Source organism: Papaver somniferum, unplaced genomic scaffold (genome assembly GCF_003573695.1).
Source record: "Papaver somniferum cultivar HN1 unplaced genomic scaffold, ASM357369v1 unplaced-scaffold_70, whole genome shotgun sequence".
Lineage (NCBI taxonomy): Eukaryota > Viridiplantae > Streptophyta > Magnoliopsida > Ranunculales > Papaveraceae > Papaver > Papaver somniferum.
This window is the reverse complement of record NW_020649860.1, coordinates 89709-233887: the sequence shown is the minus strand read 5'-3', so window position 1 is coordinate 233887 and position 144179 is coordinate 89709. Positions and strand designations below refer to the sequence as shown.

At 32.1% G+C, this 144179-nt stretch overlaps 2 protein-coding genes and 4 long non-coding RNA genes across 37 annotated transcripts; 1 reads left to right on the top strand and 5 right to left on the bottom strand.

Annotated features, from left to right (window-relative positions):
* Positions 1–5173: 5173 nt before the first annotated feature.
* On the top strand, positions 5174–8145 carry LOC113344056. Of its 2 annotated transcripts, none has more exons than XR_003357627.1 (2): positions 5174–6119; positions 7850–8145. It is a non-coding gene; the product is annotated as an uncharacterized LOC113344056 (long non-coding RNA). The 2 variants fall into 2 exon arrangements; XR_003357626.1 differs by lacking the exon at positions 7850–8145 and adding an exon at positions 6242–6412.
* Positions 8146–10378: 2233 nt separating this feature from the next.
* Positions 10379–16293, bottom strand: LOC113344054. Of its 22 annotated transcripts, none has more exons than XR_003357620.1 (15): positions 15949–16290; positions 15229–15602; positions 15065–15109; positions 14764–14897; positions 14549–14592; positions 14086–14252; positions 12972–13987; positions 12847–12899; positions 12552–12603; positions 12271–12446; positions 12003–12140; positions 11856–11915; positions 11586–11726; positions 10903–11355; positions 10387–10774 (listed from the first exon to the last, which is right to left on the bottom strand). It is a non-coding gene; the product is annotated as an uncharacterized LOC113344054 (long non-coding RNA). The 22 variants fall into 22 exon arrangements; XR_003357623.1 differs by having other exon boundaries at positions 10389–10774; positions 14086–14172; XR_003357614.1 differs by adding an exon at positions 12696–12747 and having other exon boundaries at positions 10383–10774; positions 12271–12416; positions 14086–14897; positions 15949–16291.
* Positions 16294–19521: 3228 nt separating this feature from the next.
* LOC113344039 lies at positions 19522–23384 on the bottom strand. Of its 5 annotated transcripts, none has more exons than XR_003357556.1 (8): positions 22774–23384; positions 22594–22682; positions 22384–22478; positions 22144–22228; positions 21916–22036; positions 21585–21659; positions 20720–20783; positions 19522–20496 (listed from the first exon to the last, which is right to left on the bottom strand). It is a non-coding gene; the product is annotated as an uncharacterized LOC113344039 (long non-coding RNA). The 5 variants fall into 5 exon arrangements; XR_003357557.1 differs by having other exon boundaries at positions 19522–20486; XR_003357558.1 differs by having other exon boundaries at positions 19522–20421.
* A 17130-nt stretch (positions 23385–40514) lies between these two features.
* LOC113344023 lies at positions 40515–45708 on the bottom strand. Of its 6 annotated transcripts, none has more exons than XM_026588096.1 (12): positions 45361–45708; positions 44606–45272; positions 43790–43990; positions 43474–43692; positions 43193–43275; positions 42612–42706; positions 42335–42398; positions 42075–42197; positions 41480–41965; positions 41327–41374; positions 40949–41242; positions 40515–40867 (listed from the first exon to the last, which is right to left on the bottom strand). In XM_026588096.1, the coding sequence occupies exons 9-12, from the start codon at positions 41828–41830 to the stop codon at positions 40727–40729; spliced, it is 834 nt and encodes a 277-aa protein (XP_026443881.1). In that variant the 5' UTR covers positions 41831–41965; positions 42075–42197; positions 42335–42398; positions 42612–42706; positions 43193–43275; positions 43474–43692; positions 43790–43990; positions 44606–45272; positions 45361–45708; the 3' UTR covers positions 40515–40726. The 6 variants fall into 6 exon arrangements, with proteins under 6 accessions (XP_026443881.1, XP_026443878.1, XP_026443883.1 ...); XM_026588093.1 differs by having other exon boundaries at positions 44606–45253; XM_026588098.1 differs by having other exon boundaries at positions 43790–43929; positions 44606–45253.
* A 7420-nt stretch (positions 45709–53128) lies between these two features.
* Positions 53129–55302, bottom strand: LOC113343968. Its single transcript, XR_003357527.1, has 4 exons — positions 54950–55302; positions 54545–54595; positions 54276–54333; positions 53129–53476 (listed from the first exon to the last, which is right to left on the bottom strand). It is a non-coding gene; the product is annotated as an uncharacterized LOC113343968 (long non-coding RNA).
* Positions 55303–65503: 10201 nt separating this feature from the next.
* On the bottom strand, positions 65504–128640 carry LOC113343970. Its single transcript, XM_026588039.1, has 5 exons — positions 128439–128640; positions 127098–127850; positions 126618–126686; positions 124945–126563; positions 65504–65743 (listed from the first exon to the last, which is right to left on the bottom strand). The coding sequence occupies exons 1-5, from the start codon at positions 128638–128640 to the stop codon at positions 65504–65506; spliced, it is 2883 nt and encodes a 960-aa protein (XP_026443824.1).
* Positions 128641–144179: the final 15539 nt, after the last annotated feature.

Here is a 144179-nt window from a genome sequence, read left to right as displayed (position 1 = left end):
TCTCTCAACCGCCAGGGTCGTAGAACCCGGCCCCCTCCGACTACTATGATCCAAATAATTAAACAAGCTACAGTGACCCGACTAACTAACACACTATAATATCACACGACCAACTAAATATTGGGACCGTTCTACTATGACCCGACTAACTAAATATCCTGGCGACTATCATAGACAGGACCAACTAACACACTAATTTAAATGAAGCACTACATCTACCTTTAAAATTTCTCGACCGTCGGCGCCGTAGGACCCGGCCCCCTCCGTCTAATATGATCCAACCAATTAAACACGCTATAGTGACCCGACTAACTAACAAAATATAATATGACACGACCAACTAAATATTTGGACCGTTCTGCTATGATCCGACTAACTAAATATGCTATCGACTATTATAGACAGGACCAACTAACACACTAATTTAAATGTAGCACTACATCTGCCTTTAAATTTACTCGATTGTCGGGGCCGTATGACACGGGCCCCTCCGGCTACTATGACCCAACCAATTAAACATGCTAAAGTGACCCGACTAACTAACACATTGTAATATGACACGACCAACTAAATATTGGGACCGTTCTAATATGACCCGAATGACTAAATATGCTGACGTCTATTATAGACAGGACCAACGAACACACTAATTTAAATGTAACATTACATCTGCCTTTAAATTTTTTCGACCGCCGGGACCGTAGGACCCGGCCCTCTCCAGCTACTATGATACAACCAACACATACTAATTTAACTGTAGCACTACATTTGCCTTTAAATTCTCTCGACCGCCGGGGCCGGAGGACCCGGCCCCCTCCGGCTACTATGATCCAACCAATTAAACACGCTACAATGACCCGACTAACTAATTATAATATCACACGACCAACTAAATATTTGGACCGTTCTGCTATGATCCAACTAACTAAATATGCTCCCGACTATTATAGACAGGACCAACTAACATAGTAATTTAAATGTAGCACTACATCTGCCTTTAAAATTTCTCGACCGCCGAGGCCGTAGGACCCGGCCCCCTCCGGCTATTATGATCCAACCAATTAAACACGCTACAATGATCCGACTAACTAAACACTATAATATGAAACTACCAAGTAAATATTGGGACCGTTCTTCTTTGATCCGACTAACTAAATATGCTCCTGACCATTATAGACAGGACCAACTAACACAATAATTTAAATGTAACATTGCTTCTTCCTTTAAATTTTTCGACCGTCGGGGACGTAGGACCCGGCACCCTCCGGCTTCTATGATCCCACCAACACATACTAATTTAAATTTAGCACTACATCTGCTTTTGAATTCTCTCGACCGCCAGGGCCGGAGGACCCGACCCCCTCCGGCTACTATTTTCCAACCAATTAAACACGCTACAGTGACCCGATTAACTAACTATAATATCACACCACCAACTAAATATTGGGACCGTTATGCTATGATCCAACTATCTAAATATGCTCCCGAATATTATAGACAGACCAACTAACACACTAATTTAAATGTAGCACTAAATCTGACTTTAAAATTTTACGACCGCCGGGGCCGTAGAACCCGACCCCCTCCGGCTACTATAATCCAACCAATTAAACACACTACAGTGACCCGACTAACTAACACACTATAATATGACACAACCTACTAAATATTGGGACCGTTCTGCTATGATCCGACTAACTAAATAGGCTCCCGACTAATATAGACATGACCAACTAACACAGTAATTTAAATGTAGCACTACATCTGCCTTTAAATTTTCTCGACCGCCGGGACCATAGGACCCGACCCCCTCCGGCTACTATGACCCAACCAATTAAACACGCAACAGTGACCCGACTAACTAACACACTATAATATGACACGACCAACTAAATATTGGGGCCGTTCTACTATGACGCGAATAACGAAACATGTTGTCGACTATTATAGACAGAACACACTAATTTAAATGTAAAGCTACATCTGCCTTTAAGGGCCGGAGGACCCGTCCCCCTCCGGCTACTATGATCCAACCAACTAAACACGCTACAATGACCCGACTAACTAACTATAATATCACACAACCAACTAAATATTGGGACCGTTCTGCTATGATCCAACTAACTAAATATGCTTCCGGCTATTATAGACAGGACCAACTAACACACTAATTTAAATGTATCACTACATCTACCTTTAAATTTTCTCGACCGCCCCGGCCCCCTCCGGTTACTATGATCAAATCAATTAAACACGCTACAATGACCCGACTAACTAACACACAATAATATGACACGACAAACTAAATATTGGGACCGTTCTGCTATGATTCGACTAACTAAATTTGCTCTCGACTATTATAGACAGGACCAACAAACACACTAATTTAAATGTAGCACTACATCTGCCTTTAAATTTTCTCGACCGTCGGAACCGTAGGACCCGACCCCCTCCGGCTACTATGACCCAACCAATTAAACACACTAAAGTGATCCGACTAACTAACACACTATAATATGACACGACCAACTAAATATTGGGACCGTTCTACTATGTTGCGAAAAACGAAATATGCTGCCGACTATTATAGACAGAACACACTAATTTAAATGTAACGCTACATCTGCCTTTAAGGGCCGGAGGACCCGGGCCCCTCCGACTACTATGATCCAACCAATTAAACACACTACAGTAACCCGACTAACTAACACACTATAATATGACACGACCAACTAAATATTGGGACCGTTCTACTATGACGCGAATAACGAAATATGTTGCCGACTATTATAGACAAGACCAACTAACACACTAATTTAAATGTGGCACTACATCTGCCTTTAAATTTTCTCGACCACCGGGGCCGTAGGACCCGGCCCCCTCAGGTTACTATGATCAAATCAATTAAACACGCTACAGTGACCCGACTAACTAATACACTATAATATGACATGACCAACTAAATATTGGGACCGTTCTACTATGACGCGAATAACGAAATATGTTGCCGACTATTATAGACAGAACACACTAATTTAAATGTAACACTACATCTTCCTTTAAGGGCCGGAGGACCCGGCCCCCTCCGGCTACTATGATCCAACCAATTAAACGCGCTACAATAACCCGACTAACTTACTATAATATCACACAACTAACTAAATATTGGGACCGTTCTGCTATGATCCAACTAACTAAATATGCTCCCGACTATTATAGACAGGACCAACTAACACACTAATTTAAATGTAGCACTACATCCGCCTTTAAATTTTCTCGACCGCCGAGCCGTAGGACCCGGCCCCCTCCGGTTACTATGATCTAATCAATTAAACACGCTACAGTGACCCGACTAACTAACACACTATAATATGACACGACCAACTAAATATTGGGACCGTTCTGCTATGATTCGACTAACTAAATTTGCTCTCGACTATTATAGACAGGACCAACTAACACACTAATTTAAATGTAGCACTACAACTGCCTTTAATTAGTCGGATACTATGATCCAACCAATTAAACACGCTATTGTGACCTGACTAACTAGCACACTATAATATGCCATGACCAACTAAATATTGGGACCGTTCTACTATGACCCGACTAACTAAATATGTTCCTGACTATTATAGACATGACCTACAAACACACTAATTTAAATGTGGGCATAACATCTGCCTTTAAAATTTCTCGACCGTCGGGGCCGTAGAATCCGTCCCCTCCGGCTACTATGATACAACTAATTAAACACGCTGCAGTGACCCGACTAACTAACACACTATAATATGACACGACCAACTAAATATTGAGACCGTTCTATTATGACCCGACTAACTAAATATGCTCCTGACTATCATAACCAGGACCAACTAACACCCTAATTTAAATGTGGGCATTACATCTGCCTTTAAAATTTCTCGACCGTCAGGGCCGTAGGGCCCGGCCCCTCCGGTTACTATGATCCAACTAATTAAACACGCTGCAGTGACCCGAGTAACTAACACACTATAATATGACACGATCAACTAAATATTGGGACCATTCTACTATGACCCGACTAACTAAATATGCACCTGACTATTATAAACGGAACCAACTAACACACTAATTTAAATTTAGGCACTATATCTGCCTTTAAAATTCCTCGACCGCCGGGGCCGTAGGACCCGGCCCCTCCGGTTACTATGATCCAACTAATTAAACATGCTATAGTGACCCGACTAACTAACATACTATAATATGACACGACCAACTTAATATCAAGACCGTTTTACTATGACCCGACTAACTAAATATGCACCTGACTATTATAGACAGGACCAACTAACACACTAATTTAAATGTGGGCATAACATCTTCCTTTAAAATTTCTCGACCGTTGGGGCCATGGGACACTGCCCCTCCGGTTACTATGATCCAACTAATTAAACACGCTACAGTGACCCGACTAACTAACATATTATAATATGACACCACCAACTAAATATTGGGATCGCTATATTATGACCCGAATAACTAAATATGCTCCTGACTATTATAACCAGGACCAACTAACACCCTAATTTAAAGGTGGACATTATATCTGCCTTTAAAATTTCTCGACCGCCGGGGCCGTAGGACCCGACCCCTCCGGTTACTATGATCCAACTAATTAAATACGCTACAGTGACCTGACTTACCAACACACAATAATATGACACGACCAACTAAATATTATCCCGACTATTATAGATAGGACCAACTGACACACTGTAATATGATCCAACAAATTAAACACGCTACTGTGACCCGAATAACTTAAACACTATAATATGACACGATTAAATAAATAATGAGACCGTTATGCTATGACCCAATATTATAAATCGACAAGAGGTTGAGCGTCGGCCTGCGGCGACGTGATACCTAGATGTGGTGGTTATGATTGGGGTCATTCGTGTTCGTCGGATTCGGCGATCCTGTGGCCTGGAAAGGCTGCTGAGGGGAGGGAAAAAAAGTAATTCGGGAGATAGCCGCTGTCGAATTCGGCGATCCTGAGGCCAGGATATATCCTCGGCGAGAGATATATCCGTCCGTCCATTCATATCTTGGGGAGTAATTCGGGCCGTCCGATTGTCTCTTCTAAATCTTATTTTTTCTAACGCGGATAAGTCAAGGTCGATTTCTCTTCTTTTGCAACTGAAGAGATTGTTCAGTCGAAGAACTTTGTGAAGATGGGTTTGTTACTGATTTGTGAAGATGGGAAAGTTCACATGATTGAATATGAGAATTTCATGAGATTAGGGTTTTGAAGAACACGGAGAAGAAAAGGGGATCTGCAGCTGTTGTTTCCAATTGAAACAACAGATTGTAATCGATTGAATCTCACAGAGAAGATTGTAATCGATCGAATCTGTTGTGGGATTTCGAATTCAGTTCTTGAACGATATGTTGCTGCCATCAATTATTGATTACGAGGGAGATGGGAAGATTTTGAGCATCAGGAATGGGGTTTAGTAAGCTGTTGTTGTTGCTATTGATCAGAGAATGGGTTTTGTGGTGGTGGTATGAAATTGCAGCTGCAGCCAGAATGGAACTGATGGCAAACGAGAACTCTTAACCAGGTATGAATTTGATTTTTTACAATGGGTAGCAGTAACTAAAGCCATATTTTTGAATTAGGTTAAGAGCGAGGAATTAAAGTGGTTTTGATTGAAATAGGTTTGGGTTTGTCTCGAAATAACAGTTCAGAGAAGATGATCATGGTAAAATTGGAGTTAGGGTTTCTGATGAAATTAAGTTGTTGAAGAAATTGGATGGATGGGTTTGTGTTGGAAATATGTCTGGATCGATTTACAGGGAGGATTGTGAGAGAAATTGGCAAGAAGGGTTTGAAGCAAGAAACTACAGTAAAGATGGGTTGCTGCAGAGCATAGCTGAAGTTGATTAATGGTGGACAAGTTGTGGTTCGACTTTGAGGAATCAATGTTGTTGTGGTACTGTGATGCTGCTATTGGTAGTGCAGAGCAGGTTCTGGTGGACAAGTATTTTTGGCAGTAGATATTACAGAAGCAAGTAAAGGGGGTAATTTGAACAATGGGTTGAAACCTTTCTTCATCATCTTCATGCTTCAGGTATTTGTTTTTTCGGATAAGTTTGGTTTTGATTAGTGTTTTTGATTAACCGATTGTATTTGTTATTTTGGATAAGTTTTAATTGGGGGGTTTTGTTTATTTTTTTGGGTTTGATATATTAGGATTTTTGATTAGTCATGCTGAGGAAGGGAAAAATTTTAAATTGACCAATGGAGATAGGCAATGACTCTGGCAGAACCCAAATTTGAGAACGATGTTGTTGACGTATGGGTTTCTTATGGTGCAATGATACATAGATTGTATAATATTTGATTTTCGATTATGTTTGTACAGCTGATGTCCAATGTTTGATTAAAACCATTCTTTACAATAAATTGAATCAGCGTTTGTGAATTGTGAATGTTATAGCTAGATCGGTAGCTGTGATATTATAGTGTGTTAGTTAGTCGGGTCACTGTAGCTTGTTTAATTAGTTGGATCATAGTAGCCGGAGGGGGCCGGGTTCTACGGCCCTGACGGTCGAGAGAATTTAAAAGACAGATATAGTGCCTAAATATTTAGTTGGTCGTATCATATTATAGTGTTAGGTAGTCTGGTCACAGCAGCGTGTTTAATTAGTTTGATCATAGTAGCCGGGAAGGTGGAGGGAATTTAAAAGCAGATATAGTGCACATATAATTAGTTATTCGAATCATATTATAGTGTGTTAGTTTTTCTGGTTACACTAGCGTGTTTAATTAATTTGAACATAGTATGCGGAAAGACGGAGCCTACAGTCTCGTCCGTGGAGAAAATTTAAAAGCTGATATAGTGCCCATATATTTAGTTGGTCGTATCATATTACAGTATGTTAGTTAGTCGGGTCACAGTAGCGTGTTTAATTAGTTTGATCATAGTAGTCGGAAAGCCGGGACCTATGGCCCCGGCGGTGGAGAAAACTTAAAAGCAGATATGGTGCCCACATATTTATTTGGTCGTATCATATTACAGTGTGTTAGTCAGTCGGGTCACCGTAGCGTGTTCAATTACTTTGATCATAGTAGCCGCAAAGTCGGGATCGTAGGAGAAAATTTAAAAGCAAATATAGTACCCACATATTTAGTTGGTCGTACCATATGACAATGTGTTAGTTAGTCGGGTCACAATAGCCTATTTAATTAGTTTGATCATAATAGCCGGATAGGCCGGGACTGTAGAGAAAATTTACAGGCAGATGTTTAGACCGAATAAGATATAATTCTAAAAGAACTTCACATTAAAATTTGTATGTTAGTTGGACCTGTCTATAATAGTCGGGAGCATATTAGTTAGTCGGATCATAGCAGAATGGCTTGTAATTTGTGAATAATAGTAACCAAATAGGATCACAATAGCGTGCTTAAGAAATTTCTTTTAGAACGAATAAGATATAATTCTAAACAAACTGGGTTATTTAGATCAGGGTCATGAACTGAATCAGATTAAATTCTTAGGGGTTTCCAAATGTTTACCTTTTTTAATCAGATTTTTGGCATCAGTTGATGCCCTGTAAACAGAAATTCTGCACGATTAATTCGAAAAAACTTAATCATTATATATACAATAACTGAACTGGAACAATAACAATGGCATGAGAGGTGATGTATTTACCTGGAATATTTACCTTTGCCAATTCTATCTGGTGGTGTGGCTGCTAATGCTTTACATGATTCTGAGCATCAGATTTTCTGAATTAGATGTAAATATTTTATTTGCTTAACAAATTTGAGTATCTACAAATTGTGTTGCAGCTGTGGTTCCTAATGCTGATGAGAACGATAAGGTCATGCCTATTTGCTCATTGCCAAAGGTTTACACTATGTGTCATCAGAATTGCGGGGTTAATCTCCCATCTTATTGTGGGTGATTCCCTGTTTTCATATCAGATACGTTTTGCTAGAAAGTTCATCTTAAGAATTTTCTTAGATTAGGTGGTAGACAACTCAAAATAATATGTTGCATTTGTGTTATTTGTATACTGAATAGACTTTTGTTTGCTCCCGAAGTTTAAAGTAATATGCTCAAAGCGTATGTTTTTTTGTCTTTTCACAGGTAGTTCTATTGTAAATGTTTAGTTTGTATCTGCACTCATCTATATTGAATACAGGAATCCGGTGGAATGATTGATGTCAGTATCTTCCTAATCAAGGATAGGGACAACTCTTCGCTGGGTTTGGCTCTAACTCTATGAAGGTAATGCTTCACTTAGCTGCACAACCTTAGCTAGATAGTTTGCAGATGTCTATGTATACAACCATGAATGAACAACAGTACAATATCAAATGGACAGAAACCCAGTGGCGATCGTTCTGTATCAAGTCTATTCAAAAAGCTGAAATGCATAAGATGAGTATCACAGTCTTGGAACAAATTTAGATGGTCGGGTCATATCAGAACAGTCTCAAATATTTAGTTGGTCGTATCATATTATAGTGGGTTAGTTAGTCGGGTCACAATAACGTTTTAATTACTTGGACCCTAGTAGCCGGATAGGGAGTCGGGACCTCGGTGGAGAAAATTTCAAGGCAGGTGTAGTACCCAGATTAAAATTAGTGTGTTAGTTAGTCCTATCTATAATAGTCAGGAGCATATTTAGTTGGTCGGGTAATAGCAGAACGGTCCCAAATATTTAGTTGGTCGTATCATATTATAGTGCGTTAGTTAGTCGGGTCACAATAGCGTTTTTAATTACTTGGGCCCTAGTAGTCGGATCGGGGGCTGGTGAAGAAAATTTAAAGGCAGGTGTAGTACCCAGATTAAAATTAATGTGTTAGTTAGTCCTATCTATAATAGTCTGGAGCATATTTAACGATCCCGAGTATTTAGTTGGTCGTATCATATTATAGTGCGTAAGTTAGTCGGGTCACAATACCGTTTTTAATTACTTGGACCCTAGTAGTCGTATAGGAGTCAGGTGTAGTGCCCACGTTAAAATCAGTATGTTAGTTAGTCCTATTTATAATAGTCGGGAGCATATTTAGTTGGTCGGGTCATAGCAGAACGGTCCCAAATATTTAGTTGATTAGTAACATATTATAGTGTGTTAGTTAGTCGGGTCGCAATATTTAAAGGCAGATGTAATGCGCACATTTAAATTAGTGTGTTAATTGGTCTTGTGTATAATAGTCCGGAGCATATCTAGTTAGTCGAGAGCATACTTAATTAGACGGTCTCAATATTTATTTTGTTGTATCATATTATAGTGTGTTAGATAATTGCGTCATAATAGTGTGTTTAATTAGTTGGATCATAGTAGCCGGAAGGGGCGGGGCCGTACGACCCGACGGTGTAGAAAATTTAAAGGCAAATATAGTTCCCACATTAAAATTAGTGTGTTAGTTGGTCCTGTCTATAATAGTCGGGAGCATATTTAGTTAGTCGGGTCATAGCAGAACGGTATCAATATTTAGTTGGTCGTGTCATATTATAATGTATTCGTTAGTCGGGTCACAGTAGCGTGTTCAATTAATTGGATCAAAGTAGCCGGATAGGGTCGGGGCCTACAGCCCCGACGGTGGAGAAAAAAGGCAGATGTAGTGCCCATGCTAAATTTAGTGTGTTAGTTGGTCCTATCTGTAATAGTCGGGAACATATTTAGTTAGTCGGATCATAGCCGAACGGTCCCAATATTTAATTGGTCATGTCATATTATTAGTCGGGTCACAGTAGCGTGTTTAATTAGTTGGATCCTAATAGCCGGATACGGCCACTGTTCTATGCTATCAACAAAAAAAAAGTGAGGAAATATGGAAAGGCTGCTAGGGAGAGATTGGTTTTGCAGTTATGTTAGTAGACACCAAATATGCTCAAGAATGTGTCTGTTGCATTCAAAATTAGTAGATCTATGTTTTGCACGCGACTGGTAGAAAAACCATATATGTATTCTTTTCTAAAACCATATATGTATTTTCTTTTCTTAGGCTAGTGTGTGATCCGCTTGAAAAATTAGATAGACCTTAAGTTCATATTGTGTTTTAATTACATAGCCTTGAGTAATTGTCAAATTGCTAAAGATAATTATGTAAGCATATGATGGTTTTTATATCCCAGAGTAGGTAGGCCTTGCATACATGTTGTATAAAGGTTGCGGCAAAAGAATGTTGTTTCTTGCAGCAAAAGCCGTGATAATGCCAAACATGTTAGCCTGCAAAAGTTAATAACAATGCCATATGTGGGAGTCGAACCCACACTACACGGCCGAGAACCATGTGCTCTTCCATTTGAGCTAAGATAGCAAGCACAATTTCTTAATATAAAAGGGATTTAATATATACGGGTACTTGAGCGCAAATGTTTCATAAGCATAAAGGAATATATGGCAAGATGAGGATTTCATACGCACAAAAGGGGCTTTTAGTACAACAGTGTACATTTTATTGAAAACAGCAGTTTACCTTCCCAACTATTTACCAAATAACTCATCCTATTATGTACCATAAGACATTTTTAGTTAACCTTATCTAGAAGAATTAAAACAGAAGCCCAACCTGCAAGCTCCAGCATGAATACTTACAGGGGCTGCAAAACTCTTAAGCCCTTACAGGGGCTGCAAAACTCTTGAGTAATAATTAGAATAAAATTGAAAATGATTGTTACCTTGCATACAAAAGCACCAACATCTCATTCAGCTGCGAGTTAAAGAAGGAAATATCCAACTTTATGTGGTTCAGAATATACTGTTAACAATATAGTTTGAAAGAAACCCATCATTATTTGACTAAAGTGCACATAGGGATTTATAGCAAAAAACTGTATATGGATAAATCATTATAGATATTAATATAAACACTCAATATCAAGGTACCTATTCAACATCATCAATTCCATAGTTGCATTCCCCGAGCAGAACACTTTTTGAGTCAATTCCATCCCTATTCTGAATATGAAAGAAATTTAAGATAGGAATTTTCCTTAGCTATGTCTGCTAAGATAGTGGAAAGAGCAACTTGAGAACTGAGATTCGTACATTGACAATGACATGCCAGTAATTGGTACAAATTAATTAAAAACCATACAAATTGCACAAACCCTGATTATTTGTTACGACAAATCAATAAATCCAGAACATCCCTGCTTCGAATCAATAATCAAATTCTGTTCGACTAAATCAAACCTTTGGCGTCTATACTTCGATATGTTGGTGATAGCATCGATGTTCACCTTCATTATCTTGTCAGATGGAGGGCCAGCAAATACATGCAATTGTATCCTCACACTGGTTCCAAACTGGGGAGAAGAGTCTTTCCGGTCCGTCCTCCTATATAAGCAAACCCAATTACGTTTCACATGATAAGTAACAACATAATTCTGCAACAATTAATTTAAAATGGCGGACACACACATACACAGACACTATGTTGTATTAGGCGCTAGGCGCCCAGAATCATAAATATTGTGCATATTTTAGCGCGCAAGTCACCCAAGGCACCTTTGATAACATAGCACATACATATATTTTATACATAAATGCATGCAAGAGTTACTCACGGGTTTGTAGGTCATCTGTAGTCAAGCAATTTGAATCTCTAAATCTGGACTACCTTAAACCGAGCTTCATTTATCGTGTAGTTTTGGATAGTAATACACAGATTTGCACTATCCCTTTCAGTTTCTTTCAAGCAATTTGACCTTCAAAAACCAAGTTAAGAATAAGATCGAATATAGATCTGTGGTGCCTGACTTTCTTTTGTTTAGATTATATCATTATATTAGAGACGTACATGATATATATTGCAGTAGGATGGTTTTAGCAATTACCTGCCTTCCATCTTTCTTTTATTCATTGGCCGCTCTTGGAGTTTCCAGCATCACGCAGGTCTGCATACAAAAAGAAAGCATCAGTCAATGATAAATAACTGGCAAGCTAAAGCACTTAAGAAAGAAACTGTGGCAAAACCATCAAACCTTGGCAGCAGTTATGAGATTTTTTATACATTCTTTCCGTCTTCCTACACTTTTATTGCAGTCATTTTGATAGATTCTATCTTGGGCATGCATTCTGTCGACCCAGTTGAATGACCAAATTCGCTACCATCAGCATACCTTAACCGGAAAATTTTGGTTGATTTATAAATTATACCGAAAATCAACCAAACAAAAATATTGAACTACCTTGATTTAGATTGCTCGTAAAAAAAAAAGAAAACACCTGAAATTAGAATAGTTCACATACCATTAGTTAGGGCTTATCGTATGGTCAATGAATAAAATCAGCAAACCTTGCAACCAATTATTGAATTTGTACAGATAAAAGAAGGATGAGTAGAGCGCATGCAATATTCCAGAAGAACATCGCATGGCTATCGGCACTTAGATAGCCTACACCCGAAAATATTGAATTTCTATCAGCTGCAAAGACATGAATATGTATCTGAGCAAACCATCATATTGTTTTTAGAGATAAATTTATCAACGGAAAACTTGAAAAGAAAAATAAAGATTTATAATGACCACCTGCCTTAGCCTTCCACTTTGTATTGGCCAAGAGCTTTTCTGAAGTTGGACTCTACAAACAACGAACACACAGTGAATATCAAGTACAACTTGATTACTACTGTAAATATCAGAAAATAGAGGTTTGAATTTAAGAAAATATACTTTTTACTGTCTTAGTTTACACAATTCACACCATTCATTCATGCCACACCACCTGTGTGAACAAATATGATAATTCTTACCATAGGTTACCATCAAAGCAATGGTCGTAATTTTGAAGAAACTAATAATAGTAAATAGTTCAGAAGTAAACCTTTCCTATCGTGGTACGCTGTTCAATTCACTTTTTACGGATACATATTGATTCTGCATTCCATTAATGTGACTGGGTCATGAGCTGTATGATATTGTAAGAAAGTAAGAAAGTAATGAATTTACCAACTGATATTCTTATTTTGCAAAGCTGTGCCATGAACCCCAACAGCTCATTCATAATCTTCAACTGCAACTCAACTGCATCCCATATCAACCACATCCACCCACTGCCAACATCAGGTCACCACACCTGCCATTCTCTTCTTACTGTAGCATTTAGACTTCTACAGCTTCCAAACTCACCCAATTTCCTGCAAATTCAATTCACAGTAAACCATCATCTCAACAACACAAAACCCCTTTCATTTATGTCTTGCAACACTAACTCAAGTTGGTTAAAAATCATAACTAATGCCGCATCGAAAGCTATTTCTGCCATTTCTCTTGTTAGTCACGTGTTGATTGCGCAACAATTTACATAGATATCAAATCATGGCTCTTCTTTATTCCCTGATATCTATAACAATACTTTCAAATGCTTACATGCAATAATTTCATGGTCATACTGTACATTTTACAGAAAAAATAAAGATACAACAGTTTAGAGTTGAAAAATTACCCGTATCAAAGGAACGAACAGATATACATCTTACGGAATAAACAATCCAGGCTAGAGGATGGACTTAAACCTGACATTGGTGATGCCATTCCTGCCGGACTTTTATTTTTTGAACTTGCAGGTGGTAATGATCTTACCTTTTATTGATTTATTATCGTAAGGCCTACCAGCTTTCTGTTACTGCATCGCTGCTACATTAAAGAATGACAGCAAGTTAGGGATAGTCGTGTCAACTTAGAAAAACTGTAGATTACAGCTACAACTTATAGCACCATGTGTCCGTAAGCCAATTCAAGTGATTCAACTTATAGCACAGGTAAAATACTAACTAAACCGTTAACTTAAACCATGGCGGAATTTACATCCTTGCAGATACCAAACCATCCTTGATAATCTGTTTCTCGGCAGAATTTACACTCAACTCTCGGTGACAAAACAGATTATTTAGTCAGGCTACATTCTCCGTAATGTAAAATTTGTATGAAATTTTAATTACATGGAGCCCAGTATCTGTACGTCCCTGCAATCAATGTCGCTGCAGAGTCAATTTCTCTTGTTCATAATATGGATTAAGCAAGATACTTTTTTAACTTAGTATCCCCAAGTGTAATCAGATACCTGAAAAGTATGAGCAACAGGTTTGCGAATTAAGAATAATAAATAAAATGGTGTGTGAGCAAATTTCTCCTCTTTTGCTGACCCTATCTGATTTGTAGAAAACAGAAACTAAAATTGTAAAAAAGATATAGTATGATCACTCCTTGAACGGCACCTAACAGTATAACCTACAGACCATTAACAACAAAAGAAAAAGTTATCAAAACTAATGGGGAACCATAAAATACATTGGAGAAGTAAATTATGTGGTATGTGGTCACTTAATCCGTAGCTTATCTACGGTCAAGCAAAAACAAATTGGAAACCATATAATAAAATCTATGTAATAATGGGAACCAAACTACTAAACAATTCAGCCACAATAATCAGTATCTCCCTTTGATTGCTTATTTTTTTTGCCTATTGTAAATTGATAATCAATCAAAGAAATAGGTAAAGAAAAGTAAAAATACATTAAACATACCAAGAATATTAGAGATCTCCTATCATGGAAGACAACCATGCAAGCTGCAAGCATTACAAAAATCAAATACTAATACCAATTCTTAAATTAAAGTTGTGAAATCATTCGGGTATTTGATACTGGAGAACCAACTTTTGTTTTGATTTCTTAGCCCTTCTAAATCTTGCTTTCCTGCAATGAATTCAACTCTCATACAAACCCACATAAACTCGTACCAGCACTAACTTCTCAAAACTAATGCAGACCCGTTTCGTCATAACCCATCATCAATGACAGCAGGTACTTGTTCTTCCAACTGTAATCTCAACACTAACATCCAGTCTGAAAATTTTGGCTTGAAATTCTTTTCCTAAACCAATATCGCGCCAGAAAAAGAGAGAGGGATCAGAATTGCGAGAAAAAAAGAGGAAAAAAATTTTGGTTGGCCCCAATAATGTAGTATAAGCATGAATCGAACAACCAGAAGAAGCAAAAACAAAACCCTAAGAATATAATTCTAGGTTTCTATATGATTACCTTGTTCTGATTCTGATTTGCCTCATAAATCATGATATGAAAACCCTGAAGAAAAGAATCAACAATGTAATTGATTTCAATTTTTAAAAGAAACTAAAATTGAACCCTGTAGAATTCTCTATTATTCCATTAAGAACAAACCCAATTTATGTATTCTGATTTACCTTCCCCTGAGTTTGATTCAACCAAAACAATCAGCACAACCATTATCATCCCTTTTGGTTGGCCCAAATAATGTAGTATAAACATATTTTGGGACCTTCGATTCCTTCTTCAGTTTCATCTGCAATTTCTTAAATTTGATCACTTTCAGAGGCATATTCTAGCGAATCGCTTTTATAATTACTGAATACAGTATCAATTTTTGTTCCATGAACATATTGCATGCTTCAGCTAATATAAGAACAAGATCGATAAGCCAGGATGATTATGTTAACAACAAAAAAAAATTAAATAGAAAAAGAAATCTCTAAGAAAAGGATGTGTAAAATATCACAGCCACAAATCCATTCCATTCCATGACTTCTTTCCTCCATCCCTGCATCAATAACACCAACAGCTTCTTCATGTTATTTCCCCTAATTTCTGAAATTTTCCCAAATATTGAAACCTCTTCAAATCCCTAATCTAAAATTCCTTAGTTGCAAACCCTTAATTCAATTAACCTGAATTCAAACACCACCATTCAAAACGTCTTCTTTATCTGAAATTACTCAACTCATGAACCCTAATTATACAACCCCCTTCACCTAATTCCTAAAGAAACTTAAATTAAGCCTAATACATCTAATTATACTTTAATTAAGAGCAAACCCATCATAATTTGATCAAAATATAAATCAATTCCACACAAACAGAGTTAATTAAAGAAACCCTAAAATTACCTGGTTTTGTGATTCTTCATCAGAATAACCTCCCATCGATAAATCAACAACAGCCCCTTTTAATTCTCTGTAATCATCGACCAAATAACCTTATCCGACTCCAATCAAATTCTCAACCAGATGAAACCCTAACTTCAATTTATAACAGCAATGGGTTTTTCTTCTTTCTTCTCTTTCGTTTCTTTCTTCTCTTTTCTTCTCCCGTCGAAGATGTAGAGATGATTTTTGGTTACGGCTAGAGTGACTTGGATCGTGATAATCAAATCTTCTATCGAATTTCAGTCTCTGATAGTTGAGATGGTTTTGAGAAGAAAGTGATAGTTAATAACGAAGAAGAACCGATCCTCTCAATTTTTTGAACATATATGTGCACAAAGATACGGTGTACACGGGCTTAAATTAGACAAAACAGAACCGACCGATCCTGGTCACATGTCCCATCTGTGCGGCCACGAATGTCTCTCCCAGCCGCTTTTTTCCAGGCCACAGGATCGTCGATCCTACGATCACTTTTATCCCAATCATAACCACCACATCTTCTTAATAAAGAGACTAGGTATCACGTCGGGCGCTCAACCTCTTGTCGATTTTCGAAAAATTGTTCTAACCTCTTGTCAATTTTCCATGTTCGGTGGGGATCAATCTTTTTAGAGTTTTGTTTAATTCAAATGTTTTTTTTATTGATCATTCAATTTTTGTATTTCATATTATAATGTGTTAGTTAGTCGGGTCACTGTACCGTGTTTAATTGGTTGGATCATAGTAGCCAGAGGGCCGGGTCCTACGGCCCCGGCGATCGAGAAAATTTAAAGGCAGATATAGTGCTACATTTAAATTAGTGTGTTAGTTGGTCCTGTCTATAATAGTCGGCAGCATATTTAGTTAGTCAGGTCATGGAAGAACGGTCCCAATACTTACTTGGTCGTGTCATATTATAGTATGTTAGTTAATCAGGTCACTGTAACGTGTTTAATTAGTTGGATCATAGTAGCCTGAGGGGTCCGGGTCCTACGCCCTCGGCAGTCGAGAAAATTTAAAGGCATATGTAGTGCTACATTTAAATTAGTGCATTAGTTGGTCTTGTCTTAGTCGGATCATGGCAGAACGGTCCCAATATTTATTTGGTCGTGTCATCTTATAGAATGTTAGTTAGTCGGGTCACTATTACGTGTTTAAATGATTGGATCATAATATCCGGAGGGGCCGGGTCCTACGGCCTCGACGGTCGAGAAATTTAAAGGCAGATGTAGAGCTACATTTAAATTAGTGTGTTAGTTGGTCCTGTCTATAATAGTCGACACTATATTTAGTTAGTCGGGTCATGGTAGAACGGTCCCAATATCTAGTAGGTCGTGTCATATTATAGTACGATAGTTAGTCGGGTCACTGTATCGTGTTTAATTGGTTGTATCATAGTAGCTGGAGGAGGCCGGGCCCTACGACCCCGGCAGTCGAGAAAATTTAAAGACAGATGTAATGCTACATTTAAATTAGTGTGTTAGTTGGTCATGTCTATAATAGTCGGCAGCATATTCAGTTAGTCGGATTATCGTAGAACGGTCCCAACATTTAGTTGTTCGTGTCATATTATAATGTGCCAGTCAGTCGGGTCACTGTAGCGTGTTTAATTGGTTGGATCATAGTAGCCGGATGGGGCCCAGTCCTGCGGCCCCGGCGGTCGAGAAAATTAAAAGGCAGATGTAGTGCCTACATTTTAATTAGTGTGTTAGTTGGTCATGTCTATAATAGTTTGCAGCATATTTAGTTAGTCGGGTCATAGCAGAACGGTCTCAATATTTAGTTGGTCGTGTCATATTATAATGTGTTTGTCAGTCGGGTCACTGTATCGTGTTTAATTGGTTGGATCATAGTAGACGGAGGGGCCGGAAACTGCGGCCTCGACGGTCGAGAAAATTTTAAAGATAGATGTAGTGCTACATTTAAATTAGTTAGTTAGTTGGTCCTGTCTATAATAGTCGGCAGCATATTTAGTTAGTCGGGTCATGGTAGAACGGTCCCAATATTTAGTTGGTCGTGTCATATTGTAGTGTGTTAGTTATTCGGGTCACTGTACGTGTTTAATTGGTTGGATCATAGTAGCCGGAGGGGCCGGGTCCTACAGCCCCGGCAGTCGAGAAAATATAAAGATAGATGTAGTGCTACATTTAAATTAGTTAGTTTGTCATGTCTATAATAGTCGGCAGCATATTTAGTTAGTCAGGTCATGGTAGAACGGTCCCAATATCTAGTAGGTCGTGTCATATTATAGTATGATAGTTAGTCGGGTCACTGTATCGTGTTTAATTGGTTGAGTCAGAGTAGCCGGAGGAGGCCGGGTCCTACGACCCCGGCGGTCGAGAAAATTTAAACACAAATGTAATGCTATATTTAAATTAGTGTGTTAGTTGGTCATGTCTATAATAGTCGGCAACATATTCAGTTAGTCGAGTTATGGTAGAACGGTCCCAATATTTAGTTGTTCGTGTCATATTATAATTTGTCAGTCAGTCGGGTCACTGTAGCGTGTTTAATTGGTTGGATCATAGTAACCGGAGGAGGCGGGTCCTGGGGCCCCGCGGATCGAGAAAATTAAAAGGTAGATGTGGTGCCCACATTTTAATTAGTGTGTTAGTTGGTCCGGTCTATAATAGTTGGCAACATATTTAGTTAGTCGGGTCATAACAGAACGGTCTCAATATTTAGTTGTTCGTATCATATTATAATGTGCCAGTCAGTCGGGTCACTGTAGCGTGTTTAATTAGTTGGATCATAGTAGCCAGAGGGGGCGATCGAGAAAATTTAAAGGAAGATTTAGTGCGCACATTTAAATTAGTGTGTTAGTTGATCCTGTCTATAATAGTTAGGAAATACATTATTGGGAACCATAAATTACACTGGCAATTTGATCAATAACATTTCCAAGCATTCATCATTAAATTTTAACATATTGTCTTTGAAATTCGCAAGAAACAACAGGAATTCTTAAATAATTAGGCAACCTTTCAAAAATCAGCTGAAAGGACACTTACATTACGATATTAAAGATATTGTGATACACTACGACAACATGAGGAGAATATCATTTATTAAGCTCCGCCCTTTCTTAGCGCAAGGACGCATACCGCTGCACAAAGTGCAAGTTCCAATCTCTTCTATTGCACTGGCATTTGAGAATCTTTATTAATTTTTCCATCAAACACCTCACCTCATATCGAGATGGTAGTGGACCATTAATTCCTTTCAAAACCTCTTGAGATTTGTTGGTCATCTAAAATTCATTAACTTAACCAAACTGCTTGTACTTACTTATATACCAATCACGGGAAGGTTGTTTCAACTCTGTGTTATTGTCGAGATCCACGACAGTTGCTCTGATCATTAATTCTGTAGAGACCTTTACCTTTGGAGATCACTTTAGTTACTGGTCGGAATGATGCGCATCCAAAGTAGTTTCATCGTGAACAAACATTTCACTGAACTGGCAAAAGATGCCCGTTAATTAAACCTGGGTTGTAATGACTACCTATTTACAACATGTAAAGCCATCAAATAATTTGGTGAGGTTGAGGTAAGTAGAGAACTGATTAGATTTGAGTATTGGCTGGTAACACCTACTTGGTCAAATAACACACAAATACAATGACCACAAAAACAGAAAATCCTTGAGCTTTGTTACATTTTATATCCATAACTTCCGTTGGAAAACCACCTGATGTCCATTTGGTTATAAAATCATGGAGTCGGCTCAATAAAATAAATTCTGTTTGTGTAAAATATAATGGCTAATAGCCTATTGGGCTCGCATTCAACTGTCAAGATCCAGCCCACTTTGTAAGTTGATCGTTAGTCATCTGGAACTGACAGTGTAACCTTGTCACATTCTCAGGCTTTCATAGTCATCATCGGCAACAGATTATACAACTTCTGTTTCCTTCTCGAGCTGCTATTTTCATCAATCTCCAGCTTGCTGGTTCTCTTGACTGATCACTTTCCTATTCAAACTTCTCTATGTATACGACTTGAGCAGCAGAAACTCAACAGGCCAATGGATACCTATTTTTAGCTTCATCGTTGCAGCCATCAATCTGCCGTTCAGTCTCATCACTGCCATTGGCATAGAGTTTCATAGTCAGCACAGCTTAATCTTTCATTACCACAGCAAACGCAATCTTGTCATTTCAACTTCCCTGTGAACTCAAACTCGAGTATCGAGAATAAATGGCAGCAGCACCACTGATTCGTTACTCTCATCTTCCTTTTCCATCTCCGTTTTCTTACGACCTCAGAATATCTTCATCTTAGTCCGCTGCGGCCAACCACAGCTAAGAACCCCACCTTTCTTTCGAGCTCCAAAACTGCATTCACCATCATCACAGCATCACCGGTAGCATCAATTTGTGTGAAGCATTAATTAGACACAGGTGAACCAGTGTTGCTGGTCGTGAACACGATGAAGCATCAATTTGTATGATTCTGTTAAATATTATACTTCGGCCAATTATAATTACTAATCGATGGTGAAGATTTTCTACCTACAGCTGTCAAAAGCTACATGTAAAATGATTTAAATACTCGACTAAATATGACTTCAGCAAAAAGATAAAACTAATGTATAAAAATCAAAAGAAAAGAAGGGAAAAAAAGGATTTATTTTCAACATATACCCATCTCTTATGCAAATCATCGTCTGCGTAATTATCTATGACAGCTTAACAGTTAGCAATACAATTATGAGTTTTTGCATGTTTAACAGTAAGCAACAATGATTCACCTGCTGCCCTACTCGAGACAGGATATAGTGCTGGCAGTGTTGATAGTTCGAAACCCTTTTTGTCCTACATAAACAAAAACAAAAAACTGTTAGTAATAGCTTTATACATAACGACAATTCATCCAACTTCAGAATTATCTATGATTAATGAAAGCATCCAGCTTAGCTAAATGATAAGCAACACCGTTACTTCTATGTTACACCCATGCTCTGTGCAAGGTTTACACAATTCTGAAGCACCCATGTTTTATGTTAGAGCAGCAGCACCACACCTCAAAGCTATCTAAGGACCCACGAATATTCACGAAAATTCAACCATGCTCATAATCACAATAGCCGGGCAAGCAAAGCGTAATAGCTAGAGACTATATGCAACAATATGCATGGTCAATGAAATAAATCAGCAAACCCTGAACCCAAATTTTGAATTTGTACAGAGAAAAGAACGTAGCCATCAGCATATGCCTGCTAGCTAAATACAGAAGAAAATTCAAATAACAATCAGAGAGCAAGGGAGATATCAAGGTCTGTGGGAAAGGACCTCCGTATCCCAACTGTAAGTATGCGGGATTGTGAGTGTTCCCGTTTCCCAGCTGAATAAGCCTATTAGAAACCCATGTTATTTGCCCAAAATTACCTGCTGTAGGTACTCCACTCTGTGATCCAAGCGATAGTAACAAATACGCTGTTACGTACTTGTTTAGAAGAGATTTACCTACAACTATGTATTGGTTTCAGTCTTTCTAACTGAAATAGGGTTAGTATTTTCATTTCTAATCACAGCTGCCACTTGGAGCACTACATATTAGACATAGAAATACTAACAATCAAAGTTGAGAATCAGATAAGGAGATGAAGAAATTACTCGAAATCAAAAGACAGAGATTGCAAACATCCCAGCTTAAGTGCAGATATTTCGAAGATGAGCCCCATTGAAACCCTGCAACAGAAATTTGGCACAGCCATGATTACATCAGACCCTATAAGAGATTTCCGAGAGACGACATGTAAGTATAATTCATAAAGAAAAATGTTGAGCATATTTCATAAAGAAAACCCACACCACCTGAAAATTAATATTACCAATCATCAATTTGAACCTTATCGATTTCAATATCAACAAATTTTCAAAACTCAAAAGATTACTTGATACTTAAAATTAAAATTCTTATAGCTAGGGTTTGATAAATCTTTACCTCAACAACAACAACAATTACATTAAGCAGATACGACAATCTCTTAAGAGGCTGGATTTTTCTCTGCCAATTTGTTTTGATTTATCACGAATCTTCTTCCTCCTATGAGATCATCCAACACCTTTTATTTTAAAACAAACAAACAGGCAGACAAACAGATTCGTGACTAAGGTTTATTCAAGTTATGCTATCTCTCTGGCAAATCAAATAATCAGTATCTATCTATACCTGCAAAACTCGTCACAGCAGCAACTCTCAGAAATCCACAGGAGAGACAAATATGCTAGTTCCGAAGGATATAAGCTGCATAACACTACAGGATCAAAGACGGCCATTGATTAGATCAGGGTCAAAGACGGCCATTGATTTCAAACAGAATCGTCTGGAAAGCATACCAACCCATATGCAAACAATTTCGATTATGCAAAAATATCACGAAAACAAAATTGAAGAGTTTGATTCTCTAACCTATTCCTCGTGTTCTCCTGTCTCTTTTTCAAACCTAGAATAGATTTGCTTCAATAGAATTTCTTATAGGAAATCTATTAACCCCATCAATGTTCCTGGAATTCGAAGAAGAATCAAGAAGAAGGTTTGCATGATTTCAACATTAAGAAACCTCAATATTATTTTACCCATCTCTAAACTCAATTCAGAAATCACTTAAAATAACAATACCTCGTAAAATTATGCACGGAGATTGGTTCAAACAGCATTAGTCGTTGCAATTATCTTGCCTAAATCGAACACCGTGAACAGGAGGAACCCTAGAATTAAAAAAAAGATTAATCAAATTCAAAAATTGGAATGCAATAAGAAAACCCCTAATTATAAAATTCTGAGAGTAAGAGAGTTTACCCTGATTAGAATAAGAGAGAATCAGGTCATGGCGCTCGAATTTGAATTCAATACTTTCGATTAAGAAGTTCGAGTTACTATCTAGGGTTCGTATAGGTTGCATAAAGAATTCAGTAGTAATAGTTCATAACGAAGAAGAACCAGATCTTTTGATGTTTATCAGCTCCAGAAATCCCCAATTTCGATTCAGAACCCAGATTTGTTGTTGTTGGCTGCCATCTTCATCCCCTCGTCATTGAAGCCAAGCCATTCGATGTATGAAATATGAAATTCAGATGTTCCAAAGACGATGAATTTTCTTACTTTGCAACAGATATTCTTACTTTGCAATTCTTACTTCGCAAAGCTGTAACATGAACCCCAACAGCTCATTCATAATCTTCAACTACAACTCAACTGCATCCCATATCAACCACATCCACAGTTCAACTCCACTTCCAACATCTGTTCACCAAACCTGCCATCTCTAGATACAACACCTCCCGATCAACACCACCAGCACACCAGTTCAGCTGAATCAAAGTATCCCCTTCACAACCTCAAGCCAAGACCACAAATCAATCTTCATCATCTTCTTAAGCTCATCACGGATTTCACTTTCATCAACACCCTCTGATAGGGCTGCACATGGGCGGGTATGGGCGGGTATAAGCTAAAACCAACCTCGCAACCACAGACTGCGGGTTTTTTTTTTCATAACCAACCCCGCACCCATAAACAGCGGGCGGGTTTTGTTACCCGCCCGCTACGGGTTAGGCGGGTATGGGTTTAAACGGGTTTAAACCCGCTTTATATTCAAGTATTTAGAGTAACTTCTATTCTCCTTGATTAAGTGAGAAAAAAACCAAAACCCCCAAAATATTCATATCTAGAAAGTTCACAGATGAAGATTAAGTGTTGAATCTGTTGATTTTTCGATTGTTGTCGATTTCTGGTGAAGATTCGAAGTTGTTGTTGTCGATTTCTGGTGAAGATTTCTGGTAATTGTCGTTCGTAGGTGAAGAAGAAGAACTGAGGAGGAAGAAGAGGAGAGGCCGAACAGAGAGAAGAGTGTAGAAAGTGAATGAGGGTTATCAGTTATCCTATCTACTAGTATTAGGGTTTCATAATGGACGACTAGGATTAGTTTTATCTAATGATATATAATCTACGGGTTTTTTGGGCGGGTATTAGCTTAAACCAACCTCGCACCCACAGACAACGGGTTTTTTTTCCATAACCAACCCACACCCACAACGGGCGGGTATGGATTAAAAACCCTAATTCTAAATCATCAACAGCAACCCCAATTCACTCCATAACTGCCCAAGCCATCACCTTCAATTCAAAATCAAACTTCACATCCCCTGAATCTGAAGAAAACCTAAACTACAGCCACAAATCCATTTCATTCCATTCCATGACTTCTTTCTTCCATCCCAGCATCAATAACACCAACATCTTCTTTTTGTTATTTCCCCTAATTTCTGAAAATTTCCCAAATATTGGAATCTCTTGAAATCCCAAATTTAAATTTCCTTGAATGCAAACCCTTAATTCAGTTAACCGGAATTCAAACACCTCCATTAAAAACGTTTTCTTTATCTGAAATTACTCAACTCATGAACCCTAATTACACAACCCCCTTCACCTAATTCCTAAAGAAACTTAAATCAAGCCTAATACATCTAATTATAATTCAATTAAGAGCAAACCCATCATAATTTGATCAAATTATAAATCAATTCCACACAAACAGAGTTAATTAAAGAAACCCTAAATTACCTGGTTTTGTGATTCTTCATCAGAATAACCTCCCATCGATAAATCAACAACATCCCCTTTTAATTCTCTGTAATCATCAACCCAATAACATTATCCGACTCCAATCAAATTCTCATCAGAGTTAATTAAAGAAACCCTAAATTACCTGTACTTCGCCCTCTGAATCACAAACTGCATCTAAAACCATGAACAGGAGGAACCCCAACAATGAATTAAAAAACCGGTACCAAAAAATTAAGGTTTGATACAACATCTGTTTTCTATAGATTACCATCTGAGAAGGAAGATATAGACATCTTTAAAGCACGACATCATAACAATCGAACCATACTAAACTAATAATATTCAAAAATCTATTTGAAATTTGTATTGTTGTGTTCGAAATTTTTCCAGCGAGGCGAAAGAGGTGTTTTCAGTTGAGCTCGAATCTTGTAAGGAGGTAAAAATCACTTCTCGTTTATTTATTTATTAACAGAAGCGTACCAAAACTGAATCGACGATCCCGAATGACTCTAATCGACGGCCCAGATCCATTACCGATAAAAAGAAAAGTAAGCAAAATCTGTCGGGTACGAATTACGCCCCAAATCCTACGGTCATCTTTGTCCTGTACATAACCACTACTTTTTCAAATCCTAAATTATAATAAGATTCAAAAATCTATTTGAAATTTGTATTGTTGTGTTCGAAATTTTTTGAGTGAGGCGAAAGAGCTGTTTTCAGTTGAGCTCGAATCTTGAAAGGAGATAAAAATCACTTCTCGTTTGTTTATTTATTAACAGAAGCGTACCAAAACTGAATCGACGATAAAAAGAAAAGTAAGCAAAATCTGACGGGTACGAATTACTCCCCAAATCCTACGGTCTTCTTTGTCCCGTACATAACCACCACTTTTTCATAATGAAGAGACTAGGTATCACGCCGGCCTGCGGCCGACGCTCAACCTCTCGTCGATTTTTCAAATCGAATATTATGAAGTAGTTAATTAAAGATTAAGATCATAGGTATTTTAATATAAACAGTTATGCAAAATATTAATATCATAGGTATCATATTATGAAGATCACTTGATTAATTAACTTGATTTAGATCATAGCTCCCTCTTTATACACAACTTGATGACAATATTATATCTGAGTGAGCACTACTCAGAATCTTCAATCATTAGTCCTTAATGTAAAATGGATCAATTCATGAGAGACCTATTGACCTTTTATTGTGTCATCATCATTGAAGTAGTCAGTGGTATGTTTCCCTTCAATTCGACAACAAAAAAGTACAATTTAACTTCATATAAACATATACTGCACATGTCATAGTTTACCCATACGACTAAACAGGAGAGAAAATAATACCTTGCAACTGGTAGTTATAACCCATATATATTGGAGTCAAACCTGCGAGAAATGCTTATGTCAATGCAATAGGTAGACATACCACTCGTCGAGCCTTGACTTGGACACATTCAGGAGTACCAAAATACAATGGTAAAAGAAATTACATCTGAAATCCTATTACATTCTACATTACACACATGGATTGCTCGAAATAAAAAAAAGACACATAATAATGTGTATAACATTACAAGAGAGGATGGTGTTGAAAACCATTAGGGAGGTGATTCAATAATAACCTCATATTCTTCTAATTGAATATCCCCGTCTTCAGTCAAAGGAACATAATTATACGCTTCCAAATGTTCAGCTAAGCAGGATTTATCGATGCTCTCGTGATGGTATGATTTGCATACGAAGTATACAACAGTTTGGATTACGAGAGCAAAGTGAATAAAAAAAGACAGGAAACCATCTTCCAGAGTAAATTCCACAGAATAGAATTGTCTTCGATATAACAACATTAATCGAAATGAAACGCTAACGAAAAGCCACATCCTGACCAGAGAATTACGTAACTTGTTTATGGTTTGTAGCAACAATGACCAGGGATTGAGATCTCATTCACTTAGTTGATTCTCAAGTAAAACAAAAAAAAAGTCTTAAAACGATTTTATATGGACAAAGCACATCCACTGAGTTCCCATGTGGTTGTGCGATCACTTGACGTGAATAAAGACCCATTTCTACCTAAAGAAGATGGTGAAGAACTTCTTGGTCCGGAAGTGCCATATCTAAGTGCAATTGGTGCTCTTATGTATCTTGCAAATTGCACAAGGCCAGATATTGCTTTTTCAGTTAATCTGTTAGCTAGATACAGTTATGCTCCAACTCGAAGACACTGGAATGGAATCAAGCACTTATTACGTTAGCTTAGTGGCACTATTGATTTAGGTTTATTTTACCCTTATGAATCTAAGTCAAAACTAATTGGGTTCGCAGATACAGGTTATCTTTCAGATCCACACAAAGGACGATCACAAACTGGGTATTTGTTTACTTATGGAGATAAAACTATATCTTGGCGGTCAGTGAAGCAAACAATTTCAGCTACATCTACAAATCATTCTGAACTACTAGCAATCCATGAAGCAAGCCGTGAGAGCGTCTGGTTAAGGTCAGTAATACACCATATTCAAGAATCATGTGGATTTCCTTCAACTAAAGATTCACCAACAATATTATACGAAGACAATACTGCTTGCATTGCACAACTAAAGGAAGGATTTATCAAAGGTGATCGAATAAAGCACATCAGTCCAAAGTTCTTTTTCTCACATGATCTACAAAATGATGGTGTGATTGATATCCAACAAGTACGTTCAAGTCACAATCTAGCAGACCTCTTCACTAAGGCATTACCAACTTCTACATTCAAGAAATTAGTTCATAATATTGGAATGTGTCGACTTAAAGATTTGTAGGCCAAGAATTCGCTGAAGTATCTATCAGGGGGAGCATCATTAGGACTTAAACACGTTGTACTCTTTCCTTCGTCAAGGTTTTTCCCACTGGGTTTACTTGTCAAGGTTTGTCCCACTGGGTTTACTTGTCAAGGTTTTAATGAGGCAGCATATGCGTGTCCAACACTGTTCTAAGTCTCACACATTTCAGTTTTTTTTTTCTTGATTTTCCTGATATATTTTTGTGACTTAGACACAGTGGTCATCAGGGGGAGTGTTATAAACGTTTATTTATGTTAGTAATATCTAGGGTAAATCCCGTTTATTACCGGGATGCCCTTTTGTCTAGCCTATATAAATAGAGGTTGTATTGTCCCTTTTTCTACACACACATTAATAAAAATTCTCCTTCTCTCTCTATTTTTCATCTTTCACACTATATACATAATTGTTCAATTTGTGAAAATACTAAAAGAACAATAATAATTACTTTTAAATAAAAATTAGGGTTTATTTTGATTTTGAGGAAGAAGGATTTAAGTTTGATTGTTAACAAAAAAAATTAAGACTTGTTTGGTATTTTATTTTAACTTTTGATTTTTCATTTTAAATTAAACTTTTTGGACTATGGTTAGTAAAAGTGTGGGCTACATTTAAGAGAATCCAATGCTAATAAATACTGTTGCCAAATATAAAACGCCTCGATTTCATATTTTAAGTACCCATAACTTAGCTACATTACATTGAATGTATGGATGGTTTGAATCAGGTAAAAACCGGTACCACTTTTGTACCAGATCGGTCTTACGGGTGCAGGTACAATTCCAGACACAGGTCCTCAAAATGAGGTACTGGTCAATTCCAGGTACAAGCACCGAATTCATAAGAAACCCGAACGATACGGGCCTATGTGCAGCCTTATTGGTGAGGGTGTGAATGGCGATGGATCTGTTTCAACCCAAAGTTTATTGGACTGCGTCAAGGCAGGCCCACAAATTGCGGTGGTGGCTTGTACTTGTGTGGGCTCCTTAGTTGACTGTCTTGCGTACGGGGATGACTTTCTTAACTGGAGTAGGAGATCGAGATTGTTGCAAAGCAAGGCTTGTTTTAATTATCAATTCTCTGGATATAAAGTTCTCTGGATATAAAGGTATGTTTAAGCCATGCAATAAATAATGTAAACATATGCATGCACTTTTCCTACTCATCAGATGCCTATTAGTATACTTCTCTAAAAATTAGTAAAGAATAATTTTCGCTTATTGATTTCTTGTGAGATTACTGATCTATGATATTCATAGCTTATAGCCTTTGTTACACTGGTGTTCAAATATCAAAATAACATATATATAAAACTGTCATCCCTAATTTAACCGCAAAATTTTGGGGATATTTGTTTTGGAGTACATTACATCCCGAGTTATCACATCGAGTCTAGTTTTTACACACTCATAACTACTAATATTATCCCGAATCGTAACTACTTCATAATTCCTGTTGATATTGGAGAAAATATTGATGGGGTAGTCTGTTTAATGGTCATTGATGCTATAGTAGAAACACGCGGGGTAGATGCAATGATGAATGCGCAGACTTGCACAATTGCATTGAGTTTTATAATTTAATTTATTTTTATTTTACTGTTGGTTGATACCGAAATATCATGCTGTGGGGTTAATAGTAAGTTATTTTGCGCAATTACGTGACTAAAATTTTTGTTTACTAACTGCAGGATTCCATAATTTATGCACTCGGCTTTAGCTAAAAGAGTTCTATGTAACTTTAATTAACTTAGCACAGTTATCATATTATAACTAATATGTTTAATATTAAAATTTCCTCTTATATACGTGCTTCACAAGTTAATTTAATTTTGTTATTTATTGTGCCATGTTTAATATATTTTTTTTATTTCATACTCAGACAATGTCCAAACTCTCTAACCTGGACTTCATGGCCCTTGACATTACTGGAAAGAATTATTTGTCATGGATTTTGGATGCAGAAGTGCACCTTAGTGCCAAGACTTTGGGAAACACTATTGTTCAGAACAACAAAGTATCCCCTGAGGGTCGCAACAAAGCCTTAATTTTAGTAATAAACTACATCATCGCAAGCTACATATGTAGTTTGATAATATATATATATATATATATATATATATATTCACGATGCTTTATGACAATAGCTCTGTTCCCAGATGGTGCCAGACTTTAATCACAGGTACAATTGTAAACTGAGAACTTTCCAAGGTGTATATAAAGAGGAAGATATGTGGGAAAACTATTAGGAACAGGAAAGCCAGTTCAGCTAAGAAAGGTGTACATATAAGGATATATAGGGGAACTGTGAGGTTAAGGAAATCTAGATAAATTAGGAAATCCATAGTTTAAACTGATTTTGAATTTCTTGATTAGGAAATCTTGTTAAATTAGGAAATCTAGTTAAAGTAGGAAATCTAGAGTTTAAATTGGTTCCATATTTGGTTACTCATATAACCAAGCCATCTGTGGGAGTTGAACCCACAATAAACATGGGTGAAAGCCATGTGCTCTGCCGTTTGAGCTAAGACAACAAATATGATTTCCTAACGTAAGTTGAAAACACACTTAGACCTGTTTGTTTAAAAGATAAAATTGAATAATGGCATAAGCTTTTCTACTTTTACTTGAACATAAACCCAACCTGATGTCACCATGGAGTACTTACAGTGGCTGCAAGCAAAAGGCGGTGCATAAATAAGAAAACAGCCATACACTACCAGCTTACCACAATCTTTGGCGTCAAGATTGGAGTCTACTCCTCCAGGAAAATAATGCGCACCTTACTGAATCTTCTTCTTAACACAGCACCTGCAGTTCAACATGAGAAAAACAATTTAAGTCATGGTCTACATAAATATGGCTCACCAAAAAAAATAATTATTATCTTAAATTAGTATCCTAGCAGAAAGAAGTGGACAGGATTCATGACATAATTAATTCAGTAAACCAACATTTCTCTAGGTGTTGCTAGAGGAGTCTCACATAAATTTATTATATGTGTGTCTACCTTGAAATTTCGGTATTGAGTTCCAGTGTCAAATGAACTGAAGATGAAAAGAGCAACTGTAACCCACATGAGCATTCCGCTCCCACCAAGCTTGCAGATAATACAAACATTACCATCACTTCCCTTTTTCGTCATCAACACCACATCTATTCGTTCTACAGCCTTACAACATTCTTTAACGAGTCCTCCACAAATTTTAGCATTATGTTTCCTACCATCCTAATGCAAAATAAATAAGAGGTAAAAACGAAATCATATCCAAAATCAGAAAATTATTCCTCAATGGGAACAAACTCCTATCTAGTATTCTATTTACCTCTTTCAGATTCATGAAACTCCACTCGACCAAGCAATCTCTTCTTCTCGGCATCATAATTCATGCTTCTAGCACGAATGATGTGATGCGTGCTTTACCATGATACAAATTACTTCTTAGAGCAAAAATCGAGGAGTTTTCTGGCATGAGACGAATTTTGGGTCAGGAGGAAAGACTTCAATTCATACCAACTAAGAAAACTTGTAAACACCAACTAAGAAAGTAAGAAACCCCTGATAAAAATCAATTCCACGTTTGCTGATTTTCTAGCTTCCTCTTAATTTTTTTTATAGGGTGGTTTAAAAACATATATTTCTTCCTTAGACAGTTTCTAAAACAGCTTTGAGACCAAGCTAAGCACTAAAAATTGCCTCATATACGTTTTGTAATGCTTCGGTTGCATATGAAGGCCTTGAAAAAATAAGTGACATGTTAGTTCTGACTTGGCCCAATCGTCTCATATTAAGTGAACTACCAGAGTAAAATAAGTAACTTTTAGGGTGAATTCAAAGAATTTGAAATGATCAAAGAATTGAAACCATAGTCCTAGAGTGCTTGAACCACAACAATTTGTGGGACTCTGATCCACTGGCAGTTCCAGTTGATAATCAGCAAACGTGGAATTTTTCTCAAATACAAAAAATAAATCTATTACATGAATCTTCAATTTTCCATTGTAGAATTTGAAAGTGGTGGTAAGATAAATAATGTTCACAGGGATGTCAAGTTACGAAGAAATCTAAACAAATACAGACTTGGGTGGATCAAAGAACCTCTTACCTGTTCACGACAGCACCCTGAAAGAATGCTCAAATTTAATCTTTGTTAAGATGTGCTCCACATTAGTACCATTAAAGATATTCCCAACACAACTACTGTAGCAGAGTTCGTATCTTAAAAATTCACATGGATTGCAGTTACCCCAAGATATAATTGAGGCCGTTCGATAAGTTCTCATATCCTGTAACCCAAAAAGAAACACTTTTCCTTGCCTTCAAAGCTCAAATAACTACCTAAAAGGCTAAAACCCCAGCAAGGAACCAAACCAAGATAAAACCCATACTTCATGAACTATCAAACAGTGAATTTGCCACAAAACTTCGTCATCCTTGTCATTGATGTAGTGTACATCTACATCTTCCAGTGACTGATTATATAAAGCCTGCTAAATCCCTAGGATTTTTAAGCCTCTGATCAATTGGATATACCAAAACCGAATGAAAAACTCTCAGAAAATCTGATGCTCATAATCATGTAAAGCATTAGCAGCCACACCACCGGATAGAATTGACTCCTCAAGTTCAATAAAATTTTGGGTTGACCAATTTAACGGCAACAACAACAACCCATTTGTTCCCTTGTCCTCTCGATCCAACTAATTGTCAAAGATATTTCCCAAATATCTACAGTTTCGAGACATTAATTCCCTGTCAACAACCCATTAGTCTGTTTAGATTTATTACCACGAATTGTTAGAGATGGGTCGAAAGGATTTCAAGATTCAATTCGTTGTTACAAATTGATCGATTTGATGCATAGAGATTGGTTCAAACAACATTAGTGGCTGCAATTATCCAAGCATATTGATTTGAACAGGAGGAGGAGCGACGTTGATCTTGCCTGAACCGAGCACCATGAAGAGGAGGAACCCCATAACTCAACATAACAATGAATTTAAAAATCTTGTTGATATGATATAAGAATTTGAAAAATTAGGGTTTGATACAACATATGTTTTCTGGAGATTATCTTCTGAGAAAGAAGATTTAGAACTCTTCGAAGCGCTGCATCATAACAATCGAACCATAATAAACTACAAAGAATCAAAAATCAAAACAAAAGTTACAGAAATCTGTGTTCGAGAGAGGCTAAAGAGATATTAACTCCTTGTTAGCAAATCAAACGACGTCAGCAAATCAAGATGTGTGATTTTAGGTTATTAATTTTTGGTTGTTCTTCTACTTCTATGAGTTATGGGATCTTAACTTTTAGATGGGTTGTTGGTCTGATTTTGATTATGGGTTCTTAGTTGATGTTTAATCAAACTAAGTCCTTTCCTTAAAGAGTATCAAAATCAAAATCGTATCTCAGTTGGTAAATTTTTCTCTGAAATTTCATTCTCCAAGGTTTTAAATTTGGGTTTATTCTAACTCTAACTTGCTGTAAAAATTTTTTTATTGTCGAACAGGAAATTTTGGTGACACTTTGTTCTCTAATGCAAAGTTAGACGATCAGCTTAGACAGCCATCATGGTAATGTACACCAAGTACCCTAACCATTATATGGAGTTGAATTTTTTATATTGTGATTTCATATAAAAATTGTGATTTCAGGTGATAAATTCTGTTGGAGTTGAAATTCGATTGGAGTTGAATATTTCTAGAATAGCCAATAAGGTATTCTTCCCTTTTACCTGTTCCAAAATTCTTTTATGCGAATCACATGATTTATATTGACTTTTCTTAAATTGTTGATAGGAGTACTTATTATGCTTCGACTGTAGAAGAAGGAGAATCGAAATAAATCAAACGTTATATGTCCGTTCCTGCTTTTTGAGGTTTGCTTAGCAAAAAATACTGCTCTAGGGTTGGAAACAAATTGTTACTCTAATGTATTGCAGACACCCTTCAAATTAAAGACCATCATAACATAGAGAAAAAGAGATATCACAAGTAACATTCTAATCCTCAGTTAGTATTAGACATTGATGTTTTGATTCAACAAGTAATGACACTGATCACTGATAGAGACTGATTGCAGGTGTACATAGACACATATTATAGATAGAAAATTTCAGGTATAGATAGATACTGATTATTTGCTTTGCCAGAGAGATAGCATAACTCGAATAAACCTTAATCACGAATCTGTTTGTTTGTTTTAAGATAAAAGGAGGAAGAAGATTCGTGATAAATCAAAACAAGTTGGCAGAGAAAATCAAGCCTCTTAAGAGATTGTATCTGCCTAATGTAATTGTTGTTGTTTTTGAGGTAAAGATTTATCAAACCCTAGCTATAAGAATTTTAATTTTAAGTATCGATTAAACTTTTGAGTTTTGAAAATTTTTTGATACTGAAACCGATAAGGTTCAAATTCATGATTGGTAATATTAATTTTCAGGTGGTGTGGGTTTTCTTTATGAAATATGCTCAACATTTTTCTTTATGAATTATACTATCATGTCGTCTCTCAGAAATCTCCTATATGGTCTGATGTAATCATGGCTGTGCCAAATTTCTGTTGCACGGTTTCAATGGGGCTGATCTTCGAAATATCTGCACTTAATCTCTTATATGGTATGATGTAATACCTTCATTCAAATGTCCAGTCCTAATTGAACTATGTTAGTATTTCTATGTCTAATCTGTAGCGCTCCAAGTGGCATCTGTGATTAGAAATGAAAATACTGACCCTATTTGTTAGAAAGACTGAAATCACACATCTTGATTTTTAGTTAGAAAGACTGAAATCACACATCTTGATTTTCAGTTAGAAAGACTGAAACCAATACATAGTTGTAAGTAAATCTCTTCTAAACAAGTATGTAACAGCCTATTTGTTACCATAGCTTGGATCACAGAGTGGAGTATCTACAGCAGGTAATTTTGGGCAAATTACATGGGTTTATAATATGCTTATTTAGCTGGGAGACGGGAACACTCACAATCCGACATACTTACAGTTGGGATACGGAGGTCCTTTCCACAGACCTTGGTATCTCCCTTGCTCTTTGGTTGTTATTTGAATTTTCTTCTGTATTTAGCTAGCAGGCATATGCTGATGGCTACATTCTTTTCTCTGTACAAATTCAAAATTTGGGTTTAGGGTTTGCTGTTTTATTTCATTGACCATGCGATAAGCCCTAACTAACGGTATGTTATCTGATTTAATTTCAGGGGTTTTCCTTTTCTTACGAGCAATCTAAATCAAGGTAATTCAATATTCTTTTTTGGTTGATTTTCGGGGCCAAACTCAACAAGGTCTTGTTCATATTGGAGAAAATATTGACGGACTAGTCTGTTTAATGGTCATTGATGCTATAGTAGAAACACGCGGAGTAGATACAATGATGAATGTGCAGACTTGCACAACTGCATTGAGTTTTATAATTGAATTTATTTTTATTTTACTGTCGGTTGATACAAAAATATCATGCTGTGGGGTTAATAGTAAGTTATTTTGCGCAATTACGTGACTAAAATTTTTTTTTACTAACTGCAGGATTCCATAATTTATACACTCGGCTTTAGCTAAAAGAGTTCTATGTAACGAATTCACCAAAGAAAGAATGTGTAAAGGAGTTAAACAACTCATTTGTCTAACTTAGGCGGTGGAGGCATCTAAATATTGAGGTGTAAAGGCATTCTCTATTTGAATTTTAGACTGGTGTTGCTTTTTTTTCTTTTAGTGTATGTTTTGTTATTCGGGCTACAGGTTCGAAAGAACCAACTAATAAAACGATATGGTAGACCTGTTTGAGAATGATGATGAGCTTAGCGGACTTGATATTTAGGAAATTTAAAGCTAATGTAGAGCATCTTATTGGTGTAGAAGAGGTTAAACTTAGTGATACAAATCTATTATGAAGATTTACTTAAGTTTTGTTTATTGTTCATTTATTTAGTCAGTCGATCAGCATCTTCTCATGCAATTTTAGTCTGTGGTCATAGCAGAACGGTTCCAATACGTAGCTGGTCGTGTCATATTATAGTGTGTTAGTTAGTCGGGTCACAGTAACGTGTTTAATTAATTTGAAAATAATAGGCGGAAAGTCGGAGTCTACGGCCCCGGCGGTGGAGAAAATTTAAAGGAAGGTATAGTGCCCACATATTTAGTTGGTCGTATCATATTATAGTGTGTTAGTTAGTCAGGTCACAGTAGTGTGTTTAATTAATTTTATCATAGTAGCCGGAAAGAAGAAAATTTTAAAGCAGATATAGTGCCCACATATTTAGTTGGTCGTATCATATTATAATGTGTTAGTTAGTCAGATCACAGTATCGTGTTTAATTAGTTGGATCATAATAGGCGGAGGCCGACGTTCAACCTCTTGTCGATTTTTCAAAATTTGTCCTAAACTTATATAGCGTGTTTAATTAGTTGGACCATAGTAACCGGATAGGGGGCCGGGGCCGGCGGAGAAAATTTAAAGGTAGATGAACGATCCCAATATTTAGTTGGTCGTGTCATATTATAGTGTGCTAGTTAGTCGGGTCACAATAGCGTTTTTAATTAGTTGAACCATAGTAACCGGATAAGGGGCCGGGGCCTACGGCCCCGGCAGTGCAGAATATTTAAAGGCAGATGAACTACACCAATATTTAGTGTGCTAGTTACGGTCACAATAGCATGTTTAATTAGTTGGAGCATAGTAACTAGATAGGAGGCCGGGGTAGGCCTCGGCGGTGGAGAAAATTTAAAGGTAGATGAGCAGTCCCAATATGTAGTCTGTCGTGTCATATTATAGTGTGCTAGTTAATCGGGTCACAGTAGCGTGTTTAATTAGTTGGACCATAGTAGTCTGAAAGCCGGGACCTACGGCCCCGACGGTGGGGAAAATTTAAAAGCAGATATAGCGCCCACATATTTAGATAGTCGTATCATATTATAGTGTGTTAGTTAGTCGGTCACAATAGCGTGTTTAATTAGTTGGATCATAGTAGTTGGATAGGTCCGGAGCTGTGGAAAAAATTTGAAGGCAGATGTAGTTCCTATTTATAATAGTCGGGAACATATTTAATTGGTCGGGTCATAACAGAATGGTCTTAATATTTAGCTGGTCGTGTCATATTATAGCGTGTTAGTTAGTCGGGTCACGATAGCGTATCTAATTAATTTGATATTAGTGGCCTGAAAGCCGGGGACTACGGCCCTGGCGGTGGGGAAAATTTAAAAGCAGATATAGTTCCCACATATTTAGATAGTCGTATCATATTATAGTGTGTTAGTTAGTCGGGCCACAGTAGCGTGTTTAATTAGTTGGACCATAGTAGACGGGTCCTACGACCCCGACGATGGAGAAACTTTAAAGACAAATATAGTGCCCACATTTAAATTAGTGTGTTAGTTGGTCCCGTAAATAATAGTCGGGTCACAGTAGCATGTTTAATTAGTTGGATTTTTTAAAAGTTGTTATATGCTTATATAGCTTTAAATATAATATATAATCCAATGAAAAAAATTCTAATAATCGAATGAAAAAAATTATAAAATGAAGATTTACTTAAAGAATCAATATCTAAAATTTATGTTAATTAAAGATTTAATACCCTAACAATAATAGAAGTGGACATTTACTGAAAATACTAATAACTTGAAATAGTAAAAATCGTCTCGTAAAGCTATTAAAAATAAAAAATTACCATGCCTCAAAAAACTCATGCACCAAATAAATCATGAATGGTTGACCCTTTATATTTTTGGTGTTCTAAGTTTCGGAATATGTCCACCAATAGAAACGCTATCTTGTTGTCCCACCACAACTTGTTCCTTGATTTGTCCACGTCTCAGAAGTATATTATACTTTTCCCCCTCAGTCAAAAAAGCATACTGCAATTTTGATTTTTTTTTAAAAGAGTGATCAAACATAACAACTGATGTTAAAAAAAAACTATTAAAATCTCACCAATGTTTCTGGCTGCACACACATGCGTGCCTTGGGAACCAAACCCAATTTTGGAACCGTGACAACATCACTGCTAGCAGCCATTCTCTCCATATCTCCCTTCTTCTCTCTCACAGATGCCCACCGCGCTTTCTGAGCTGCAAATCGTGTCTGAAAGTTCAAAAAAAAAAAATACACAATGAATCAGATAGCGTGTGTGCATAACAAATTTTACATTTGAATCAACACATAAGATCCTTACCGCGGATACTTGTTTAGTGCTTTTAACTTTCTGCATTGGTTCCTTTTTGGATGCTCTCTCGGCCTTCTCTGATCATTATACTTCTTATATTTCCTAGCCTGAATATCAGAATAATAAATAAATTAAAAGCCAAATTAAAAAACTAAACCCACACAAACAAAACTATCAATCCATACCTTACTTTCCCCGAATATGTATTGTTTGCAAGGTTGTTGACTAAAAAGCTGGAAAACCAAGAAATATATTTACTTAAGCATATACGCATATACATAAAATTCTGACACAATAACTAACCAAATAAACTGGAACTACATTTTCAGATTCACTGTTCACCTGAGTTTGTCTTTGCTTTTCATCAAGTACACGTTGTCTATATTCTTTATCGTCTAGTACAATACCGTTGCTTTGAGTTTGTTGACGCATTAATTGTTCTCTACGCTGAGATTTTCCTCCCAAATTAACTTCTCCACCACAGACATCAAATGTCTGAAATATACAAAAATATAATATAACACAACCATTGCTTATAATTAAACCATTCAACGTTGCTTTTCTCAGTAAATAAATAACTTACGAACCAGGGCATCTAATAGACTATTGATATGCTCACCCTCATGTTGTTTTATTGCTTGCCCAGACCCTGCACTGCGAATATTTAATAATTCTTAACGTTTTCTTTCATGTTTTTTTTCCTCCTCTTTCAAAATCTCCGCATCTGAAAACCGCAGCCAAAATATAATCATACTTTTAAACACAAACGGTACATCCATCTACACACACGTTAATTAAAAGAATGAAACCTCACCTTTATCCTATCTGCTATGAACTGTTCTCTTTCCCGCCTAATATCCTCCGCCTGCAATAAGATAACCACATATTAGTTGAATAAACAATCAACAATAATGTCAATACATAGAAAATCTCCCTTGAATTTCAATGCCCGCCATTCTGTATTAAAAAAGTACAAGTCGTTGTTGTTCAAACTTCAACATTGCTTCGCGCTCCAACTGCTCCTGTTTTTCCCTGTCACTCTGCCTTTTCTTCTCCCACCTTAACCTCGCAGCCACAGACCTTGCCTGCAATACGCATAAGATGCAAATTAATCAAATTCATTGTTATGACAAATAATGTAAACAATCATACAGACTTTGCCTGTAATATGCATAGGATGTAAATTAACAAAACAAACGATGTAAACAATCATATTTTGGAACATACATTAATGGTTTGTTGCCCATCCTCGCTAGCTTGCGATGATATTGTCTTCTGACTCTTTGAAGAACTGATACACAAATATACTCATTCAATCAGACAAACCAGCTTGAATAACTACACAATCGAAAGCTTAACTCATAAGAAGAATTGGTAGGAAATACCAAATATAAAAATCAAACAATCAAACTATCCTGAATAGAGAAATTCGAACTACACAATAGAATGCTTACCTCATAAATTAATTTAAGTTAAACCAATATATATTCAAGATGCTGTATGACAATACCTCTGTTCCGAGATGGTGCCAGACTTTAATCAAAGGTACAATTGTAAACTGAGCACTTTCCAAGGTGTATATATAGAGGAAGATATATGGGAAAACTGTTAGGAACAGGAAAGGTGTACATACAGAGGATATATAGGGGAACTGTGAGGTTTAGGAAATCTAGTTAAATTAGAAAATCCATAGTTTAAACTGGTTTTTAATTTCTTAATTAGGAGATCTTGTTAAAGTAGGAAATCTAGAGTTTAAACTGGTTCCAGATTTGGTTACTCATATAACCAAGCCATCTGTGGGAGTTGAACCCACAATAAACATGGGTGAAAGCCATGTGCTCTGCCGTTTGAGCTAAGACATCAAATATGATTTCCTAACGTAAATTGAATTAGACCTGTTGAAAACACATTTAGACCCGTTTGTTTAAAAGATCACTTTATGCCTACTGCAAAAAACATATATCCTTACCTTTTCCTGTAACCATATCCAAAAAAGGTAGAGGTATACAATGGTATACACGTACCCTATTTCAGCTAATTTTTTCAACCTCTCGTCGATTTTTCAAATCGAATATGGAGATTTACTTATTAGTGTTTATTATTCAATTGTTTGGTTGGTCGATCAGAATCTTTCCATGCAATTTTACTTTGTCGTAATAGTCGGGAGCATATTTAGTTAGTCGGGTTATAGCAGAACGGCCCCAATATTTGATTAGCGTGTCATATTATAATGTATTAGTTAGTCGGGTCACAGTAGCGTGTTTAATTTGTTGGATCATAGTAGTCCGAAAAGGTGTAGTGCTCAAAATATTTAGTTGGTCATATCTTATTATGTTAGTAAGTCGGATCACAATATCGTTTTTAATTAGTTGAACCCTAGTAGCCGGATAGGAGGCCGGGGCCTATGGCCTCGGCACTGGAAAAAATCTAAAGGCAGGTATAGTGACCATATTAAAATTAGTGTATTAGTTGGTCCTATCTATAATAGTCGGGAGCATATTTAGTTGGTCGGGTCATAGGAGAACGGTCCCAGTCACATTTAGTTAGTCGTGCTAGTTAGTCGGGTCACAATAGCGTGTTTAATTAGTTGGACCCTAATAGCTGGATAGGGGCCGGGGCCTAAGGCCCCGGCGATGGAGAAAATTTAAAGGCAGGTGTAGTGCTCAAATATTTAGTTGGTCGTATCATATTATAGTGTGTTAGTAAGTCGGGTCACAATAGCATTTTTAATTAGTTGGACCCTAGTAGCCGGATAGGAGGCCGGGACCTACGGCCTCGGCGATGTAGAAAATTTAAAGGCAGGTGTAGTGCCCATATTAAAATTCGTGTGATCGTAACAAAACGGTCCCAATATTTATTTGGTCGTGTCATATTATAGTGCTAACGCTCAACCTCTTGGCGATTTTTGAAAAGTTGTTATATGCTTATATATCTTAAAATATAATATATAATCCAATGAAAAAAAAATTATAAAATGGATATTTACTTAAAGAGTCCACATCTAAAATTTATGTTAATTAAAGATTTAATACAAAGAACTTGAAATAGTAAAAATTGTCCCTTAAAGTTATTAAAGATAAAAAATTTACGATGCCTCAAAAAACTCCTGCACCAAATAAAGCATGAATGGTTGACCCTCAATATTTCTAAAGAAATCTCACAATTTTATTATGTTTTGGAATATGTCCACCAATAGAAATGCCATTTTGTTGTCCCACCACAACTTGTTCCTTGATTTGTCCACGAAACCTTGATTTGTCCACTTCTTAGAAGTATATTATACTTTTCCTCCTCAGTCAAAAAAGCATACTGCAATTTTGATTTTAAAAAAAAAAAGAGTTATTAAACATAACAATCGATGTAAAAAAAAATTAACTATTAAAAACTCACCAATGTTTCTGGCTGCACATGTACGCGTGCCTTGGGAACCAAACCCAATTTTGGAACCGTGACAGCATCACTGCTAGCAGTCATTCTCTCCATATCTCCCTTCTTCTCTCTCACAGATGCCCACCGCGCTTTCTGAGCTGTAGATCGTGTGTGCATAAATTTTTTTACATTTGAATCAACACATAAGATCCTTATCGCGGATACTTGTTTAGTGTTTTTAACTTTCTGCACTGGTTCCTTTTTGGACGCTCTCTCGGCCTTTCTCCGATCATTATACTTCTTATATTTGGTAGCCTGAATATAAGAAAAAGAAACAAATTAAAAGCCAAATTAAAAAACTAAGCCCGCACAAAGAAAAATATCAATATCAATCCATACCTTATTTTCCCCGAGTATGTATTGTGTACAAGGTTGTTGACTAAAAAGCTGGAAAACGAAGAAATATATTTACTTAAGCATATACGCATATACATAAAACTTTGACACAATAACTAACCACATATACTGGAATTATATTGATTCACTGTTCACCTGAGTTTGTCTTTGCCTCTCCTCCATTACACGTTGTCTATATTCTTTATCGTCTAATACAACACCATTGCATTGTGTTTGCTGACGCATTAATTGTTCTCTACTCCCTCCCAAATTAACTTCTACACCAATGTTGCTCTCGACAGTGTAACCATTCTCATAGTCTCTACTGTAAATAAATAACTTACGAACCTGAGCATTTAATGAACTATTGATATGCTCACCCTCCTGTTGTTCTATTGCTTGCCCAGACCCTGCACTGCGAATATTTAATAATTCTTGACGTTTTCTTTCACGTTTTTTTTCCTCCTCGTTCAAACGATGCCGGGGTTGACCCTCCACTCTCCGCATCCGAAAACCGCAGCCAAAATATAATCATACTTTTAAACACAAACCATACATCCATCTATACACACACGTTAATTATAATCATACCTTTATCCTATCTGCTATGAACTGTTCTCTTTCCCGCCTAATATCCTCCGCCTGCAATAAGAGAACCACAGATTAGATGAATAAACAATTAACAGTAGTGTCAATACATAGCAAATCTCCCTTGAATTTCAATGCCCACAATTCTGTATTAAAAAAGTACCTGTCGTGCAATTTCAAGTTGTTGTTCAAACTTCAACCTTGCTTCGCGCTCCACCTGCTCTTGTTTTTCCCCGTCACTCTGCCTTTTCTTTTCCCACCTTAACCTCGCAGCCACAGACCTTGCCTGCAATACGCATAAGATGCAAATTAATGAAATTCATTGTTATGACAAACGGTGTAAACAATCATACAGACTTTTCCTACAATATGCATAAGATGTAAATTAACAAACGATGTAAACAATCATATTGCGGAACATACATTATTGGTTTGTTGCCCATCCTCGCTAGCTTGCGATGATGTTGTCTTCTGCCTCTTTGAAGAACTGATACACAAATATACTCATTCAATTAGACAAACCAGCTTGAATAACTACACAATCGAAAGCTTACCTCATAAGAAGAATTGGTAGGAAATACCAAATATAAGAATCAAACCATCTTGAATACAGAAATTCGAACTACACAATCGAATGCTTACCTCATATTTTAATTTAAGTTGAACAAATATATATATTCACGATGCTTTATGACAATACCTCTGTTCCCAGATGGTGCCAGACTTTAATCACAGGTACAATTGTAAACTGAGCACTTTCCAAGGTGTATATATAGAGGAAGATATGTGGGAAAACTGTTAGGAACAGGAAATCCAATTCAGCTAAGAAAGGTGTACATATAAGGATATATAGGGGAACTGTGAGGTTAAGGAAATCTAGATAAATTAGGAAATCCATAGTTTAAACTGGTTTTGAATTTCTTGATTAGGAAATCTTGTTAAATTAGGAAATCTAGTTAAAGTAGGAAATCTAGAGTTTAAACTGGTTCCAGATTTGGTTACTCATATAACCAAGCCATCTGTGGGAGTTGAACCCACAATAAACATGGGTGAAAGCCATGTGCTCTGCCTTTTGAGCTAAGACATCAAATATGATTTCCTAACGTAAGTTGAAAACACACTTAGACCTGTTTGTTTAAAAGATAAAATTGAATAATGGCATAAGCTTTTCTACCTTTACTTGAACATAAACCCAACCTTATGTCACCATGGAGTACTTACAGTGGCTGCAAGCAAAAAGCGGTGTATAAATAAGAAAACAACCACACACTACCAGCTTACCACAATCTTTGGCGTCCAGATTGGAGTCTACTCCTCCAGGAAAATAACGCGCACCTTACTGAATCTTCTTCTTAACACAACACCTGCAGTTCAACATGAGAAAAACAATTTAAGTCATGGTCTACATAAATATGGCTCACCAAAAAAATAATAATTATCTTAAATTAGTAGCCTAGCAGAAAGAAGTGGACAGGATTCATGACATAATTAATTCAGTAGACCAACATTTCTCTAGGTGTTGCTAGAGGAGTCTCACATAAATTTATTATATGTGTGTCTACCTTGAAATTTCGGTATTGAGTGCCAGTGTCAAATGAACTGAAGATGAAAAGAACAACTGTAACCCACATGAGCATTCCGCTCCCACCACGCTTGCAGATAATACAAACATTACCATCACTTCCCTTTTTCGTCATCAACACTACATCTATTCGTTCTACAGCCTTGCAACATTCTTTAGCGAGTCCTCCACAAATTTTAGCATTATGTTTCCCACCATCCTAATGCAAAATAAATAAGAGGTAAAAACGAAATCATATCCAAAATCAGAAAATTATTCCTCAATGGCAACAAACTTCTATCCAATATTCCATTTACCTCTTTCAGATTCATGAAACTCCACTCGACCAAGCAATCTCTTCTTCTCAACATCATAATTCATGCTTCTAGCACGAATGATGTGATGCGTGCTTTACCATGATACAAATTACTTCTTAGAGCAAAAATCGAGGAGTTTTCTGGCATGAGACGAATTCTTGGTCAGGAGGAAAGACTTCAATTCATACCAACTAAGAAAACCTGTAAACACCAACTAAGAAAGTAAGAAACCCCTGATAAAAATCAATTCCACGTTTGCTGAGTTTCTCATTTCCTCTTAATTTTTTTTATAGGGTGGTTTAAAAACATATATTTCTTCCTTACACAGTTTCTAGAACAGCTTTGAGACCAAGCTAAGCACTAACAATTGCCTCATATACGTTTTGTAATGCTTCGGTTGCATATGAAGGCCTTGAAAAAATAAGTGACATGTTAGTTCTGACTTGGCCCAATCGTCTCATATCAAGTGAACTACCGGAGTAAAATAAGTAACTTTTAGGGTGAATTCAAAGAATTTGAAATGATCAAGGAGTTAAAACCATAGTCCTAGAGTGCTTGAACCACAACGTTAAAACCATAGTCCTAGAGTGCTTGAACCACAACAATTTGTGGGACTCTGATCCACTGGCAGTTCCAGTTGATAATCAGCAAACATGGAATTTTTCTCAAATACAAAAAAGAAATCTATTACATGAATCTTCAATTTTCCCTTGTAGAATTTGAAACTGGTGGTAAGATAAATAATGTACACAGGGATGTCAAGTTACGAAGAAACCTAAACAAATACAGACTTGGGTGGATCAAAGAACCTCTTACCTGTTCACGACAGCACCCGGAAAGAATGCTCAAATTTAATCTTTGTTAAGATGTGCTCCACATTAGTACCGTTAAAGATATTCCCAACACAGCTACTGTAGCAGAGTTCAGTCTCTTAAAAATTCACATGGATTGCAGCTACCCTAAGATCTAATTGAGGCCGTTTGATAAGTTCTCATATCCTGTAACCCAAAAAGAAACACTTTTCCTTGCCTTCAAATCTCAAATAACTACCTAAAAGGCTAAAACCCCAGCAAGGAACCAAACCAAGATAAAACCCATACTTCATGAACTATCAAACAATGAATTTGCCACAAAACTTCGTCATCCTTGTCATTGATGTAGTGTACATCTACATCTTCCGGTGACTGATTATATAAAGCCTGCTAAAGCCCTAGGATTTTTAAGCCTCTGATCAATTGGATATACCAAAACCGAATGAAAAACTCTCAGAAAATCTGATGCTCAGAATCATGTAAAGCATTAGCAGCCACATCACCAAATAGAATTGACTCCTCAAGTTCAATAAAAGTGTGGGTTCACCAATTTAACGGCAGCAACAACAACCCATTTGTTCCTTTGTCCTCTCGATCCAACTAATTGTCAAAGATATTTCCCAAATATCTACAGTTTCGAGACATTAATTCCCTGTCAACAACCCATTAGTCTGTTTAGATTTATCACCACGAATTGTTAGAGATGGGTCGAAAGGATTTCAAGATTCAATTCGTTGTAAAATTTTGATTTTTAATTACCTTTGTGGTACAAATTGATTGATTTGATGCAATTATCCAGACATATTGATTTGAACAGGAGGAGGAGCGACACTGATCTTGCCTGAACCGAGCACCATGAAGAGGAGGAACCCCATAACTCAACATAACAATGAATTTAAAAACCCTGTTGATATGATATAAGAATTTGAAAAATTAGGGTTTGATACAACATATGTTTTCTGGAGATTATCTTATGAGAAAGAAGATTTAGAACTCTTCGAAGCGCTGCATCATAACAATCGAACCATAATAAACTACAAAGAATCAAAAATCTAAACAAAAGTTACAGAAATCTGTGTTGGAGCGAGGCTAAAGAGAGAAATAGTGAGAGCGTTTCCAGTTGTGCTCGAATCCTAAAAGAAGGATAAAAATTAGAGCTGCACATGGACCGGTTCGGATCGGGTTTTTGGTGGAACCGGTACCTGTACACGAAGTGGACCGGTTCCTCAATTTGTGTACCTGTACCTGGACTTGTACCTGTACTGGTAAGACCGATCCGGTTCCAGACCGGGACCGGGTTTTTTACCCAAATTTTGAAACACAAAGGCTAACAACAAACTAACTTAACATATGAAGTTCAACATTACAACTTAAGTTCAAAATAACGAAGGTACCTGTATTTGTATCTGTACCTGTACCAAGACCAGGACCAGTACCTGTACCTGTACCTGGAGTTGAAGATGAGACTAAACCTAAAAAGGACGGCTAGGATGTAATATCTTAAAAGATATCAATGGCTCTAATTTACCGGGTTTTTCGGTTCGGTACAGACCGGGAATAGCCCAGAACCGGTACCTGTACCGGTCTATACCGGTACCTGTACCGGTCTATAGCGGGTATCAACATTCAGAACCGGTACATGTACCGGTAACTCCGGGTCCGGATCGGTTCGAGTCCGGGTCTTTCGGGTCCGGATCGGTATAGGTAAATCGGACCGGGTCTTGTGCACCCTTAATAAAAATTGTAGTGTTTTCCGGGGGATGAAGAAATCGACGGCCCCGAATTACTCCTGAGGATTTAGACGAACGGATATATCTCTCGCCCACGATATATCCTGGCCCCAGGATCTCTCGATCCGATGGTGGCTATGTCTCTCGAATTACTTTTTATCCCTCCCCTTCCCTCCCCAAATTACTCATTCCTGACCCAGGATCGCCGAATCCGACGAACAGGAATGACCCCATCATAACCACCACTTCTTTTTAATAAAGAGACTAGGTGCTCAACCTTTTGTCGATTTTTTTCAAATCAAATATGGAGATTTACTTGAGTTTCGTTTATTGTTCATTTATTTGGTCGGCCGATCAGTATCTTTCCATGTAATTTTAGTCAGTGGTCATAGCAGAAAGGTCCTAATATTTAGTTGGTCGTGTCATATTATAATGTGTTAGTTAGTCGGGTCACATTAGCGTCTTTACTTAGTTTGATCATAGTAGCCGGAAAGTCGGGGCCTGGAGAACATTTAAAAGCAGATATAGTGCCTACATATTGTGTTAGTCGTATCATATTTTAGTGTGTTAGTTAGTCGGATCACAGTAGCGTGTTTAATTAGTTTGATCATAGTAGCCGGAAAACCGGGGCCGTAGGCCCGGCGGTGGAGAAAATTTAAAAGCAAATATAGCGCCCACATATTGAGTTAGTCGTATCATATTATAGTGTGTTAGTTAGTCTGGTCACAGTAGCGTGTTTAATTAGTTTGATCATGGTAGTCGGAAAGCCGGGGCCGCAGTGGAAAAAATTTAAAAGCAGATATAGCACCCACATAATTTAGTTAGTCGTATCATATTAAAGTGTGTTAGTTAGTCTGGTCACAGTAGCGTGTTTAATTAGTTTGATCATAGTAGCCGGAAAGCCGGGACCTACGGCCCCGGCTGTGGACGAAATTTAAAAACAGACATCGCACCCACATATTTAGTTTGTCGTGTTTAACGGTCCCAATATTTAGTTGTTCGTGTCATATTACAGTGTGTTAGTTAGTCGGGTCAAAGTAGCGTGTTTAATTAGTTGGACCATATCAGCCTGATAGGGCCGGGGCCTACGTTCCCGGCGATGGAGAAAATTTGAAGGCAAATGTAGTGCCCATATTAAAATTAGTGTTTTAGTTGGTCTATAATAGTCGGGAGCTTATTTAGTTAGTCGGGTCATAGCAGAACGGTCATAATATTTAATTGATCGTGTCATATTATAGTGTGTTAGTTAGTCGGATCACAGTAGCATGTTTAATTAGTTGGATCATAATAGTCGGATACTGCCAGGGCCTACTGATAAAATTTTATATAGTGGTAAATAGGTTGTCGTTCACTCGGACTTTGTTGGATTGATTTTAAGTTTTAATAAAATAAAAATACTACAAATAAGAAAATATATATGCAAATTTTGTCACAGGATGAAGAGAGACCGGGACTCGGGATTCCATTGCTTTTCATGTTCATGGGGTTCATAAATTAATCCTAGACATTTATAGCTCAAAACAAAAGAAACAATAACTCTATTTTTTGCCAAAGTAGATTTCGTAAAACATCAATTGTAAATTACAAGCATAGTGTATTTAAAGCATCTAAGACTAAGCATACACTATCTAACAAGATAACAGTTGATTAATAGAAATCATAAATCATTTAAAATTTGTGAAAAAAGTAAATAAGGAATTTATTAAATTACCCCAAGGATGAAATACAGCTTTCTCCGTCGTCACAGTGATGGGTTCTAGCTCCACATGGTGAAAACACACTCAAATGAATTTTTCATTGCTCAAAAAGGTGTTCACAATAATGAAATGGGAGAAAAATAATAAAACCGGGTTTGTAACAATTATATTTGTTACAAACCGAACTGTTACAGAGTACGATAAATGATAACTATCACTGTAGCTTATAAGACTGCTCTCCGTGTGTCGTTTACATTGTAGCAAATACGACAGTTGTTGGTGGGTCTTATGTTCTTCGTTCCTTCTTCAGCAGCAGCAATGGCAGTTTCCTGCAACTCGATTGTTTGCGTCTTTGTAGTGTTCTAAACTATCCCAATTGAAATCAGTGATTTAATCTCACTGTATTCCCTCCGAAAATCCAACAGAATAGTACACAACAAACTGAAATATGTTCCCGCCATTTTGCATTGTTTAAACGATGAAGAAGGGTGCCCCTTATCCAGAGTAGGGGTTCCCTTAGCAGGTGACATCATGGGGGTGTGAATAGTAAAGACGGTGGCCCATATCGAAAGAGGTGCCCCTTAGTAATTGAGTACCCCATATCCAAATATGAGAGTCCAAATAACACATGTCCTCCCGGTGCTTTAGACAACTTTTCGAGCCCATTTTCCAAAAATATTTATTTCCAAGAAATACCTACAAACACACAAAATACCATAATAAGTACGAAATCGAGTACTACCAATACGGAACATTAAGGACAAATTAGACACATAAATACGTCCATCACCTACGGCCCAATCCGTGGAGAAAATTTAAAGGCAAATATAGTGCTCAAATATTTAGTTGGTCCTATCATCACTGTACCTTATAACACAATCATAAAGCACATTATGGATGAGTTTCATGTATCCAACAAAATGTACTACATCCGTTTTGTTATTATTTTTGGCAACCATCCACTGAATAGAATTGTACTAATTGTGATTGGTAAAATAACTGGCACATTCTCCCCGAATTTAATATTTGGCATATGCATCACTTTTAAATCCCCCTTATTCATCGAAATTGAAGTAAACATGTTCTGTTTAAGCAAATCTAATAATAGCCAATTAAAATGTGTTACAAATTGGTGGTCCAATTTATTGTCGCAAAATGGTGTTCCAACAATTAAATGATACATATGAATGATACATATGTTTCCTTTTGTCCACCTCGTGAAGAATGACATAGATGAACATGCCCACTGTAAAAATTGCATCGGTACTATACTTTGGTTTTTGATTTACATCCAAATATGCACTTCAATTCAACTGTACTAAGAACAAGAATAAACACAATCTAAAACACACTATAGTATTTACAATAAGCAAGTCATCGCTACTCCTGTCCATCTAAAACACACTGTAGCGAAGCATGTTGTGTATGAGGGTGCTTAATATGAACTGATTCGGCTGGCAAAGTTGTGTTTATTTGGCGATTTTTTCCATTGTACTCTGGATCTTGATGTACACTGGTAGAAGTGGATTTCAGCAGATAGCCTTTGTATGGGAGATTGATATTCCTTCTGCTGTCATTAGTCCTGGAATACGAACTGCATGCACTTCTAAGCTATGAATGTGAGTCTGTACTTATCTATTGGATTTTACTGCTTCAAACTAAACCGAAACCACTGAGCTGACTAACCATACAAAAGATGCCACAATGTTTAAGAGAGTTTATGAGCTTGTAATATAATCAAATAAATTAACAAATATGGAATGATAGTAATACCTGGAGCTGAGTTTGAGGTGTAAGTGTAATTGTTAGTGAAGGTACCAAAGGCCCTAAGCTGGTGATCGTTCATGCGTTATTTTGAACACTTTTGCTCCTCTTTCAACTGGTGGTCTTGTTGTTCTCTTTATGGCTCAATTTCTTACTTTGAATCGATTTCCCAACAAAGAATTTTGAATGCTCATTCATCAATCACCTTGAATGCTATTAATGAAAGTATAACTTTATTTTTGCTGAATATCTATTAACTCAAAAAACTCAATTAATGGCCATCAGTTCAATTCTAACAGAGAGGTAGTCAATTGAGATTTATATAGACTTTCATAGATTTTATATTACAGTGATTCCCGGAAATTCTCTAAAAATATAGAGATTTCTAGTGATTCTCTGAGAGTATATTAGAGAGTCTTTGTGACTTGTAAAGACAAAAATTTGATATCCGTAAAGAGTCTCTGTGATTTGTAGAGACAATAAAATGGACAATATCTAATCAAAAATTTAAAACATCTAACAGTTACTTTATTATGCACATTATAATCTAAATAAAAGTACCATGAATACCTGGTAAAATACGTGTTCATTGTCAAAATAATTTTACTTTATTATGTTCATTACAACCTAAATAATCTCGTTGTTGCCTTATTATGCCTATGTTCTCATTTTTTTTATTTCACTCGTCCCACATTCATTTTATTTCTATGCAATCTCGCCACTGGTTTACTCTGCTAATGGCTCGTTACTTGGTCATCAGCTCAAACAAAAACATTGGTCCTACTCACAAAAACAAATATTCCCCAAGTTTCCAAGTCTCCAGAAATATCACCTCTTGAGGAGAGATTTTTACCATGCATATTTTCCTAAAAAGTCTCTCCAAATCTATAAAAACAATAAATCAATGACTGTCAATTCTCATTCGAATAACAGGGATGTTGTAGTGACTCTTATGAAATCCTAATCCAATAACATGGAGTTTCAGAGAATTTAAATGACTTAAAAAAGTCTCTAACCAATAACAAGAGCCATTAGGAGACTCATCAAAAGTCTCAATGGACTAACAGTGGATTTGAGAACTCTCTGAAAGTCATTTGAAATCTCATTTGACTAACCCCCTGTAATTAATGAATATTGGTACACCTCTTGTGAAAGGTGATCGGGATAGGATAGACATGATTGTCGCCTATGCTAAGCAGCTAAAGTACAATAAAGGAAGTTACTAAATGGGACAATTTTCTTTGGTAAAAAACTGATATCGAGTTCGCTTCTGCAGGGAACATATCATCTAAATTATCTCCCGTGACAGAATTTGGAAAGAAAAGAATTTTTAGGGTGGTGTGAGACTTATTGAACTGAACATGGTATGTAACTTATCAGGTTGTCAAGGCTTAAATGTGTTATAATTTGGTTTGCAACTGTCACAATTACTCTATTGAACGTCTTAATGTCACAACTATTTGTCTTTAGTTGCTAACTAGGGTATGACCAGCGCCGTAACGGCCCGGGTTTTGGTTTGTTGTGAAAAATGGAGATCTCTGATTTGCCATTCTTGTACTGGCAACTTCCAAATTTCCAATTGATATGTGGTACTCGGTAGTATGTGGTATTTGTTTTCCTTATGAATTTATAATGCCATTGTCATAAGGCGTCGGATTTTGATAGTACAAAATGATTTTAGTAAAAATTGGTTGTTAACCTAAATGCGGTAAAGGGTTGTCCGACTTAGATGAAAGGGCTGTCCGGCTTAGATGAATGCCATCAATTAGATTGAATCCCTCACTTGGAGCGAATCAAATTGCAAACAAATCACAGGCTCGATTATTTTTTATATGTATCCAATCAAGTATTTTTTAGTGTATTTCATGGGTCATTTATACATCAAGTAGTATCATCCAACATTACACTTGCGTGGAAACAAAAATTAGAATTTCCCAATCCCTGTTTTCTTTCATTGTATACATCCAGTTCTCTTATTATTCAAAAACACACGTTGCAAACCAAGTGGGATGAACTGAGACAAAAAAGGGAATAGAGAGTAGATTGAACCTTAAGAGCATCTCCAACAGAGGGTAGATTTATTTATTGTTAGTGACACATAGGATTGTAGTCCCCGTTTGGCATAAATCCATCTCCAACAATAGGGTCTTACAAGTTAGGAGGGGACAATTACTAAATATGAAGGTGTTCAAGAAAGTGTCATCTACACCGGCGGGTGCACCTCCACGTCATGTTTTTAACTAATTTTCTTTTAATTCTAAGGATTGAAATTTTCACTGTTGGAGATGGTTTTTTAGATATGAGGTCATATATTTACTCTATGTGTAAATAATTGGACTAAATAAAAAATGCACCTTCTCTTGGAGATGCTCTAAGCACGGAAATATGCATTAACTTACTTATGTACACACTGCACAGTAATTTATATTTTCTTTTTAAACACAACTTTATTAAAAATGAAAAGAAATGAATACAAAATCCCGGAAATATCAAATAAAACCAATAATCAACATCTAAAAACTAAAATAAGGACAACATGTTCCATTGTAAGGGATGTCAAGAACACTGCACAGTAATTTGATACATAACCTGAGTTAAGAATCCACACTCTGGAAAAAATGTATACTTGGTGTTTGCATTGACAACACTGAAGGGATCATTAAGTAAATTAATATCCACATCTTTATTAAGTCACCTTTTGTCACCACTCATACAATCGAATGCCTGTGATTGGGAAGATGGGCCACCATTGTTGAACTGCATCCACCTTGACAACACCAGTTCATAATAGACAGTACAAAAGTAAAATGAAGACAACAGAGAAAAGGCGCATCCCTCAATGTTTCAACTCTAAATCATGTCAGAAAAATGATACATAAACCTTTAATATACAGTTATTTTAATATGCTATGGATTACCTTAAGTTACCCAATAACTATTATATTTTCACTCCAAATTAGAATTAATGCACAATGGTAATAGAGATTCGAGGAAAATGAGATATAGCATTCAGACCGTAAAGCATATACCTCTAAGGAAGGAAGCTTATTACGCCCGCCTATAATGCTACAGAAACCACCTTGGGGTTTAGGGAAGAAGACGTCCACAGATAGACATATACTACACTGCCATTATTGAACAGCAAAAAATCTAGGAAATAATTGGTGCCAAGCTTCCTAAAGTAGCTTCAATAATGGGATAACAGCTACAAACAATATTAGGAAGAAACAGAAACAAATGACAAATCCATTGCAAAGGCTTCACGACAATGACACCCCTAGAAACACAATTCCCAGTTACAGAAACACAATAACTGGCATACAATGTGGAATAAATAATTATTTTGAAGTCAGATTTGATGACAACGATTGATCAGTAGAAAAATACATACGTCTCCCCAACTTTTATTCCACTGGTCGGCCAAGAGCTGCAAAAAGAAAAACAATGAGAAAAATTCATCGGTTTCCATGTTGGTGGGTAGGGCAAAGCTTTCAAGTTTTAAGTCGGTAGAAGCAATAACCAATTGCAAGCTCCCTCCACCTCTAACTTCAACTTCAGTAATAAAAATCTCGATCCCCATTATAGATTTGCTGAAAGGTTTGCAACTAAAGGATTTTACTGGTAATTTACTCAAACTGCCAAAATTTATTGAAGTGTGTCGAGTGATCTGAAATATAGCATGATCTGAAATATAACACAGAAACGAAGTTCATTTTAACAATTTATAAATAACATTCTCAATAGTTAAAGTGGGTAGATAAAATCATAAGCTAATGTATGTCGTCGACCATTTCATATGTAACTGGACATCAATGAACTTTCCACCAGCTAGATTATTGAAAAATCTTATAAATTACTGACGCCACCTCTTATAAGTCACTTACGTCACTCGTTATGCTCCGACAAACATAACATAATGAAAATTAAACCTCAAGTATGGAAAAGGTATGTGTTTTTGCGACTCAATTTTGGAACCTTGAAGGACTCCACATTATCATTCTCTAAAATGGTTATCATAAACTTGCTTACTGAATCATAGTTGTATCAATTATTTTTATGAGAACTAAGCAATCCTTCTAATTTTTCTAGAGGAACTACTTGCTGGACTAATAGCTAACCAAATTGAACCACATTTTTAACCCGGTTAATCAATGATTTTTACTCCACTAAAACTCAACAACTAAAATTCTAAGAAATCTATGTAAGATTAGAGACTAAGAAAAATGAATCAAAGATGAGAGAGATAAACTTCCCTTTAATCGTCGTAGAATTATAAAAAAACGAAAGATGAAATGAAAATTGCATTTCATGCAATATAGTGCTACACCTTTATCCAAGATCCTCTGATCATTTTAGCTTAAAACAAAACATTTACCCACTAAACTAAGAACCATTGAAACGACAATTAACTAATTTAAAAACAAAAATAGGGGGCAAGAGTACCTGGATCCTTTCGAAAAACCAATACAGAGTTACTAATTACCTCTTGAATCTGGGAACTTTTCCATGGTTAACCATCTCCAGTTTTGTAATGCGAATAACTGAAAGTGCGGAAGAAAAAAAAATCTATCAAGATGATTAGACCACTTGTTTTTCGATTCATAATGAACTAATGAAGGGGTTTGATTCATAATGTACTAATGAAGGGATTCCTCTCATGTAATGAGCAGAAAACACATAATAGCAATACAAAATACTAACTCTAAAATTATATTGGATTGTTACAATTAAGACTCTTTCAGATTAACTTACCTTGGATCGTTGAAAACCAATCAAGTAATCATCCTGTTGAAATATCAAACGCTGCGAAACAAAATAATGAAACCCTTAAACTCAGTTTCGAGATAAAGTGAACAAAACAAATATCAGATAAAATTGAAATCAACAATCCATACCCATAATCAATCACATTGACCCAAGCAAAGAATTTTCTAACAGCCATGGTAAAAAAGCTCAGGTAATGAGCATAGAAGTAGTTCTAGATTCACCACAAAAATATACATATTCACGAAACCCTCTAGATTCTTTTGTAGAGACAGAAAGAAACTTGAGGAAGGAAAAAAAACAGTAATTTGAATAAACAAAGTTAGGTTAAAAATCACTAACACACGATATACAAAAATTCTCAAAGTGAAGCAAATACAGAGATAAACTTACCTAGTTGAGAGGATTAATGTGAGGATTAAGAGAGTGTGGCGACAATCGGTTACATTGAGAGGAAAAGAAACATTTTGACATTGAATGATAACACTAACTCTGTCGATGTAAGCGATGATAATAAATCTGTTGATTTTGGGTAGCGCATGAAGAATTTGATCTAGGACGCTGGATGAGGGCGGAGAAAAGGGGTGCATTCTGAACCACGATTTATCTCTTTCATTTTTCTATATTTTTGAGCAGTGGAAACCGTTGATGAATTAAAAAACTCAATTAAGAGTCGTCGGATGGTTCAAAAACCATTTTTTTTGTAAGATAGATGTCAAGCCATACATATGGATTTAGTTTCTGTCTTTAATTACTAACATACACAAATGTCGCACAGATTTGTCTTTGCACTTCCTTGGTCCTTCTAATGAAAGTGTGGCGCTGTTTTAGGAATCTAATTAAGGTTTTTTTCTATTTTAGAAATGCTTCGCTAATTGTGGGCCTCTTGAAAATATTCAAACATGTCTAACTGGCTTAAACATTGTTCACATGTTTTCATGTTCTTTTGTGATGTCTTTAAATTCTACGTTGGTTATTGCAGGCAACTTGATAAGGAATGCTACCTTCTTAATTACACAAGAAAGAAATATGGAGATGGTCAATGTTCTCATCTTTACGTTATGAAAAGGCTTAATATGGAAATTGAGCTTTTTGTTTCCTTACATGGGACTGTTAGTAACATAATCGTTTAAGACATACTAATATGTGTATTTGTGCATTTATAGTCTAGGTTGTATAATGATTCCGATAGAGCACATGATATTATATATAAGTGGGTTTCTGGAGCTAATAGTCACTAGCCATTGCAGCGAATCATGGCTCAAGAAAGTTTTCCAGCCACCGGTGTTTGAGGAGAAAGCTCTTACAAACTTGGATGATGTCGATACTCTTTTTGAGTGCTAGGAAGTGGTCAAAGGTAATATTGATGGCATTTCATGTGAAAATTCTATTATCATTATTATGAATGATATTAATAAAAAAAATTGGCACTATTTAAGATTTCCAGTAGTATCATGCGACTGAAAAGAGATGAGAACAACCGGTAGTTATTAATGCCTTCGAATTCATTTGCATGTCAAAGGGTGTACATCTTGGAAATTAGTTGGGACAACAGGTGTGTTTCAGTCTTATTCTATTGGTAATATTTATTCATTCGCTAGTAGGTGTACAAATTGGAAACGGTATTATTAAAGATAGTAAATGTTTACGATTAGATGCTCAATCTACTTTATATTATTCATATTAAATTCCACTTAAATTGGAAACGGTATCTGCCGTCTTATCTCAAATGGAAGAGCACATGATTCTCACCCATGTTGTTGTGGGTTCGACTCCTACAAATGGCGTTAATGTTTGGTGGATTAACTAATCACTTCCCTCTACAAGTCAATAACATCTTCATGCCAAGTTTTGCAGGGGTTGTTTAATCATCTACTGCAGCAGTTTTACTATGAGCCAAATTGTTGACAAACTATATGTATAATGGAATCAACTTAACTAATTAGCTATAACCTATGAACCTTTAGAGGAAGGATTAGCATTTCTCAACACTTGGAACTTGGATGTAAGCACCAACAGATTCTTCAACTAAAAATCTTCTAATAGGATTCTTATCAGGTAGGTATTGTTGGTGCTGGAGTGCGTAAAATGTAGTACCAAGGGTCCTTGAAAAAGGTGTTTTGCAATATTTTAGTTTGTGGACTATTTTCAGTGTTTTTTCTTTGTGCTCTAGGAGGAGGGAAGGATCAGAAAGATGATGGAAACAAATAGAAGAGGAAGGTATACATATAGAAACCCTCATTTCAACATTATCACGGCTAATTTTAAAGTGGGGACTATATTTGATTCTAGAAATTTTAATTCATTGCCAAACACCTTCCCAATTATTATCGTGATTTTAAATAGGAGCAGGAGATAACATATTAACATGCATTATGTTGCTGTAACTAATAATTTTGTTTCCAACTGTAAAGACATTCACTGACACCTATCTGGGGTCATTAGATCTGATCCATAATCTACAAGCAACGTTATGGATCTTCCTGCAAATCAATAGTAAGTGTCGATTATACTTTCTTATTGTTAAGAATGGAGGTTCCAGTGAGCCAGAATCTGTAGAGATCAATAAAGTGATCCAACAGATAAATAACTAAAAACGACTAATCTCAATACCAAAGATTAATTTCAAAAATAATCTAAGGTCCGAATAATTTGATCCGACCAACAAAACAAGATCTGCAGGGAATAGTCGCTTTCCCACTAACAAAACAAGACCTGTAGATATAAATACGATGATTCAACAGATAAATAATTAAAAATGACTAATATTAATATCAAATATTAATTAAAAAAAATGTCTTTTTAATTTGATCCGACCAATAAAATATAGGGAGCTAACTTATACACCGAACATTTAGATTTCAACCAAATCACAACTAATTTAATATGGATAATTAAGATAGATCCTAGCCCTTGCTAATTTGACTGATCTACAAAATATTAGGACCGTGTTAGGCTACTATGATCCAATTAATTAAACACGCTACTGTGACATGACTAACTGACACAGTATAATATGACACGAGCAACTAAATATTGAGACCGTTCTACTATGACCCGACTAACTAAAAATGCTCCTGACTATTATAGACAGGACCAACTGACACACCAATTTTAATGTGGGCACTACATCTGCCTTTAAATTTTCTCGACCGTCGGGGCCGTAGGACCCGGCCCCTCCGATTACTATGATCCAACTAATTAAACACGCTACTGTGACCCGACTAAGTAACACACTATAATATGACACGACCAACTAAATATTGGAACCGTTCTATTATGACCCGACTAACTAAATATGCTCCGGACTATTATAGACAGGACAACTAACACACCAATTTTAATGTGGGCACTACATCCGCCTTTAAATTTTCTCGGCCGCCGGGACCGTAGGACCCGGGCCCCTATGGCTAGTATGATCCAACTAATTAAACACGCTACTGTGACCCGACTAACTAATACACAATAATATGACACGCCGAACTAAATATTGGGATCGTTCTACTTTAACCCGACTAATTAAATATGCTCCTGACTATTGTAGACAGGACCAACTAACACACTAATTTAAATGTGGGCACTACATCTACCTTTCAATTTTCTCGACCGCCGGGGCCATAGGACCCCGCCCCCTCCGGCTACTATGATCCAACTAATTAAACACGTTACTGTGACCCGACTAACTAATATACAATAATATGACACGACGAACTAAATATTAAGACTGTTCTATTATGACCCGAGTAATTAAATACGCTCCTGACTAATATAGACAAGACCAATTAACACACTAATTTAAATGTGAGCATTACACTTGCCTTTAAATTTTCTCAACGGCCGGGGCCGTAGGACCCGGCCTCCTCCGGCTTCTATGATCAAATTAACTAAACATGCTGACCCGACTAACTAACACACTATGACCAACTAAATATTGGGACTGTTCTACTATGACCCGACTAACTAAATATTGGGACTGTATGTCACATTCCAGCTCATTGGACTCAACAAGACAAGACGAAGTTCTTTGCTGAAGTGCAAAATTTCCTGTGGGATGATCCGTTTCTGTTTAAAGTTTGCCTTGATCAGCTGATTCGAAGGTGTGTGCCAGAATTTGAACACCAGAGTATCTTGAATTTCAGTCACTCTAGTGCTTGTGGAGAACACTTTTCAGGTAAGAAAACTGCCCTGAAAATTCTGCAATGTGGTTTTTACTGGCCGACTCTTTTCAAAGATACATACTTGTTTTGCAAAGCATGTGAAAGATGCCAAAATGTAGGAATAAATTCTCGACGAGATATGATACCATTAAATCCTATTTTGATTGTCGAAATTTTTGACGTATGGGGCATAGACTTTATGGGCCCATTTCCTTCTTCTTATGGTTATCAATATATATTGGTTGTTGTTGACTACGTATCTAAGTGTATTGAAGCTGTTGCTTGCAGGGATAATGACAGTAAGGTTGTTACTAAGTTTCTGAAAGAGAACATTTTATCTAGATTTGGCACCCCTAGGGCTATTATTAGTGATAGAGGTACTCATTTTTGTAACAAATCCTTTGAAAAGATAATGAAGTCATATGGCATTACTCATAAAGTAGCTACAGCATATCATCCTCAAACGAGTGGTCAAGTAGAAGTTTCCAAACGAGAGATAAAAGCTATATTGAATAAGACGGTAAACCCAGATCGCAAGGATTGGTCATTACAACTTATCGACGCATTGTGGGCTTACAGGAATTCTTTCAAAACTCCATTAGGAATGTCTCCTTATAGGCTTGTATTCGAAAAAGTATGTCATCTACCTGTAGAGTTAGAACACAAAGCTTATTGGGCAATTAAAAAGCTTAATTTTGACCTAGATCAGGCTGGTGAACATAGGAAATTGCAGCTGAATGAGCTCGAAGAAATCAGAAACGAGGCTTATAATACTTCTAGGAACTATAAAGCTAAAATGAAAATGTTTCATGATAAACATATTATTAGGAAAATATTTGAACCTTTAGATAAAGTTCTTCTTTATGATTCTCGATTACATTTATTTCCTGGCGAACTTAAATCTCGATGGACATGTCCATTTATTGTTAAGAATGTCTTTCCTTATGGTACTGTTGAGATTGAAAATTCAAATAATGACAATATTTTTAAGGTTAATGGGCAGAGGTTGAAGCCGTTTTTGGAACTTGTGAGACTCTGGAGGATCCTTCTTATGATTGATTGGCTGTGTTTTGCAGATGTCTGGCTGGAGACATAAAATTCAGCGCTTTAGGGAGACAACCCTCTTCTGATGTGTTTGTGGGTATCATAGCTGGAAGCCCTCACGAGACAGACTCGTCCTCTTGTGCGAGCTTGAGGTTTAAAGGTTTGTTGCATGGGCTAAATGCAACCGAACCGACCTGCGACAGTGGTAAAATAATGTAGTTTTATTTTCTTTCTTTTCTTTATCATGAATAATCAGCCCCTTTTCACTTTTGAACTGTTTTTAACCACTGCCACATTGGGGACACTGTAGGAATTAAGTGCGGGGGAGTTTTGGAGTAAATTAAATCCATGCTTTTCTGATTCTTTGTCTGCATATTCAGGTTCATTTTTTCTTTGTTTGCTTGTACATTTTAATCCAAAAAAAAAAAATGAAGTGAAAATTTTACACGATAAGATCAGCTGTTTAGCGGTCTTTCTACCACTGTTTAGCGGATTCGTCTAACTATTTAGCGGATTCGTCTAACTATTTAGCAGACGTCTCTCCATATCCAGCTGTGTAGCGGATATAATTTTTTCTCTTGTTTTGCTCGGGACTAGCAAAATGTAAGTGTGGGGGAGTGCGACATTTTTATACCCATATTTACACTAGCTAGGTCTCGTTAGCTAGCCAATAATATTGTTTTAAGTCATTTACAGGAAATACAAGTATAATCTGTTCACCCAGAGGATAAATGGCTTAGAAGCTAAATTGGCCCTTGCAACTTACGGTGCCAATGAGTCAGGCTAATGATTAGTGGGCTGCCTTGTTATTTGCTTGAAGTTGGTCGCACCACCTGAGATAACTAGGCCGCAGACAAGCATTCAAGCACCTCGGTTCCACTAGGGGCTAAAGTTAGATCTAAAACGTGGCTTGTTCCACCACCACATCTTTTGTGTGGTATCTTCCCCTACTGCATTTCATTTTTCTTCTTTAACAAACGAAAGAGAAATTCATTTCTCTAAACAGGCTGTTCTCATTTTTAATCAAGAGAAGAGGGGATCTGGATATGAAATTCCTTCTTCTTCAAGCTGTCGGCGTCAATCTGAGATGGTGGTCTGTCTAATTCGCTACAACAACAGTGTCACAACAACCGATTTGGGGGTTTTGTAGTTCAATAAAATGGGAGCTGTTCTTGAGATATTAAGAATTTAGTGGATCTGTGATGTGATTAAATGGTTGCTGGAAGATTACCAGGTGGGGAAAATCAAATGGAAGGGTATCTGTTCATGGAGATGATGATTATGGTGCTGATTGGTGTCTTTCAAATTGATAAGAAAGATGGAGATTTTACAGAAGCAACTCTTGTAAATGTTCACGGCAGTAGCTCTCTGCTAGGTGATGATGTACGTGGTCGAATGGGTTCTCTGATTTGCAGTTGGTGTTGATATGAGATTAGCAGAAAAGCTGGGGCATGAATCTGGGGGTTCTCGTCTGAGTATGCAACAGAGATTGAAGTTACAGCATCAGCAACACCAAAGGCAACAGAATTTAGGGGTTTTGAAATTAAATGGAATGGGTAGAGTTCTTGAGATGTGGGTGTTTGGTTCGAATGAAGAAGTGTTGTTACTGCTATGGTTATTATTGTTGATTCATGGGTCCGTTGCAGGCAGCAAAAATGGGGACTTTGGTTGATGTTTACATTGACTGAATTGTGAGACTATAGAGTCAAATACAGGTAATGAGCAACTAATTTCAGCTGGCGTTAGCATAGATACGAGGAAGAGATAAAACTATGTGGAGTGATTTTTCCCCCAATCCAGGAAGGGTTTGAATCAGTCATTAGAGATGGGTGTGCTGTGTACCCAACGGAGAGATGAATAAGGCAGGAAAACAGGGTTGAATCCGGAAGTCAGAGAACAAGTAACAGTAGTTGTGTATAAAGGAGGACAATAATCAACAAAGGAGGGTACGACTGAATACTGCAATCTGAGTTCTCCTTTGCTTTCTATTTTTAATTCAGTTCTTTTTAGTTCTCTTGGGTGTTAGAGTTTTTGATTCAATACTTTTAATGGCTATCTACACAACAATGAGAAGCTAAACCCCTCTCTGCCAAGACAAGAGGGGAAGCTTAATGGGTTCAATGTTCATAAGTTATCATCAATAAAGCATTTTAATGCTTAATCCATTTCATCTTTGTTTGATTGCTGTTTTGTGTTGAGTGTGTCTATAAACTTGTTTTGTGTTGAGTGTGTCTATAAACTTGTTTTGTGTTAAGTGTGTCTATAAACTTCATAGATTTAGTGTGATTTCCGGATACATTGAATGCTATGAAATCCCTGTGACACTTCTCAATTGGGCTTTGTATTTAGAACATAATATCAATTTTATGTAATGGTATTTTTAGTTGTACTGAGAGTTATATTTGTCGTATCTTCCGGGTAGAGCAGATTACTATCTGTCTCTATTCGAGTTATCTTTTGATGATATAAGACTTGAAGGCCATTAGGTGGAACCTTGTGTCTCGGTAGATTTACATCAACTGTTACTTTTTACAATTATTTCCTTTTGTATTCTCAAATACAACTCAACTATATTATTGCTTTGCTAAACAATTCTTCTGAGCACCAACAATCTATGTGGTTCGATCACGACTATATTACACTTCTTTATCTTTGATACTCCGAAAAGAGTGATTATGGGCACTACATTTGCCTTTAAATTTTCTCGACCGCCGGGGCCGTAGGACCCGGCCCCCTCCGGCTACTATGATCCAAATAATTAAACACGCTACAGTGACCCGACTAACTAACACACCATAATATGACACGACCAACTAAATATTGGGACTGTTCTATTATGACCCGACTAACTAAATATGCTCCTGACTATTATAGACAAGACCAACTAACACACTAATTTAAATGTGGGCACTACATCTGCCTTTAAATTTTCTCGACCGTTGGGGCCGTAGGACCCGACTTCCTCCGCCTCCTATGATCCAACTAATTAAACACGCTACAGTTACCCGACTAACTAACACATTATAATATGACACGACCAACCAAATATAGGGACCGACTAATTAAATATGCTACCGACTAACTAAACATGCTCGCAACTATTATAGACAGGACTAACTAACACACTAATTTAAATGTGGGTACTACTTCTGCCTTCAAAATTTCTCCACCGACGGGGCCGTAGGCCCCGACCCCTTCCGGCAGCTATGATCTAACTAATCAATAACACTAATGTGACCCAACTAACTAACACACTATAATATGACACGACTAACTAATTATACTCCCGACTATTATAGACAGACTAAAATTGTACGGGAAGATACTGACCGACTGACCAAACAATAAACAAAACTCTAGAAAGCTTGAGCCCCTCCCGAACATGGAAAATCGACAAGAGGTTGAGCGTCGGCCGCAGGCCGGCGTGATACCTAGTCTCTTCATTAAGGAAATGTGGTGGTTATGTCGTGGATAAAGGTGATCGTCGGATCGAAGATCTTGCGGCCTGAAAAAAACGACGGGTGGAGTAATTCGTGGCCGTCGAGATTCGATCCTGTGGCCAGGATATATCGTTGGCGAGAGTAATTCGGGACCGTCCAGATCCTCGGGAGTAATTCGGGGCCGTCGATCCTGTTTTGGCCCGATATAACTACGTTTCGTTAATAACACCACGACAGACAAATCCGAGGTCTCTCTCATGAAAATTTGACGAGAAGAATCCAATAAAAAAATACATGTTTACGAAAAAAAACTTGCAATCACTCTTCGATGTGTTTGAATATTCTTAGAGGACTTACATTCTCGAGTGATTTGAATAGAGAACAAAAGAACACGATGAGAAGGATAAAGAATAAAAATCTCCAATCTTCTTCGTTGAATTTCTTGCACAGGTACACAAACGAGAATTCTTAACCAGGTATGAATTTGATTTCTCTATATCCTATTTGCTTCCGACGTTCTGTGTAATTTTGAGATTTAGGGTTTGAATGATTTGATCAGGGTTTAATTTTAGGGTTTTGAATTGTTTTGATTTATTGAATACAGTGTTTAATGCTTACATCACTGAAAATCTTGATGATTCCGTTGAAGATGTTGAGAGAGGGGGAAATACTCAAAACTATGTATATCTGCGTCTTTTTCTCTTTCGTTTTCGATTGTATTCTTCCTTCTAATCCGATGTAGTTATCTGAATTTAGGCTTCAAAAAGAACCCTAATTTATTTTATCTAACTTTTAATCGTTGATTTTATTTTGGTGATATAATATGAAAAATTTATGGTTGTTTCTTTGTTTTTCAATATTATGAAGCCTGATTGGAGATCTTTTATATGTTATTTGGCCTTCAATTGATTTGGTGTTGACCTGTGATTTTTAATTTTGGGTTTTGCATGTGTGATTTTCAGGATATGTGATTCCCGAGACTGGAATTAGGTTCTGAACAATAGGCATTCGGTGTACAGATTGATATAAATTTGATTACATTCTCAAAAAACCAGACATCACTTGAAATTGGTGAGTTGTTAAATATAAGCCAAAGCCGTCTGTTTATAATAATCTCTTACTTCAGTTATGTAAGGTAATCTCTTAATTTGATCTTTCTTTGCGGTTTGATTTGGGGGGTACTATGTACCATTACAGGTTTCACATATTTTATGGATAATTGTTATCTGATATACAGATGATCGTTGGAAAAGAAAAAACTTACGCATATTTATTAACCAGCCTTGTGAATGCCTAGTCAATGACATATTTATTGGCAGGTCCAAGGTCAGGGATAAGAAAGTAGGTTAGCGAGGAGATATGGTGCTTAAGAAGGAAAGATCAGTGCCACCAACCAGAAGCACCCGTTTGGGTTTCTTAAAGTCTTAAAAAATAGCTTTCATGTCGTTCATATAATCCAGAAGAACGCGTATATTCCTTTCTTTCTTCTTAAGCTGTCATCTCTTCATAAGGTAGATAGAACTCATCCGATGACAAGCATAGAAGCAGTTCCTAGAAAAGGTTCGGGTTCTTCAGCGATCCCTGTCATGGGGGAACAACCTATGATAGCATCCCCCATGGAATTCTTAGATGATGTAGTTCGACCCTTCTTAGGCACTATAGCGAATCCTAGGGTATCTGCAGCACTTCCATACATGGTTGCTACGATTCCTGAAGTTGCAACTACAATTACAAGTCCAGGCGTGTCTGCTACGTCGGAAGAAATGCCAAACCTTAAGATGACTCCAGAGATCATAGAGCAAGTGGAAAGGAAGCTTGAGCTCGAAGCCCGAGTGATACAAAGAGTTAGGACACTCTATCTCTCGCAGAATGAGCCGCTTCCTACGGAAACAGAGTACAGGATTCTTACCTTTGGCATTATTAATGAGTAATGGGAGGTTCCAGAGTGTGAAACACAGAGTGATCCAGAATAGTATGAAATCTAGGGTGTCACCCAGTAGCACTTACGTAAGAAAGCAATTATTTCGATTGCCGGGATGCGGAATGTCAGCCGCACCTTTGATGTTGGGGAACAAAACCAATAGCATGAAGGTTCAAGAAGTAAAGAGGATTAGGTTTGGAAGTCGAACCCTTGATACTCATTCATCCAAGCCACCTTCATGACCATTATCCGCATTCTTAACCTAAGAGATTAGTCCAACAGTCAGATAGAGGAGGCAAATTGTAAGGATCATGAGTCGGGGATATACCACCTTAAACCCGAGGAAAGGAAGAAAGAGAGTGACATGGTATGGTATTGTCATTGGTTAAGAACAAATTCTATTAGCGAACATTGGCCTTTCAGAAAGATGTTCCCCATTAGATGCCATTGATTCTGGTGTTCTTGGTTCCTCACATTGGACTGATCTTGCCTTCTCCTCTGGGATCTTTGTCCAAGACTCATACATCATGTCCCTCGGGATGGACTTTGGTCTCTCATACGCGGTTAATGAAGCCACTTTCTTCTCTATACCTCTGTGTTTCCTTAGCTTCTTGGTATTCTCTGTCTGATTTTGTTAGTGACCAAGGTTCATGCTGATGATATTCACTGCTAGATGAATCTGGAAGACCAAACCTTCCTCACAATGGGGAACCTTTGCCACTACTTCATGTTGTTCTTTTTCCCATCCTTTACGCCCAAGATGTTCATTCTGCCAGGTTTTGGTCTCATTTGCCACTCTTCAGGATCCCGTTGAGATAGGTAGACCCAGTCCCTCAAAGGAACGAAGCAAGGAAGATAAGGAAGGTTGTCACAAGACTGAGTGCTTATCCCTAGTCACTACTGCCGGCACATGCACTTCACATTGGGGCTTTTCCATATGAACTAAGTTAGAACGCACTTCACTTGCGACTCAAAGTCGTCAACTCTTCTATTTTAGGGTGGGTAAAGAAATCCTAACCGGGCTAGACAGACTTGATGCACTAACACAATTTTCTATGACCAATTAATTATACCTTTTTTGAATCACCAACGGATGTTATTTCTTGAAATCCAGCATATTTTCTCACTAGGTTCTTAGTACCTCTACCTTTAACGAATGTAACTTTTTAATTCTTAGGGGGCTATAAGTATGCTACTGCTAGAAGGGTTGTTCACTTAAAATTGTATTTTGTAACTCCTCTATCGGAGTCTAGCCTTGAATGCTATTAATGAAAGACGGCAGCGAGATCACATCTCTTCCTTATTCTCTCGGCCAAAGAATAACACAAAATTCTTAAAACTCGTGTTACCTGTTACATGCTTGTCCTTACCTCTGAAATTTTCTCCTACTGCCGAAAAAGATCCAATCAAAGAAAAAAATAAGCATTCTAAGTTTAACCTTCTTCAAAAGGAGTACCATATCCAAAGGTCGATCCATTTTCCATGACCTGATTTTACCATATTTATGTCCACTTCATAAAAATTAAACCTACCAAGACATATATCATCACCTTTGCCTTTAAGAAAAATTTTGGACCACTGCAAAAAACATTATAAAAGAGAGAATCGGATGTATCCATAAGGCCACTCATGTACAAAAGTAATTTATACACCACAAAAATAGCCATGAAACTGAGTGTTCACATCATATCAGAGATTTGAATATACCTTCTTATATGTATATATTTGCATCTCTTAGCACAACACAACCTGTATCAACAATCATTGCTCCTATACTAAATCAATACTCATCAGCTCCCATTGCTGCGACTATTAGCACATCAACCCCACTTCTCTATCATTATATATGGTCCCATTTCCTGCATCCATTTTGATGGATATTGTGGATTGGCTGCAAAGAGTGCAGTGATAAGATAAATACTTCTTTATGATATAACTGCCGCTGTTGAGGCTTCACGCATTATTGTGATTGCCTTGGGCTTGAACCTTCTAGGAGACCTAATTCAGTTACTACAATATTATGTTTAACGTAACTAACTATGCAGGGGATATTGCATCACAAAGGAGCACATGCCATTTTCGAAGATCAAAAAATTAAGTGAACAGAATTGCAAGCACATCATATAACTCACCAGCTCAGGCACATATACCTTCAAACTCATCGATTAACTCATCTTTAACAGAATAAGTTTGAAAATGTATTGTAATTACAATTAATATGTTCTAAGGCAATACGTCTAGTAAAGATTGCATTTCTATGTACGTTGATTCAAGAAAATATGAAGGAAGTCAAATTTCACAATAGAAGAAGGATGAAAAACCAAGAAGAACTAATCCAAATCCTAACAAATTTCATCTATATTGAATCAAATAGAAAGCAAAGCCAACACAAAAAGAAAGAGTTCATAAAAATGTTGAGTTTTATATACGTTAACTCAAAAAATTCCACACACTTCGTTATAAGTCTGAAATTGATTTCTAAAACTAAATTGTAAATTGGATAAACTCGTCTTTAACAGAAAAGTTTGAAAAATGTATTGTAATCACAATTAATATGTTCTAAGGCAATACGTCTAGTAAAAATTGCATTTCTATGTACGTTGATTAGAGAATATATGAAGGAAGTCAAATTTCACAATAGAAGAAGGATAAAAGACCAATCAGAACTAATCCAAATCCTAATAAATTTCATCTATATAGAATCAAATAGAAAGACTAAGCCAACACAAAAAGAAAGAGTTCATAAAAATATTGAATTTTATATAAATTAACTCAAAAAGGTCTACAAACTTCGTTATAAGTCTGAAATTGATTTCTGAAACTAAATTGTAAACTAGATAAACTCATCTTTAACAGAAAAAGTATGAAAAATGTTTTTTTTTGCTAGGTCAAAATGGTTTATTAAAGCAAAAAAACGTAATTACAAGAATTACAAAATGGGAGGCTCAAGGCCTCCCTACCCCCATAAACCGAAGGGGTAAATTTTTTTTAAAACACATAAAATAAGCTCCAAAACACTTAAAAACAACATAAAGAAGAAAACTAGGTAAATTAGAAACGTTTTCGTCCCTTTTTTCCAAATCTAAAAATCTTCTTCTTGGGAATGAAACTAGCAATAATTTGAGTCAAATCATAGTCACAATAAGTCTCTTTGTAATCATCTTCATAATCAGCATAAGTTTCAACATAGTCACAATTCTCTTCATTTTCATCAGAAGCATAATTACCACCCGGAACAAGCTTAATAGGAGATTGAGCTTTCTTCTTAGTTAACATTCTATCGAGTTGCTCTTTTTTTTTTCCTTGAAATAGTCTTGTCTATAAACTGGATCTCTAATGAATTTAGCACGCACTTCATCAATCTATCTGAAATAGTCTTGAAAAATGTATTGTAATCACAAATAATATGTTCTAAGGCATTACGTCTAGTGAAAATTGCATTTCTATGTACGTTGATTCAAGAAAATATGAAGGAAGTCAAATTTCACAATATAAGAAGGATGAAAGACCAGCCAGAACTAATCCAAATTCTAACAAATTTCATCTATTTGAATCAAATTGAAAGACAAAGCCAATACAAAAATAAAGAGTTCATAAAAATGTTGATTTTTTATACGTTAACTCAAAAAAGTCTACACTCTTCGTTATAAGTCAGAAGTTGATTTCTGAGACTAAATTGTAAACAAGATAAACTCATCTTTAACAGAATTTTTTTGAAAAATGTATTGTAATCACAATTAATATGTTCTAAGGCAGTACGTCTAGTAAAAATTGCATTTCTATGTACGTTGATTCAAAAATATATGAAGGAAGTCAAATTTCACTATATAAGAAAGACGAAAGACCAAGCAGAACTAACCCAAATCCTAACAAATTTCATCTATCTTGAATCAAATAGAAAGACAAAGCCAACACAAAAAGAAAGTGTTCATAAAAAATGTTGAATTTTATATACGTTACCTCAAAAAGTCTACACGCTTCGTTATAAGTCGGGAATTGATTTCTGAGACTAAATTATAAACTAGATAAACTCATCTTTAATAGAAAAAGTTTGAAAAATGTATTGTAATCACAAATAATATGTTCTAAGGATTTACGTCTAGTAAAAATTGCATTCTATGTACGTTGATTCAAGAAAATATGAAGTAAGTCAAATTTCACAATATAAGAAGGATGAAAGACCATCCAGAACTAATCCAAATTCTAACAAATTTCATCTATTTGAATCAAATTTAAAGACAAAGCCAATACAAAAATAAAGAGTTCATAAAAATGTGGAATTTTTTATACGTTAACTCAAAAAAGTCTACACTCTTCGTTATAAGTCGAAAGTTGATTTCTGAGACTAAATTGTAAACTAGATAAACTCATCTTTAAAAGAAAAAGTTTGAAAAATTATTGTAATCACAATTAATATGTTCTAAGGCAGTACGTCTAGTAAAAATTGCATTTCTATGTACGTTGATTCAAGAATATATGAAGGAAGTCAAATTTCACAATAGAAGAAGGATGAAAGACCAAGCAGAACTAATCCAAATCCTAACAAATTTCATCTATATAGAATCAAATAGAACGACAAAGCCAACACAAAAAGAAAGAATTATAAAATGTTGAATTTTATATAAGTTAACTCAAAAAAGTCTACAAACTTCGGTATAAGTCGGAAATTGATTTCTGAGACTAAATTGTAAACTAGATAAACTCATATTTAACAGAAAAAGATTGAAAAATGTATCGTAATTACAATTAACATGTTCTAAGGCAACATGTCTAGTAAAAATTGCATTTCTATGTACGTTGATTCAAGAAAATATGAAGGAAGTCAAATTTCACAATAGAAGAAGGATGAAAGACCAAGAAGAACTAATCCAAATCCTAACAAATTTCATCTATCTTTAACCAAATAGAAAGACAAAGCCAACACAAAAAGAAAGAGTTCATAAAAATGTTGAATTTTATATACGTTAACTCAAAAAAGTCTACACACTTCGTTATAGATCTGAATTGATTTCTGAGACTAAATTGTAAACTATATAAACTCATGTTTAATAGAAAAAGTTTGAAAAATGTATTGTAGTCACAAATAATATGTTCAAAGGCATTACGTCTAGTATAAATTGCATTTCTATGTACGTTGATTCAAGAAAAAATGAAGGAAGTCAAATTTCACAATAGAAGAAGGATTAAAGACCAGGCACAACTAATCCAAATTCCAACAAATTTCAACTATTTGAATCAAATTGAAAGACAAAGCCAATACAAAGATAAAGAATTCATAAAAATGTTAGATTTTTTATACGTTAACTCAAAAAAGTCTACACTCTTCGTTATAAGTCGGAAGTTGATTTCTGAGACTAAATTGTAAACTAGATAAACTCATCTTTAACAGAAAAAGTTTGGAAAATGTATTGTATTCACAATTAATATGATTTAAGGCATTACGTCTAGTAAAAATTGCTTTTCTATGTACGTTGATTCAAGAAAATGTGAAGGAAGTCAAATTTCACAATATAAGAAGGATGAAAGACCATTCATAACTAATCCAAATTCTAACAAATTTCATCCATCTTGAATCAAATAGAAATACAAAGCCAACACAAAAAGAAAGAGTTCATAAAGATGTTGAGTTTTATATACATTAACTCAAAAAAGTTTACACACTTCGTTATACATCTGAAATTGATTTCTGAAACTAAATTGTAAACTGAATAAACTCATCTTTAACAGAAAAAGTTTCAAAAATGTATTGTAATCACAATTAATATGTTCTAAGGCAGTACGTCTAGTAAAAATTGCATTTGTATGTACGTTGATTCATGAATATATGAACGAAGTCAAATTTCACTATAGAAGAAGGACGAAAGACCAAGCAGAACTAATCCAAATCCTAAAAAATTTCATCTATCTTGAACCAAATAGAAAGACAAAGTCAACACAAAAAGAAAGTGTTCATAAAAATGTTGAATTTTATATACGTTAACTCAAAAAGTCTACACACTTCGTTATAAGTCGGAAATTGATTTCTAAGATTAAATTGGAAACTAGATAAACTCATCTTTAACAGAAAAAGTTTGAAAAATGTATTGTAATTACAATTAATATGTTCTAAGGCAATACATCTAGTAAAAATTGCATTTCTATGTACGTTCATTCAAGAAAATATGAAGGAAGTCAAATTTCACCATAGAAGAAGGAATAAAGACCAAGAAGAACTAATCCAAGTCCTAACAAATATCATCTATCTTGAATCAAATAGAAAGACAAAGCCAACACAAAAAGAAAGTGTTCATAAAAATGTTGAATTTTATATATGTTAACTCAAAAAGTCAACACACTTCGTTATACGTCTGAAATTGATTTCTGAGACTAAATTTTAAACTAGATAAACTCATCTTTAACAGAAAAAGTTTGAAAAATGTATTGTAATCACAAATAATATGTTCTAAGGTATTACGTGTAGTAAAAATTGCATTTTTATGTACGTTGATTCAAGAAAATATGAAGGTAGGCAAATTTCACACTAGAAGAAGGATGAAAGACCATGCAAACTAATCCAAATCCTAACAAATTTCATCCATCTTGAATCAAATAGAAAGACAAAGCCAACACAAAAAGAAAGAGTTCATAAAATGCTAAATTTTATATACGTTAACTCAAAAAAGTCTACACACTTCGTTATAAGTCGGAAATTCATTTTTGAGACTAATCTGTAAACTAGATAAACTCATCTTTAACAGAAAAAGTTTGAAAAGAAGGACGAAAGACCAAGCATAACTAATCCAAATCCTAACTAATTTTATCTATTTGAATCAAATTGAAAGACAAAGCCAATACAAAAATAAAGAGTTCATACAAATGTTGATTTTTTATACGTTAACTCAAAAAAGTCTACACTCTTCGTTATAAGTCGGAAGTTGATTTCTGAGACTAAATTGTAAACTAGTTAACTCATCTTTAACAGAAAAATTTTGAAAAATGTATTGTAATTACAATTAACATGTTCTAAGGCAATATGTCTAGTAAAAATTGCATTTCTATGTACGTTGATTCAAGAAAATATGAAGGAAGTCAAATTTCACAATAGAAGAAGGATGGAAGACCTAGAAGAACTAATCCAAATCCTAACAAATTTCATCTATCTTGAATCAAATTGAAAGACAAAGCTAAAACAAAAAGAAAGAGTTCATAAAAATGTTGAATCTTATATACGTTAACTCAAAAAAGTCTACACTCTTCGTTATAAGTCGGAAATTGATTTCTGAGACTAAATTGTAAACTAGATAAACTCATCTTTAACAGAAAAAGTTTGAAAAATGTATTGTAATCACAATTAATATGTTCTAAGGCAATACGTCTAGTAAAAATTGCATTTCTATGTACGTTGATTTAAGAAAATATGAAGGAAGTCAAATTTTACAATAGAGGAAGGTTGAATGACCAAGCATAACTAATCCGAATCCTAACAAATTTCATCTATCTTGAATCAGATAGAAAGAAAAAGCCAATACAAAAATAAAGAGTTCATAAATTTGTTGAATTTTATATACGTTAACTCAAAAAAGTCTACACTCTTCGTTATAAGTCGAAAATTGATTTCTGAGACTAAATTGTAAACTAGATAAACTCATCTTTAACAGAAAAATATTGAAAAATGTATTGTAATCACAATTAATATGTTCTAAGGCAATACGTCTAGTAAAAATTGCATTTCTATGTACGTTGATTCAAAAAAATATGAAGGAAGTCAAATTTCACAATAAAAGAAGGTTGAAAGACCAAGCAGAACTAATCCAAATCCTAACAAATTTCATCTATCTTGAATCAGATAGGAAGACAAAGCCAACACAAAAATAAAGAGTTCATAAATTTGTTGAATTTTATATACGTTAACTCAAAATAGTCTACACACTTCGTTATAAGTCGGAAGTTGATTTCTGAGACTAAATTGTAAACTAGATAAATTCATATTTAATATAAAAAGGTTGAAAAATATATTGTAATTACAATTAATATGTTCTAAGGTAATACCTCTAATAAAAATTTCATTTCTATGTACGTTAGTTCATGAAAATATCAAGGAAGTAAAATTTCACAATAGAAGAAGGATGAAAGACCAAGAAGAACTAATCCAAATCCTAACAAACTTCATCTATTTGAATCAAATTGAAAGACAAAGCCAATAAAAAAATAAAGAGTTCATAAAAATGTTGAATTTTTTATACGTTAACTCAAAAAAGTTACAAACTTCGGTATAAGTCGGAAATCGATTTATGAGACTAAATTGTAAACTAAATAAACTCATCTTTAACAGAAAAAGTTTGAAAAATGTATTTTAATCACAAATTATATGTTCTAAGGAATTACGTCTAGTAAAAATTGCATTTCTATGTGCGTTGAATCAAGAAAATATGAAGGAAGTCAAATTTCACAATAAAATAAGGATGAAAGACCATGCATAACTAATCCAAATTCCAAAACATTTCATCTATTTGAATCAAATTGAAAGACAAAGCCAATACAAAAATAAAGAATTCATAAAAATGTCAGATCTTTTATACGTTAACTAAGTCTACACTCTTCGTTATAAGTCGGAAGTTGATTTCTGAGACTAAAGTGTAAACTAGATAAACTCATCTTTAACAAAAAAAAGTTTGAGAAATGTATTGTATTCACAATTAATATGTTATAAGGCATTACGTCTGGTAAAATTTGCATTTCTATGTACATTTATTCAAGAAAATATGAAGGAAGTCAAATTTCACAATAGAAGAAGGATGGAAGACCAAGAAGAACTAATCCAAATCCAAACAAATTTCATCTATGTTGAATCAAATAGAAAGACAAAGCCAACACAAAAAGAAAGAGTCCATAAAAATGTTGAGTTTTATATATGTTAACTCAAAAAATTCCACACACTTCGTTATAAGTCTGAAATTGATTTCAGAAACTAAATTGTAAACTGGATCAACTCGGCTTTAACAGAAAAGGTTGAAAAATGTATTGCAATCACAATTAATATGTTCTAAGGCAGTACGTCTAGTAAAAATTGCATTTCTATGTACGTTGATTCAAAAATATATGAAGGAAGTCAAATTTCACTATAGAAGAAAGACGAAAGACCAAGCAGAACTAACCCAAATCCTAACAAATTTCATCTATCTTGAATCAAATAGAAAGACAAAGCCAACACAAAAAGAAAGAGTTCATAAAAATGTTGAATTTTATATACGTTAACTCAAAAAAGTCTACACACTTCTTTATACTTCTGAAATTGATTTATGAAACTTAATTGTAAACTAGAAAAACTCATTTTTAAGAGAAAAAGTTTGAAATATGTATTGTAATCACAAATAATATGTTCTAAGGCATTACGTCTAGTAAAAATTGCATTTCTATGTACGTTGATTCAAGAAAATATGAAGGAAGTCAAATTTCACAATATAAGAAGGATGAAAGACCAGCCAGAACTAATCCAAATTCTAACAAATTTAATCTATTTGAATCAAATTGAAAGACAAAGCCGATACAAAAATAAAGAGTTCATAAAAATGTTGATTTTTTATACGTTAACTCAAAAAAGTCTACACTCTTCGTTATAATCCAGAAGTTGATTTCTGAGACTAAATTGTAAACTAGATAAACTCATCTTTAACAGAAACTTTTTGAAAAATATATTGTAATCACAATTAATATGTTCTAAGGCAGTACGTCTAGTAAAAATTGCATTTCTATGTACGTTGATTCAAAAATATATGAAGGAAGTCAAATTTCACTATAGAAGAAAGACGAAAGACCAAGCAGAACTAACCCAAATCCTAACAAATTTCATCTATCTTGAATCAAATAGAAAGACAAAGCCAGCACAAAAACAAAGTGTTCATAAAAATGTTGAATTTTATATACGTTAACTCAAAAAGTCTACACACTTCGTTATAAGTCGGGAATTGATTTCTGAGACTAAATTATAAACTAGATACACTCATCTTTAATATAAAAAGTTTGAAAAATGTATTGTAATCACAAATAATATGTTCTAAGGCTTTGCGTCTAGTAAAAATTGCATTTCTATGTACGTTGATTCAAGAAAATATGATGGAAGTCAAATTTCACAATATAAGAAGGATGAAGACCATCCAAAACTAATCCAAATTCTAAAAAATTTCATATATTTGAATCAAATTGAAAGACAAAGCCAATACAAAAATAAAGAGTTCATAAAAATGTTGAATTTTTTATACGTTAACTCAAAAAAGTCTACACACTTCGTTATAAGTCGGAAAATTATTTCTGAGACTAAATTGTAAACTAGATAAACTCATCTTTAATAGAAAAAGTTTGATAAATGTATTGTAATCACAATTAATATGTTCTAAGGAAATACGTCTAGTAAAAATTGCATTTCTATGTACGTTAATTCATGAATATACGAAGGAAGTCAAGTTTCACAATAGAAGAAGGATGGAAGACCAAGAAGAACTAATCCAAATCCTAACAAATTTCATCTATCTTGAATCAAATAGAAAGACAAAGCTAACAGAAAAAGAAAGAGTTCAAAAAAATGTTGAATCTTATATACGTTAACTCAAAAAAGTCTGCACTCTTCGTTATAAGTCGGAAATTGATTTCCTAGACTAAATTGGAAACTAGATAAACTCATCTTTAACAGAAAAAGTTTGAAAAATGTATTGTAATCACAATTAATATGTTCTAAGGCAATACGTCTAGTAAAATTTGCATTTCTATGTACGTTGATTCAAGAAAATATGAAGGAAGTCAAATTTCACAATAGAAGAAGGTTGAATGACCAAGCAGAACTAATCCAAATCCTAACAAATTGCATCTATCTTGAATCAGATAGAAAGACAAAGCCAATACAAAAATAAAGAGTTCATAAATTTGTTGAATTTTATATACGTTAACTCAAAAAAGTCTACACTCTTCGTTATAAGTCGGAAATTGATTTCTGAGACTAAATTGTAAACTAGATAAACTCATCTTTAACAGAAATAGTTTGAAAAATGTATTGTAATCACAATTAATATGTTCTAAGGCAATACGACTAGTAAAAAGTGCATTTCTATGTACGTTGATTCAAGAAAATATGAAGGAAGTCAAATTTCACAATAGAAGAAGGTTGAAAGACCAAGCAGAACCAATCCGAATCCTAACAAATTTCATCTATCTTGAATCAGATAGAAAGAGAAAGCCAATACAAAAATAAAGAGTTCATAAATTTGTTGAATTTTATATACGTTAACTCAAAATAGTCTACACACTTCGTTATAAGTCGGAAGTTGATTTCTGAGACTAAATTGTAAACTAGATAAATTCATCTTTAATAGAAAAAGTTCGAAAAATATATTGTAATTACAATTAATATGTTCTAAGGTAATACCTCTAATAAAAATTTCATTTCTATGTACGTTGATTCATGAAAATATCAAGGAAGTCAAATTTCACAGTAGAAGAAGGATGAAAGACCGAGAATAACTAATCCAAATCCTAACAAACTTCATCTATTTGAATCAAATTGAAAGACAAAGCCAATAAAAAAATAAAGAGTTCATAAAAATGTTGAATTTTTTATACGTTAACTCAAAAAATTTACAAACTTCGGTATAAGTCGGAAATTGATTTATGAGACTAAATTGTAAACTAGATAAACTCATCTTTAACATAAAAAGTTTGAGAAATGTATTGTATTCACAATTAATATGTTCTAAGGCATTACGTCTAGTAAAAATTGTATTTCTATGTACATTGATTCAAGAAAATATGAAGGAAGTCAAATTTCACAATATAAGAAGGATGAAAGACCAGCCAGAACTAATCCAAATTTCTAACAAATTTCATCTATTTGAATCAAATTGAAAGACAAATCCAATACAAAAATAAAGAGTTCATAAAAATGTTGAATTTTTTATACTTTAACTCAAAAAAGTCTACACTCTTGGTTATAAGTCAGAAGTTGATTTCTGAGACTAAATTGTAAACTAGATAAACTCATCTTTAACAGAAAAAGTTTAAAAAATGTATTGTAATCACAATTAATATGTTTTAAGGCAGTACGTCTAGTAAAAATTACATTTCTATGTACGTTAATTCATGAATATACGAAGGAAGTCAAGTTTCACAATAGAAGAAGGATGGAAGACCAAGAAGAACTAATCCAAATCCTAACAAATTTCATCTATCTTGAATCAAATAGAAAGACAAATCTAACACAAAAAGAAAGAGTTCAAAAAAATGTTGAATCTTATATACGTTAACTCAAAAAAGTCTGCACTCTTCGTTATAAGTTGGAAATTAATTTCCTAGACTAAATTGGAAACTAGATAAACTCATCTTTAACAGAAAAAGTTTTAAAAATGTATTGTAATCACAATTAATATGTTCTAAGGCAATACGTCTAGTAAAAATTGCATTTCTATGTACGTTGATTCAAGAAAATATGAAGGAAGTCAAATTTCACAATAGAAGAAGGTTGAATGACCAAGCAGAACTAATCCAAATCCTAACAAATTTCATCTATCTTGAATCTGATAGAAAGACAAAGCTAATACAAAAATAAAGAGTTCATAAATTTGTTGAATTTTATATACGTTAACTCAAAAAATTCTACACTCTTCGTTATAAGTCGTAAATTGATTTCTGAGACTAAATTGTAAACTAGATAAACTCATCTTTAACAGAAATAGTTTGAAAAATGTATTGTAATCACAATTAATATGTTCTAAGGCAATACGACTAGTAAAAAGTGCATTTCTATGTACGTTGATTCAAGAAAATATGAAGGAAGTCAAATTTCACAATAGAAGAAGGTTGAATGACCAAGCAGAACCAATCCGAATCCTAACAAATTTCATCTATCTTGAATCAGATAGGAAGACAAAGCCAACACAAAAATAAAGAGTTCATAAATTTGTTGAATTTTATATACGTTAACTCAAAATAGTCTACACACTTCGTTATAAGTCGGAAGTTGATTTCTGAGACTAAATTGTAAACTAGATAAATTCATATTTAATATAAAAAGGTTGAAAAATATATTGTAATTACAATTAATATGTTCTAAGGTAATACCTCTAATAAAAATTTCATTTCTATGTACGTTAGTTCATGAAAATATCAAGGAAGTAAAATTTCACAATAGAAGAAGGATGAAAGACCAAGAAGAACTAATCCAAATCCTAACAAACTTCATCTATTTGAATCAAATTGAAAGACAAAGCCAATAAAAAAATAAAGAGTTCATAAAAATGTTGAATTTTTTATACGTTAACTCAAAAAAGTTACAAACTTCGGTATAAGTCGGAAATCGATTTATGAGACTAAATTGTAAACTAGATAAACTCATCTTTAACAGAAAAAGTTTGAAAAATGTATTTTAATCACAAATTATATGTTCTAAGGAATTACGTCTAGTAAAAATTGCATTTCTATGTGCGTTGAATCAAGAAAATATGAAGGAAGTCAAATTTCACAATAAAATAAGGATGAAAGACCATGCATAACTAATCCAAATTCCAAAACATTTCATCTATTTGAATCAAATTGAAAGACAAAGCCAATACAAAAATAAAGAATTCATAAAAATGTCAGATCTTTTATACGTTAACTAAGTCTACACTCTTCGTTATAAGTCGGAAGTTGATTTCTGAGACTAAAGTGTAAACTAGATAAACTCATCTTTAACAAAAAAAAGTTTGAGAAATGTATTGTATTCACAATTAATATGTTATAAGGCATTACGTCTGGTAAAATTTGCATTTCTATGTACATTTATTCAAGAAAATATGAAGGAAGTCAAATTTCACAATAGAAGAAGGATGGAAGACCAAGAAGAACTAATCCAAATCCAAACAAATTTCATCTATGTTGAATCAAATAGAAAGACAAAGCCAACACAAAAAGAAAGAGTCCATAAAAATGTTGAGTTTTATATATGTTAACTCAAAAAATTCCACACACTTCGTTATAAGTCTGAAATTGATTTCAGAAACTAAATTGTAAACTGGATCAACTCGGCTTTAACAGAAAAGGTTGAAAAATGTATTGCAATCACAATTAATATGTTCTAAGGCAGTACGTCTAGTAAAAATTGCATTTCTATGTACGTTGATTCAAAAATATATGAAGGAAGTCAAATTTCACTATAGAAGAAAGACGAAAGACCAAGCAGAACTAACCCAAATCCTAACAAATTTCATCTATCTTGAATCAAATAGAAAGACAAAGCCAACACAAAAAGAAAGAGTTCATAAAAATGTTGAATTTTATATACGTTAACTCAAAAAAGTCTACACACTTCTTTATACTTCTGAAATTGATTTATGAAACTTAATTGTAAACTAGAAAAACTCATTTTTAAGAGAAAAAGTTTGAAATATGTATTGTAATCACAAATAATATGTTCTAAGGCATTACGTCTAGTAAAAATTGCATTTCTATGTACGTTGATTCAAGAAAATATGAAGGAAGTCAAATTTCACAATATAAGAAGGATGAAAGACCAGCCAGAACTAATCCAAATTCTAACAAATTTAATCTATTTGAATCAAATTGAAAGACAAAGCCGATACAAAAATAAAGAGTTCATAAAAATGTTGATTTTTTATACGTTAACTCAAAAAAGTCTACACTCTTCGTTATAATCCAGAAGTTGATTTCTGAGACTAAATTGTAAACTAGATAAACTCATCTTTAACAGAAACTTTTTGAAAAATATATTGTAATCACAATTAATATGTTCTAAGGCAGTACGTCTAGTAAAAATTGCATTTCTATGTACGTTGATTCAAAAATATATGAAGGAAGTCAAATTTCACTATAGAAGAAAGACGAAAGACCAAGCAGAACTAACCCAAATCCTAACAAATTTCATCTATCTTGAATCAAATAGAAAGACAAAGCCAGCACAAAAACAAAGTGTTCATAAAAATGTTGAATTTTATATACGTTAACTCAAAAAGTCTACACACTTCGTTATAAGTCGGGAATTGATTTCTGAGACTAAATTATAAACTAGATACACTCATCTTTAATATAAAAAGTTTGAAAAATGTATTGTAATCACAAATAATATGTTCTAAGGCTTTGCGTCTAGTAAAAATTGCATTTCTATGTACGTTGATTCAAGAAAATATGATGGAAGTCAAATTTCACAATATAAGAAGGATGAAGACCATCCAGAACTAATCCAAATTCTAAAAAATTTCATATATTTGAATCAAATTGAAAGACAAAGCCAATACAAAAATAAAGAGTTCATAAAAATGTTGAATTTTTTATACGTTAACTCAAAAAAGTCTACACACTTCGTTATAAGTCGGAAAATTATTTCTGAGACTAAATTGTAAACTAGATAAACTCATCTTTAATAGAAAAAGTTTGATAAATGTATTGTAATCACAATTAATATGTTCTAAGGAAATACGTCTAGTAAAAATTGCATTTCTATGTACGTTAATTCATGAATATACGAAGGAAGTCAAGTTTCACAATAGAAGAAGGATGGAAGACCAAGAAGAACTAATCCAAATCCTAACAAATTTCATCTATCTTGAATCAAATAGAAAGACAAAGCTAACAGAAAAAGAAAGAGTTCAAAAAAATGTTGAATCTTATATACGTTAACTCAAAAAAGTCTGCACTCTTCGTTATAAGTCGGAAATTGATTTCCTAGACTAAATTGGAAACTAGATAAACTCATCTTTAACAGAAAAAGTTTGAAAAATGTATTGTAATCACAATTAATATGTTCTAAGGCAATACGTCTAGTAAAATTTGCATTTCTATGTACGTTGATTCAAGAAAATATGAAGGAAGTCAAATTTCACAATAGAAGAAGGTTGAATGACCAAGCAGAACTAATCCAAATCCTAACAAATTGCATCTATCTTGAATCAGATAGAAAGACAAAGCCAATACAAAAATAAAGAGTTCATAAATTTGTTGAATTTTATATACGTTAACTCAAAAAAGTCTACACTCTTCGTTATAAGTCGGAAATTGATTTCTGAGACTAAATTGTAAACTAGATAAACTCATCTTTAACAGAAATAGTTTGAAAAATGTATTGTAATCACAATTAATATGTTCTAAGGCAATACGACTAGTAAAAAGTGCATTTCTATGTACGTTGATTCAAGAAAATATGAAGGAAGTCAAATTTCACAATAGAAGAAGGTTGAAAGACCAAGCAGAACCAATCCGAATCCTAACAAATTTCATCTATCTTGAATCAGATAGAAAGAGAAAGCCAATACAAAAATAAAGAGTTCATAAATTTGTTGAATTTTATATACGTTAACTCAAAATAGTCTACACACTTCGTTATAAGTCGGAAGTTGATTTCTGAGACTAAATTGTAAACTAGATAAATTCATCTTTAATAGAAAAAGTTCGAAAAATATATTGTAATTACAATTAATATGTTCTAAGGTAATACCTCTAATAAAAATTTCATTTCTATGTACGTTGATTCATGAAAATATCAAGGAAGTCAAATTTCACAGTAGAAGAAGGATGAAAGACCGAGAATAACTAATCCAAATCCTAACAAACTTCATCTATTTGAATCAAATTGAAAGACAAAGCCAATAAAAAAATAAAGAGTTCATAAAAATGTTGAATTTTTTATACGTTAACTCAAAAAATTTACAAACTTCGGTATAAGTCGGAAATTGATTTATGAGACTAAATTGTAAACTAGATAAACTCATCTTTAACATAAAAAGTTTGAGAAATGTATTGTATTCACAATTAATATGTTCTAAGGCATTACGTCTAGTAAAAATTGTATTTCTATGTACATTGATTCAAGAAAATATGAAGGAAGTCAAATTTCACAATATAAGAAGGATGAAAGACCAGCCAGAACTAATCCAAATTTCTAACAAATTTCATCTATTTGAATCAAATTGAAAGACAAATCCAATACAAAAATAAAGAGTTCATAAAAATGTTGAATTTTTTATACTTTAACTCAAAAAAGTCTACACTCTTGGTTATAAGTCAGAAGTTGATTTCTGAGACTAAATTGTAAACTAGATAAACTCATCTTTAACAGAAAAAGTTTAAAAAATGTATTGTAATCACAATTAATATGTTTTAAGGCAGTACGTCTAGTAAAAATTACATTTCTATGTACGTTAATTCATGAATATACGAAGGAAGTCAAGTTTCACAATAGAAGAAGGATGGAAGACCAAGAAGAACTAATCCAAATCCTAACAAATTTCATCTATCTTGAATCAAATAGAAAGACAAATCTAACACAAAAAGAAAGAGTTCAAAAAAATGTTGAATCTTATATACGTTAACTCAAAAAAGTCTGCACTCTTCGTTATAAGTTGGAAATTAATTTCCTAGACTAAATTGGAAACTAGATAAACTCATCTTTAACAGAAAAAGTTTTAAAAATGTATTGTAATCACAATTAATATGTTCTAAGGCAATACGTCTAGTAAAAATTGCATTTCTATGTACGTTGATTCAAGAAAATATGAAGGAAGTCAAATTTCACAATAGAAGAAGGTTGAATGACCAAGCAGAACTAATCCAAATCCTAACAAATTTCATCTATCTTGAATCTGATAGAAAGACAAAGCTAATACAAAAATAAAGAGTTCATAAATTTGTTGAATTTTATATACGTTAACTCAAAAAATTCTACACTCTTCGTTATAAGTCGTAAATTGATTTCTGAGACTAAATTGTAAACTAGATAAACTCATCTTTAACAGAAATAGTTTGAAAAATGTATTGTAATCACAATTAATATGTTCTAAGGCAATACGACTAGTAAAAAGTGCATTTCTATGTACGTTGATTCAAGAAAATATGAAGGAAGTCAAATTTCACAATAGAAGAAGGTTGAATGACCAAGCAGAACCAATCCGAATCCTAACAAATTTCATCTATCTTGAATCAGATAGGAAGACAAAGCCAACACAAAAATAAAGAGTTCATAAATTTGTTGAATTTTATATACGTTAACTCAAAATAGTCTACACACTTCGTTATAAGTCGGAAGTTGATTTCTGAGACTAAATTGTAAACTAGATAAATTCATATTTAATATAAAAAGGTTGAAAAATATATTGTAATTACAATTAATATGTTCTAAGGTAATACCTCTAATAAAAATTTCATTTCTATGTACGTTAGTTCATGAAAATATCAAGGAAGTAAAATTTCACAATAGAAGAAGGATGAAAGACCAAGAAGAACTAATCCAAATCCTAACAAACTTCATCTATTTGAATCAAATTGAAAGACAAAGCCAATAAAAAAATAAAGAGTTCATAAAAATGTTGAATTTTTTATACGTTAACTCAAAAAAGTTACAAACTTCGGTATAAGTCGGAAATCGATTTATGAGACTAAATTGTAAACTAGATAAACTCATCTTTAACAGAAAAAGTTTGAAAAATGTATTTTAATCACAAATTATATGTTCTAAGGAATTACGTCTAGTAAAAATTGCATTTCTATGTGCGTTGAATCAAGAAAATATGAAGGAAGTCAAATTTCACAATAAAATAAGGATGAAAGACCATGCATAACTAATCCAAATTCCAAAACATTTCATCTATTTGAATCAAATTGAAAGACAAAGCCAATACAAAAATAAAGAATTCATAAAAATGTCAGATCTTTTATACGTTAACTAAGTCTACACTCTTCGTTATAAGTCGGAAGTTGATTTCTGAGACTAAAGTGTAAACTAGATAAACTCATCTTTAACAAAAAAAAGTTTGAGAAATGTATTGTATTCACAATTAATATGTTATAAGGCATTACGTCTGGTAAAATTTGCATTTCTATGTACATTTATTCAAGAAAATATGAAGGAAGTCAAATTTCACAATAGAAGAAGGATGGAAGACCAAGAAGAACTAATCCAAATCCAAACAAATTTCATCTATGTTGAATCAAATAGAAAGACAAAGCCAACACAAAAAGAAAGAGTCCATAAAAATGTTGAGTTTTATATATGTTAACTCAAAAAATTCCACACACTTCGTTATAAGTCTGAAATTGATTTCAGAAACTAAATTGTAAACTGGATCAACTCGGCTTTAACAGAAAAGGTTGAAAAATGTATTGCAATCACAATTAATATGTTCTAAGGCAGTACGTCTAGTAAAAATTGCATTTCTATGTACGTTGATTCAAAAATATATGAAGGAAGTCAAATTTCACTATAGAAGAAAGACGAAAGACCAAGCAGAACTAACCCAAATCCTAACAAATTTCATCTATCTTGAATCAAATAGAAAGACAAAGCCAACACAAAAAGAAAGAGTTCATAAAAATGTTGAATTTTATATACGTTAACTCAAAAAAGTCTACACACTTCTTTATACTTCTGAAATTGATTTATGAAACTTAATTGTAAACTAGAAAAACTCATTTTTAAGAGAAAAAGTTTGAAATATGTATTGTAATCACAAATAATATGTTCTAAGGCATTACGTCTAGTAAAAATTGCATTTCTATGTACGTTGATTCAAGAAAATATGAAGGAAGTCAAATTTCACAATATAAGAAGGATGAAAGACCAGCCAGAACTAATCCAAATTCTAACAAATTTAATCTATTTGAATCAAATTGAAAGACAAAGCCGATACAAAAATAAAGAGTTCATAAAAATGTTGATTTTTTATACGTTAACTCAAAAAAGTCTACACTCTTCGTTATAATCCAGAAGTTGATTTCTGAGACTAAATTGTAAACTAGATAAACTCATCTTTAACAGAAACTTTTTGAAAAATATATTGTAATCACAATTAATATGTTCTAAGGCAGTACGTCTAGTAAAAATTGCATTTCTATGTACGTTGATTCAAAAATATATGAAGGAAGTCAAATTTCACTATAGAAGAAAGACGAAAGACCAAGCAGAACTAACCCAAATCCTAACAAATTTCATCTATCTTGAATCAAATAGAAAGACAAAGCCAGCACAAAAACAAAGTGTTCATAAAAATGTTGAATTTTATATACGTTAACTCAAAAAGTCTACACACTTCGTTATAAGTCGGGAATTGATTTCTGAGACTAAATTATAAACTAGATACACTCATCTTTAATATAAAAAGTTTGAAAAATGTATTGTAATCACAAATAATATGTTCTAAGGCTTTGCGTCTAGTAAAAATTGCATTTCTATGTACGTTGATTCAAGAAAATATGATGGAAGTCAAATTTCACAATATAAGAAGGATGAAGACCATCCAGAACTAATCCAAATTCTAAAAAATTTCATATATTTGAATCAAATTGAAAGACAAAGCCAATACAAAAATAAAGAGTTCATAAAAATGTTGAATTTTTTATACGTTAACTCAAAAAAGTCTACACACTTCGTTATAAGTCGGAAAATTATTTCTGAGACTAAATTGTAAACTAGATAAACTCATCTTTAATAGAAAAAGTTTGATAAATGTATTGTAATCACAATTAATATGTTCTAAGGAAATACGTCTAGTAAAAATTGCATTTCTATGTACGTTAATTCATGAATATACGAAGGAAGTCAAGTTTCACAATAGAAGAAGGATGGAAGACCAAGAAGAACTAATCCAAATCCTAACAAATTTCATCTATCTTGAATCAAATAGAAAGACAAAGCTAACAGAAAAAGAAAGAGTTCAAAAAAATGTTGAATCTTATATACGTTAACTCAAAAAAGTCTGCACTCTTCGTTATAAGTCGGAAATTGATTTCCTAGACTAAATTGGAAACTAGATAAACTCATCTTTAACAGAAAAAGTTTGAAAAATGTATTGTAATCACAATTAATATGTTCTAAGGCAATACGTCTAGTAAAATTTGCATTTCTATGTACGTTGATTCAAGAAAATATGAAGGAAGTCAAATTTCACAATAGAAGAAGGTTGAATGACCAAGCAGAACTAATCCAAATCCTAACAAATTGCATCTATCTTGAATCAGATAGAAAGACAAAGCCAATACAAAAATAAAGAGTTCATAAATTTGTTGAATTTTATATACGTTAACTCAAAAAAGTCTACACTCTTCGTTATAAGTCGGAAATTGATTTCTGAGACTAAATTGTAAACTAGATAAACTCATCTTTAACAGAAATAGTTTGAAAAATGTATTGTAATCACAATTAATATGTTCTAAGGCAATACGACTAGTAAAAAGTGCATTTCTATGTACGTTGATTCAAGAAAATATGAAGGAAGTCAAATTTCACAATAGAAGAAGGTTGAAAGACCAAGCAGAACCAATCCGAATCCTAACAAATTTCATCTATCTTGAATCAGATAGAAAGAGAAAGCCAATACAAAAATAAAGAGTTCATAAATTTGTTGAATTTTATATACGTTAACTCAAAATAGTCTACACACTTCGTTATAAGTCGGAAGTTGATTTCTGAGACTAAATTGTAAACTAGATAAATTCATCTTTAATAGAAAAAGTTCGAAAAATATATTGTAATTACAATTAATATGTTCTAAGGTAATACCTCTAATAAAAATTTCATTTCTATGTACGTTGATTCATGAAAATATCAAGGAAGTCAAATTTCACAGTAGAAGAAGGATGAAAGACCGAGAATAACTAATCCAAATCCTAACAAACTTCATCTATTTGAATCAAATTGAAAGACAAAGCCAATAAAAAAATAAAGAGTTCATAAAAATGTTGAATTTTTTATACGTTAACTCAAAAAATTTACAAACTTCGGTATAAGTCGGAAATTGATTTATGAGACTAAATTGTAAACTAGATAAACTCATCTTTAACATAAAAAGTTTGAGAAATGTATTGTATTCACAATTAATATGTTCTAAGGCATTACGTCTAGTAAAAATTGTATTTCTATGTACATTGATTCAAGAAAATATGAAGGAAGTCAAATTTCACAATATAAGAAGGATGAAAGACCAGCCAGAACTAATCCAAATTTCTAACAAATTTCATCTATTTGAATCAAATTGAAAGACAAATCCAATACAAAAATAAAGAGTTCATAAAAATGTTGAATTTTTTATACTTTAACTCAAAAAAGTCTACACTCTTGGTTATAAGTCAGAAGTTGATTTCTGAGACTAAATTGTAAACTAGATAAACTCATCTTTAACAGAAAAAGTTTAAAAAATGTATTGTAATCACAATTAATATGTTTTAAGGCAGTACGTCTAGTAAAAATTACATTTCTATGTACGTTAATTCATGAATATACGAAGGAAGTCAAGTTTCACAATAGAAGAAGGATGGAAGACCAAGAAGAACTAATCCAAATCCTAACAAATTTCATCTATCTTGAATCAAATAGAAAGACAAATCTAACACAAAAAGAAAGAGTTCAAAAAAATGTTGAATCTTATATACGTTAACTCAAAAAAGTCTGCACTCTTCGTTATAAGTTGGAAATTAATTTCCTAGACTAAATTGGAAACTAGATAAACTCATCTTTAACAGAAAAAGTTTTAAAAATGTATTGTAATCACAATTAATATGTTCTAAGGCAATACGTCTAGTAAAAATTGCATTTCTATGTACGTTGATTCAAGAAAATATGAAGGAAGTCAAATTTCACAATAGAAGAAGGTTGAATGACCAAGCAGAACTAATCCAAATCCTAACAAATTTCATCTATCTTGAATCTGATAGAAAGACAAAGCTAATACAAAAATAAAGAGTTCATAAATTTGTTGAATTTTATATACGTTAACTCAAAAAATTCTACACTCTTCGTTATAAGTCGTAAATTGATTTCTGAGACTAAATTGTAAACTAGATAAACTCATCTTTAACAGAAATAGTTTGAAAAATGTATTGTAATCACAATTAATATGTTCTAAGGCAATACGACTAGTAAAAAGTGCATTTCTATGTACGTTGATTCAAGAAAATATGAAGGAAGTCAAATTTCACAATAGAAGAAGGTTGAATGACCAAGCAGAACCAATCCGAATCCTAACAAATTTCATCTATCTTGAATCAGATAGGAAGACAAAGCCAACACAAAAATAAAGAGTTCATAAATTTGTTGAATTTTATATACGTTAACTCAAAATAGTCTACACACTTCGTTATAAGTCGGAAGTTGATTTCTGAGACTAAATTGTAAACTAGATAAATTCATATTTAATATAAAAAGGTTGAAAAATATATTGTAATTACAATTAATATGTTCTAAGGTAATACCTCTAATAAAAATTTCATTTCTATGTACGTTAGTTCATGAAAATATCAAGGAAGTAAAATTTCACAATAGAAGAAGGATGAAAGACCAAGAAGAACTAATCCAAATCCTAACAAACTTCATCTATTTGAATCAAATTGAAAGACAAAGCCAATAAAAAAATAAAGAGTTCATAAAAATGTTGAATTTTTTATACGTTAACTCAAAAAAGTTACAAACTTCGGTATAAGTCGGAAATCGATTTATGAGACTAAATTGTAAACTAGATAAACTCATCTTTAACAGAAAAAGTTTGAAAAATGTATTTTAATCACAAATTATATGTTCTAAGGAATTACGTCTAGTAAAAATTGCATTTCTATGTGCGTTGAATCAAGAAAATATGAAGGAAGTCAAATTTCACAATAAAATAAGGATGAAAGACCATGCATAACTAATCCAAATTCCAAAACATTTCATCTATTTGAATCAAATTGAAAGACAAAGCCAATACAAAAATAAAGAATTCATAAAAATGTCAGATCTTTTATACGTTAACTCAAAAAAGTCTACACTCTTCGTTATAAGTCGGAAGTTGATTTCTGAGACTAAAGTGTAAACTAGATAAACTCATCTTTAACAAAAAAAAGTTTGAGAAATGTATTGTATTCACAATTAATATGTTATAAGGCATTACGTCTGGTAAAATTTGCATTTCTATGTACATTTATTCAAGAAAATATGAAGGAAGTCAAATTTCACAATAGAAGAAGGATGGAAGACCAAGAAGAACTAATCCAAATCCAAACAAATTTCATCTATGTTGAATCAAATAGAAAGACAAAGCCAACACAAAAAGAAAGAGTCCATAAAAATGTTGAGTTTTGTATATGTTAACTCAAAAAATTCCACACACTTCGTTATAAGTCTGAAATTGATTTCAGAAACTAAATTGTAAACTGGATCAACTCGGCTTTAACAGAAAAGGTTGAAAAATGTATTGCAATCACAATTAATATGTTCTAAGGCAGTACGTCTAGTAAAAATTGCATTTCTATGTACGTTGATTCAAAAATATATGAAGGAAGTCAAATTTCACTATAGAAGAAAGACGAAAGACCAAGCAGAACTAACCCAAATCCTAACAAATTTCATCTATCTTGAATCAAATAGAAAGACAAAGCCAACACAAAAAGAAAGAGTTCATAAAAATGTTGAATTTTATATACGTTAACTCAAAAAAGTCTACACACTTCTTTATACTTCTGAAATTGATTTATGAAACTTAATTGTAAACTAGAAAAACTCATTTTTAAGAGAAAAAGTTTGAAATATGTATTGTAATCACAAATAATATGTTCTAAGGCATTACGTCTAGTAAAAATTGCATTTCTATGTACGTTGATTCAAGAAAATTTGAAGGAAGTCAAATTTCACAATATAAGAAGGATGAAAGACCAGCCAGAACTAATCCAAATTCTAACAAATTTAATCTATTTGAATCAAATTGAAAGACAAAGCCGATACAAAAATAAAGAGTTCATAAAAATGTTGATTTTTTATACGTTAACTCAAAAAAGTCTACACTCTTCGTTATAATCCAGAAGTTGATTTCTGAGACTAAATTGTAAACTAGATAAACTCATCTTTAACAGAAACTTTTTGAAAAATATATTGTAATCACAATTAATATGTTCTAAGGCAGTACGTCTAGTAAAAATTGCATTTCTATGTACGTTGATTCAAAAATATATGAAGGAAGTCAAATTTCACTATAGAAGAAAGACGAAAGACCAAGCAGAACTAACCCAAATCCTAACAAATTTCATCTATCTTGAATCAAATAGAAAGACAAATCCAGCACAAAAACAAAGTGTTCATAAAAATGTTGAATTTTATATACGTTAACTCAAAAAGTCTACACACTTCGTTATAAGTCGGGAATTGATTTCTGAGACTAAATTATAAACTAGATACACTCATCTTTAATATAAAAAGTTTGAAAAATGTATTGTAATCACAAATAATATGTTCTAAGGCTTTGCGTCTAGTAAAAATTGCATTTCTATGTACGTTGATTCAAGAAAATATGATGGAAGTCAAATTTCACAATATAAGAAGGATGAAGACCATCCAGAACTAATCCAAATTCTAAAAAATTTCATATATTTGAATCAAATTGAAAGACAAAGCCAATACAAAAATAAAGAGTTCATAAAAATGTTGAATTTTTTATACGTTAACTCAAAAAAGTCTACACACTTCGCTATAAGTCGGAAAATTATTTCTGAGACTAAATTGTAAACTAGATAAACTCATCTTTAATAGAAAAAGTTTGATAAATGTATTGTAATCACAATTAATATGTTCTAAGGAAATACGTCTAGTAAAAATTGCATTTCTATGTACGTTAATTCATGAATATACGAAGGAAGTCAAGTTTCACAATAGAAGAAGGATGGAAGACCAAGAAGAACTAATCCAAATCCTAACAAATTTCATCTATCTTGAATCAAATAGAAAGACAAAGCTAACAGAAAAAGAAAGAGTTCAAAAAAATGTTTAATCTTATATACGTTAACTCAAAAAAGTCTGCACTCTTCGTTATAAATCGGAAATTGATTTCCTAGACTAAATTGGAAACTAGATAAACTCATCTTTAACAGAAAAAGTTTGAAAAATGTATTGTAATCACAATTAATATGTTCTAAGGCAATACGTCTAGTAAAATTTGCATTTCTATGTACGTTGATTCAAGAAAATATGAAGGAAGTCAAATTTCACAATAGAAGAAGGTTGAATGACCAAGCAGAACTAATCCAAATCCTAACAAATTGCATCTATCTTGAATCAGATAGAAAGACAAAGCCATAACAAAAAGAAAGAGTTCATAAAAATGTTGATTTTAATATACGTTAACTCAAAAAAGTCTTCACACTTCGTTATAAGTCAGAAATTGATTTCTGAGACTAAATTGTAAACTAGATAAACTCATCTTTAACAGAAAAAGTTTGAAAATATATCGTAATTACAATAAATATGTTCTAAGGCAATACGTCTTGTAAAAATTGCATTTCTATGGACGTTTATTCAAGAAAATATGAAGGAAGTCAAATTTCACAATAGAAGAAGGATGAAAGACCATGCAGAACTAATCCAAATCCTAACAAATTTCATCTATCTTGAATCAAATAGAAAGACAAAGCCAACACAAAAAGAAAGAGTTCATAAAAATGTTGAATTTTATATACGTTAACTCAAAAAAGTCTACACACTTCGTTATAAGTCAGAAATTGATTTCTGAGACTAAATTGTAAACTAGATAAACTCATCTTTAACAAAAAAAGTTTGAAAATGTATTGTAATTACAATAAATATGTTTTAAGGCAATACGTCTAGTAAAAATTGCATTTCTATGTATGTTGATTCAAGAAAATATGAAGGAAGTCAAATTTCACAATAGAAGAAGGATGAAAGACCATGCAGAACTAATCCAAATCCTAACAAATTTCATCTATCTTGAATCAAATAGAAACACAAAGCCAACATAAAAATAAAGAGTTCATAAAAATGTATAATTTAATATACGTTAACTCAAAAAAGTCTACACACTTCGTTATAAGTCAGAAATTGATTTCTGAGACTAAATTGTAAACTAGATAAATTCATCTTTAATATAAAAAGTTCGAAAAATATATTGTAATTACAATTAATATGTTCTAAGGTAATACCTCTAATAAAAATTTCATTTCTATGTACGTTGATTCATGAAAATATCAAGGAAGTCAAATTTCACAATAGAAGAAGGATGAAAGACCATGCAGAACTAATCCAAATCCTAACAAGTTTCATCTATCTTGAATCAAATAGAAAGACAAAGCCAACACAAAAAGAAAGAGTTCATAGAAATGTTGAATTTTATATACATTAACTCAAAAAAGTCTACACACTTCGTTATAAGTCAGAAATTGATTTCTGAGACTAAATTGTAAACTAGATAAACTCATCTTTACCAAAAAAAGTTTGAAAATGTATTGTAATTACAATAAATATGTTTTAAGGCAATACGTCTAGTAAAAATTGCATTTCTATGTACGTTGATTCAAGAAAATATGAAGGAAGTCAAATTCACAATAGAAGAAAGATGAAAGACCATGCAGAACTAATCCAAATCCTAACAAATTTCATCTATCTTGAATCAAATAGAAACACAAAGCCAACATAAAAAGAAAGAGTTCATAAAAATGTTGAATTTTATATACGTTAACTAAAAAAAGTCTACACATTTCGTTGTAAGTCGGAAATTGATTTCTGAGACTAAATTGTAAACTATATAAACTTATCTTTAACAGAAAAAGTTTGAAAAATGTATTGTAATTACAATTAATATGTTCTAAGGCAATACATATAGTAAAAATTACATTTTTATGTACGTTGATTCAAGAAAATATGAAGGAAGTCAAATTTCACAATAGAAGAAAGATGAAAGACCATGCAGAACTAATCCAAATCCTAACAAATTTCATCTATCTTGAATCAAATATAAATACAAAGCCAACATAAAAAGAAAGAGTTCATAAAAATGCTGAATTTTATATACGTTAACTCAAAAAAGTCTACACATTTTGTTATAAGTCGGAAATTGATTTCTGAGACTAAATTGTAAACTAGATAAACTCATCTTTAACAGAAAAAGTTTGAAAATGTATTGTAATTACAATAAATATGTTCTAAGGCAATACGTCTAGTAAAAATTTCATTTCTATGGACGTTTATTCAAGAAAATATGAAGGAAGTCAAATTTCACAATAGAAGAAGGATGAAAGACCATGAAGAACTAATCTAAATCCTAACAAATTTCATCTATCTTGAATCAAATAGAAAGACAAAGCCAACACAAAAAGAAAGAGTTCATAAAAATGTTGAATTTTATATACGTTAACTCAAAAAAGTCTACACACTTCGTTATAAGTCAGAAATTGATTTCTGAGACTAAATTGTAAACTAGATAAACTCATCTTTAACAGAAAAAGTTTGAGAAGTGTATTTTAATTACAATTAATATGTTCTAAGGCAATACGCCTAGTAAAAATTGCATTTCTATGTACGTTGATTCAAGAAAATATGAAGGAAGTCAAATTTCACAATAGAAGAAGGATGAAAGACCATGCAGAACTAATCCAAATCCTAACAAATTTCATCTATCTTGAATCAAATAGAAAGACAAAGCCAACACAAAAAGAAAGAGTTCATAAAAATGTTGAATTTTATATACATTAACTCAAAAAAGTCTACACACTTAGTTATAAGTCGGAAATTGATTTCTGAGACTAAATTGTAAACTAGGTAAATTCATCTTTAAAAAAGTTTGAAATATGTATTGTAATTACAATTAATATGTTCTAAGGCAATACGTTTAGTAAAAATGGCATTTCTATGTACGTTGATTCAAGAAAATATGAAGGAAGTCAAATTTCACAATAGAAGAAGGCTGAAAGACCATGCAGAACTAATCCGAATCCTAACAAATTTCATGTATCTTGAATCAAATAGAAAGACAAAGCCAACACAAAAAGAAAGAGTTCATAAAAATGTTGAATTTTATATACATTAACTCAAAAAAGTCTACACGTTTCGTTATAAGTCGGAAATTGATTTCTGAGACTAAATTGTAAACTAGATAAACTCATCTTTAACAGAAAAAGTTTGAAATATGTATTGTAATTACAATTAATATGTTCTAAGGCAATACGTCTAGTAAAAATTGCATTTCTATGTACGTTGATTCAAGAAAATATGAAGGAAGTCAAATTTCACAATAGAAGAAGGATGAAAGACCATGCAGAACTAATCCAAATCCTAACAAATTTCATCTATCTTGAATCAAATAGAAAGACAAATCCAACACAAAAATTAAGAGTTCATAAAGATGTTGAATTTAATATACGTTAACTCAAAAAAGTCTACACACTTCGTTATAAGTCGGAAATTGATTTCTGAGACTAAATTGTAAACTAGATAGACTCAACTTTAACAGAAAAAGTTTGAAAAATGTATTGTAATTACAATCAATATGTTCTAAGGAAATACGTCTAGTAAAAATTGCAATTCTATTTACGTTGATTCAAGAAAATATGGAGGAAGTCAAATTTCACAATAGAAGAAGGATGAAAGACCATGCAGAACTAATCCAAATCCTAACAAATTTCATCTATCTTGAATCAAATAGAAAGACAAAGCCAACACAAAAAGAAAGAGTTCATAAAAATGTTGAATTTTATATACGTTAACTCAAAAAAGTCTACACATTTCGTTATAAGTCGAAAATTGATTTCTGAGACTAAATTGTAAACTAGATAAACTCATCTTTAACAGAAAATGTTTGAAAAATGTACTGTAATTACAATTAATATGTTCTAAGGCAATACGTCTAGTAAAAATTGTATTTCTATGTACGTTGATTCAAGAAAATATGAAGGAAGTCAAATTTCACAATAGAAGAAGGATGAAAGACCATGCAGAACTAATCCAAATCCTAACAAATTTCATCTATCTTGAATCAAATAGAAAGACAAAGCCAACACAAAAAGAAAGAGTTCATAAAAATGTTGAATTTTATATACGTTAACTCAAAAAAGTCTACACATTTCGTTATAAGTCGAAAATTGATTTCTGAGACTAAATTGTAAACTAGATAAACTTATCTTTAACAGAAAAAGATTGAAAAATGTATTGTAATTACAATGGATATGTTCTTAGGCAATACGTCTAGTAAAAATTGCATTTCTATGTACGTTGATTCAAGAAAATATGAACGAAGTCAAATTTCACAATGGAAGAAGGATGAAAGACCATGCAGAACTAATCCAAATCCTAACAAATTTCATCTATCTTGAATCAAATAGAAAGACAAAGCCAACACAAAAAGAAAGAGTTCATAAAAATGTTGAATTTTATATACGTTAACTCAAAAAAGTTGACACGTTTCGTTATAAGTCGTAAATTGATTTCTAAGACTAAATTGTAAACTAGATAAACTTATCTTTAACATAAAAAGTTTGTAAAATGTATTGTAGTTACAATTAATATGTTTTAAGGCAATACGTCTAGTAAAAATTGCATTTCTATGTACGTTGATTCAAGAAAATATGAAGGAAGTCAAATTTCACAATAGAAGAAGGATGAAAGACCATGCAGAACTAATCCAAATCCTAACAAATTTCATCTATCTTGAATCAAATAGAAAGACAAAGCCAACACAAAAAGAAAGAGTTCATAAAAATGTTGAATTTTATATACGTTAACTCAAAAAAGTTGACACGTTTCGTTATAAGTCGTAAATTGATTTCTAAGACTAAATTGTAAACTAGATAAACTCATCTTTAACAGAAAAAGTTTGTAAAATGTATTGTAGTTACAATTAATATGTTCTAAGGCAATACGTCTAGTAAAAATTGCATTTCTATGTACGTTGATTCAAGAAAATATGAAGGAAGTCAAATTTCACAATAGAAGAAGGATGAAAGACCATGCAGAACTAATCCAAATCCTAACAAATTTCATCTATCTTGAATCAAATAGAAAGACAAAGCCAACACAAAAAGAAAGAGTTCATAAAAATGTTGAATTTTATATACGTTAACTCAGAAAAGTCTACACATTTCGTTTTAAGTCGGAAATTGATTTCTGAGACTAAATTGTAAACTACATAATCTCATCTTTAACAGAAAAAGTTTGAAAAATGTATTGTAATTACAATTAATATGTTATAAGGCATTACGTCTAGTAAAAATTGCATTTCTATGTACGTTGATTCAACAAAATATGAAGGAAGTCAAATTTCACAATAGAAGAAGAATGAAAGACCATGCAACACTAATCCAAATCCTAAAAAAATTCATCTATCTTGAATCAAATAGAAAGACAAAGCCAACACAAAAAGAAAGAGTTCATAAAAATGTTGAATTTTATATACGTTAACTCAAAAAAGTTGACACATTTCGTTATAAGTCGTAAATTGATTTCTGAGACTAAATTGTAAACTAGATAAACTCATCTTTAACAGAAAAAGTTTGTAAAATGTATTGTAATTACAATTAATATGTTCTAAGGCAATACGTCTAGTAAAAATTGCATTTCTATGTACGTTGATTCAAGAAAATATGAAGGAAATCAAATTTCACAATAGAAGAAGGATGAAAGACCATGCAGAATTAATCCAAATCCTAACAAATTTCATCTATCTTGAATCAAATAGAAATACAAAGCCAACACAAAAAGAAAGAGTTCATAAAAATGTTGAATTTTATATACTTTAACTCAAAAAAGTCTAGACATTTCGTTATAAGTCGGAAATTGATTTCTGAGACTAAATTGTAAACTAGATAAAATCATCTTTAATATAAAAAGTTTGAAAATGTATTGTAATTACAATTAATAGTAAAAATTGCATTTCTATGTACGTCGATTCAAGAAAATATGAACGAAGTCAAATTTCACAATAGAAGAAGGATGAAAGACCATACAGAACTAATCCAAATCCTAACAAATTTCATCTATCTTGAATCAAATAGAAAGACAAAGCCAACACAAAAATAAAGAGTTCATAAAAATGTTGAATTTTATATACGTTAACTCAAAAAAGTCTACACATTTCGTTATAAGTCCGAAATTGATTTCTGAGACTAAATTGTAAACTAGATAAACTCATCTTTAACAGAAAAAGTTTGAAAAATGTATTGTAATTACAATTAATATGTTCTAAGGCAATACGTCTAGTAAAAATTGCATTTCTATGTAAGTTGATTAAGGAAAATACGAAGGAAGTCAAATTTCACAATAGAAGAAGGATGAAAGACCATGCAGAACTAATCCAAATCCTAACAAATTTCATCTATCTTGAATCAAATAGAAAGACAAAGCCAACACAAAAAGAAAGAGTTCATAAAAATGTTGAATTTTATATACGTTAACTCAAAAAAGTCTACACATTTCGTTATAAGTCGGAAATTGATTTCTGAGACTAAATTGTAAACTATATAAACTCATCTTTAACAGAAAAAGTTTGAAAAATGTATTGTAATTACAATTAATATGTTCTAAGGCAATACATCTAGTAAAAATTACATTTCTATGTACGTTGATTCAAGAAAATATGAAGGAAGTCAAATTTCACAATAGAAGAAAGATGAAAGACCATGCAGAACTAATCCAAATCCTAACAAATTTCATCTATCTTGAATCAAATAGAAAGACAAAGCCAACATAAAAAGAAAGAGTTCATAAAAATGCTGAATTTTATATACGTTAACTCAAAAAAGTCTACACATTTCGTTATAAGTCGGAAATTGATTTCTGAGACTAAATTGTAAACTAGATAAACTCATCTTTAACATAAAAAGTTTGAGAAATGTATTGTAATGACAATTAATATGTTCTAAGGCAATACGCCTAGTAAAAATTGCATTTTTATGTACGTTGATTCAAGAAAATATGAAGGAAGTCAAATTTCACAATAGAAGAAAAATGAAAGACCATGCAGAACTAATCCAAATCCTAACAAATTTCATATATCTTGAATCAAATAGAAAGACAAAGCCAACATAAAAAGAAAGAGTTCATAAAAATGTTGAATTTAATATACGTTAACTCAAAAAAGTCTACACACTTCATTATAAGTCAGAAATTGATTTCTGAGACTAAATTGTAAACTAGATAAACTCATCTTTAACAGAAAAAGTTTGAAAATGTATTTTAATTACAATAAATATGTTTTAAGGCAATACGTCTAGTAAAAATTGCATTTCTATGTACGTTGATTCAAGAAAATATGAAGGAAGTCAAATTTCACAATAGAAGAAGGATGAAAGACCATGCAGAACTAATCCAAATCCTAACAAAATTCATCTATCTTGAATCAAATAGAAACACAAAGCCAACATAAAAAGAAAGAGTTCATAAAAATGTTGAATTTTATATACGTTAACTCAAAAAAGTCTACACATTTCGTTATAAGTCGGAAATTGATTTCCGAGACTAAATTGTAAACTATATAAACTCATCTTTAACAGAAAAAGTTTGTAAAATGTATTGTAATTACAATTAATATGTTCTAAGGCAATACATCTAGTAAAAATTGCATTTTTATGTACGTTGATTCAAGAAAATATGAAGGAAGTCAAATTTCACAATAGAAGAAAAATGAAAGACCATGCAGAACTAATCCAAATCCTAACAAATTTCATCTATCTTGAATCAAATAGAAAGACAAAGCCAACATAAAAAGAAAGAGTTCATAAAAATGTTGAATTTTATATACGTTAACTCAAAAAAGTCTACACACTTCGTTATAGGTCAGAAATTGATTTCTGAGACTAAATTGTAAACTAGATAAACTCATCTTTAACAGAAAAAGTTTGAAAATGTATTGTAATTACAATAAGTATGTTCTAAGGCAATACGTCTAGTAAAAATTGCATTTCTATGTATGTTGATTCAAGAAAATATGAAGGAAGTCAAATTTCACAATAGAAGAAGGATGAAAGACCATGCAGAACTAATCCAAATCCTAACAAATTTCATCTATCTTGAATCAAATAGAAACACAAAGCCAACATAAAAATAAAGAGTTCATAAAAATGTATAATTTAATATACGTTAACTCAAAAAAGTCTACACACTTCGTTATAAGTCAGAAATTGATTTCTGAGACTAAATTGTAAACTAGATAAACTCATCTTTAACAAAAAAAGTTTGAAAATGTATTGTAATTACAATAAATATGTTTTAAGGCAATACGTCTAGTAAAAATTGCATTTCTATGTACGTTGATTCAAGAAAATATTAAGGAAGTCCAATTTCACAATAGAAGAAAGATGAAAGACCATGCAGAACTAATCCAAATCCTAAAAAATTTCATCTATCTTGAATCAAATAGAAACACAAAGCCAACATAAAAAGAAAGAGTTCATAAAAATGTTGAATTTTATATACGTTAACTCAAAAAAGTATACACATTTCGTTATAAGTCGGAAATTGATTTCTGAGACTAAATTGTAAACTATATAAACTCATCTTTAACAGAAAAAGTTTGAAAAATGTATTGTAATTACAATTAATATGTTCTAAGGCAATACATCTAGTAAAAATTACATTTTTATGTACGTTGATTCAAGAAAATATGAAGGAAGTCAAATTTCACAATAGAAGAAAGATGAAAGACCATGCAGAACTAATCCAAATCCTAACAAATTTCATCTATCTTGAATCAAATATAAATACAAAGCCAACATAAAAAGAAAGAGTTCATAAAAATGCTGAATTTTATATACGTTAACTCAAAAAAGTCTACACATTTTGTTATAAGTCGGAAATTGATTTCTGAGACTAAATTGTAAACTAGATAAACTCATCTTTAACAGAAAAAGTTTGAAAATGTATTGTAATTACAATAAATATGTTCTAAGGCAATACGTCTAGTAAAAATTTCATTTCTATGGACGTTTATTCAAGAAAATATGAAGGAAGTCAAATTTCACAATAGAAGAAGGATGAAAGACCATGAAGAACTAATCTAAATCCTAACAAATTTCATCTATCTTGAATCAAATAGAAAGACAAAGCCAACACAAAAAGAAAGAGTTCATAAAAATGTTGAATTTTATATACGTTAACTCAAAAAAGTCTACACACTTCGTTATAAGTCAGAAATTGATTTCTGAGACTAAATTGTAAACTAGATAAACTCATCTTTAACAAAAAAAGTTTGCAAATGTATTGTAATTACAATAAATATGTTTTAAGGCAATACGTCTAGTAAAAATTGCATTTCTATGTACGTTGTTTCAAGAAAATATGAAGGAAGTCAAATTTCACAATAGAAGAAGGATGAAAGACCATGCAGAACTAATCCAAATCCTAAAAAATTTCATATATCTTGAATCACATAGAAACACAAAGCCAACATAAAAAGAAAGAGTTCATAAAAATGTTGAATTTTATATACTTAACTCAAAAAAGTCTACACATTTCGTTATAAGTCGGAAATTGATTTCTGAGACTAAATTGTAAACTATATAAACTCATCTTTAACAGAAAAAGTTTGAAAAATGTATTGTAATTACAATGAATATGTTTTAAGGCAATACGTCTAGTAAAAATTGCATTTTTATGTACGTTGATTCAAGAAAATATGAAAGAAGTCAAATTTCACAATAGAAGAAGGATGAAAGACCATGCAGAACTAATCCAAATCCTAACAAATTTCATCTATCTTGAATCAAATAGAAACACAAAGCCAACATAAAAAGAAAGAGTTCATAAAAATGTTGAATTTTATATACGTTAACTCAAAAAAGTCTACACATTTCGTTATAAGTCGGAAATTGATTTCTGAGACTAAATTGTAAACTATATAAACTCATCTTTAACAGAAAAAGTTTGAGAAGTGTATTTTAATTACAATTAATATGTTCAAAGGCAATACGCCTAGTAAAAATTGCATTTCTATGTACGTTGATTCAAGAAAATATGAAGGAAGTCAAATTTCACAATAGAAGAAAGATGAAAGACCATGCAGAACTAATCCAAATCCTAACAAATTTCATCTATCTTGAATCAAATAGAAAGACAAAGCCAACACAAAAAGAAAGAGTTCATAAAAATGTTGAATTTTATATACGTTAACTCAAAAAAGTCTACACATTTCATTATAAGTCGGAAATTGATTTCTGAGACTAAATTGTAAACTATATAAACTCATCTTTAACAGAAAAAGTTTGAAAAATGTATTGTAATTATAATTAATATGTTCTAAGGCAATACATCTAGTAAAAATTACATTTTTATGTACGTTGATTCAAGAAAATATGAAGGAAGTCAAATTTCACAATAGAAGAAAGATGAAAGACCATGCAGAACTAATCCAAATCCTAACAAATTTCATCTATCTTGAATCAAATAGAAAGACAAAGCCAACATAAAAAGAAAGAGTTCATAAAAATGCTGAATTTTATATACGTTAACTCAAAAAAGTCTACACATTTCGTTATAAGTCGGAAATTGATTTCTGAGACTAAATTGTAAACTAGATAAACTCATCTTTAACAGAAAAAGTTTGAGAAGTGTATTGTAATTACAATTAATATGTTCTAAGGCAATACGCCTAGTAAAAATTGCATTTTTATGTACGTTGATTCAAGAAAATATGAAGGAAGTCAAATTTCACAATAGAAGAAGGATGAAAGACCATGCAGAACTAATCCAAATCTTAACAAATTTCATCTATCTTGAATCAAATAGAAAGACAAAGCCAACACAAAAAGAAAGAGTTCATAAAAATGTTGAATTTTATATACGTTAACTCAAAAAGGTCTACACACTTCGTTATAAGTCAGAAATTGATTTCTGAGACTAAATTGTAAACTAGATAAACTCATCTTTAACAAAAAAAGTTTGAAAATGTATTATAATTACAATAAATATGTTTTAAGGCAATACGTCTCGTAAAAATTGCATTTCTATGTACGTTGATTCAAGAAAATATGAAGGAAGTCAAATTTCACAATAGAAGAAGGATGAAAGACCATGCAGAACTAATCCAAATCCTAACAAATTTCATCTATCTTGAATCAAATAGAAAGACAAATCCAACATAAAAAGAAAGAGTTCATAAAAATGTTGAATTTAATATACGTTAACTCAAAAAAGTCTACACACTTCGTTATAAGTCAGAAATTGATTTCTGAGACTAAATTGTAAACTAGATAAACTCATCTTCAACAGAAAAAGTTTGAAAATGTATTGTAATTACAATAAATATGTTCTAAGGCAATACGTCTAGTAAAAATTGCATTTCTATGGACGTTTATTCAAGAAAATATGAAGGAAGTCAAATTTCACAATAGAAGAAGGATGAAAGACCATGCAGAACTAATCCAAATCCTAACAAATTTCATCTATCTTGAATCAAATAGAAAGACAAAGCCAACACAAAAAGAAAGAGTTCATAAAAATGTTGAATTTTATATACGTTAACTCAAAAAAGTCTACACATTTCATTATAAGTCGGAAATTTATTTCTGAGACTAAATTGTAAACTATATAAACTCATCTTTAACAGAAAAAGTTTGAAAATGTATTGTAATTACAATAAGTATGTTCTAAGGCAATACGTCTAGTAAAAATTGCATTTCTATGGACGTTGATTCAAGAAAATATGAAGGAAGTCAAATTTCACAATAGAAGAAGGATGAAAGACCATGCAGAACTAATCCAAATCCTAACAAATTTCATCTATCTTGAATCAAATAGTAAGACAAAGCCAACACAAAAAGAAAGAGTTCATAAAAATGTTGAATTTTATATACGTTAACTCAAAAAAGTCTACACACTTCGTTATAAGTCAGAAATTGATTTCTGAGACTAAATTGTAAACTAGATAAACTCATCTTTAACAGAAAAAGTTTGAGAAGTGTATTTTAATTACAATTAATATGTTCTAAGGCAATACGCCTAGTAAAAATTGCATTTCTATGTACGTTGATTCAAGAAAATATGAAGGAAGTCAAATTTCACAATAGAAGAAAGATGAAAGACCATGCAGAACTAATCCAAATCCTAACAAATTTCATCTATCTTGAATCAAATAGAAACACAAAGCCAACATAAAAAGAAAGAGTTCATAAAAATGTTGAATTTTATATACGTTAACTCAAAAAAGTCTACACATTTCATTATAAGTCGGAAATTGATTTCTGAGACTAAATTGTAAACTATATAAACTCATCTTTAACAGAAAAAGTTTGAGAAATGTATTGTAATTATAATTAATATGTTCTAAGGCAATACATCTAGTAAAAATTACATTTTTATGTACGTTGATTCAAGAAAATATGAAGGAAGTCGAATTTCACAATAGAAGAAAGATGAAAGACCATGCAGAACTAATCCAAATCCTAACAAATTTCATCTATCTTGAATCAAATAGAAAGACAAAGCCAACATAAAAAGAAAGAGTTCTTAAAAATGCTGAATTTTATATACGTTAACTCAAAAAAGTCTACACATTTCGTTATAAGTCGGAAATTGATTTCTGAGACTAAATTGTAAACTAGATAAACTCATCTTTAACAGAAAAAGTTTGAGAAGTGTATTTTAATTACAATTAATATGTTCTAAGGCAATACGCCTAGTAAAAATTGCATTTTTATGTACGTTGATTCAAGAAAATATGAAGGAAGTCAAATTTCACAATAGAAGAAAGATGAAAGACCATGCAGAACTAATCCATATCCTAAAAAATTTCATCTATCTTGAATCAAATAGAAAGACAAAGCAAACACAAAAAGAAAGAGTTCATAAAAATGTTGAATTTAATATACGTTAACTCAAAAAAGTCTACACACTTCGTTATAAGTCAGAAATTGATTTTTGAGACTAAATTGTAAACTAGATAAACTCATCTTTAACAGAAGAAGTTTGAAAATGTATTGTAATTACAATAAATATGTTCTAAGGTAATACGTCTAGTAAAAATTGCATTTCTATGGACGTTTATTAAAGAAAATATGAAGGAAGTCAAATTTCACAATAGAAGAAGGATGAAAGACCATGCAGAACTAATCCAAATACTAACAAATTTCATCTATCTTGAATCAAATAGAAAGACAAAGCCAACACAAAAAGAAAGAGTTCATAAAAATGTTGAATTTTATATACGTTAACTCAAAAAAGTCTACACACTTCGTTATAAGTCAGAAAATGATTTCTGAGACTAAATTGTAAACTAGATAAACTCATCTTTAACAAAAATAGTTTGAAAATGTATTGTAATTACAATAAATATGTTTTAAGGCAATACGTCTAGTAAAAATTGCATTTCTATGTACGTTGATTCAAGAAAATATGAAGGAAGTCAAATTTCACAATAGAAGAAGGATGAAAGACCATGCAGAACTAATCCAAATCCTAACAAATTTCATCTATCTTGAATCAAATAGAAACACAAAGCCAACATAAAAAGAAAGAGTTCATAAAAATGTTGAATTTTATATACGTTAACTCAAAAAAGTCTACACATTTCGTTATAAGTCGGAAATTGATTTCTGAGACTAAATTGTAAACTATATAAACTCATCTTTAACAGAAAAAGTTTGAGAAGTGTATTTTAATTACAATTAATATGTTCAAAGGCAATACGCCTAGTAAAAATTGCATTTCTATGTACGTTGATTCAAGAAAATATGAAGGAAGTCAAATTTCACAATAGAAGAAAGATGAAAGACCATGCAGAACTAATCCAAATCCTAACAAATTTCATCTATCTTGAATCAAATAGAAAGACAAAGCCAACACAAAAAGAAAGAGTTCATAAAAATGTTGAATTTTATATACGTTAACTCAAAAAAGTCTACACATTTCATTATAAGTCGGAAATTGATTTCTGAGACTAAATTGTAAACTATATAAACTCATCTTTAACAGAAAAAGTTTGAAAAATGTATTGTAATTATAATTAATATGTTCTAAGGCAATACATCTAGTAAAAATTACATTTTTATGTACGTTGATTCAAGAAAATATGAAGGAAGTCGAATTTCACAATAGAAGAAAGATGAAAGACCATGCAGAACTAATCCAAATCCTAACAAATTTCATCTATCTTGAATCAAATAGAAAGACAAAGCCAACATAAAAAGAAAGAGTTCTTAAAAATGCTGAATTTTATATACGTTAACTCAAAAAAGTCTACACATTTCGTTATAAGTCGGAAATTGATTTCTGAGACTAAATTGTAAACTAGATAAACTCATCTTTAACAGAAAAAGTTTGAGAAGTGTATTTTAATTACAATTAATATGTTCTAAGGCAATACGCCTAGTAAAAATTGCATTTTTATGTACGTTGATTCAAGAAAATATGAAGGAAGTCAAATTTCACAATAGAAGAAAGATGAAAGACCATGCAGAACTAATCCATATCCTAACAAATTTCATCTATCTTGAATCAAATAGAAAGACAAAGCCAACATAAAAAGAAAGAGTTCATAAAAATGTTGAATTTTATATACGTTAACTCAAAAAAGTCTACACATTTCTTTATAAGTCGGAAATTGATTTCTGAGACTAAATTGTAAAGTATATAAACTCATCTTTAACAGAAAAAGTTTGAAAAATGTATTGTAATTATAATTAATATGTTCTAAGGCAATACATCTAGTAAAAATTACATTTTTATGTACGTTGATTCAAGAAAATATGAAGGAAGTCGAATTTCACAATAGAAGAAAGATGAAAGACCATGCAAAACTAATCCAAATCCTAACAAATTTCATCTATCTTGAATCAAATATAAAGACAAAGCCAACATAAAAAGAAAGAGTTCTTAAAAATGTTGAATTTAATATACGTTAACTCAAAAAAGTCTACACACTTCGTTATAAGTCAGAAATTGATTTTTGAGACTAAATTGTAAACTAGATAAACTCATCTTTAACAGAAAAAGTTTGAAAATGTATTGTAATTACAATAAATATGTTCTAAGGCAATACGTCTAGTAAAAATTGCATTTCTATGGACGTTTATTAAAGAAAATATGAAGGAAGTCAAATTTCACAATAGAAGAAGGATGAAAGACCATGCAGAACTAATCCAAATACTAACAAATTTCATCTATCTTGAATCAAATAGAAAGACAAAGCCAACACAAAAAGAAAGAGTTCATAAAAATGTTGAATTTTATATACGTTAACTCAAAAAAGTCTACACACTTCGTTATAAGTCAGAAAATGATTTCTGAGACTAAATTGTAAACTAGATAAACTCATCTTTAACAAAAATAGTTTGAAAATGTATTGTAATTACAATAAATATGTTTTAAGGCAATACGTCTAGTAAAAATTGCATTTCTATGTACGTTGATTCAAGAAAATATGAAGGAAGTCAAATTTCACAATAGAAGAAGGATGAAAGACCATGCAGAACTAATCCAAATCCTAACAAATTTCATCTATCTTGAATCAAATAGAAACACAAAGCCAACATAAAAAGAAAGAGTTCATAAAAATGTTGAATTTTATATACGTTAACTCAAAAAAGTCTACACATTTCGTTATAAGTCGGAAATTGATTTCTGAGACTAAATTGTAAACTATATAAACTCATCTTTAACAGAAAAAGTTTGAGAAGTGTATTTTAATTACAATTAATATGTTCAAAGGCAATACGCCTAGTAAAAATTGCATTTCTATGTACGTTGATTCAAGAAAATATGAAGGAAGTCAAATTTCACAATAGAAGAAAGATGAAAGACCATGCAGAACTAATCCAAATCCTAACAAATTTCATCTATCTTGAATCAAATAGAAAGACAAAGCCAACACAAAAAGAAAGAGTTCATAAAAATGTTGAATTTTATATACGTTAACTCAAAAAAGTCTACACATTTCATTATAAGTCGGAAATTGATTTCTGAGACTAAATTGTAAACTATATAAACTCATCTTTAACAGAAAAAGTTTGAAAAATGTATTGTAATTATAATTAATATGTTCTAAGGCAATACATCTAGTAAAAATTACATTTTTATGTACGTTGATTCAAGAAAATATGAAGGAAGTCGAATTTCACAATAGAAGAAAGATGAAAGACCATGCAGAACTAATCCAAATCCTAACAAATTTCATCTATCTTGAATCAAATAGAAAGACAAAGCCAACATAAAAAGAAAGAGTTCTTAAAAATGCTGAATTTTATATACGTTAACTCAAAAAAGTCTACACATTTCGTTATAAGTCGGAAATTGATTTCTGAGACTAAATTGTAAACTAGATAAACTCATCTTTAACAGAAAAAGTTTGAGAAGTGTATTTTAATTACAATTAATATGTTCTAAGGCAATACGCCTAGTAAAAATTGCATTTTTATGTACGTTGATTCAAGAAAATATGAAGGAAGTCAAATTTCACAATAGAAGAAAGATGAAAGACCATGCAGAACTAATCCATATCCTAACAAATTTCATCTATCTTGAATCAAATAGAAAGACAAAGCAAACACAAAAAGAAAGAGTTCATAAAAATGTTGAAATTTATATACGTTAACTCAAAAAAGTCTACACACTTCGTTATAAGTCAGAAATTGATTTCTGAGACTAAATTGTAAACTAGATAAACTCATCTTTAACAGAAAAAGTTTGAGAAGTGTATTTTAATTACAATTAATATGTTCTAAGGCAATACGCCTAGTAAAAATTGCATTTCTATGTACGTTGATTCAAGAAAATATGAAGGAAGTCAAATTTCACAATAGAAGAAGGATGAAAGACCATGCAGAACTAATCCAAATCCTAACAAATTTCATCTATCTTGAATCAAATAGAAAGACAAAGCCACCACAAAAAGAAAGAGTTTATAAAAATGTTGAATTTAATATACGTTAATTCAAAAAAATCTACACACTTCGTTATAAGTCAGAAATTGATTTCTGAGACCAAATTGTAAACTAGATAAACTCATCTTTAACAGAAAAAGTTTGAAAAATGTATTGTAATTAAAATTAATATGTTATAAGGCAATACGTCTAGTAAAAATTGCCTTTCTATGTACGTTGATTCAAGAAAATATGAAGGAAGTCAAATTTCACAATAGAAGAAGGATGAAAGACCATGCAGAACTAATCCAAATCCTAACAAATTTCATCTATCTTGAATCAAATAGAAAGACAAAGCCACCACAAAAAGAAAGAGTTCCTAAATATGTTGAATTTTATATACGTTAACATAAAAAAGTCACACATTTCTTTATAAGTCGGAAATTGATTTCTGAGACTAAATTGTAAACTAGATAAACTCATCTTTAACAGAAAAAGTTTGAAAAATGTATTGTAATTACAATTAATATGTTATAAGGCAATACGTCTAGTAAAAATGCATTTATATGTACTTTGATTCAAGAAAATATGAAGGAAGTCAAAATTCACAATAGAAGAAGGATGAAAGACCATGCACAACTAATCCAAATCCTAACAAATTTCATCTATCTTGAATCAAATAGAAAGACAAAGCCACCACAAAAAAAAAGAGTTCATAAATATGTTGAATTTTATATACTTTAACTCAAAAAAGTCTACACATTTCGTTATAAGTCGGAAATTGATTTCTGAGACTAAATTGTAAACTAGATAAACTCATCTTTAACAGAAAAAGTTTGAAAAATGTATTGTAATTACAATTAATATGTTCTAAGGCAATACGTCTAGTAAAAAATGCATTTCTATGTACGTTGATTCAAGAAAATATGAAGGAAGTCAAATTTCACAATATAAGAAAGATGAAAGACCATGCAAACCTAATCCAAATCCTAACAAATTTCATCTATCTTGAATTAAATAGAACGACAAAGCCAATATAAAAAGAAAGAGTTCATTAAAATGTTGAATTTTATATACGTTAACTCAAAAAAGTCTACACATTTCGTTATAAGTCGGAAATTGAATTCCGAGACTAAATTGTAAACTAGATAAACTCATCTTTAACAGAAAAAGTTTGAAAAATGTTGAATTTTATATACGTTAACTCAAAAAGTCTACACACTTCGTTATAAGTCGGAAATTGATTTTTGAGACTAAATTGTAAACTAGATAAACTCATCTTTAACAGAAAAAGTTTGAAAAATGTATTGTAATTACAATTAATATGTTCTAAGGCAATACGTCTAGTAAAAATTGCATTTCTATGTACGTTGATTCAAGTAAATATGAAGGAAGTCAAATTTCACAATAGAAGAAGGATGAAAGACCATGCAAAACTAATCCAAATCCTAACAAATTTCATATATCTTGAATCAAATAGAAAGACAAATCCAACACAAAAACAAAGAGTTCATAAAAATATTGAATTTAATATACGTTAACTCAAAAAAGTCTTCACACTTCGTTATAAGTCGGAAATTGATTTCTGAGACTAAATTGTAAACTAGATAAACTCATCTTTGACAAAAAAAAGTTTGAAAAATGTATTGTAATTAAAATTAATATGTTCTAAAGCAATATGTCTAGTCAAAATTGCATTTCTATGTACGTTGATTCAAGAAAATATGAAGGAAGTCAAATTTCACAATAGAAGAACGATGAAAGACCATGCAGAACTAACCCAAATCCTAACAAATTTCATCTATCTTGAATCATATAGAAATACAAATCCAACACAAAAAGAAAGAGTTCATAAAAATGTTGAATTTTATATAAGTTAACTCAAAAAAGTCTACGCATTTCGTTATAAGTCGGAAATTGATTTCTGAGACTAAATTGTAAACTAGATAAACTCATCTTTAACAGAAAAAGTTTGAAAAATGTATTGTAATTACAATTAATATGTTCTAAGGCAATACGTCAAGTAAAAATTGCATTTCTATGTACGTTGATTCAAGAAAATATGAAGGAAGTCAAATTTCACAATAGAAGAAGGATGAAAGACCATGAAGAACTAATCCAAATCCTAACAAATTTCATCTATCTTGAATCAAACAGAAAGAGAAATCCAACACAAAAAGAAAGAGTTCATAAAAATGTTGAATTTTATATACGTTAACTCAAAAAAGTCTACACATTTCGTTATAAGTCGGAAATTGATTTCTGAGACTAAATTATAAACTAGATAAACTCATCTTTAACAGAAAAAGTTTGAAAAATGTATTGTAATTACAATTAATATGTTCTTAGGCAATACGTCTAGTGAAAATTGCATTTCTATGTACGTTGATTCAAGAAAATATGAAGGAAGTCAAATTTCACAATAGAAGAAGGCTGAAAGACCATGCAGAACTAATCCAAATCCTAACAAATTTCATCTATCTTGTCAAATAGAAAGACAAATCCAACACAAAAAGAAAGAGTTCATAAAATTGATGAATTTTATATACGTTGACTCAAAAAAGTCTACACATTTCGTTATAAGTTGGAAATTGAATTCTGAGACTAAATTGTAAACTAAAAAAACTCATCTTTAACAGAAAAAGTTCGAAAAATGTATTGTAGTAACAATTAATATGTTCTAAGGCAATACGTCTAGTAAAAATTGCATTTCTATGTACGTTGATTCAAGAAAATATGAAGGAAGTCAAATTTCACAATAGAAGAAGGACGAAAGACCATGCAGAACTAATCCAAATCCTAACAAATTTCATCTATCTTGAATCTGATAGAAAGACAAAGCCAACACAAAAAGAAAGAGTTCATAAAAATGTTAAATTTTATATACGTTAACTCAAAAAAGTCTACACATTTCGTTATAAGTCGGAAATTGATTTCTGAGACTAAATTGTAAACTAGATAAACTCATCTTTAACAAAAAAAGTTTGAAAAATGTATTGTAATTACAATTAATATGTTCTAAGGCAATACGTCTAGTAAAAATTGCATTTCTATGTACGTTGATTCAAGAAAATATGAAGGAAGTCAAATTTCACAATAGAAGAAGGATGAAAGACCATGCATAACTAATCCAAATCCTAAAAAATTTCATCTATCTTGAATCCAATAGAAAGACAAAGCCAACACAAAAAGAAAGAGTTCATAAAAATATTGAATTTTATATACGTTAACTCAAAAAAGTCTACACAATTCGTTATAAGTCGGAAATTGATTTCTGTGACTAAATTATAAACTAGATAAACTCATATTTAACAGAAAAAGTTTGAAAAATGTATCTTAATTACAATTAATATGTTCTAAGGCAATACGTCTAGTAAAAATTGCATTTCTATGTACTTTGATTCAAGAAAATATGAAGGAAGTCAAATTTCACAAAAGATATTAATTGTAATTAAGATACATTTTTCAAACTTTTTCTGTTAAATATGAGTTTATCTAGTTTATAATTTAGTCTCAGAAATCAATTTCCGACTTATAACGAAATGTCTAGAATTTTTTGAGTTAACGTATATAAAATTCAATATTTTTATGAACTCTTTCTTTTTTGACTTATTTGATTCAAGATAGATGAAATTTGTTAGGATTTGGATTAGTTCTGCATGGTCTTTCATCCTTCTTCTATTGTGAAATTCGACTTCCTTCATATTTTCTTGAATCAACGTACATAGAAATGCAATTTTTACTAGACGTACTGCCTTAGAACATATTAATTGTAATTACAATACATTTTTCAAACTTTTTCTGTTAAAGATGAATTTATCTAGTTTACAATTTAGTCCAGAAATCAATTTCCGACTTATAACGAATTGTGTAGACTTTTTTGAGTTAACGTATATAAAATTCAATATTTTTATGAACTCTTTCTTTTTGTGTTGGCTTTGTCTTTCTATTGGATTCAAGATAGATGAAATTTGTTAGGATTTTGATTAGTTATGCATGGTCTTTCATCCTTCTTCTATTGTGAAATTTGACTTCCTTCATATTTTCTTGAATCAACGTACATAGAAATGCAATTTTTACTAGACGTATTGCCTTAGAACATATTAATTGTAATTACAATACATTTTTCAAACTTTTTCTGTTAAAGATGAGTTTATCTAGTTTACCACTTAGTCTCAGAAATCAATTTCCGACTTATAACGAATTGTGTAGACTTTTTTGAGTTAACGTATATAAAATTCAATATTTTTATGAACTCTTTCTTTTTGTGTTGGCTTTGTCTTTCTATTTGATTCAATATAGATGAAATTTGTTAGGATTTGGATTAGTTCTGCATGGTCTTTCATCCTTCTTCTTTTGTGAAATTTGACTTCCTTCATATTTTCTTGAATCAAAGTACATAGAAATGCAATTTTTACTAGACGTATTGCCTTAGAACATATTAATTGTAATTAAGATACATTTTTCAAACTTTTTCTGTTAAATATGAGTTTATCTAGTTTATAATTTAGTCACAGAAATCAATTTCCGACTTATAACGAATTGTGTAGACTTTTTTGAGTTAACGTATATAAAATTCAATATTTTTATGAACTCTTTCTTTTTGTGTTGGCTTTGTCTTTCTATTGGATTCAAGATAGATGAAATTTTTTAGGATTTGGATTAGTTATGCATGGTCTTTCATCCTTCTTCTATTGTGAAATTTGACTTCCTTCATATTTTCTTGAATCAACGTACATAGAAATGCAATTTTTACTAGACGTATTGCCTTAGAACATATTAATTGTAATTACAATACATTTTTCAAACTTTTTTTTGTTAAAGATGAGTTTATCTAGTTTACAATTTAGTCTCAGAAATCAATTTCCGACTTATAACGAAATGTGTAGACTTTTTTGAGTTAAAGTATATAAAATTCAACATTTTTATGAACTCTTTCTTTTTGTGTTGGCTTTGTCTTTCTATTTGATTCAAGATAGATGAAATTTGTTAGGATTTGGATTAGTTCTGCATGGTCTTTCATCCTTCTTCTATTGTGAAATTTGACTTCCTTCATATTTTCTTGAATCAACGTACTTAGAAATGCAATTTTTACTAGACGTATTGCCTTGGAACATATTAATTGTAATTACAATACATTTTTCAAACTTTTTCTGTTAAAGATGAGTTTATCTAGTTTACAATTTAGTCTCAGAAATCAATTTCCGACTTATAACGAAATGTGTAGACTTTTTTGATTTAACGTATATAAAATTCAACATTTTTATGAACTCTTTCTTTTTGTGTTGGATTTGTCTTTCTATTTGATTCAAGATAGATGAAATTTGTTAGGATTTGGATTAGTTCTGCATGGTCTTTCATCCTTCTTCTATTGTGAAATTTGACTTCCTTCATATTTTCTTGAATCAACGTACATAGAAATGCAATTTTTACTTGACGTATTGCCTTAAAACATATTGATTGTAATTACAATAAATTTTTCAAACTTTTTCTGTTAAAGATGAGTTTATCTAGTTTACAATTTAGTCTCAGAAATCAATTTCCGACTTATAACGAAGTGTGTAGACTTTTTTGAGTTAACGTATATTAAATTCAACATTTTTATGAACTCTTTATTTTTGTGTTGGATTTGTCTTTCTATTTGATTCAAGATAGATGAAATTTGTTAGGATTTGGATTAGTTCTGCATGGTCTTTCATCCTTCTTCTATTGTGAAATTTGACTTCCTTCATATTTTCTTGAATCAACGTACATAGAAATGCAATTTTTACTAGGCGTATTGCCTTAGAACATATTAATTGTAATTAAAATACACTTCTCAAACTTTTTCTGTTAAAGATGAGTTTATCTAGTTTACAATTTAGTCTCAGAAATCAATTTCTGACTTATAACGAAGTGTGTAGACTTTTTTGAGTTAACGTATATAAATTTCAACATTTTTATGAACTCTTTCTTTTTGTGTTTGCTTTGTCTTTCTATTTGATTCAAGATAGATGAAATTTGTTAGGATATGGATTAGTTCTGCATGGTCTTTCATCTTTCTTCTATTGTGAAATTTGACTTCCTTCATATTTTCTTGAATCAACGTACATAAAAATGCAATTTTTACTAGGCGTATTGCCTTAGAACATATTAATTGTAATTAAAATACACTTCTCAAACTTTTTCTGTTAAAGATGAGTTTATCTAGTTTACAATTTAGTCTCAGAAATCAATTTCCGACTTATAACGAAATGTGTAGACTTTTTTGAGTTAACGTATATAAAATTCAGCATTTTTAAGAACTCTTTCTTTTTATGTTGGCTTTGTCTTTCTATTTGATTCAAGATAGATGAAATTTGTTAGGATTTGGATTAGTTCTGCATGGTCTTTCATCTTTCTTCTATTGTGAAATTCGACTTCCTTCATATTTTCTTGAATCAACGTACATAAAAATGTAATTTTTACTAGATGTATTGCCTTAGAACATATTAATTATAATTACAATACATTTCTCAAACTTTTTCTGTTAAAGATGAGTTTATATAGTTTACAATTTAGTCTCAGAAATCAATTTCCGACTTATAATGAAATGTGTAGACTTTTTTGAGTTAACGTATATAAAATTCAACATTTTTATGAACTCTTTCTTTTTATGTTGGCTTTGTGTTTCTATTTGATTCAAGATAGATGAAATTTGTTAGGATTTGGATTAGTTCTGCATGGTCTTTCATCTTTCTTCTATTGTGAAATTTGACTTCCTTCATATTTTCTTGAATCAACGTACATAGAAATGCAATTTTTACTAGGCGTATTGCCTTAGAACATATTAATTGTAATTAAAATACACTTCTCAAACTTTTTTTGTTAAAGATGAGTTTATCTAGTTTACAATTTAGTCTCAGAAATCAATTTCTGACTTATAACGAAGTGTGTAGACTTTTTTGAGTTAACGTATATAAAATTCAACATTTTTATGAACTCTTTCTTTTTGTGTTGGCTTTGTCTTTCTATTTGATTCAAGATAGATGAAATTTGTTAGGATTTGGATTAGTTCTGCATGGTCTTTCATCCTTCTTCTATTGTGAAATTTGACTTCCTTCATATTTTCTTGAATCAACGTACATAGAAATACAATTTTTACTAGACGTATTGCCTTAGAACATATTAATTGTAATTACAGTACATTTTTCAAACTTTTTCTGTTAAAGATGAGTTTATCTAGTTTACAATTTAGTCTCAGAAATCAATTTTCGACTTATAACGAAATGTGTAGACTTTTTTGAGTTAACGTATATAAAATTCAACATTTTTATGAACTCTTTCTTTTTGTGTTGGCTTTGTCTTTCTATTTGATTCAAGATAGATGAAATTTGTTAGGATTTGGATTAGTTCTGCATGGTCTTTCATCCTTCTTCTATTGTGAAATTTGACTTCCTTCATATTTTCTTGAATCAACGTACATAGAAATACAATTTTTACTAGACGTATTGCCTTAGAACATATTAATTGTAATTACAGTACATTTTTCAAACATTTTCTGTTAAAGATGAGTTTATCTAGTTTACAATTTAGTCTCAGAAATCAATTTTCGACTTATAACGAAATGTGTAGACTTTTTTGAGTTAACGTATATAAAATTCAACATTTTTATGAACTCTTTCTTTTTGTGTTGGCTTTGTCTTTCTATTTGATTCAAGATAGATGAAATTTGTTAGGATTTGGATTAGTTCTGCATGGTCTTTCATCCTTCTTCTATTGTGAAATTTGACTTCCTTTATATTTTCTTCAATCAACGTACATAGAAATGCAATTTTTACTAGACGTATTGCCTTGGAACATATTAATTGTAATTACAATACATTTTTCAAACTTTTTCTGTTAAAGATGAGTTTATCTAGTTTACAATTTAGTCTCAGAAATCAATTTCCGACTTATAACGAAGTGTGTAGACTTTTTTGAGTTAACGTATATTAAATTCAACATTTTTATGAACTCTTAATTTTTGTGTTGGATTTGTCTTTCTATTTGATTCAAGATAGATGAAATTTGTTAGGATTTGGATTAGTTCTGCATGGTCTTTCATCCTTCTTCTATTGTGAAATTTGACTTCCTTCATATTTTCTTGAATCAACGTACATAGAAATGCAATCTTTACTAGACGTATTGCCTTAGAACATATTTTTTGTAATTACAATACATTTTTCAAACTTTTTCTGTTAAAGATGAGTCTATCTAGTTTACAATTTAGTCTCAGAAATCAATTTCCGACTTATAACGAAATGTGTAGACTTTTTTGAGTTAATGTATATAAAATTCAACATTTTTATGAACTCTTTATTCTTTTGTTGGCTGTGTCTTTCTATTTGATTCAAGATAGATGAAATTTGTTAGGATTTGGATTAGTTCTGCATGGTCTTTCATCCTTCTTCTATTGTGAAATTTGACTTCCTTCATATTTTCTTGAATCAACGTACATAGAATTGCAATCTTTACTAGACGTATTGCCTTAGAACATATTAATTGTAATTACAATACATTTTTCAAACTTTTTCTGTTATAGATGAGTCTATCTAGTTTACAATTTAGTCTCAGAAATCAATTTCCGACTTATAACGAAATGTGTAGACTTTTTTGAGTTAATGTATATAAAATTCAACATTTTTATGAACTCTTTCTTTTTGTGTTGGCTTTGTCTTTCTATTTGATTCAAGATAAATGAAATTTGTTGGGATTTGGATTAGTTCTGCATGGTCTTTCATCCTTCTTCTATTGTGAAATTTGACTTCCTTCATATTTTCTTGAATCAACGTAAATAGAATTGCAATTTTTACTAGACGTATTGCCTTAGAACATATTGATTGTAATTACAATACATTTTTCAAACTTTTTCTGTTAAAGATGAGTTTATCTAGTTTACAATTTAGTCTCAGAAATCAATTTCCGACTTATAACGAAGTGTGTAGACTTTTTTGAGTTAACGTATATTAAATTCAACATTTTTATGAACTCTTTCTTTTTGTGTTGGATTTGTCTTTCTATTTGATTCAAGATAGATGAAATTTGTTAGGATTTGGATTAGTTCTGCATGGTCTTTCATCCTTCTTCTATTGTGAAATTTGACTTCCTCCATATTTTCTTGAATCAACGTAAATAGAATTGCAATTTTTACTAGACGTATTTCCTTAGAACATATTGATTGTAATTACAATACATTTTTCAAACTTTTTCTGTTTAAGTTGAGTCTATCTAGTTTACAATTTAGTCTCAGAAATCAATTTCCGACTTATAACGAAGTGTGTAGACTTTTTTGAGTTAACGTATATTAAATTCAACATTTTTATGAACTCTTAATTTTTGTGTTGGATTTGTCTTTCTATTTGATTCAAGATAGATGAAATTTGTTAGGATTTGGATTAGTTCTGCATGGTCTTTCATCCTTCTTCTATTGTGAAATTTGACTTCCTTCATATTTTCTTGAATCAACGTACATAGAAATGCAATCTTTACTAGACGTATTGCCTTAGAACATATTAATTGTAATTACAATATATTTTTCAAACTTTTTTTGTTAAAAATGAGTTTATCTAGTTTACAATTTAGTCTCAGAAATCAATTTCCGACTTATAACGAAGTGTGTAGACTTTTTTGAGTTAACGTATATTAAATTCAACATTTTTATGAACTCTTTCTTTTTGTGTTGGATTTGTCTTTCTATTTGATTCAAGATAGATGAAATTTGTTAGGATTTGGATTAGTTCTGCATGGTCTTTCATCCTTCTTCTATTGTGAAATTTGACTTCCTCCATATTTTCTTGAATCAACGTAAATAGAATTGCAATTTTTACTAGACGTATTTCCTTAGAACATATTGATTGTAATTACAATACATTTTTCAAACTTTTTCTGTTAAAGTTGAGTCTATCTAGTTTACAATTTAGTCTCAGAAATCAATTTCCGACTTATAACGAAGTGTGTAGACTTTTTTGAGTTAACGTATATTAAATTCAACATCTTTATGAACTCTTAATTTTTGTGTTGGATTTGTCTTTCTATTTGATTCAAGATAGATGAAATTTGTTAGGATTTGGATTAGTTCTGCATGGTCTTTCATCCTTCTTCTATTGTGAAATTTGACTTCCTTCATATTTTCTTGAATCAACGTACATAGAAATGCAATTTTTACTAGACGTATTGCCTTAGAACATATTAATTGTAATTACAATACATTTTACAAACTTTTTCTGTTAATGATGAGTTTATCTAGTTTACAATTTAGTTTCAGAAATCAATTTCCGACTTATAACAAAATGTGTAGACTTTTTTGAGTTAACGCATATAAAATTCAACATTTTTATGAACTCTTTCTTTTTGTGTTGGCTTTGTCTTTCTATTTGATTCAAGATAGATGAAATTTGTTAGGATTTGGATTAGTTCTGCATGGTCTTTCATCCTTCTTCTATTGTGAAATTTGACTTCCTTCATATTTTCTTGAATCAACGTACATAGAAATGCAGATTTTACTAGACGTATTGCCTTAGAACATATTAATTGTAATTACAATACATTTTACAAACTTTTTCTATTAATGATGAGTTTATCTAGTTTACAATTTAGTCTCAGAAATCAATTTTCGAATTATAACGAAATGTGTAGACTTTTTTGAGTTAACGTATATAAAATTCAACATTTTTATGAACTCTTTCTTTTTGTGTTGGCTTTGTCTTTCTATTTGATTCAAGATAGATGAAATATGTTAGGATTTGGATTAGTTCTGCATGGTCTTTCATCCTTCTTCTATTGTGAAATTTGACTTCCTTCATATTTTCTTGAATCAATGTACATAGAAATGCAATTTTTACTAGACGTATTGCCTTAGAACATATTAATTGTAATTACAATACATTTTCAAACTTTTTTGGTTAAAGATGAGTTTATCTAGTTTACAATTTAGTCTCAGAAATCAATTTTTGACTTATAACGAAATGTGTAGACTTTTTTGAGTTAACGCATATAAAATTCAACATTTTTATGAACTCTTTCTTTTTGTGTTGGCTTTGTCTTTCTATTTGATTCAAGATAGATGAAATTTGTTAGGATTTGGATTAGTTCTGCATGGTCTTTCATCCTTCTTCTATTGTGAAATTTGACTTCCTTCATATTTTCTTGAATCAACGTACATAGAAATGCAATTTTTACTAGACATATTGCCTTAGAACACGTTAATTGGAATTACAATACATTTTTCAAATTTTTTCTGTTAAAGATGAGTTTATCTATTTTACACTTTAGTCTCAGAAATCAATTTCCGACTTATAACGAAATGTGTAGACTTTTTGAGTTAACGTATATAAAATTCAGCATTTTAATGAACCCTTTCTTTTTATATTGGCTTTGTTTTTCTATTTGATTCAAGATAGATGAAATTTATTAGGATTTGGATTAGTTCTGTATGGTCTTTCATCTTTCTTCTATTGTGAAATTTGACTTCCTTCATATTTTCTTGAATCAACGTACATAGAAATGCAATTTTTACTAGACATATTGCCTTAGAACACGTTAATAGGAATTACAATACATTTTTCAAATTTTTTCTGTTAAAGATGAGTTTATCTAGTTTACAATTTAGTCTCAGAAATCAATTTCCGACTTATAACGAAATGTGTAGACTTTTTTGAGTTAACGTATATAAAATTCAGCATTTTAATGAACTCTTTCTTTTTGTGTTAACTTTGTCTTTCTATTTGATTCAAGATAGATGAAATTTGTTAGGATTTGGATTAGTTCTGCATGGTCTTTCATCCTTCTTCTATTGTGAAATTTGACTTCCTTCATATTTTCTTGAATCAACGTACATAGAAATGCAATTTTTACTAGACGTATTGCCTTAGAACATATTAATTGTAATTACAATACATTTATCAAACTTTTTCTATTAAAGATGAGTTTATCTAGTTTAAAATTTAGTCTCAGAAATCAATTTCCGACTAATAACGAAGTGTGTAGAATATTTCGAGTTAACGTATATAAAATTCAACATTTTTATGAACTCTTTCATTTTGTGTTAACTTTGTCTTTCTATTTGATTCAAGATAGATGAAATTTGTTAGGATTTGGATTAGTTCTGCATGGTCTTTCATCCTTCTTCTATTGTGAAATTTGACTTCCTTCATATTTTCTTGAATCAACGTACATAGAAATGCAATTTTTACTAGACATATTGCCTTAGAACACGTTAATTGGAATTACAATACATTTTTCAATTTTTTTCTGTTAAAGATGAGTTTATCTAGTTTACACTTTAGTCTCAGAAATCAATTTCCGACTTATAACGAAATGTGTAGACTTTTTTGAGTTAACGTATATAAAATTCAACATTTTATGAACTCTTTCTTCTTGTGTTAACTTTGTCTTTCTATTTGATTCAAGATAGATGAAATTTGTTAGGATTTGGATTAGTTCTGCATGGTCTTTCATCCTTCTTCTATTGTGAAATTTGACTTCCTTCATATTTTCTTGAATCAACGTACATAGAAATGCAATTTTTACTAGACATATTGCCTTAGAACACGTTAATTGGAATTACAATACATTTTTCAAATTTTTTCTGTTGAAGATGAGTTTATATAGTTTACACTTTAGTCTCAGAAATCAATTTCCGACTTATAATGAAATGTGTAGACTTTTTTGAGTTAACGTACATAAAATTCAGCATTTTGATGAACTCTTTCTTTCTATATTGGCTTTGTCTTTCTATTTGATTCAAGATAGATGAAATTTGTTAGGATTTGGATTAGTTCTGCATGGTCTTTCATCTTTCTTCTATTGTGAAATTTGACTTCCTTAATATTTTCTTGAATCAACGTACATAGAAATGCAATTTTTACTAGACGTATTGCCTTAGAACATATTAATTGTAATTACAACACATTTTTCAAACTTTTTCTGTTAAAGATGTGTTTATCTAGTTTACAATTTAGTCTCAGAAATCAATTTTCGACTTATAACGAAATGTGTAGACTTTTTTGAGTTAACGTATATAAAATTCAGCATTTTAATGAACTCTTTCTTTTTATATTGGCTTTGTCTTTCTATTTGATTCAAGATAGATGAAATTTGTTAGGATTTGGATTAGTTCTGCATGGTCTTTCATCTTTCTTCTATTGTGAAATTTGACTTCCTTCATATTTTCTTGAATCAACGTACATGGAAATGCAATTTTTACTAGACGTATTGCCTTAGACCATATTAATTGTAATTACAATACATTTTTCAAACTTTTTCTGTTAAAGATGAGTTTATCTAGTTTACAATTTAGTCTCAGAAATCAATTTCCGACTTATAACGAAATGTGTAGACTTTTTCGAGTTAACGTATATAAAATTCAACATTTTTATGAACTCTTTCTTCTTGTGTTGGCTTTGTTTTCTATTTGATTCAAGATAGATGAAATTTGTTAGGATTTGGATTAGTTCTGCATGGTCTTTCATCCTTCTTCTATTGTGAAATTTGACTTCCTTCATATTTTCTTGAATCAACGTACATCGAAATGCAATTTTTACTAGACGTATTGCCGTAGAACATATTATTTGTAATAACAATACATTTTTCAAACTTTTTCTGTTAAAGATGAGTTTATCTAGTTTAAAATTTAGTCTCAGAAATCAATTTCCGACTTATAACGAAATGTGTAGACTTTTTTGAGTTAACGTAAATAAAATTCAGCATTTTAATGAACTCTTTCTTTTTATATTGGCTTTGTCTTTCTATTTGATTCAAGATAGATGAAATTCGTTAGGATTTGGATTAGTTCTGCAAGGTATTTCATCTTTCTTCTATTGTGAAATTTGACTTCCTTCATAGTTTCTTGAATCAACGTACATAGAAATGCAATTTTTACTAGACGTATTGCCTTAGAACATATTAATTATAATTACAATACATTTTTCAAACTTTTTCTATTAAAGATGAGTTTATCTAGTTTACAATTTAGTCTCAGAAATCAATTTCCGACTAATAACGAAGTGTGTAAAAGTTTTCGAGTTAACGTATATAAAATTTAACATTTTTATGAACTCTTTCTTTTTGTGTTAACTTTGTCTTTCTATTTGATTCAAGATAGATGAAATTTGTTAGGATTTGGATTAGTTCTGCATGGTCTTTCATCCTTCTTCTATTGTGAAATTTGACTTCCTTCATATTTTCTTGAATCAACGTACATAGAAATGCAATTTTTACTAGACATATTGCCTTAGAACACGTTAATTGGAATTACAATACATTTTTCAAATTTTTTCTGTTAAAGATGAGTTTATCTAGTTTACAATTTAGTCTCAGAAATCAATTTCCGACTTATAACGAAATGTGTAGACTTTTTTTGAGTTAACGTATATAAAATTCAGCATTTTAATGAACTCTTTCTTTTTGTGTTAACTTTGTCTTTCTATTTGATTCAAGATAGATGAAATTTGTTAGGATTTGGATTAGTTCTGCATGGTCTTTCATCCTTCTTCTATTGTGAAATTTGACTTCCTTCATATTTTCTTGAATCAACGTACATAGAAATGCAATTTTTACTAGACGTATTGCCTTAGAACATATTAATTGTAATTACAATACATTTTTCAAACTTTTTCTGCTAAAGATGAGTTTATCTAGTTTACAATTTTGTCTCAGAAATCAATTTCCGACTTATAACGAAATGTGTAGACTTTTTTGAGTTAACGTATATAAAATTCAACATTTTTATGAACTCTTTCTTTTTGTGTTGGCTTTGTCTTTCTATTTGATTCAAGATAGATGAAATTTGTTAGGATTTGGATTAGTTCTGCATGGTCTTTCATCCTTCTTCTATTGTGAAATTTGACTTCCTTCATATTTTCTTGAATCAACGTACATAGAAATGCAATTTTTACTAGACGTATTGCGTTAGAACATATTAATTGTATTTACAATACATTTTTCAAACTTTTTCTGTTAAAGATGAGTTTATCTAGTTTACAATTTAGTCTGAGAAATCAATTTCCGACTTATAACGAAATGTGTAGACTTTTTTGAGTTAACGTATATAAAATTCAACATTTTTATGAACTCTTTCTTTTTGTGTTGGCTTTGTCTTTCTATTTGATTCAAGATAGATGAAATTTGTTAGGATTTGGATTAGTTCTGCATGGTCTTTTATCCTTCTTCTATTGTGAAATTTAACTTCCTTCATATTTTCTTGAATCAACGTACATAGAAATGCAATTTTTACTAGACGCATTGCCTTAGAACATATTATTTGTGATTACAATACATTTTTAAAACTTTTTCTGTTAAAGATGAGTTTATCTAGTTTACAATTTAGTCTCAGAAATCAATTTCCGACTTATAACGAAATGTGTAGACTTTTTTGAGTTAACGTATATAAAATTCAACATTTTTATGAACTCTTTCTTTTTGTGTTGGCTTTGTCTTTCTATTTGATTCAAGATAGATGAAATTTGTTAGGATTTGGATTAGTTCTGCATGGTCTTTCATCCTTCTTCTATTGTGAAAGTTGACTTCCTTCATATTTTCTTGAATCAACGTACATAGAAATGCAATTTTTACTAGACGTATTGCCTAAGAACATTTAATTGTAATTACAATACATTTTTCAAACTTTTTCTGTTAAAGATGAGTTTATCTAGTTTACAATTTAGTCTCAGAAATCAATTGCGACTTATAACGAAATGTGTAGACTTTTTTGAGTTAACGTATATAAAATTCAACATTTTTATGAACTCTTTCTTTTTGTGTTGGCTTTGTCTTTCTATTTGATTCAAGATAGATGAAATTTGTTAGGATTTGGATTAGTTCTGCATGGTCTTTCATCCTTCTTCTATTGTGACAGTTGACTTCCTTCATATATTCTTGAATCAACGTACATAGAAATGCAATTTTTACTAGACGTATTGCCTTAGACCATATTAATTGTAATTACAATACATTTTCAAACATTTTTTTGTTAAAGATGACTTTATCTAGTTTACAATTTAATCTTAGAAATCAATTTCCAACTTATAACGAAATGTGTAGACTTTTTTAGTTAACATATATCAAACTCAACATTTTTATGAACTCTTTCTTTTTGTGTTGGCTTTGTCTTTCTATTTGATTCAAGATAGATGAAATTTGTTAGGATTTGGATTAGTTCTGCATGGTCTTTCATCCTTCTTCTATTGTGAAATTTGACTTCCTTCATATTTTCTTGAATCAACGTACATAGAAATACAATTTTTACTAGACGTATTGCCTTAGAACATATTAATTGTAATTACAATACAGTTTCAAACTTTTTCTGTTAAAGATGAGTTTATCTAGTTTACAATTTAGTCTCAGAAATCAACTTCCGACTTATAACGAAGAGTGTAGACTTTTTTGAGTTAACGTATAAAAAATCTAACATTTTTATGAATTCTTTATTTTTGTATTGGCTTTGTCTTTCAATTTGATTCAAATAGATGAAATTTGTTGGAATTTTGATTAGTTCTGCATGGTCTTTCATCCTTCTTCTATGGTGAAATTTGGATTCCTTCATATTTTCTTGAATTAACGTACATAGAAATGCAATTTTTACTAGACGTAATTCCTTAGAAAATATAATTTGTGATTAAAATATATTTTTCAAACTTTTTCTGTTAAAGATGAGTTTATCTAGCTTACAATTTAGTCTCAGAAATCAATTTGCGACTTATACCGAAGTTTGTAGACTTTTTTGAGTTAACGTATAAAAAATTCAACATTTTTATGAACTCTTTATTTTTGTAATGGCTTTGTCTTTCAATTTGATTCTTTTTTTTTTGCTAAATCCATGTTGTATTAATGAATAACCAATATGTACAAAGTGTTCATAAGAAAAGAGATCATAAGACCCCAAAAACTTACAAACTACTTGAATCTGAAATAAACAACATTAGGAAATTCTAAAGACAAAAGGAAATCAGGCCTTTCATCATAATTTAAACCTTCACCATTACGAAGATAACATCCCCTTTTAGCCATCTTGTCTGCTGCAAAATTAGCCTCACGATAAGTATGAACAAAACGAATAGAGTCATAATTGTTTTGTATTCTTCTCCATCTGTGCTTGACAAACCAAGGAAGATTTGTACCCGTCAATGTCTTAATTGTGCCCATTGAATCAGAACGTACAACCACTTTTTTAACATTCCACTTCATAGCCCACTCCAAACCAACAATAATACCATAAAGTTCAGCTAAGAAATTAGTAGTAGAACCCAAACCAATACTCATAGCACCCAAAAAATTACAATCAGCATCACGAACAACAACACCAGCTCCAGCTATACCCGGATTTCCTTTGGCTGCTCCATCACAACATAATAAAATTTCATCCCTATTTGGCGGACTCCAAAAGCACTCAATTGGCTGAACCTGCTTAACCTTCCTATGCATCACACGGAAAAAGTTCAAAAGATCCAAGTCCGTTGTAGTATTATGCATGAAACCCTTCAAACGACCAGCGTATTCATTAATCAAATAGAACACTCTCTTCTTAAAAAAATGAATGCTAACAGAAGAATTCTGAAAACATGCCATATTTCTTGTTTGCCATAATTCCGAGCGAATCACCAAAATAGCTAAAAGCCATAAATCTTTGACAATTCTACTTCTACCCTTTGCTGATTTATATGAATTCACAATATCATAATAAGGTGTTAGATTAAACAAACCTGAACACCACTGCCAAATTTGAGTTGCAAACGTACAACTCCAAATAATATGCTCCAAAGATTCTTCCTCCATGTTGCACAAGTAACATTTGTTGGCCATTTCAACTTTGAATCTACTCCTGATCTTGTCTTGAGTTGCACAAACCTCACGACATATCTTCCAATTCTGAGCAGCCAATTTGGGATGAACTTCTTTCCTCCACAAAAGACCATAAATTGCTGATTTTGGATACGCCTTTCTAATGATATTCTTTGCTGAAGAGACTGAAAAGTGGCCATTCATCTCCGGCATCCAAACTCTACAATCATTCCCTCCTTGTATCAAAGGCAAATTTGTAAGATCCACACCCGCACGGACCAAATTCTGAATATGATCTCCCTGCAGCATCCAAGCATTATTAACAATAATATCACTGACCTTGACATTTCTGTCCAAGTCAGTTTCATTAAGCATATCAGCAATACACTCATTACCATACCAAACATCAAAATAAAGAGATGTAGACCTCCCGTCCCCAATTAGAACCTTGGTATTCTTGTCAACAATAGAATGAATCAGTTTCATGCCCGGCAAAATAGAAGAATTTACCCCATAAAGCTTTATACTACCCTGCTTAGTAGTAAATTTCGCCCATAAGAAACGAGCCCATTTCTTGTTAGAAGAACGAATACTCCACCATAGCTTCATAAGAAGAGCCTTATTAGTAACAACCATGCTGGTTATACCAAGACCCCCTTCCTTCAACGGACAGCAAACCTTTGGATATCCAACAACAAATTTCCTTGCAACATCAGCATCACCCGACCAAAGAAAATTACGAATAACTCTTTCAGCCTGTTGAACAAATTTCCTAGGCCATTTGTACACCGCCATGTTATGAATAGCATAACTCGCTATCACTGAATTGATAAGAACAACTCTATCTTGAAAAGAAAGTAACTTACCTTTCCAAACTGAAAGTTGGTTCTTAATTTTCTCTATCACATTACAAATGTGACGATACTTAACTGCTCCAGGCATAATTTGAACTCCCAAATACCTGTCCGGAAAAGTAGTAACTTCCATACCCAGTAAATTAGTGATAGTCCCACAGCGACTCAAAGAACCACCACCATAATAAATCTTACTCTTTTGACGACAGACAGTTTGGCCCGAGGCACTTTGGTATTTACCAAGCAAAGCAAGAAGATTATGCAGACTCTTCATATTGCCTTTACAAAAAATCATAATGTCATCAGCAAAGAAAAGATGTGTGGGAGAAATACCTCTTTTGGAAAGCATAGGCGTCATCATCTTCTCAGCAAACAACTTTGTAAGATTTCTACTAAGAACATCTTCAACCAGAACAAAAATAAGAGGAGATAAAGGATCACCTTGCCGAAGACCTCTATTGATTTTGAAGAATCCCTCTGGACTTCCATTAAGAAGAATAGAAATCCTTGCTGAGTTAAGAATAACCAAAATCCAAGAACACCAATTTTGAGAGAAACCATACCTTCGAAAAACCTCTAAAACAAATGACCAACTAACCGTGTCAAAAGCTTGAGTAATATCCAGTTTCAACCCCAAATTGCCATCCTTACGTTTGGTTTTCAGATCATTGATCATCTCCGACGCCACAGTAATGTTTTCATGAATGTTCCTCCCCTTCATGAAAGCAACTTGTTCTTCTGAAACCAAATTATCAAGAACACTCCCTAGTCTTGTAGCTAATATCTTAGTAAAAATTTTAAAGAAAAAATTACTAAGACCAATAGGCCGAAAGCTTCGAAGAGTGTTGGCTCCTCTAACCTTGGCAAGAAGAATAATAAGACTAGAATTAGCACCATGAGGAATGATTTGCCGTTGCCAACAGTACGTGATAGCTCTGACAAGGTCATATTGCACCACGTCCCAACAATGCCTATAAAAACAACCAGAGAAACCATCTGGCCCTGGCGCACTATCCGCACCCAAATCAAAAACAGCATTCTTAATCTCCTCCATAGTAGGAATTTCATCCATTCTCTGACTATCCTCCACCGAGATGATGTTATGATCATAATTAAAAAGCTCCTCATCAATAGGCAACTCATCACCATTAAACTTTGACTCAAAAAAAGAAATCGTATAGTCTCTAATTTGATTACAATCAGTAATAACGACCCCATTATCATCCACCAACTCCGAAATCATATTACTACTCCTGCGCATTCTGATATTAGCATGAAAGAAAGAAGTATTACTAGCTCCCTCCAAAAGCCATTTATTACGTGACTTTTGCTTTAGCATAGTAACATGATGAGATCGAATTTCCTGAAGAATAACTGAAGCCTCCTTGGCAGAATTCAGCTTAGTTATATCCTCTGGATCCTCATCCGAAATACGAAGAGCCACTTCCATAGTCAATTCAGCTTGTTTTAGCTTAGCAAAAATATTGCCAAATACATGTAAATTCCAATCCTTCATAGCAACTTTTAACCTCTTGAGCTTGAAAGGAAAAATAGAAGCAGGAGATCCTGTAACCGGTGCATTCCAACAATCACTTACCATTCTCATGAAATCAGAATGAGCAAACCACATCTTCTGAACTCTAAAAGGAGCTCTCTTCGGTCTAGTATTAACAAAAGGAAAGCCAATAAGAGTAGAATGGTCGGAAACTTCACGGGGAAGAGCTTTACACCTCCAATTCTCATACTTAATGAGCCATGCCTCATTAATCAAAGCTCTATCCAGCTTACAAAGGATTCTATGAACACCATATTTCCTATTAGACCAGGTGAATTTAGAACCCAAAAAATCAGCTTCAAAAAGATTATTATCATCCATCCAATCACTAAACTCATTGATGACTGAAGTACGTGGTTGATTGCCTCCTTTTTTCTCCTCATTACGAAGAACACAATTAAAATCACCCATAACCAACCAAGGAGTATTAATATCAACTGAGGAAAGTTGTTGCCACAAACTTCTTCTCGTGACTTGAAAACAGCTAGCATGAACAAAGGAAACCAACACCCCCTCTGTTGCAATGGTAATAGCTTGTCTACTAGTATTCATAACTACAGGCGTAGCTATGTCAATGGACCAAAAAATCCATATGTTACCTTTAGACGAATCAACAACATTATGAATAACTTCCTTCTTATAACCAGCCACATATAATTTGTGTAAGAAACGCAAGGTACAATGCACCTTAGGTTCAGCTAGACAGAAAATATCTGGCTTAAAATCAAGAATTAACTCTCTTAACTTATTTTTGGCTGCATCCCGTGCAATGCCATTAATGTTCCAATAGAGAACACGCATTAAAAACCAGATTTAGAGACCTTACCAACTATAGAAGCAACTCCAGAGTTCACTCCTGGTGAACCTCCTTGTTCAACACCAACACGGACATTAGAGTCCTGAAGAGAAGCGGATTCAGAAATTGGTTCCAAAGAAGTATTCCTACCAGCTGTAGTATTCACAATCTTATGCATGGATAGCATGCGTATTCTCTTTACTTCTTGTTCAGCCCTAAACTTTGCATCAGCTGTGCTTTCCTCCACATCTTGCATAGAATTAAGAGCACTATATTTATTGTTATTCAATATAAACTCCCCAGCCGTGAGCTGATCACAAAGAGGAGTTGGAGTTGAAGTCACAATCCTAACAGGTTTAGGAATCCTAGTTCCAACCAAACTTGTCATATTTGAAGGATTAGTTTCACCCACTTTTCCATTCAATAATATGGCTGATTTTGAAGCCTGTGCTTGTTTAGTTCTCGCCAATTCAACATAGACAGATTCAAAATCAGCTTTGGCTTGTGACATAACAGCCTCCAACTGCTTAGCTTTCACCAGCTTAGCAGCAAACTCCTCATCAACCACGTCCCCAACAAAAGTCTCTTCATCATCATGAATAACCTCCAAGCTGTTTGTATCCTTCTTTTTTCCTTTTTTCTTACGCCTAGCAACTTGCCATTCACCACCAACCTTGTTATTCCTCACAGGTTGCGCTTCACCAGTTTCGTGAGATTGATTGGTAACCAAAGGGTGACGCTCAGAAGTTTCCTTGGAATGTTTTCTACACTCCTTATCATTATGACCAATTAACTTGCACTTGGAACAATATTTTGGAATTTTTTGGATCGCAACAACTTGCCAAAAATCCAAACCCCCCACCGTGATATGTATAGCATCAGTAGCCGCTTCAGAAAAATCAATATCCACCAAAACTGAAGCAAAGTGTCCATATTCATGTTCAAGAGTTCTTCTATCAACCACAATAGGAGTTCCTAACGATTTTGCAAGAGACAATAACGTTTTTTCTGTCCAAAACTCCAATGGTAACCCTGGAAAAGTAACCCACACCGAAGCATGAGATGTGCGTTGCTTCTCAGCATCAAAACCAGGAAACCACTCAATTAGGTTTAACTTTTGGTTTCTAAAAAACCAAGCTTCAGCATTCAAAATCGTATCTTTGGCTGATTGCGTGCGTAACTTGATGGTAAAGAAACCTCTACTCATAGGAATTAATTGAACAGCATCTTGGCTTAACTTCCATTGATTTAACAAATCGTTTTTCACCTCTTGAAAGGTGATCCCTTTAAGATCTAAACGACCTATGAGACTGAATTTCCAAATATCACAACCTTCTAAATAAAACTCCTCAGGCAAAACAACAGCAGGCTTTCCTTCTTTTGACGTTGGTGTTGGCAAGGTTTTGAGATCAATAGAAGTTGTTGGAAGTTGTTGTTTTCCTTTCAACTGATCAGCATAAGAGCGAGTCCTATTAGTAGATGATTGAGGCGGATCCCCCATCTCAAATCACCTAAAGATGATTGAGAGGAAGAATGAAAAAAGTTGAAAGTTTGTAAAACCCTAAGGAAAAAATCGCCTCAGAGCAATGGCTTTGGCTTTCAAAAAAAAAAATACATATTAATTGTGAATACAATACATTTCTCAAAATTTTTTTGTTAAAGATGAGTTTATCAAGTTTACAATTTAGTCTCAGAAATCAACTACCGACTTATAACGAAGAGTGTAGACTTTTTTGAGTTAACGTATAAAAGATCTAACATTTTTATGAATTCTTTATTTTTGTATTGGCTTTGTCTTTCAATTTGATTCAAATAGATGAAATTTGTTGGAATTTGGATTAGTTCTGCATGGTCTTTCATCCTTCTTTTATCGTGAAATTTGACTTCCTTCATATTTTCTTGATTCAACGAACATAGAAATGCAATTTTTACTAGACGTAATTCCTTAGAACATATAATTTGTGATTAAAATACATTTTTCAAACTTTTTCTGTTAAATATGAGTTTATCTAGTTTACAATTTAGTCTCATAAATCAATTTCCGACTTATACAGAAGTTTGTAACTTTTTTGAGTTAACTATACAAAATTCAACATTTTTATGAACTCTTTATTTTTTTATTGGTTTTGTCTTTCAATTTGATTCAAATAGATGAAGTTTGTTAGGATTTGGATTAGTTCTTCTTGGTCTTTCATCCTTCTTCTATTGTGAAATTTGACTTCCTTGATATTTTCATGAATCAACGTACACAGAAATGAAATTTTTATTAGAGGTATTACCTTAGAACATATTAATTGTAATTACAATATATTTTTCAAACTTTTTATATTAAAGATGAATTTATCTAGTTTACAATTTAGTCTCAGTAATCAACTTCCGACTTATAACGAAGTGTGTAGACTATTTTCAGTTAATGTATATAAAATTCAACAAATTTATGAACTCTTTATTTATGTATTGGCTTTGTCTTTCTATCTGATTCAAGATAGATGAAATTTGTTAGGATTTGGATTAGTTCTGCTTGGTCTTTCAACCTTCTTCTATTGTGAAATTTGACTTCCTTCATATTTTCTTGAATCAACGTACATAGAAATGCAATTTTTACTAGACGTATTGCCTTAAAACATATTAATTGTGATTACAATACATTTTTCAAACTTTTTCTGTTAAAGATGAGTTTATCTAGTTTACAATTTAGTCTCAGAAATCAATTTCCGACTTATAACGAAGAGTGTAGACTTTTTTGAGTTAACGTATATAAAATTCAACAAATTTATGAACTCTTTATTTTTGTATTGGCTTTGTCTTTCAATTTGATTCAAGATAGATGAAATTTGTTAGGATTTGGATTAGTTCTGCTTGGTCATTCAACCTTCTTCTATTGTAAAATTTGACTTCCTTCATATTTTCTTGAATCAACGTACATAGAAATGCAATTTTTACTAGACGTATTGCCTTGAACATATTAATTGTGATTACAATACATATTTCAAACTTTTTCTGTTAAAGATGAGTTTATCTAGTTTACAATTTAGTCTCAGAAATCAATTTCCGACTTATAACGAAGAGTGTAGACTTTTTGAGTTAACGTATATAAGATTCAACATTTTTATGAACTCTTTCTTTTTGTGTTGGCTTTGTCTTTCTATTTGATTCAAGATGGATGAAATTTGTTAGGATTTGGATTAGTTCTTATTGGTCTTTCATCCTTCTTCTATTGTGAAATTTGCCTTCCTTCATATTTTCTTGAATCAACGTACATAGAAATGCAATTTTACTAGACGTAATGCCTTAGAACATATTATTTGTGATTACAATACATTTTTCAAACTTTTTATGTTAAAGATGAGTTTATCTAGTTTACAATTTAGTCTGAGAAATCAATTTACGACTTATAACAAAGTGTGTCGACTTTTTTGAGTTATCGTATATAAAATTCAACATTTTTATGAACTCCTTCTTTTTGTGTTGGCTTTCTCTTTCTATTTGATTCAAGATAGATGAAATTTGTTAGGATTTTGATTAGTTCTGCTTGGTTTTTCATCCTTCTACTATTGTGAAATTTGACTTCCTTCATATTTTCTTGAATCAACGTACATAGATATGCAATTTTCGCTAGACGTATTGCCTTAGAACATAATTACAATACATTTTTCAAACTTTTTCTGTTAAAGATGAGTTTATCTAGTTTACAATTTAGTCTTAGAAATCAATTTCCGACTTATAACGAAGAGTGTAGACTTTTTTGAGTTAACGTATATAAGATTCAACATTTTTATGAACTCTTTCTTTTTGTGTTAGCTTTGTCTTTCTATTTGATTCAAGATAGATGAAATTTATTAGGATTTGGATTAGTTCTTCTTGGTCTTCCATCCTTCTTCTATTGTGAAATTTGACTTCCTTCATATTTTCTTGAATCAATGTACATAGAAATGCAATTTTTACTAGACGTAATGCCTTATAACATATTAATTGTGAATACAATACATTTCTCAAAATTTTTTTGTTAAAGATGAGTTTATCTAGTTTACAATTTAGTCTGAGAAATCAATTTACGACTTATAACAAAGTGTGTCGACTTTTTTGAGTTATCGTATATAAAATTCAACATTTTTATGAACTCCTTCTTTTTGTGTTGGATTTCTCTTTCTATTTGATTCAAGATAGATGAAATTTGTTAGGATTTTGATTAGTTCTGCTTGGTTTTTCATCCTTTTACTATTGTGAAATTTGACTTCCTTCATATTTTCTTGAATCAACGTACATAGATATGCAATTTTTGCTAGACGTATTGCCTTAGAACATAACTACAATACATTTTTCAAACTTTTTCTGTTAAAGATGAGTTTATCTAGTTTACAATTTTGTCTCAGAAATCAATTTCCGACTTATAACGAAGAGTGTAGACTTTTTTGAGTTAACGTATATAAGATTCAACATTTTTATGAACTCTTTCTTTTTGTGTTAGCTTTGTCTTTCTATTTGATTCAAGATAGATGAAATTTATTAGGATTTGGATTAGTTCTTCTTGGTCTTCCATCCTTCTTCTATTGTGAAATTTGACTTCCTTCATATTTTCTTGAATCAATGTACATAGAAATGCAATTTTTACTAGACGTAATGCCTTATAACATATTAATTGTGAATACAATACATTTCTCAAAATTTTTTTGTTAAAGATGAGTTTATCAAGTTTACAATTTAGTCTCAGAAATCAACTACCGACTTATAACGAAGAGTGTAGACTTTTTTGAGTTAACGTATAAAAGATTTAACATTTTTATGAATTCTTTATTTTTGTATTGGCTTTGTCTTTCAATTTGATTCAAATAGATGAAATTTGTTGGAATTTGGATTAGTTCTGCATGGTCTTTCATCCTTCTTTTATTGTGAAATTTGACTTCCTTCATATTTTCTTGATTCAACGCACATAGAAATGCAATTTTTACTAGACGTAATTCCTTAGAACATATAATTTGTGATTAAAATACATTTTTCAAACTTTTTCTGTTAAATATGAGTTTATCTAGTTTACAATTTAGTCTCATAAATCAATTTCCGACTTATACAGAAGTTTGTAACTTTTTTGAGTTAACTATACAAAATTCAACATTTTTATGAACTCTTTATTTTTTTATTGGTCTTGTCTTTCAATTTGATTCAAATAGATGAATTTTGTTAGGATTTGGATTAGTTCTTCTTGGTCTTTCATCTTTCTTCTATTGTGAAATTTGACTTCCTTGATATTTTCATGAATCAACGTACATAGAAATGAAATTTTTATTAGAGGTATTACCTTAGAACATATTAATTGTAATTACAATATATTTTTCAAACTTTTTATATTAAAGATGAATTTATCTAGTTTACAATTTAGTCTCAGAAATCAACTTCCGACTTATAACGAAGTGTGTAAACTATTTTGAGTTAATGTATATAAAATTCAACAAATTTATGAACTCTTTATTTTTGTATTGGCTTTGTCTTTCTATCTGATTCAAGATAGATGAAATTTGTTAGGATTTGGATTAGTTCTGCTTGGACTTTCAACCTTCTTCTATTGTGAAATTTGACTTCCTTCATATTTTCTTGAATCAACGTACATAGAAATGCAATTTTTACTAGACGTATTGCCTTAAAACATATTAATTGTGATTACAATACATTTTTCAAACTTTTTCTGTTAAAGATGAGTTTATCTAGTTTACAATTTAGTCTCAGAAATCAATTTCCGACTTATAACGAAGAGTGTAGACTTTTTTGAGTTAACGTATATAAAATTCAACAAATTTATGAACTCTTTATTTTTGTATTGGCTTTGTCTTTCAATTTGATTCAAGATAGATGAAATTTGTTAGGATTTGGATTAGTTCTGCTTGGTCATTCAACCTTCTTCTATTGTAAAATTTGACTTCCTTCATATTTTCTTGAATCAACATACATAGAAATGCAATTTTTACTAGGCGTATTGCCTTGAACATATTAATTGTGATTACAATACATTTTTCAAACTTTTTCTGTTAAAGATGAGTTTATCTAGTTTACAATTTAGTCTCAGAAATCAATTTCCGACTTATAACGAAGAGTGTAGACTTTTTGAGTTAACGTATATAAGATTCAATATTTTTATGAACTCTTTCTTTTTGTGTTGGCTTTGTCTTTCTATTTGATTCAAGATGGATGAAATTTGTTAGGATTTGGATTAGTTCTTATTGGTCTTTCATCCTTCTTCTATTGTGAAATTTGCCTTCCTTCATATTTTCTTGAATCAACGTACATAGAAATGCAATTTTACTAGACGTAATGCCTTAGAACATATTATTTGTGATTACAATACATTTTTCAAACTTTTTATGTTAAAGATGAGTTTATCTAGTTTACAATTTAGTCTGAGAAATCAATTTACGACTTATAACAAAGTGTGTCGACTTTTTTGAGTTATCGTATATAAAATTCAACATTTTTATGAACTCCTTCTTTTTGTGTTGGCTTTCTCTTTCTATTTGATTCAAGATAGATGAAATTTGTTAGGATTTTGATTAGTTCTGCTTGGTTTTCATCCTTCTACTATTGTGAAATTTGACTTCCTTCATATTTTCTTGAATCAACGTACATAGATATGCAATTTTCGCTAGACGTATTGCCTTAGAACATAATTACAATACATTTTTCAAACTTTTTCTGTTAAAGATGAGTTTATCTAGTTTACAATTTAGTCTTAGAAATCAATTTCCGACTTATAACGAAGAGTGTAGACTTTTTTGAGTTAACGTATATAAGATTCAACATTTTTATGAACTCTTTCTTTTTGTGTTAGCTTTGTCTTTCTATTTGATTCAAGATAGATGAAATTTATTAGGATTTGGATTAGTTCTTCTTGGTCTTCCATCCTTCTTCTATTGTGAAATTTGACTTCCTTCATATTTTCTTGAATCAATGTACATAGAAATGCAATTTTTACTAGACGTAATGCCTTATAACATATTAATTGTGAATACAATACATTTCTCAAAATTTTTTTGTTAAAGATGAGTTTATCTAGTTTACAATTTAGTCTGAGAAATCAATTTACGACTTATAACAAAGTGTGTCGACTTTTTTGAGTTATCGTATATAAAATTCAACATTTTTATGAACTCCTTCTTTTTGTGTTGGATTTCTCTTTCTATTTGATTCAAGATAGATGAAATTTGTTAGGATTTTGATTAGTTCTGCTTGGTTTTTCATCCTTTTACTATTGTGAAATTTGACTTCCTTCATATTTTCTTGAATCAACGTACATAGATATGCAATTTTTGCTAGACGTATTGCCTTAGAACATAACTACAATACATTTTTCAAACTTTTTCTGTTAAAGATGAGTTTATCTAGTTTACAATTTTGTCTCAGAAATCAATTTCCGACTTATAACGAAGAGTGTAGACTTTTTTGAGTTAACGTATATAAGATTCAACATTTTTATGAACTCTTTCTTTTTGTGTTAGCTTTGTCTTTCTATTTGATTCAAGATAGATGAAATTTATTAGGATTTGGATTAGTTCTTCTTGGTCTTCCATCCTTCTTCTATTGTGAAATTTGACTTCCTTCATATTTTCTTGAATCAATGTACATAGAAATGCAATTTTTACTAGACGTAATGCCTTATAACATATTAATTGTGAATACAATACATTTCTCAAAATTTTTTTGTTAAAGATGAGTTTATCAAGTTTACAATTTAGTCTCAGAAATCAACTACCGACTTATAACGAAGAGTGTAGACTTTTTTGAGTTAACGTATAAAAGATCTAACATTTTTATGAATTCTTTATTTTTGTATTGGCTTTGTCTTTCAATTTGATTCATATAGATGAAATTTGTTGGAATTTGGATTAGTTCTGCATGGTCTTTCATCCTTCTTTTATTGTGAAATTTGACTTCCTTCATATTTTCTTGATTCAACGCACATAGAAATGCAATTTTTACTAGACGTAATTCCTTAGAACATATAATTTGTGATTAAAATACATTTTTCAAACTTTTTATGTTAAATATGAGTTTATCTAGTTTACAATTTAGTCTCATAAATCAATTTCCGACTTATACCGAAGTTTGTAACTTTTTTGAGTTAACTATAAAAACTCAACATTTTTATGAACTCTTTATTTTTTTATTGGTTTTGTCTTTCAATTTGATTCAAATAGATGAAGTTTGTTAGGATTTGGATTAGTTCTTCTTGGTCTTTCATCCTTCTTCTATTGTGAAATTTGACTTCCTTGATATTTTCATGAATCAACGTACATAGAAATGAAATTTTTATTAGAGGTATTACCTTAGAACATATTAATTGTAATTACAATATATTTTTCAAACTTTTTATATTAAAGATGAATTTATCTAGTTTACAATTTAGTCTCAGTAATCAACTTCCGACTTATAACGAAGTGTGTAGACTATTTTGAGTTAATGTATATAAAATTCAACAAATTTATGAACTCTTTATTTTAGTATTGGCTTTGTCTTTCTATCTGATTCAAGATAGATGAAATTTGTTAGGATTTGGATTAGTTCTGCTTGGTCATTCAACCTTCTTCTATTGTAAAATTTGACTTCCTTCATATTTTCTTGAATCAACGTACATAGAAATGCAATTTTTACTAGACGTATTGCCTTGAACATATTAATTGTGATTACAATACATTTTTCAAACTTTTTCTGTTAAAGATGAGTTTATCTAGTTTACAATTTAGTCTCAGAAATCAATTTCCGACTTATAACGAAGAGTGTAGACTTTTTGAGTTAACGTATATAAGATTCAACATTTTTATGAACTCTTTCTTTTTGTGTTGGCTTTGTCTTTCTATTTGATTCAAGATGGATGAAATTTATTAGGATTTGGATTAGTTCTTCTTGGTCTTTCATCCTTCTTCTATTGTGAAATTTGACTTCCTTCATATTTTCTTGAATCAATGTACATAGAAATGCAATTTTTACTAGACGTAATGCCTTATAACATATTAATTGTGAATACAATACATTTCTCAAAATTTTTTTGTTAAAGATGAGTTTATCAAGTTTACAATTTAGTCTCAGAAATCAACTACCGACTTATAACGAAGAGTGTAGACTTTTTTGAGTTAACGTATAAAAGATCAAACATTTTTATGAATTCTTTATTTTTGTATTGGCTTTGTATTTCAATTTGATTCATATAGATGAAATTTGTTGGAATTTGGATTAGTTCTGCATGGTCTTTCATCCTTCTTTTATTGTGAAATTTGACTTCCTTCATATTTTCTTGATTCAACGCACATAGAAATGCAATTTTTACTAGACGTAATTCCTTAGAACATATAATTTGTGATTAAAATACATTTTTCAAACTTTTTATGTTAAATATGAGTTTATCTAGTTTACAATTTAGTCTCATAAATCAATTTCCGACTTATACCGAAGTTTGTAACTTTTTTGAGTTAACTATAAAAATTCAACATTTTTATGAACTCTTTATTTTTTTATTGGTTTTGTCTTTCAATTTGATTCAAATAGATGAAGTTTGTTAGGATTTGGATTAGTTCTTCTTGGTCTTTCATCCTTCTTCTATTGTGAAATTTGACTTCCTTGATATTTTCATGAATCAACGTACATAGAAATGAAATTTTTATTAGAGGTATTACCTTAGAACATATTAATTGTAATTACAATATATTTTTCAAACTTTTTATATTAAAGATGAATTTATCTAGTTTACAATTTAGTCTCAGTAATCAACTTCCGACTTATAACGAAGTGTGTAGACTATTTTGAGTTAATGTATATAAAATTCAACAAATTTATGAACTCTTTATTTTAGTATTGGCTTTGTCTTTCTATCTGATTCAAGATAGATGAAATTTGTTAGGATTTGGATTAGTTCTGCTTGGTCATTCAACCTTCTTCTATTGTAAAATTTGACTTCCTTCATATTTTCTTGAATCAACGTACATAGAAATGCAATTTTTACTAGACGTATTGCCTTGAACATATTAATTGTGATTACAATACATTTTTCAAACTTTTTCTGTTAAAGATGAGTTTATCTAGTTTACAATTTAGTCTCAGAAATCAATTTCCGACTTATAACGAAGAGTGTAGACTTTTTGAGTTAACGTATATAAGATTCAACATTTTTATGAACTCTTTCTTTTTGTGTTGGCTTTGTCTTTCTATTTGATTCAAGATGGATGAAATTTGTTAGGATTTGGATTAGTTCTTATTGGTCTTTCATCCTTCTTCTATTGTGAAATTTGCCTTCCTTCATATTTTCTTGAATCAACGTACATAGAAATGCAATTTTACTAGACGTAATGCCTTAGAACATATTATTTGTGATTACAATACATTTTTCAAACTTTTTATGTTAAAGATGAGTTTATCTAGTTTACAATTTAGTCTGAGAAATCAATTTACGACTTATAACAAAGTGTGTCGACTTTTTTTAGTTATCGTATATAAAATTCAACATTTTTATGAACTCCTTCTTTTTGTGTTGGCTTTGTCTTTCTATTTGATTCAAGATGGATGAAATTTGTTAGGATTTGGATTAGTTCTTCTTGGTCTTTCATCCTTCTTCTATTGTGAAATTTGATTTCCTTGATATTTTCATGAATCAACGTACACAGAAATGAAATTTTTATTAGAGGTATTACCTTAGAACATATTAATTGTAATTACAATATATTTTTCAAACTTATTATATTAAAGGTGAATTTATCTAGTTTACAATATAGTCTCAGTAATCAACTTCCGACTTATAACGAAGTGTGTAGACTATTTTGAGTTAATGTATATAAAATTCAACAAATTTATGAACTCTTTATTTTTGTATTGGCTTTGTCTTTCTATCTGATTCAAGATAGATGAAATTTGTTAGGATTTGGATTAGTTCTGCTTGGTCTTTCAACCTTCTTCTATTGTGAAATTTGACTTCCTTCATATTTTCTTGAATAAACGTACATAGAAATGCAATTTTTACTAGACGTATTGCCTTAAAACATATTAATTGTGATTACAATACATTTTTCAAACTTTTTCTGTTAAAGATGAGTTTATCTAGTTGACAATTTAGTCTCAGAAATCAATTTCCGACTTATAACGAAGAGTGTAGACTTTTTGAGTTAACGTATATAAGATTCAACATTTTTATGAACTCTTTCTTTTTGTGTTGGATTTGTCTTTCTATTTGATTCAAGATGGATGAAATTTGTTAGGATTTGGATTAGTTCTTATTGGTCTTTCATCCTTCTTCTATTGTGAAATTTGCCTTCCTTCATATTTTCTTGAATCAACGTACATAGAAATGCAATTTTACTAGACGTAATGCCTTAGAACATATTATTTGTGATTACAATACATTTTTCAAACTTTTTATGTTAAAGATGAGTTTATCTAGTTTACAATTTAGTCTGAGAAATCAATTTACGACTTATAACAAAGTGTGTCGACTTTTTTGAGTTATCGTATATAAAATTCAACATTTTTATGAACTCCTTCTTTTTGTGTTGGCTTTCTCTTTCTATTTGATTCAAGATAGATGAAATTTGTTAGGATTTTGATTAGTTCTGCTTGGTTTTTCATCCTTCTACTATTGTGAAATTTGACTTCCTTCATATTTTCTTGAATCAACGTACATAGATATGCAATTTTCGCTAGACGTATTGCCTTAGAACATAATTACAATACATTTTTCAAACTTTTTCTGTTAAAGATGAGTTTATCTAGTTTACAATTTAGTCTTAGAAATCAATTTCCGACTTATAACGAAGAGTGTAGACTTTTTTGAGTTAACGTATATAAGATTCAACATTTTTATGAACTCTTTCTTTTTGTGTTAGCTTTGTCTTTCTATTTGATTCAAGATAGATGAAATTTATTAGGATTTGGATTAGTTCTTCTTGGTCTTCCATCCTTCTTCTATTGTGAAATTTGACTTCCTTCATATTTTCTTGAATCAATGTACATAGAAATGCAATTTTTACTAGACGTAATGCCTTATAACATATTAATTGTGAATACAATACATTTCTCAAAATTTTTTTGTTAAAGATGAGTTTATCTAGTTTACAATTTAGTCTGAGAAATCAATTTACGACTTATAACAAAGTGTGTCGACTTTTTTGAGTTATCGTATATAAAATTCAACATTTTTATGAACTCCTTCTTTTTGTGTTGGATTTCTCTTTCTATTTGATTCAAGATAGATGAAATTTGTTAGGATTTTGATTAGTTCTGCTTGGTTTTTCATCCTTTTACTATTGTGAAATTTGACTTCCTTCATATTTTCTTGAATCAACGTACATAGATATGCAATTTTTGCTAGACGTATTGCCTTAGAACATAACTACAATACATTTTTCAAACTTTTTCTGTTAAAGATGAGTTTATCTAGTTTACAATTTTGTCTCAGAAATCAATTTCCGACTTATAACGAAGAGTGTAGACTTTTTTGAGTTAACGTATATAAGATTCAACATTTTTATGAACTCTTTCTTTTTGTGTTAGCTTTGTCTTTCTATTTGATTCAAGATAGATGAAATTTATTAGGATTTGGATTAGTTCTTCTTGGTCTTCCATCCTTCTTCTATTGTGAAATTTGACTTCCTTCATATTTTCTTGAATCAATGTACATAGAAATGCAATTTTTACTAGACATAATGCCTTATAACATATTAATTGTGAACACAATACATTTCTCAAAATTTTTTTGTTAAAGATGAGTTTATCAAGTTTACAATTTAGTCTCAGAAATCAACTACCGACTTATAACGAAGAGTGTAGACTTTTTTGAGTTAACGTATAAAAGATTTAACATTTTTATGAATTCTTTATTTTTGTATTGGCTTTGTCTTTCAATTTGATTCAAATAGATGAAATTTGTTGGAATTTGGATTAGTTCTGCATGGTCTTTCATCCTTCTTTTATTGTGAAATTTGACTTCCTTCATATTTTCTTGATTCAACGCACATAGAAATGCAATTTTTACTAGACGTAATTCCTTAGAACATATAATTTGTGATTAAAATACATTTTCCAAACTTTTTCTGTTAAATATGAGTTTATCTAGTTTACAATTTAGTCTCATAAATCAATTTCCGACTTATACAGAAGTTTGTAACTTTTTTGAGTTAACTATACAAAATTCAACATTTTTATGAACTCTTTATTTTTTTATTGGTTTTGTCTTTCAATTTGATTCAAATAGATGAATTTTGTTAGGATTTGGATTAGTTCTTCTTGGTCTTTCATCCTTCTTCTATAGTGAAATTTGACTTCCTTGATATTTTGATGAATCAACGTACACAGAAATGAAATTTTTATTAGAGGTATTACCTTAGAACATATTAATTGTAATTACAATATATTTTTCAAACTTTTTATATTAAAGATGAATTTATCTAGTTTACAATTTAGTCTCAGAAATCAACTTCCGACTTATAACGAAGTGTGTAGACTATTTTGAGTTAACGTATATAAAATTCAACAAATTTATGAACTCTTTATTTTTGTATTGGCTTTGTCTTTCTATCTGATTCAAGATAGATGAAATTTGTTAGGATTTGGATTAGTTCTGCTTGGTCATTCAACCTTCTTCTATTGTAAAATTTGACTTCCTTCATATTTTCTTGAATCAACGTACATAGAAATGCAATTTTTACTAGACGTATTGCCTTGAACATATTAATTGTGATTACAATACATTTTTCAAACTTTTTCTGTTAAAGATGAGTTTATCTAGTTTACAATTTAGTCTCAGAAATCAATTTCCGACTTATAACGAAGAGTGTAGACTTTTTGAGTTAACGTATATAAGATTCAACATTTTTATGAACTCTTTCTTTTTGTGTTGGCTTTGTCTTTCTATTTGATTCAAGATGGATGAAATTTGTTAGGATTTGGATTAGTTCTTATTGGTCTTTCATCCTTCTTCTATTGTGAAATTTTCCTTCCTTCATATTTTCTTGAATCAACGTACATAGAAATGCAATTTTACTAGACGTAATGCCTTAGAACATATTATTTGTGATTACAATACATTTTTCAAACTTTTTATGTTAAAGATGAGTTTATCTAGTTTACAATTTAGTCTGAGAAATCAATTTACGACTTATAACAAAGTGTGTCGACTTTTTTGAGTTATCGTATATAAAATTCAACATTTTTATGAACTCCTTCTTTTTATGTTGGCTTTCTCTTTCTATTTGATTCAAGATAGATGAAATTTGTTAGGATTTTGATTAGTTCTGCTTGGTTTTTCATCCTTCTACTATTGTGAAATTTGACTTCCTTCATATTTTCTTCAACCAACGTACATAGAAATGCAATTTTTGCTAGACGTATTGCCTTAGAACATAACTACAATACATTTTTCAAACTTTTTCTGTTAAAGATGAGTTTATCTAGTTTACAATTTTGTCTCAGAAATCAATTTCCGACTTATAACGAAGAGTGTAGACTTTTTTGAGTTAACGTATATAAGATTCAACATTTTTATGAACTCTTTCTTTTTGTGTTAGCTTTGTCTTTCTATTTGATTCAAGATAGATGAAATTTATTAGGATTTGGATTAGTTCTTCTTGGTCTTCCATCCTTCTTCTATTGTGAAATTTGACTTCCTTCATATTTTCTTGAATCAATGTACATAGAAATGCAATTTTTACTAGACGTAATGCCTTATAACATATTAATTGTGAATACAATACATTTCTCAAAATTTTTTTGTTAAAGATGAGTGTATCAAGTTTACAATTTAGTCTCAGAAATCAACTACCGACTTATAACGAAGAGTGTAGACTTTTTTGAGTTAACGTATAAAAGATCTAACATTTTTATGAATTCTTTATTTTTGTATTGGCTTTGTCTTTCAATTTGATTCATATAGATGAAATTTGTTGGAATTTGGATTAGTTCTGCATGGTCTTTCATCCTTCTTTTATTGTGAAATTTGACTTCCTTCATATTTTCTTGATTCAACGCACATAGAAATGCAATTTTTACTAGACGTAATTCCTTAGAACATATAATTTGTGATTAAAATACATTTTTCAAACTTTTTATGTTAAATATGAGTTTATCTAGTTTACAATTTAGTCTCATAAATCAATTTCCGACTTATACCGAAGTTTGTAACTTTTTTGAGTTAACTATAAAAATTCAACATTTTTATGAACTCTTTATTTTTTTATTGGTTTTGTCTTTCAATTTGATTCAAATAGATGAAGTTTGTTAGGATTTGGATTAGTTCTTCTTGGTCTTTCATCCTTCTTCTATTGTGAAATTTGACTTCCTTGATATTTTCATGAATCAACGTACATAGAAATGAAATTTTTATTAGAGGTATTACCTTAGAACATATTAATTGTAATTACAATATATTTTTCAAACTTTTTATATTAAAGATGAATTTATCTAGTTTACAATTTAGTCTCAGAAATCAATTTCCGACTTATACCGAAGTTTTTAGAGTTTTTTGAATTAACGTACATAAAATTCAACATTTTATGAACTCTTTCTTTTTGTGTTGGCTTTG

Coding starts and splice junctions, on each gene's coding strand:
- LOC113344023 (XM_026588096.1), bottom strand. CDS start 41,830: ATGCGGAGAGTGGAGGGTCAACCCCGGCATCGTTTGAACGAGGAGGAA. Junction 41,375..41,479: donor AGAGGCAAAGACAAACTCAG/GTGAACAGTGAA, acceptor TTCGTTTTCCAG/CTTTTTAGTCAACAACCTTG. Junction 41,243..41,326: donor ACATACTCGGGGAAAATAAG/GTATGGATTGAT, acceptor TCTTATATTCAG/GCTACCAAATATAAGAAGTA.
- LOC113343970 (XM_026588039.1), bottom strand. CDS start 128,640: ATGCGTGTTCTCTATTGGAACATTAATGGCATTGCACGGGATGCAGCC. Junction 127,851..128,438: donor TGTTGTTGATTCGTCTAAAG/GTAACATATGGA, acceptor CACCGGTTACAG/GATCTCCTGCTTCTATTTTT. Junction 126,564..126,617: donor GCCTATGCTTTCCAAAAGAG/GTATTTCTCCCA, acceptor TTTTTTGTAAAG/GCAATATGAAGAGTCTGCAT.